We start from the raw sequence: 139595 nt of genomic DNA on the forward strand, positions 1-139595 counted from the left end.
TTCGTTAGCAGTGCTCTACCTCTTCCTCGGTAGGTTGTTGATGGGGTGGCTTCTTGAAAATTTAGGTAATTTTTTATGTAAATATTTCCTAGGAGAGATGTGTTTGCAGGAAAAGGGAGGATTCAAAGTCTCTGTTAGTGCCCTTGGTTGGAAATTTGAATCCCAAAAAAGATTAGAAATACTTTTCCTAGTTACAAATTTCCCTGAATTCCATTTTTATTTAATTGTTTTATCCATGTTTCCATACACAATTCTTTCTAATCCATTAGTTTCTTTTCCATTTTCTTCATTTGATTCCTTTTTAGTCTCTCTCCTTCCTTCTTTATCACTTTCAATTTCAACCACTTCGTCAAGTACCCCATCTTTCTCACTCCCTTTTTCTTCTTCCTCTTGTTCAATTTCTCCCATCACTTTTGATTTCTTTTTCATTGTCTCTACCTTCTAAGTTCTTTCTAGGCATTATATCCCTGTCTACTACTTGAGGACTACTCACAAGAGGCTTGAATATGAAGTCATCCTCTTCATCTCCCTCATCTTCCTTCTCTCCTCCTTGTGTTCCCTCTTGTTTTTTTTCCTTCTTCTTCTTCTTCAATTTCCTCGTGTGTAAGTTTTTACAGGATTGGATCAATGTGTCCAATTTAGTTTGACTAAAAGAGACTTCTTCAAAATCTCTTTTAATAAAATCTCTCTTTTTATGGAGAGTTAGATTTGGCTATGGCCTCATACTCCAGAAGACTAATGCATCCTTCATGCAATTTTATAACTCAACACCTTTAAACCGAGTACATTTCATTCACTTTGACTAGAATCTCTTGCTTGATTGTGCACCTCATTGTAGATGGCATTTAGTTTGTTATTTTCACTCTTTTCTTGATTGAGAAACTTATTCAACTTCTTATCTTTTATAAGAAGATACTCAAAATTTTCAACCAACTTTTCAACATAAAATTCATAATTTTCAAGTTCAGAAAAATAATGCATTTTCAAGAGTCATAAGTTTCTACCCTTAAAGCCTTCTTTGTTGGCTTCTTTGTTCTCTCTTCTTTCTTGAGAGGTTAACCGACAATGAAATGGTCTTCGTTGCCACATCTGTAGCACTCGTCCCTCTTCTTTTATACTATTTGGCTAATTTGTTTATCCTTGGGGTTGACACTTCCCTCTCTAAACTTGACAAACTTTTTAAATTTTCTTACAAACATAGCAATGCGACTATCATCTAAAATCAAAGTCACTAGTAGAACATTCATCTTCATCACAAACTAAAACATTTATTTTTAGGCATATATTATTCTTTCTCATATTCTTCGAGACTCATTGTTAGTGTCAATGCCCACCTCTCACTTCATCACAAACTAAAATATTTTTTTGTAGGCATATATTATTCTTTCTCATATTCTTTGAGACTCATTGTTAGTCTGTCAATGCCCACCTCACAAGTTACAATTAATGTAATATATTCTCTGACTCCCAATTATGAGGAGCACCAATATCGAAAGTGAGTAAATTAGTTAGCGGTTTCGGCTTAGACGTTGATGAGGTCAAATTGTGACCACAATGGTTATTTGTGAAGAAACTATAAAATGAATAAGGAAGACGGGGGTTCGGGGCGTCAGCCCCGACAGGGGTCCAAGGGGGCTGGCCCCAACGGTATGCCCTTGTCACGATTGCATCACCCAAGTTAGAACTGGGGAGGCTTCATGAAGGTCAACTGGATTGCGTGAAGCAGCCATAGCATGCAGCAGCCATGGAGTGCTGCAATGCTTATAAATAAAGGAGTTCTTCAGCAGCATGAGTCATCCAGAATCAGACCTCTTCCTTGTTACTTTGTTTGTTTTTAGTTTCTTCTCTTGTATTTTTGTTCAGTCCAGAAGCCATTGAAGTTCTTCTAAGTGCGTGTGGTGGGACGAAACCTTCTTGTATTTGTAATAGATAAGTGTTGGCTTTCTTCTTGATTGTTGTTTAGACGTTCCTAGGTTGAGCTTACTCTGTTTTACACTCATCTCATGGATATATTATAAAACTTTGATGGTTATATTATATTCTGATTACAACAAATGCAATAAACCACAAATACACAAGCATTTTTATAGTGGTTCACAACCCTATTTTGGATTGCGACATGCACTTTTTGGGGGGGGGGGGGGGGGGTTAGTGCCCCAAATGGATTCTTGAAGAACAAGTTCATGTCCAACATGAAGATCATCTTCGCATTTAGTGTTAGTGTGACGCCTTCATGTACAGGAAAACAGTTTCCAGTGAATAGTGCCCACTCATTAGAAAAACATAAAAAATAAGAGAATCCCTAAACTTGTACAGTACACTTATAATTACAACATAATCCTCGAAACCCAAATTAGGTAAAACAATCATTATTACTACACGAATAACTTATTTAATGTATAATTAAAATATATTAATATATTTATTAATTGAATTAGATATGTTATTGTGCATTAATATGGTAATTACGTGAGCCAACGAAATATGCACATGATTAATTACAAGTAATATGTTTAGCTATTAATTTATTAATAACATATGATATACTATAGCCTAAAAATGAATGATTTAAGAGGAAAAATTGATCTAATCATAACTTTAATACACTATATATTTGTACGTAATATTACCACTATTAAATCACTAATATAATACAATAAATAAAAAATAAATATAATGAGTAAATAAAGAATTATTAAAAACGTAATATGCGTAGTATTAATTAATAATATATTTCAAAAAAATTAAAATTAATCAATTGATCAAATGCATATTGTAACTATATTTTTATTTATAAGACTTAAATATCTAGTTTAATATAGTAATAAAATTTAATAAATATAATATATAAATAAATATACAACTTTATTACTAATGTAATAGAGTTTTATTGTAATAACCAGTTCGTGATTAGTCTCATCAAATTACAAGTTTAGTACATAAGAACAACACATGTTCAAATACAATAAAAGATACAATCATTAGTTATCATTCCACATGCAAGTCGCTATGTCATCTCGAAATTGTGCGGCTCATTCATCCCATAAGAACGTGGTACACCTCTATTGCCATGGCATAGATAGTATCTTACTATGACGGCAATAATACATGCCAATCCAACCATAATTACATCCATATCTTCTTCTGTCATAATATCCATGAGAATCTGCAAATTTAAACTTCTAAATAGTCATAAATAAAAATAATGGCTAATCTTCAATCATAACCTATTCATCCAAACTCAACAATCATATTCATATCCATACTCATCCACCATATTATCCACATAATATATTAAGACAACAAACATATAAAATAGAAACCTTAACCATACTGATAAGTCTAGCAACGTTATAATTCAAACATCGTCTTTAATACATAACAATCTTCTCAAAAAAGATATTATACTTAAAACGCATTACAATTAGTTGTTTGCACAATAATTAAGCCACTCGACCCGCTCTGCCACTGTCATTTTTACAAACAAGGTCTTCATACTTGGCGTATCTAACCATCTAGGAGCGCCATACTTCAGTGCTTTTGACAGGTCGGAATTTCCATGAGGACATTGAGCCAAGGTTCTTCGACATCGCGTTCCTTATACTTCATAACACATTTCATAGCTTCAACAATTTGGCCAACTGCATCAATTAATTTTCTATTGTCTTCAGTGGGCAATTTGCTTCTCTTTCTACGATGACGTGAAGATGACCCTTTACTTCCACGAGATTGATCCGTTGTCGAATCATTTCCGCTAATGAATTGCGGTGGAGTTCCCATAAGCACGTCAACATTGTCGAGCTCATCCATCGGGATAGGAGCCGACTCAGCATGGATAATTTCATCACCCAAATCTATAGGAGTTGTACTACCATTCCCTACGGCTATTGTGTTTCTGACTACCATAGCCAATTTGTCGTAAAGGGGGCAACCTTGTTGTTTATACTTCTCAGCCTCTTTAAGCTCCTACAAGAATAAAACATCATTTATAATGGAATAGAGTTCTTAGTAATGCGAAACAATACAAACTGTTTTACAATATATCATGATTTACTGACCTTAATGTAGTCTTGCTATACAGAATGACATGCAGTAACACGTTGTGTGGTTGCATCCCAACCGAACCCACTAGTGTTGAGATAGCTCGTTACCGTTTGGTATGTTTTCTTCCATGATCATGTTCGATTCTTAAGCTACTCAACAGTATTTTTATTGATTGCGTCTTCATTGAACTTATTGACACATTCCGTATATACCTCGTGCTTCCAAACCCCATTGGGCAACTTGTTCCCCATATATACCTGTTCGACTAAAAGATCGAGCATTTTGTTGTCTTCTTCAAAGCTCCAAAAGTCATATGGCCGACCACTTGGTTGTTTTCTTGCAGCCATTTTCAATCTAAATCCGAGATTGACCTCATGGAAAAAACTTTATCAGACAACCATTACCCGTCACGAAACAAAAACCACAAATAAGAAAATACCATGTGGTGGATATTTATAACACCCGAATCTCTTCACCACATGGCAAAAAGCATTCCATAGCACTTCAAAAATTTTAAACAACATTCTAAAACATTCCAAAATTAATCAACTATTTCCATTAGAGATGCTCTAAACAATGCAAACACACACACACACATCAAGTCCAAATTCACCGAACACCCCTGGTATCGCCCCATATGACTTCACAGTCACTACGAACTGTACCTCGTCAGTGATGGGGGTCAGGTTTCGTTGGCTAATGGAAGCCCGTGTAGGCAATTCAACCTTGTTTGAATTGGCCTAAACACCGTAAATCGTAATTGAGAACCTTAAAAACCCTAAACCCTAACCCTAGACCCCATACCTCTAAAACCTCCTAAACCCTATACCTAAACCCTAATCCCAGAAGTTAAACAAAAAACCCTAGATCTTAAAAACCCTAAAAGCCCCAAACCCTAAACCCTATCACCCAATAAACCTTAACTGAAAAAAATTAAAAAAAAAACCTAAACCCTAATTCCAGAACCTAAACCCTAACAATACCATAAATCCTTAACCCCAAAAACTTAACCCCTAAATACAGAGCGCCAAACCCTAAAAACACTAAACCCTAACCCTAATAAAAAATTTAGACCCTAATCCGTAACACTAAATCCCACAATTATGCACAAATAACCCCAAATTAGGCACTAAAACTAAAATTAAATCAAATACAACACTCATTTAATCAGAAAAAAATTAGGGTTTAGTCATACCTTCTGAAATTTGGGGAAAACTGAAGCCAACGGCTGAAATCAAAGCCGAATGGGGAAATCGATGCTGAATCGAAGTAGAAATTAAGAAATTGAAGCCCAAATGTCAAAATCGAAGAAAACCAAAACTGAAATAGGGGAAATCGCAGGAAATCAGAGGAAATTTTGGGGGAAAAGATAAGAACGAGAGGGAGAAGGGAGTGAGATGCCGCAAGGGAGAAAAGAGGGAGAAGAGACAGAGAGAAGAGAGGGAAGCCGAGAGGGATAAGAGAGAGGGAGAAGCGAGCGGGAGGTCCAGAGGCAGAGCGAGTCCGAGATGGAGAAGGTCGCCGAAAGGACGTTCGCAGCGAGAGATGGAGGCAGTAGAGAGGGAGACGAGAGAGGGACGGTGGAGACGAGAGAGGGTGCAGAGAGCTCGGGGTTCAGGGAGACGACAAAGGGGCTGCGGGAACGAGAGAGAGGTGCGGGAACGAAATGAGGAGAAATGAGCGAGACAGTGTGAGCCAAAGAGAGCCCCGCGCGTGAGTCATGTAGATGATTCTCAAAATCGGCCGGAAAACACTTTCTCCCGTTTACTCTTGGGACATGAACTCTTGAGTCATGGATGTTCATGTACATAACATGAATTTTGGCACTCCCTAACGACCTCAGGACATGAACTGTGTAATGCGCATGAAGATCATGTCCTGAGTCATGTGCACTAACCCCCCCTTTAAGGTGTTTTCACCTTGAAGATCAATTCACTACACCAAAAGCCAAATAACATCTAAAACAATAGATCTCAAGGGTCTAATTATAGCATCTACCCATCAATGAGTAAAGAGAGATTGCAAGTGGAAAGGCCCCTATTGAGAGCATAATATAAGAGACTCTACAAGAAATAGGATTTTGTAAACAAATATTTCTACCAGTGAATTTAAATTCGCCAACGAAAATACATTTCCCAATAAATTTCAGAATTCACAAAAAAATCAAACATTTCCTAGTGAATTATAAATTCATTGCCATTGATGAATTTCTACCAGCAAAGTTAAAAAATCACTAGGAAAAGCTATTACAAGGAAAGTTTTTCGCTCACTAGAAAATACACTTTTCTGAGTGAATTTTAAAACTCTCTAGCAAAAGTTTAAAGCTAAAACTTTTTCCGCAAACCCTAAACTCTAAAAATTCATTGGGAGAAAATGCACTTTTACCAAAAACATTTCAAATTAGATAGGAAAAGAGTGAACCTAAAATTATTTTCCCTAGAGAATTTAATTTCACTAAGAAAATTGGAGTTTTCTTATCAAATGTGTTTTCCTCATCAATTTTATATAATTTTCAATATTTTTTTATGTAATTATTTTCCCCTTTTTTATTTATTTCTTCTATCTTATGTTTTCTTATAATTTTTCTATTTAATCAATTTTATCTTTTACTCTCTTTTATGATTTAATCTTTTTCCTATTTTTACTATTTGTGAAGATGTAATTTTTATTATATGATTTCTTCCATTTTCAGTTTTATTACGTTTTATTTTTAATTTTTAGTTTTTAATTTTTAATTTTTAATTTTCTATTTGTTGTATTTCCCATTTTCTATTTTTATCCATACCTTCTTTTTCATGTTTATTTTAAAATTTCTGTTTATCCAAAATTCTTAATCTATTTTTAATATTTGACTTTTAATTTTTATCGATAAATTATTTTAATTTTTTAATTTATATGCTTTTTTATATTTTATTTTTTTGTTTAATCTGAGTTCATTAACAGGTTCATAAGGGATATTCAATAGTCTAAATTATCTTTTACCAGCTTCAAATGTGTCAAAAGCCAAACTCTCTCTCTCTCTCTCTCTAATGGAATTCGGAAGCTTCCTGTTAAAGGTATCAAGAAAAAAGAAAAGAATGTCCACCGAAGAGCTCTCTGCCACACAGAATGACAGAACTTAGGAAGCAGACGACTGCTTATGATCTGGGAAGATGCTTTCAAGTAGATAAAAACACTTCTCTCCCGCTAATATTCAACAGGAAGCTTACTCTCAGCAAGAAAACACAATTTTCCCTGCTTCAACGATTCCTTTGCCAAGGGAGTAGTTGAATTCAGATGATGGCGACCACCAGCCACCTCGCTCTCTCTCTATTTTCTTTTTCTCGCCGTAACTTATTTCTGGTTGTGTTTTCAAGGGTTTTTTTGCTTTGACTAACTTGGTTTTCGTAGTTTTTTTTGTAGTGCAGACTGTCCATGACTATCTCCTCAGCCTTTTTAGCAGCTTTGGATTCCAGATAATTGAGATTTGTCTGTGCTCCATGGAAGTTTCTTTGAGGTGAAGAAAAGGTTACACCAGTCGAAGAATTCGGCAAACGAGTCGGTATCTGAAACATAAATTTAAGCTTAGGTTAAGTGTTTGGAGAGAAGCAAGTAGTAACTGGTTTTTAGTGAACTGATTATGAAAAAGAACTTGTCGTTTCCCATAGAAAGGAGAGTCTATCATGGCCGTCACAACTCCTGTTCGGCGCTCAATCAGCGTTAGCAATCGGCTACAGTTTTCGTCCTCACCTCTGCTGTAGAAACAACTTCCTGTCATTTCATGTTACTGATCTTATCTTCGAAGTTTTAGCTGTCAGCAAAGAAGAAGACTTTGTTCTCGAGAGAAATTTAGGAGGCCCAAAGATGGAAATGGGTAGGGGAGGTTTTCTTCTATCTCCAACTCCTCTTCCTCGTCTCCGTTTCTAGGAACAGAAATATGGAGGGAAAGCTTCTCTGGTCTTTCCAGCTACGTCGCAGGTGTCCATGGCAGCAACCTGCTCTTTTAGTTTGTATACCCTGATTAATTTTCCTTATCAAAGCTCTCGGTGCAGACGGAAATGAGAGGGATTAACCTGCTTCACATGGATTTAGGATTCAGAATATCCTACATTACTATTTGAAAATAACCTTCAAAATTAACCTGCTTCACCTTTACTTTTTCATTCTGCATTATAGTTTTCTTAACAAGAACATCACCATTCTTTTCCTAGAAGAAGAAAGACAACAATGATAAGTAGCAGAAAATAGACCTAAAAGACAAGTCTTCATTTCCACAATCAATCCCATCAAGCTGTCAACTCGCCCTGCTGGATGCCCACCAGGAACAAATAAAACAAAGGAACAGCTACCATGAAATGCATAATCACAAGTTTTGTTTTCCCTTCCACGTTCCATCTGATCAATTTTTCATCTTGTCTTTTATCCATTCAGATAAAGCCATGAAGATTAAGCAAGTACAGAAGCATCAAACAAACCAGACAATAGAATCCAACATTATTGACAAAAGATGATCACATGTTCTCTTGGACATTTTTTTTTTTTTTTTCATCTTTACTTCACACTGCTCTGTGTTTTCTTTCTTCTTCTGCTGTACCTTCCGTTTTCAATTCATTTTTACCATTTCAATCCTCTACCATCAGATAAATTTCACCTTACAGTTTCAAAGTGCAGAAACTATTTTCATATTTTATTTCCTATTTCCATTAATTTCATCTGAATGAAAGAGAAGTTGATGTTTAAAATAGAGTTAATAATATGAAGAAAAAAACCAGGCAGTGAAGCTCTCAAGCATTAATCCTCTTTTTTTTTTTTAATGAAAATGGTGAAAATCTAAAATATTATACGCAGAGATTGATCGATGAAGTCTGAGCAGAATAAAACGGATCCATCCAAGATTACTCTCTCTCTCTCTCTCCCTCTCTCTCCACTGCTTACATTGGTATCCGATACTGTGTCCGAGCAAAAAAAGTCCAACAGAGGTAAAACAGCTGGCTCCCTGTCTCTCTCTCCACCATCTCGAAGGTCACCCCTACCCTTCATGATCATGATTCATGGGTTGAAACTTGACAGTTGAAAAGTGGAAACTCAGATTCAGATATCTCCCCTTTCCATTAATGAACACAAGTCTACTTCAACCTTTACAACTTTTCTCACTATTTTTACTGAGACAATTCAAAAAGCTTTCGGGGGCTAATTATTCTACCATCGTCAGAAGAATCGCAAGTGCCCAATTGAAAGAAATCTCAGAGACTATTTTACTCAGAAACTATTTTACCATCCTTCCTTATGTCACCATTATCGTTTTAACGGCCGCAGAGGCCCCAAGTCCCTCCTTCCTCTGTCTCCAGACTGAGTTTTTCACCAGCCTCCTGTCATTGGATCCTCGCAAGGCTGTGAAAATGGCTGAGAACGGCTGGTGGCGTTTGTCACCATCGCAGCATCCTCACAGCCTAGAGACAGACACGCTTTACAGTGGAGAAGCCGAGTAAAATATGGGGCTTTCTGGGGAGGGAAGACCGAAGAAGGAAAACAAAAGGGAAGATGGGCACGTAGAAGAAGCTGCATAGAAGCTGGCCAAGGAAGTTGTCGATCAGGGATTGTGACTGCACTTTGTTCTGTGCAAATTTACAACTATTTTATGGGACCCAATGAAGACGACATTCTTTTAGTTTTAGTCCAATTTTGTGGTTTATCAGCCCAACCAAACGGCAGGATGTGACTAAGGTGGTGGAGGCATTTGAGTCTTTGTAATTGATCTCTAAACTATTTTCTGCATGAAATGATTGTAATGGAGAGGGTGTTCAAAGCTTGTTTGGGTGAAAAATGGAATGGAATCCTGGTGAGAGACCCTTATTGGCACCAGTTATTTTTATTAATTGATTGAGGGGTATTTTATACTTTTATGTACTCATGTAATCTAAACTTATGAAAGAGTGTTAGGCAGTTTTTGGCCCTAATAGAGAATGATACTATGCCTTGTCTTTCTTACTAATTTCTAGTCTTCTCTCTTCTTCTAATTATTAAACTCTTCATGGTATCAAAGGGTGACTAATCTTGAGAAGGTGTTTCTTCATATTTGTTTTGCAACCCTAGTAGAGAGATATGTACACAACTCGAGGTTTACTTAGAAGAACGATTTTAATTGACCTCTACCAAGGTTATCTTTAGCCAATTCTATTTCCAAATATGACTGACATTTTTTTTATTGAGGCATTCATCCAAAAAGAAGATTCCTATGATTTGTCATCCATGTTTGTTATATCGTAGTTTTGAGTGTGTGTTTTCTGTTGCAGAAATACCATCGTTCTTCGTATTCTGGTAGAGTTGATAAATGGGGTTATTTTCTTTTTTCTTAGTCCATGCGGATGTATAGTGTCTATTTAAGATCCCTAGTGTTTCTAGTTGTCATTATTTTGTGATGTTTGTTGATGATTTTAGTAGAGTCATATGGGTGTAATTGTTAGAAGATATATCTAAAGTATTTGATGTGATTTTTTCATTTTCATAGAGAAATAAAAACTCAGTTTGGTATCCTCATTCAAATTTTGTACATAGATAATTGTTTGGATTATATGACTTCTCATTTTACCCATTATTGTTTATTGTATGAAATTATTCATCAAATTGTGTGTCTTAAATAAAATGGGTTAGCCAAGAGGAAGAATATTTGTTATAATTCTAATTCATAGAAATATTTGTTATAATTCTAATTCATAGAAATAATTCTAATTCTCATACACAAAAATGATATCATGTTATAATTCTAATTCATAGAAATATTTGTTTTAGTTAATATTTATTAGTTTTTGCATTTGTTGGAGGTTACTTGATAACATTGAAGAGTAAGAAGCAAACGGTAAGAGCTCGATCCAGTGTCAAGGCAGATATAAGGTCATGGCTAACATAACATGTGAGCCTATGAAGGTGAAGTCGTTAACGGAGGACTTTAGCCTTCTTATTACAATTCCGACACAGATGGGTTGTAACAATCAAGTGGCTATTTTTATTGCAGGTAACCTAGTGTTTTATGAGATAACGAAACATATAAAAAAATTGTCATTTTATTAGAAATATTGTATTGAGGGTTGATGTGAAATCTTTTTTAAAATAGATTGGTTGAGATGAAGTATTTTTTAATATGGATTGAGGAGTATTTATGTAATCTTGTATTAATGCCTTCGTTTCCCAAAGTCATAATACAATACAAAAAAGGGAAATAAAGAAATGAGGTAAAAGGAGGGAGCGAGCATCAATTTCCAGTTCGTTTGGACAGGCCTGTTTGGCCTCTTTCATGCTCTCCTTCGATGCCTGTTCTCCATTCCCAGCAAGTCAAATCCCCTCTCTTTTTCCTTCATCACCGTTACGAGGCACAAATACAAGTAACCTTTCTTCCTTCTGTTGTTTTCTCTGAGAATGCAGCAGTTGCAGCACTTTCAGTGACAGAACCCCTGCCGGAGAAGAAGGAAGACGCGGAGTATGACGGAAGACGAGAGCAGAAACAAGGCGAACAAGAAGAAGTACAAGAAGAAAGAGAAGGACAGAGACAAGGAGATGAGGAAGGAGAAAGGAAGCTCGACCGCGTTTCACATAAACGACCACCGAGACGTGCTGGTTGAGGTGCTGACCCGTCTGGACGCGCGCTCCCTCGCACTTGCCGCCTGCGTCTGCCGTCTCTGGAGCGGCATCTGCCGCCACGACACCTTATGGGAGAACCTCTGCAACCGTCACGTCTCCTCTCCATCAACGCCGTACCACGTCCGGCCGGTCGTCGTGGCGTTGGGGGGATACCGGAGGCTGTACACGGCGTGCGTGGGGCCGGCGCTGGAGCGGCTGCGGGACCGGGATGAGGCACGAAGGCTGTCCCTATCGCTCTCGCTCTCGCTCTCTCTCTTCTCCATAGACTGCTACGAGAGGCAAGGAGGGCGCCGCCGTGGCGAAGCCTCCTCCCTCATGTTCCTCTGCCCGCCGCTCAATGTTTCCTGAGAATCGCCGTGAGAGCATGCCACAGCTGAATCCAGCAATGGACGGTGTTTCTTTTCTACTGATTCAAATGTTTGGGTCTTCGGGAATCCGATGAACTCCATGCATTCTTTTTTGTTTTCTCTATAAAAGAAAAAATTTACTCAATCATAAATACCTATTTTGTTCATCTTTCGAATTAATTAAATCTAGAGCCTTCAGAAACCTTAGCACCCAAGCGTTTTTTCTGGGTTTAAAAGGTGTTTCGAATTAGATGTCTTAATTTTAAAATAACATAAATAATAATAATAATCGCAGAAAAAAAAGAAAAAAAATACCAAAAAATAATTAATACTCCCTCAAATATAAAAAAAAATTTAGGATAACCGGATTACAAATGTAAAAACAAAAAGGATTTCATGCCCCCTGTCCGTTCTAAGTCGACCCGTGTACCGAATCAACATAGGGCGTTAATTAAAACAGAAAACAAACCAAAAGGCCAAGTGAAGCTGCACGAATATCACCCATGCTTGTTACAAATAAAAGCAACACTGGGAAGCCAGAAACAGAACCTGGTAGAGATATTTAGTACCATCAATGGTTGTTAAGAGTCTTTTACCACTGTTTGGTTGATCAACAGAGTGCTTGGTCTGAAGATATCTGAAGATACCTCATTGCCACAGATTCCATTCCAGATATGCTACCATTAGACATTCACAAAAAGGAAAAAAATGTTATTGATTTGGTTAAACAGAAGGTAAAAAAATTTCCATTCGGTGAGGAACCTCCACTTAATTGGTTTTAAGAGCAACACTCAAACTAGAAATTGTACACCATACACAAACTTTCAGTCACTTCCTGCATATCATGCTAATAAAGGAACTGGTTAGACACTACTACGCATTAAATACAATCACGATCACAATCCTGACGGATTCTTAAGTGCCTTGGGGTTCTCTCAAGCCATCCCTCCACTTGTGGCTGTCCTAATTATCTGAAACAATGCTGCAAAAAAAAAAAAAAAACTTAAGTAACTTTTGGAAGCATGACAATTTCAAAGTTCTTGTTGCAATAACAGGCTATAAGCTTCCACATAAACAATAAATACAGCAGCAAAACAGCATAACCGTAAATTAAAGGAGAATTGAATTGTCACAAATAACAATTCTGATCACATTAAGATCAAAACCGTGATAGCCCATTGGCTTTTGCTGGTAAGCTACAACTTGAGTCTGCAAGCCCAAAGGCTAGAACAGGGCTCATTACCCTCAATGTGCAGGCCCAAAGACTGGACAGTGCTCATTATCATCAATATACAGTCCCAAGTGCCCGTAGGTGTAGATAGGAAGGGCTTGAAGGAACATATGCAGCATTAACTAGAACGCCTGAACAATTATTTGCCAAGGGCAACATTTGCTTATCACAATTATAATCAGCTACACAAACAGAGGATTTTATTTGATATCGCATTAACTAGGTCTAGAAAGACAATGATCATAATGGAGGTTTAGTTTTTTCTTCCCATATAATCTAAAAGTGATAAAAAGATGTACGCAAATAGCTTTTCAAAAAGGCAAAGATCTAGCAAATATTACCAATAACACTATACTCATAGCAGTATCAGACCACAATGACAGCTAGCATAATAAGTACTTTTTCAAACCTCACAAAATAGACAACTAACTAACAGCGGATAACCAAGGACATATCAAAAACAACCATGCAGCAAAAATGGTACTTTTCTCCCATTCATAATGCTAGCTGGAATAATCACATGGGTTAGCATTAGGAAGAGCCATGAAATTATTAGTTAAAAATATACTTCAGCTAGTCATTTTGTAATAGACCTGGACCCAACTTTAATATTGTATCAATATAGGAAACTGCCTTATTGGTCCAGTCGGTGAGCCGCTTAATTTGTAGCCCATTTTCTTCAAGTCTCAAAACAGTTATTCATTTGAGTAGGATTAGAAATTAGGGAGAGTATTAGCGGGAATAATCATCTCACATGGGTTAATATAAAAAAAAAACAAAACATATGGTTATTAGGTGGGAAAATTACCTCCTAACTTTGGAGAGTCATTTTAGGATGAACCTAGGCCCAACTTTAATACTCATAACCAAATTTCAATCTATTCCACTTTAAAAAAAGTGAGCAATGAAATAAAATTTGACATGCATTAGTATGAAAATAATCACATTCAACTAAACCAAGTAGTTCACCTCATAAAATAAAAAAACCGGCAACATACTTCAGAGGTCATGGCTACAATTCTTCTGAAAAAAGTAACTATACAAACTGATAGGAAGTTCTTCTTCCTAAAACAGGAAGGTTAACATCAAATTAAATTTCTCACTAGAAACTGCTACACAGTTATTTGAGTGAATGTTAGGACAGACTCACCTAGGAGCTCTATACAACAAACACTTCTCGTTGAAGAAAACACAAGTTTGAATTTTTACCTAACACTCCAAAAATAAGACAGGGACCTCTGGTTACACTTTTGAGTTTATAATAATCCCATTACTCAGTTCGTGACAAATAATTTTGTATAACTGATTGGAAAAATCTCTTTTTTTTCCTTTTTTGGCTAGTGTACACACACATACGCCCCCCTTATCCCCTAGTGTGACTTGAACCCAAGACCTTGCACTAGATACCCTCACATGTGACAGTTGAGCCAAAACCCAAAGTGACTTGGAAATAAGCCCATCCAACAAGATGATCAACATCACAGACCTTGCTGATTAGCCTTTGGTTCAATGGCCACATGGAAAGTTTCTTAATGTGAGGTATTGGGTTCCAAGTCTCATGGCTGGCAAAGGTATTTAGCAGTGTTTGTGTCTCTAACCAACATTCAGTGAAGAAGAAAAAAGGAGGAGAAAACCCACCTGTTCAACAAGAACCAATAAAGGTGAAAATCCCTTTTGCAAATTAACAGATATAACTAGTTATTGAAAATAATATCCACCTCAAGTAATTACCTAAGGACTGACTGACAGTATCATATCAGCTATAGATAAAAACATCAAGCTTTTGAGTGCTAATTAAACCAGAAAAAAGAAAGAGTGTGCAAGTAGGTTTCTTTCTTATAGTTTACAACCTTAATACAGAAAAACATATGTTAACTGAGTGCTTTTAAAAAATAAAATAGAAGTACCCAAAAAACTATAGTTAAGGAAGGAAAGGAAAGAGAAGAACCATGAAGACATGGACTACCACTCCAAAGTAATAATGGAAACAGGGCCAAGCCATTTGACCTAACAAACAATAAACTCGAAATTGACAATGCATAAAACTCAATACAAAAATGACAGACCAACAGAAAGCATGTGAAGATATAATAAAGTGTGAGTGGGCATACATGATCCAATGACAACAAAAACGAAGAAACCAAGCAAGATTGGTCCAACAGGATAGTCATTTCCCTTCTTCACTGTTGTCTCAGGAACAGATCCCCTCTTGGTAATATTTTTCTGAAACTTGGCAACTTTCCTGTCTGCAAGGCGCCTTGAAGTTGTCTGACAACAATAAAGCCAACCATCATAAACATATGCAGAGGTTACAAAACAGACATGAAGCTGCATAGTTTGGCAAATGAACTACTTCCACTGTTACAATAAACTCCATTTATTGTTTTAGATGAGAAAACACAGGAACAAACCACAGCAGCCAAAGTAACCAAAATATGAAGTATACACTTCTTCAGGATTGAAAATATAGAGAAGGGATTATATCCAGAGAAAATAAGTACAGACAATTGGCCAAAATAAGTATAGACAATTGGATTGATCAAATGAACGACCCAAAAGAAAGAAATTCATGTTATAAACAACTCAGCATAAGTGCAAATATATAATTTTCCAGACCAATCTATTGAGGCAAAAGAGTTTTTTTTTTTTTGTTTTTTTTCTTGTTAAAGAAAAGGCATAAGAATGTTGCGGACCACCATAACCGCACAAAAAGGAAACAAAATGAAGAAGATAAGAGAAAAATACTGAAATGAAAAAGAAAATAATTTTAAAACAAGAAATGCACCAGCACATAGAAATAAAAACTTCAAGAGTACCACCATCCAGTCAAAGACTATGTTAGGGAAACCATATCCAACGACTACAAAAAGATTCATTTCTCGAACTAACAACAGAGAGCAATTCACCAGATAATGACAATTCAATCTGTCTGGCCACAAAAAGCATGGGGATTTTCAAGAGAAAAAAGAGTAACCAATGGCTAAGCTGGTGGCCCATGAATTCTAGGGCAAGGGAGGTAACCACGAAGGAAGCAGGGCAAAAAACGTACATAATTGGAACAAAATACAGATGAGAGTCTTGATCAAATATCACAAATCACGATCATCACAACAACGGAAGGACATAAAGTAATAAGTCTCGACAACGTATAATCGAATCCATAGTCAGAACAAGATCAGAGAAACGACATCCACCAAAGCAGCTTTCCAAAAAGAATAGTAATGCTAAGGTTTACGGAGAAGTTTCTCGTGTAGAGCAGGAAACAATTCTCACAAGCAAACTCGGATCAACCAACAACAAAATGCAGCAGCAGTTAATTACAAATTCGAGTCGAAACAACAAGATTACCACACAAATCGAACACGCAAACTCATCCCATACAAAAAACGCACAAAGATAGCAACCAAACGCCCCCCAGCACTGATTTCTTCAGCTACTATACATCCGAATGAAAAATAAGGATACGGGCATCCAAATGTGAAAACCATCAATCGACGGGACGAAATTAGGGAGTCATAGGACAAGAGTCTAACCATATTCGCACTCGGAAGGGAACACAGACAAGGTACGGTCGATACGGATTGAGGAGAACTGAATTGATTTTATTTTTTTTTTGTTCGGGGAAATCCGGTCTCCCTACGCCTGAGCCTTCTGTTTTATATCGAATCTGTTTCTATTCTATTCTCAAGGACTTCTATTAGGTATCTCGAAGCGTCCGCATGTGAAATTGAACGAAAGGGAGAGAGAAGCGGCGAATGGCACGTGACCTAGGTGTTGCTCACGCGTGTAACAATGCCAGGAAGTAGGGGTGGCATTGAGCCGAACATGAACCTACCTATGTATGCTTGGGTGTAGGCCAATAAACACTCCCATGGATCTGAATGTGACAATGCCGAGCCGAGCCAAGCCTGAACCTGCCTATGTATGTTTGGGTGTAGGCCAATGAACACTCCCATGGATTTGAATGTGAAAATGCCAACAAATAAGGTGGCATCGAGCTAAGCTAAACCCGAATCTACCTATGTATGCTTGGGTGTAGGCCAATAAACACTCCCATGGATCTGAATGTGACAATGCCAACAAGTAAGGTGGCATCAAGCTGAGCCGAGCCTGAACCTGCCTATGTATGTTTGGGTGTTGGTCAATAAACACTCTCATGGATCTGAATGTGAAACTATGTGCCGAATCTGAGTGATGATGTGGAAGAAAGGTGTCAAAGACTAGTAGATTTGTTGATGCTACTAGACCAAATATATCTTTGTTCTTAGTGTGATGAATCAAAATATACATAACCCAAAAACTTCGCATTAGCAAGCCTTGGAAACTTCTTTATAAATGTCATAGATTTGCGATTAATTGTGACTTCGGTGGAGAAAAATTACAAGCAAAAATCATAAACATGGAGCGTGTCTTTTCAAGGAGTTAAATTGGTGATTATAACTCTACAATTTGAGTATGTCTCTAATTCAATCACTTAAATTTTGAGTCTGGCAACTCCTAGGGGTGGGTTTCTTATTTTTTTGAGACGTCTTATGTCTCAGGTATATTACTTTATACAATGGTAAGACACCCACCCCTAAACCCTTGTTCATGGGGTAAGACGTCTGCTAGGGTCCCAGTCTCCGTCTCATCCATAATCCCTTCTTCGGTAACGGTGGTTGGCTGGTTGCATTGCATCTCGCATGTGACTCCATTAAAGGGGCGAGGTACTGGGGCCCTCGGGCCCTCGAGATCTGTACTGTCGATTGACCGAAAACCCCTCATCAAGGACGTCATTAAATCCACAAATAACACGGATCTTAAGGGTCAATTAGTCATTCCACACTCCAAGCAGTCGAGCGCTCCGCTCTGTAATAAAAATCCATCTTCTGTCACCAGTTAGAAGCCGGGCCCACACGCTTTCCCTTATAAAAATGCTGCACGCTTTCCAAGACCACCATTTGCCGATTACCAATGAGCTCGGCCAATCATGGCCCTTGATACTCCGGGGTCCCATCATGTCTAAAGTGGGCCCACGGTAGCAACGAAAAGCTTTTCAATAGAAGCTTTCAAAGCTGATACACCATGACTTTTGACGTATACGCCCTATTTGACTTTTTAACCTGGTCCCACTTCGATGCCGGAATATGTGGTGGGGCCCAACAGCTTCAACCTGATCGAAACATCTGTGTTCGTCCTGGGCGAGATAACGATTGGACGTTGGAGATGGTGCATACAGCGAAGCAATCTGGGGTGTTCATCGTGATGCCGGTCCCGACGCCGGCGATGGGATATGACGCACTTGCAGCAGTGACTGTGAGACTGTCTGCAAGTATTTTTTTTTTTTTTCCTCTTGTCGTATTTGTGACGATGATATAAAAAGCTTACGTAGGTATTTTTCGACAGTTGGAGTAAATCATCTGCTAATCTGCGAAGTTCTGAAACGAAATGGGGGATTTTCAGATCTTTCTGCGATGTGGGTTGTCTTCCTTTCGGCCTCGATCTGTAGTGCTCTTGATCGTAAGTGTGATCAGATAGGTTAATCGTATTTCCTTTTTCTTTGGGCTTTCTGTGTTTTCCATTGTAGTTCACTCTTATCTGAGTCAAATAACGAATGTTGGGGATTTGTTAGAATGATCTGATTGAGTACGATTTCGGTCTCCTGTCTCGGTTTCTGGATCTTGGGTTTTTATGGTTACTGTTTTTTTGTGGAATTAGGGTGTGTTAAGCTTTATTCTAGCTAAATTGAAGGATTTTTGGAATTTTTCTCGGCTTTGATGTTTTGGATAGGAAACCCCACGAAGCATGTCTGTTCCTCAGAGGCTGTTTTGTTTTGAGGTTACTGGTGACCGGGTTTAATCTTATTAACGTAGAACTCCCTTTTTCTCTCGTAGTCTATTTAATCGGAGTGAAAGACGCAGGTTGTCGGGTTATCTACTGAGATTCATGCCGAACAGGAGTCCTGCAAGTGCCTGCGTGTTAAATTGATTCAGAAGTTTGGTTTTTGGCTGTAACATCTGTTTTTTTGACAATTGACATTTAGTTTCAGTTTTTGAGAATTGTCAGTCGGTGATCGTGCTTTCAGAAGGAAGCCCTTTGTGTTTGTATTTTAATCTTGCTGTACATCTTTGGAGAATTTGGTTTTTTTGTCTTAGGTTGCTGAGAATGGAATTTGTTCTTCTTTGGCAACCCACTTGTAGTTGGAACCCTGGAAATTCCTGTTTCCTAGAGTTCTTCTTCTAGCAGAAATGGTAGGCCTTATACTTTGGTCTTGAGGATTTCAGAGCTGGGGACTGTTCAAAACTTCCTCTTTTTGAACTGGGTTGATCGTCCATATGGACTGCAATAAAGATGAAGCTTGTAGAGCAAAGGAGATGGCTGAGAAACGTTTTTCTGAAAAGGATTTTGCAGGTGCAAAAAAGTATGCCATAAAGGCCCATAATTTGTATCCTAGTTTGGACGGTATTTCTCAGATGCTGGCCACCTTTGATATCTACATGGCTTCACAGGTTAAGATCAATGGTGAAACTGATTTTTACTCAATTCTTGGACTGAATCCCCTGGCTGATGATGATACAGTTAAGAAACAGTACAGGAAAATGGCTTTAATTCTTCATCCGGACAAGAACAAAACTGTGGGTGCAGAAGGCGCTTTCAAGTATGTTTCAGAAGCCTGGAGCATTTTATCTGATACCAGTAAAAGAAGCTCTTATGATCAAAGGAGAAACATTTCTTCAGTGAAGACTCCTCGGCAGAAACCTGCTAAGCGGACTGCAAATGTTAATGGGTCCCACAAACCCTCAAAGTCTTCAAATTCTAATAGTGCTTCAAAGCGCTATACGTTTTGGACCACTTGCAGCTCATGTAAGGTGCAATTCGAGTATCTTAGGATCTATCTAAATAACAGACTGACATGCCAAAACTGTCGGACAACCTTCATTGCTGTAGAAACAGGGAGAGTGCCGGCTAACTGTGCAAACCCATTCGTGCCTACATCAGTCCCACGCAAAAATGGGCATGTTCAGCATGAAGTCAATTATGGAACATACTATTTGGCCAACAATGTACATTTTGTTGGAGGTGGGGTATCAAGTTTTCCTTACGGATTTGTGTCAGATTTTCCTAGTGTAACAGTTCAATGGGTTCCATTGGCAGCAAATGTTGCACAAGCTCATGTGTCTTCTGTTCCTGCTACTACTGCAACAGTTGTACCTCAGCCTTGTGATAAGATGAAAAGATCACGAGAGAGCTCAAAATCAGTGGGGAAAGATCACTATAAGAATGTCTCTACAAATGTGGCTTCTGAACAGATGGCGTCCATGACGGATCGGCCTGTTAAGAAAATGAAGTGTGAAGAAGTTACACCAAAAGCTACAAAGTCTGAATCAGCTGATGCAAAACTGGTACAGGGAAGCAGAAATGGAGTCATCAATGAACTAGAAAAGGGTATCCCAACAGAGAATAGCCACTTGAAATTCTCTACTGTAAATGGACAATCTTCAATTGCCCTAGCGTTTGATGCTCGAAAGCTGTTAATTGAGAAATCAAAAACTGAAATTCGCAAGAAGTTGGAAGAGGTAAGATTGAGGAAGAAATGGGAAGAGTTGGGATTAGAAACTGAACAAGTTTCGAGTGAAACTGACAAATCTTCAGGAGATAAAAATAATTCAGGTGGTAGTTGCGGTGCCCCTGTGCCAGAAGAGTCATCTGCATCTGTCTCCATAAATGTCCCTGATCCTGATTTCCATGATTTTGATAACGATAGGTCCGAGACCTGCTTCAAGCCAAAACAGATTTGGTCTTTATATGATGATGACGATGGGATGCCTCGACTGTATGCTCTAATACGTAAAGTTGTTTCTATAAAACCCTTCAAGATTATTGTGAGTTACTTGAATGCAAAAAGCAATAGTGAGTTTGCTCCAGTAAATTGGGTTGCTTCAGGCTTCAACAAGACATGTGGGACTTTCAGGGTAGGGAGGTGTGAAATGATTGACACTGTTAATGTCTTTTCTCACGTCGTTGATGCAGAGAAAATTCGTAGGGGTTTTGTTCGGATTTTCCCAAAAAGGGGTGACATCTGGGCTGTATATAGGAATTGGTCCCCTGACTGGGATGACACAACACCAAATGAGGTGAGGCATCAGTATGAGATGGTGGAGGTTCTTGATGATTACACTGAAGAGCATGGATCTTGTGTATCTCCTCTTGTTAAATCTGCCGGTTTCAAGACAGTTTTTAAGAAGAAGAAGAAGGATCAAAATGCTGTTAGATGGATTCCCAAGAGTGAAATGTTTCGTTTTTCACACCAAGTGCCGTCATGGTCTCTTGAAGGGAACGAAATAAATAGCATGCTTAATGGGTGCTGGGATCTGGACCCTGCAGCAACTCCGCCGGACTTACTGAATCTAATAACACCACCAGGAGAGAATGAGGCAAGTGTAGGACGGGCAGGGGAGAGAGAAAGCTAAGCAGGATTTTGAACTTTTGTAGCATTGGTTGATCCTATTGGAAAATTAAATGTACAAATGTACAATACATGTCTGAGGAGCTGTTTTTGTTTCTTGTTGTCTGAAAATTGGATGATTGATGAATGATGCTATGGCGATTTACTGACTGGTCTGGCAGATATGAGCTTCTTGAGTTGGTGTGGCTCCTTGTGGATTCCAGTTGATTATGCAATTTGGAATGTGTATTTATAACTCCTAAAGCTGGAGAACTAGTCTCCCCCAAATATCGTTCCTTTAGATGAGGTGAAGAAGTGTAGAAACTTGTATTCAAACGGAAAGAAGTGAGGAAACTTCAATCAGGTCTGATTAAGTTCTTGTATAAGCGTAGCAGAATGAAGTTCGAGCCGTACCCTTCACCTCCCCAAGAGAATTTTAACTTACCCAGAATTTTCTTTGCTTTTCATCTTCTCTAATTTTTCAGGAGTCAAACTTGAATATCAACTGTGCAATTTCACCTCTCAATGGAATTTTAACTGTTTGGATATTCATTTCACTAAACATAATCTATATATTTCCTGAATATGTTCTTTCTTTTTTTACTTTTCTGTTGTGATTACATAGTAATTGATTAATTATTACATTAAATAGGTCAATTAGCCGGTTAATTAGCACAAATCATCGTGTATTTATTTATGTTTTTACTTAATCAGTAATTATTTAATTAGTAAATGCATTAATTTATTTATTTAACAATCATAAAAAGTAGTTCCGTTTGAACTCTCCAATGACAAAATATCCAGGTAAGCCTAGAATTGGCTACTGACCACATTTCCAGTGGTATCTATCAGTAGTTTGATAAACAAGGATAGTCGATCATGGATCTTTGACCGATAATCTAGTTTTTCGAGAAGATTATCGGGTAGATGCTCCCTCAAAAGAAACATAGCTGGGAAGACTCTCATGCCAATACCAGCTTCTTCTTTCCCATTGCCAAGATGTTCATGCAATACTGTTAGCACTTGTTTTCTGTCATCTTCTTCTCTGTGATTCATATAAGCTTCAACCTGCCTCACCCTCTGTCCATTGCAAAAAAAAAAAAATCAAAGGAAGTGGGTAAACCAATACCTTCAAGTGAATTGCTTGTATGTGTATCTATCATCTGCTTGGATGCATCATCTCATAAGAAAGGGGTGACTGGGTGAACATTGAAGGAGAATGAAAATAAGGCAAGATGATTTAATCATGGTTTAGGTGAAATATTTTAATCAAGACATAAGGAGGATTTTTTCTTTTGCTGTCCGTGAGAGTTAGAAAGTCTACTTACAAGGTCAAGCAAGTAAGGAAACATATCCGTTGCTTGGGCCTTGGTAGCTGAAGTTGCCACTTCATTGAATGTGCTGTACATTAACCAAAATGCTGATTTTAGTCGTTCAGGAAGGTGGTTTACAGAAATTGGATCCCATCTGCACCAGGTAATTACTGTTAGAACAGTTACATTTCCTAAGATAGGAAATCTATTTTCAGAAGTTAAAATGAGACCAGCTCAATAGAAAATTACAATGAAGTTTCTAATTGAAAACTTGATTAAAATTTCATGATAGTCCAGTGCTCAATTTGCTAATAATAAATCAAGAAGAACAAGAAAAAAAAAACTTACCCTGCCACTGCTTGAAACAATGCCCTCAAGTCCTCAACTGATTCATGGATCTTTGATGATGTTCTCAACATAATTGCATTTGGTCTAAGCCATTCGACATGCAGCAAATTCTGTTTCATGCATGGTTGCAGCAATGGAGGAATAACCTGTAATTTATTACTAGTTAGATTACTTGGAGATCCACAAATCATTTTCTTCATAGTTGTGTATGTATTCCCTCACTTCTAGTCTTTGAAGATTCGTTCTCCATGGGAATTTCAGAGAGTGTTCTACCTAAATGATTGAGACAAGTTAGATATATACAGAAGGGCAACGTCAGTTAATTTTTCTTGAAATGGTGAGTGTTCTAACCTTATGAAAGGCCTTCTTCAATGACCACTTGTCATGTAAGTGTTTCTGTTTCAAGCATGATTTAAGATACCCTTCTGCAAAAGCCTGAGCTTCCTTCATTATAGTCTCCCCGGGGAAGCGCACTTGAGAGAATCTATACATGTTGAACATGTCACTTAGCCCTGGATGTGTCTGCCCTACAAAACAAAAGACTTTCCCATCTTTTTCTCCGAAGTTATTCAACACATCTGCAAAAAATATGAGCAACACAGGATAAGCAATTCCTCTTCTGCGTAGCTCTTCTTGAAGCAGAGTTAATGAGAACAAATCCACCCAGAAGCACCAAACCTGGAGAAATTGGGTAACCATGCAATCTTAGTAGTCTCAGAGCCATGCTAGAATCGTCAACATCAGGAACTGGATTGTCTCTTCCCCATGAGAAACCTTCTTCTTTCAGATGACTGTAAAAGAACTATGAGCAATTGCGATAACTTCAATATGTGGAGAGTTAAAGTCTGCAATGGATGCACCACCTTTTCCCTTTCCTTTTACTTGTAAGACTTCACCAATATGCAGAGGAATGGAAGTACTCACCTATATAAGTAATCTAGTGTTAGGGAATCCCCAAGTTAAAAGTCATGGGACATATATGGAATTTTTTGTTTTCTTTATGAGGTTGGTGTGTGGAACACTCAACCTCATTAAAACCTTACCCTTAGTTTTTATATCTTCTCCTTCCCGATGATTTTGAATCGTGTGTGATTTTTCGACAGCGTGAGAGAAAAAGGGAAAACCAGAGAAACAGAAACGTTTGGATTTTTTCCCGGTGAAGCTCCTTGAAGGATTGTTTTTCAGAGAGAGAGAGAAAGCTTTGTGCTTCAAGTTTGTATGACCGATACAGTGAGAAATCACTTCCTTTCCCGTCGAGACGTTGCTGCAAAAACAAAGCTCTCTGCTTGTCATCGTTGTGCTGCTCCAACGTTGCGTGATTCCTCTTGTTAGGCGTCTCTATCCTCAGTGTAGAGTGAGAGAGACCAGAGAAAGAAGAAGGGCGTTGTATCCTCAGTGTAGAGGGAGAGAGCGAAGGAGAGGAAGAAAGAACGCCTTCGCAGAGACGTTGACTGGTTTGTTTTATAATTGACCGTGTGTTGTTTCTGACTGGTGCTATTTGGGCGTCGACGAGTCTCAGGTCTTCATACAGGTTACATTGTTCCTTCTTTTACAGATTTGTATTTATTTATCTGCAGTGGTAGATTAATGTATGGATTGTATAGATAGGAGATTGTAAACATTGAACGATATTCCCTATAAAGAATTATCATCAGTAGTTGTGGACGTAGCCCGATTTGGGTGAACCACGTTAAATCTGTGTATTTAATTTTGCTCCCTAGATATAATTTGATTTGTATAATCCTATCAAATTGGTATCAGAGCTAGGTTATACAGAAAGTCAAATTTGAGTGGGAGCAATGGCTACAGATGAAGGGAAGTTAAAAATTGAAAAGTTCAATGGGGCGGATTTTAGTTTCTGGAAAATGTAGATAGAGGATTATCTGTATCAGAAAAATTTATACCTACCGCTTGATGGAGTCAAGTCAGACAGTATGAAGGATAAAGAGTAGAACCTCCTTGATAGGAAAGCCCTTGGATTCATCCGACTGTCATTATCCCGCAATGTTGCGTTTAACATAGCAAAAGAGAAGACCACAGCGGGTCTCATGAAGGCTCTCGCAAATATGTACGAGAAGCCGTCAGCTTCAAATAAGGTGCATCTGATGAGGTGACTATTCAATTTGTGGATGATAGAAGGAGCATCAGTAGCTCAACATATAAACGAACTCAATATCATTACAACCCAATTGAGTTCAGTTGAAATTGAATTCAACGATGAAGTATAAGCATTGATACTTTTGTCTTCCCTGCCAGAGAGCTGGAATGCCACTGTTACAGCAGTGAGCAGCTCGTCAGGAAGTAACAAGTTAAAATTCAATGATGTACGTGATCTAGTTCTCAGTGAAGAGATCAGAAGAAAATCGTCGGGTGAAGGGACGAATTCTTCAGCATTGTCTACAGAGGCAAGAGGAAGAACTAGAGAAAATAGACCAGGAAGGTCAACTCATCGAGGCACTTCTCAGAATAAAAGGTCTCAATCAAGAAACCCAAACAGACCTCAAAATAGAAGGTCTCAATCCAGAAACCCAAACAGATCTCAGAACTCAAATGTCCAGTGCTAGAACTGCGGGAAAAACGGGCACTACAAAAGTCAATGTAATAGTGCATTGAAGGATCAGGAGGTGAAAGTAGAAGCAAATGTTGTTTCCTCCTCAGGGAATGATGCTACATTGATATGCTCTCTGGAGAGCAAGGAGGATTCTTGGGTATTAGACTCTGGAGCATCGTTCCATGCTACCTCGCAAAAAGAGCTCTTTGAGAAATATGTGTCCAAGAACCTTGGTAAGGTATATCTCAGTGATGATCAATCATGCGATATAGTAGGCAAATGTGTAGTGAAGATGTAGTTGAATGGGTCTGTATGGGAGTTGAAAAATGTCAGGCACATTCCTGACCTGAGAAAGAACTTAATCTCAGTAGGGCAGCTAGCCAGTGAAGGCTACACCATGACCTTCCATGGTGATGATTGGTAAGGTATATCTCGGTGATGATCAATCATGCGATATAGTAGGCAAAGGTGTAGTGAAGATCCAGTTGAATGGGTCTGTATGGGAGTTGAAAAATGTCAGGCACATTCCTGACCTGAGAAAGAACTTAATCTCAGTAGGGCAACTAGCCAGTGAAGGCTACACCACGACCTTCCATGGTGATGATTGGAAGATTGCGAAGGGTGCATTGGTGGTTGCATGAGGAAAGAAGAGTAGTACTCTCTACATGACAGCACAAACATATTGTACCATTGCTGCTACAATAAGCAACTAAGGTTCCAACTTGTGGCACCAGAGACTGGGCCACATGAGTGAGAAAGGAATGAAGATTATGCACTCCATGGAGAAACTATAAGAGCTACAGTCAATAGAAATTGATATGTGCGAGGATTGCATATTTGGAAAGCAGAAGAGAGTTAGCTTTCAGACACATGGCAGAGCTCCGAAGAAGGAAAGGTTAGAGCTCATCCATTCTGATGTTTGGGGGCCAACAATTGTTTCATTTATTGGTGAAAAACACTACTTCGTGACATTCATCGATGATCATTCACGGAAGGTATGGGTTTACTTCCTAAGTCATAAGTCTGAAGTGTTTGATACCTTCAGAAGATGGAAAACCATGGTTGAAAATGAAACAGGACTTAAGATAAAAAAATTGAGAACTGATAATGGTGGTGAATATGAAGACACCAGATTCAAGAAGTTCAGTTATGATAAGGGGATCCGCATGGAGAGAACCGTGCAAGGTACGCCTCAGCACAATGGTGTAGTTGAGCGTATGAACAAAACTTTGACTGAGAGATCCAGAAGTATGCGTATGCAGTCAGGCCTACAAAAGCACTTCTGGGTAGAAGTAGTCAACACAACAGCTTATTTGATCAACCGAGGTCCATCGGTTCCACTGGCATACAGAATACCAGAAGAGGTATGGAGCGGAAAAGAAGTAAGACTCTCACACCTTAAAGTTTTCTGTTGTATGGCGTATGTGCATATCAGTGATCAAGGCAGGAATAATCTTGATCCCAAATCCAAGAAATATACCTTCCTCGGTTATGGTGAGGATGAATTTGGATATCGCATATGGGATGATGAAAACAAAAAGTTGATCCGCAGTAGGGATGTGATTTTCAGTGAAAGGGTGATGTACAAGGACAGACACTGCAGATGACAGTAACTCACTAGAGAGAGCCAGTATATGTAGATGTGGATGATGTCCCAGATGACTCTGTAGCAAGCCCTCAGACAGAGGAATCTGTTGAACAGAGTAGTGCACACCAGTCTGACATATCACAGTCCTCTGTTCCAGTTCCGATATTGAGAAGATTTTCTCGACCTCATGTGCTTAACAGGAGATACATCAATTATCTATTGTTGACTGATGGAGGAGAACCTGAATGCTATGAAGAGGCATGTCAGACTGAAGATGCTAGCAAGTGGGAGCTTGCTATGAAAGATGAGATGAATTCTCTAATCTGAAACCAGACATGGGAACTAGTTGAGTTACCCATAGAGAAGAAGGCACTCCATAACAAATGGGTGTATTGAGTGAAAGAGGAGCATGATGGCTATAAGAGATACAAAGCCCGATTGGTTGTCAAAGGATTCCAACAGAAGGAAGGAATCGATTACACTGACATCTTTTCTCCCGTTGTGAAGCTCACCACTATTAGAACAGTGTTGAGCATTGTTGCCATTAAAGATCTCTATCTAGAGCAGTTAGATGTGAAAATTGCATTTCTTCACGGAGACTTGGGTGAAGAGTTATATATGCATCAACCAGAAGGTTTCTCAGAAAAGAAGAAAGAGAATATGGTGTGCAAACTCCAAAAGAGCCTGTATGGTTTGAAACAGGCTCCAAGACAGTGGTACAGGAAGTTTGACAATTTCATGCATAAGGAAGGTTTCTAGAAGTGCAATGTCGATCACTGTTGCTATTTCAAAAGTTACACATCCAATTATATCATTTTGCTACTTTATGTCGATGATATGTTAGTAGTTGGGTCAGATATGGATGAGATCAGAAACTTGAAGCGGTAATTGTCAAAAGAATTTGACATGAAGGATTTGGGTCCAGCTAAGAAGATTCTCGGAATGTAAATCACAAGAGATAAACAAAGTGGAGTATTGCAGTTATCTCAAGCAGAGTACATTACTCGTGTTCTGCAGAGATTCAACATGAGCAATGCCAAGCCAGTTGGCACACCATTGGACAAACACTTATGTCTATCCAAAGATCAGTCTCCTCACACGGAAGCAGAGAGAGAGCTCATGGATAAGGTTCCATATGCCTCAGCCATTGGTAGTTTGATGTATGCAATGGTCTGTACGAGACCAAATATTGGTCATGCAGTGGAAGTCGTTAGCAAATTTATGTCAAACCCAGGTGAGACCCACTGGAAGGCAGTAAAGTGGATCTTGAGATATCTACGTGGCACCACAGATAAGTGTTTGCACTTTGGCAAAGGTGAATTGCAAGTGCAAGGGTACACAGATGCAGATTTTGCAAGAGAAGTTAATCACCAGAGAAGCACCACTGGTTATGTCTTTACCATGGGCACAACAGCTATCAGTTGGATGTCGCAGATACAGAAGATTGTTGCATTATCCACCACTGAAGCTGAATATATAGTTATAACAAAAGCTAGTAAAGAGATGATATGGCTTCAAGGATTGTTAACCGAACTTGGTTTCGAGCAAAGGATGAATGCCTTGCACAGTGACAGTTAGAGTGCGATACATCTGGCAAAGAATTTTGCATTTCATTCTAGAACTAAGCACATTGGTCTTTGTTATCATTTCATCAGATCTTTGTTAGAGGATGAGGTGCTAACGCTGAAGAAGATCCAAGGTAATAGGAATCCTGCGGACATGCTAACAAAGCTGGTGACTATTGATAAACTGAAGCTATGTTCAGCTTCAGTTGGTCTGCAACAATGAAGAGACCTAGATAAAGCTGCTGCATTGATATGTGTGAAGACATTGATATCAGTCTTCAAGTGGGAGATTGTTAGGGAATCCCTAAGTTTCAAAAGTTAAGGGACATATAGGGAATTTTTTGTTTTCTTTATGAGGTTGGTGTGTGGAACACTCAACCTCATTAAAACCTTACCCTTAGTTTTTATATCTTCTCCCTCCCAATGATTTTGAATCGTGTGTGATTTTTCGACAGCGTGAGAGAAAAACGGAAAACCAGAGAAACAGAAATGTTCGGATTTTTTCCGGTGAAGCTCCTTGAAGGATTGTTTTTCAGAAAGAGTGAGAAAACTTTGTGCTTCAAGTTTGTATGACCGATACAGTGAGAAATCACTTCCTTTCCCGTCGAGACGTTGCTGCAAAAACAAAGCTCTCTGCTTGTCGTCGTTGTGCTGCTCCGACGTTGTGTGATTCCTCTCGTTAGGCGTCTCTATCCTTAGTGTAGAGTGAGAGAGACCAGAGAAGGAAGAAGGGCGTTGTATCCTCAGTGTAGAGGGAAAGAGCGAAGGAGAGGAAGAAAGAAAGCCTCCGCAGAGGCGTTGACTGGTTTGTTTTATTACTGATCGTGTGCTGTTTGTTTCGTGTTGTTTCTGACCGGTGCTATTTGGGCGTCGACGAGTCTCAGGTCTTCGTACAGGTTACATTGTTCCTTCTTTTACAAATCTGTATTTATTTATCTGCAGTGGTAGATTAATGTATGGATTGTAAAATAGGAAATTGTAAACATTGAGCGATATTCCCTATAAAGAATTATCATCAGCAGTTGTGGACGTAGCCCGATTTGGGTGAACCACGTTAAATCTGTGTATTTAATTTTTCTCCCTAGATATAATTTGATTTGTATAATCCTATCATCTAGAACATTTGAAATTTCGTGTTGAAAATGATGAGCAATCCCCAATCTCTGAATAGTATCCACTAACCAAGCTCGCTCAAGTATATCATTTGGATATTGCGGAGGTGCTGATACAAATCAATGGTCTTTAAAAGCTCAGGATCTTCATTAGTAATCGTGATAAAAAGAGGATGTAACAAGACATACCGTGATCACAATAAAAGTCAAGTAATGGAGTCATTTCTTGTCTCCAGTTTTCATGTACGCAAATGCAGTGGAAGATGGCGAACTCAGGAATCTTCCATCTCTGGACTGCAACTCAAAAATTTTCTCCCAGGTCACTACATCTACCCATAAATGCTTTTTTAGCCTTTCTTAGAAAGGGCACTAACAGGACTAAAGTGACAACATCCATTAAATCACTATACTAACTTATATATAAAAATAAAAATGTTTCTTAGATATATACTTTTTACACTTTCTACTCCTTAGAGAGGGGTTTCCCTCGAGGACCGGCAATGGCTATGCATGAACTCGTTTGATGGAGAGAGGTTCAAGGTAATATAAATTTGCATGAATTTTGTCTAATTTTCATTTACAAAGACATTCCCGAATAAATGTCGAAAAAGTTAGAAAACAAAATGTTCAATAATGATCAAAGTCTTTTATGTGTGTAAGAGAGGTGGTATTCTCTCAGAACCCATCTCTCTCCTCACTCCTCACAAAACTTTATCTTTCATTTATTGCGACAAAAACCCAAAACCCAAAACCCACCTCTCTCTTCACATCGGACCTCAACAAACATCTGGGTAAAACCCAATTTTCCCTACCATCTCCCACAGTTTTTACTCTTGTTGCCTCCATACAAGCGGAAGAGATTGAATGCAGACATGCCGGAGAGAGTCACCATGCTGAGGCTCACCACTTGTGCGCTCACTATACCTTCTCCTATTTGATTGCAGAACTTCCCATACAGATTGCAGATCTCCATCCACTGGAGCTCCGTCTGGCCCTTCTCCGCCAGGACGGCCGATTGGGCTGCAGCGGCCACCGCGGACAATGTCAAGTAGGCCATCATCTGTCATTCAGAGGAGGAAGGAGTGAGCAACTGGACACAAACTCATCTACACCAACTTGGGGGTCAAGCCCTGGGACTAAACTTTTACTGGATTTAGAGAAAGTTAAGTGAATGCCTGGCCATGGTGGGAGCCTTACAACAAACAGTTTCAGGGTTCCGGAGCCAAAGAGTGACTTCATGCTAAAAGAGGAGTTAACAGCTTAATCCTGTGAAGCTACTGAATCCAGTCCATATTGACACTATACAGATCGGAATGCCTAAACCTTGGTTGTCCTTAATCGGTGATATTAATGGCAAACAGTTCAGGTGCAAACTGATTCCATCACCATTCATGGCACCTTATATCCAGCTTATGTATTCAGGTAATATACCTCTAAGTTACAGAGTATTTATGCAGTTTATATGTATGAATTCATGCCTGCAGGGAGAGATAGGAAAGAAGGATTTGGACCTGATCACAAGAGAAGATTACCCATGCCAAGGCCTTGTTGAACAACACACTACCTCTTAGAATGCTCACAACACAGCACAGGCCTTGGATGAAAGAGTAGGTAGCAATTATCCCATTTGCTATCACCAAATACCTGTCCAAGAAAATGCAGAAACAATGTAAAAAAGTTTATAAACACAAATGGATTGGACTGGAAATTCTGCTGATTGATTATAATCGTCAATGATCAGTTCTCACTGAGAATCGGCTTCTATTTGGGTTACTGAGACGGTTCCAACCCTCCCATCTCTGGGAATTAGGATAGGCCACTGAATTTTCAGACTAGCAAGTGCAGACAATCTAAGAGCCAATCTGAGGAATTGGCTTTTGAATAAAGAACAGGTCAGTCACAACAGACCAAAAGAGAAGGCCGCAAATTTTGTGGACTCCTACAGGATTCCAACCACCAAAGAGAGAGAGAGAGAGAGAGAGACTTACACAAGAGCTTTCATGTCTGTGAATTTGGCTTTCTTCTGAATTGAGAAGATTGTCTTGACTTGTGTATCGGTCCCAACCAGAACAGCAGCAAGCACTCCCAACCCACAAATGACACACCTCAGAACTATCTCCGCAACCTTCAACCTCCTATCAACCACCTTCAAATTGCTCCCATGGTAAACAGGAACATTACCAGGGCTCCCATCACCAGAGTTCATCTTTCCAGGCCAAACCCTTAACCAAGACCAACCTGAAAACCAGAGAAAAGAACCCAAGACCCACTGTACCAGAAAATGGGGAGCACCCACTATTTATAGACGGAAACCAACAAAAATCATGTTTTCGCATTTTTTTTCTTTTCTAATATAAGTTCGTGCCAGAGAAAACTGCAACTTCTGCCAAGTGGAAAGACCAATCGACGCAGGCTGTACGGATGGAGTGACTGCGGAGCGGTGGTGTTGGGATGAGGGAAGAGTAGAAGGGCGCCGTAGCCTACTGCTGTGGACATTTAAGACAACCAAGCCAACTTCTGGATGACATTAAAGAACCGGAAATTCACTAACTTTTGCTCCTCTCCTGGGGAAATGTTGTACCCAAGAGAAGTTTGAATTGACATCGAAGGAAAAGGAGATCAAGAATGGAGATAAAGAAGGGGGCAAATTTAATGTGTTTCATTTAATTTTCGAAAAGGAATGTAAAATAACAGACTAAATATTATGCGAATTCTGGGAAGAATGATCCCAGAGTGGCCAAAGCCCAAATGGGATAAAAAGTTGCTTCGATTCTTAAAAGTGCATGATGAGTTTGGTCATAGTGGTGTTTGGTGTTCTGTTGGTGTCTTCTGGTGCTTGATGGGTTATCCACTTTTATTATCAAGAAATGCGAATAAACAAATAGCTGCATAATCATACCTTTGGATGAAGAAGCTGGTGAGTTCTTCAGGTTCGGACTTAAAACAGGCTGACATCATGCCTTTGTTTTAGCTGGCGCAATTCATCATAAATGTAACAGGCTAATTTCTCAGTTGTCTTTGGCTCTTCTTCCCTGGCAAAGTAAATCTAACTTTTCGTTTGGCAAACTTATCTCGCCATTTGTGAACGGATCGACGGCTTTGGGCTGAGGAAGGGGAAAAGAGTGAAAAGCCTCAGATATCGGCACCGCGTAGTCTTCAGCTGTACTCATCTTGATACACTGTTGGCGAGTGCTTATTTGCATCAATCAAATTTCTGGGTGCGTAGGAATATGACAGAAGAATCGGTGTATATCAACTGGAACAGTTTCTATCTGGGAGAATAGAAGTATTACTCAGAACGGAATTTTTCTACGTATAACGATCCTATAAAAGGAAAATGGAGTAACTTTGGATTCTGAAGCTCTTTGATAGAGGGATAGGTTGCCATAGGAGTTCGAAAAATCTGACCCACTTACTACCATGGGAAGGAGAAGCGGGAGAACACCAGCCTTCTCTCCTCCTTACTCAAGCAAGAAGAAGATTACCTTGATTAATTTAAATTTAAAATAATTACATTTTTTAAATTATAAAAAATTTAATATTATATTTTAATTAGAAAACTATATATCATATATTTAAAAATTAATTTATCTTATACAAATATTTATTATGTTCTAATTCTATATACATTATGTATATATTAAAAATTTTATATTATAATTTAAGTTGAGTCTTATGATTCATAGGATATATTTTATTATTATTTCCTTGAAAAATACTAATAATTATTTTAAAATATTATTAAAATTTTGGTAAATTTATGGTAGGATATTAATAATATTTAGGAGAAGAAAATCATTCATGAATTATTCTAAATTGAGTATACTAGGTATCTATTTATACTAGATAGAATACATAGAATTTTAGTTAAATTTAATTATCCATATCACAATTAAACAAATTTAACAAAGTTGAAGTCTAATAATACTAAAATTCCTTCTTGATTGAATCTTCTTCCCATGAGACTCGTTTCAATGAGAGTCATGTAAGACTCTTCTATATTTGTTCTTTAATAGTCCCCCCTCAATCTGGAGTTTATAACTTCAGTTTGCAATGAAAAAATTCTTGATTTTCAATCTTCTTTGGCTGAAAATTTTCTTCATAGAGGACATTGGCGATGTGCACCCAGTTTTGAAATATAAATATATAAATAAATTAATATAAATTATTTAAAAAATTACTATAAAATTTAAATTATTTTATTATATTTTTGAAGAAGTCGTATCAATGAGTCTAAAATGTGTTTCATACAAAGCATATCTCACATGCTTCATGGAGTCTAAAGTGAATCTTATGCAAGATAAGTCTCACAAGAGGAGTAAGCTCAACGGAAAAAGTTGGACTAAAAGAGGAAGATTTCCTCTCATTCCCTTAGTTTTAGTTTCCTTATTATTATTTATTGTGATTAAATTTAGTGAGATATTATTGGTAGTAATTGAAGACTTTGGAAAAGTTTATTTTTAGTAGAATTGAAGTTGTATTCCAGTATAAAAGGACATGACGTAAGAGAGTTAGACATCTGTCTCATTCTTCTCTTAATCAATACCAAAGAGCCACTCCTTGTCATCTCTATTTTTCTCAAGTTTCTTCTCCGTCTTCTCTTATTTCTTCCATGCTTCCATCTGAAAACTAACAAATATAAACAAAAACTCTTACCTTCTTTTTACTAAAAATATTATATTTAACATATATGGTAACAAAATATTTTATATAATTTAAATAATAAAAGGCATTAAATAACATGATAAAAATATTTTAAATTATAATATTACTATGTTGTGTATGAGATAAATATATAATATACATTGATTAATACATTCAATTATATACATGTTTTAACATCTTGAGTATTGTATCAGGTTCCTCAAATTGAATATGTATAATAATTCATATTTTAATATTATATTATAACATATATATTTCTATTTTTATTTATATTTTAAAAATTAAACAGGGAATGTATTGGTAGGACAAAGTTGGATTTTTCAAAACCCAACCCCAATCTAACATAACTATCGTGTAACAACTGATCATCGAGAAGACATGTGAATCAATCGTGTCAACAAGAGTTGGAATTAGGCAAGTTAGATAAGAGTATTCACACCCCCCCCCCCCCCCCCCCTCTTCCCACTTGCACCCCCTCAGGTATATATATATATATATACACGGCTGATCCAATACGAAAAGTTATTTAGTGTGAAACATGTGGAATGACTATCTTAACCGTCTGATCATGATCGAACAACTGAGATAGTCGTTGATCGAACAGATGCGATAACCGTTGATCGGACAGTTGAGATAGTTGTTGATCATGATCGGATGGCTGAGATAGCGTTTTGCATGTTTCACACCAAATGACTTTTCGTATTGGATCAGCCCTCTCTCTCTCTATCTATCTATCTATCTATCTATCTATCTATCTATCTATATATATATATATAATACAAAGTATAATCAAGTTTATCACTAATTAATGCTACCCAAGCTTAAATCCAAGTAGATTTGATAATATATAAAACATGATTATTCTATCATTTTCTTAGAAATCATACTAACAACTATTAAGGATTTTTATAAAATTTCTTGGTAAGTTCCTAATAATGCACTAACAAGATTTCGAAATATAGATTTCTAGAAAACTTATAATCTGGAACAATATTTTTAGCTTTTCGTGGAATATATATTTCCAACCAAGGGTACTAACAAGTCCTTAGGGTCATATTTGAATACTATATTCTTTAAAAGAAATGAGAGGAATACTTGTTGTCTCTCTCATCATTAGAAGAAGAAAAACTCTGGGTCGATCAAAATTGAGAAGTCTCCCCCCTCCACTCCTTGAAAGGAAAGTAGGGATGATGGTGATAATAATAATAATAATAATAATAAATATAAAAGTATTAATTTGATTAAAATGGTCCATTATCATAAGAAATTCTCTTTTCTTCTTTAATTCCTCTTTTGTAGGAATAGACTACATATTGGGTTACATCATCCTCCTCATTTTAATCATCCTCAATTTTCCTCCGAATCAATAGTTGCTCCAAAAAACCTATTGAACTAACATATATTTTTAATATACTTTCACAAAACATGTTGTGTTAGGACACATTTCTAACTATACATTTTATTTTCATATTGATTAAACCCCCTCTTAAGCCACTTAAACTTATTTGACTAGGATTGCCCACTTCTTTAATTCGAGGGACCGATCTTGTTAGGATAACATTGACAACTTCCACTCATGTTTAATTGACCATTTGTGTAGAACAATCACATACTTAATGGAGTGGCAAGTATGAATTCATGCTAAAATGCCAAACTGGAAAGGGTAATCACACCCAATATTATTAGACCCAACTTAGTAACTAGTTCCTTGTCAACTTGTTTGAACCATGTGTGAAATGGTGCTAATGACATAAAAATCATTAATAAAAAAATTTAAATTTTAATAAAAATAAATATTTGAAAAATGAAAGAGGGAACAAAATCCAACTTCTCCCCTTTCATCTACTAAGGGGTTGTTTCTGAACAATAAATAAGAAGGGAGAGGGAAGGAAGATTATGTTACGCTTATCAATCTCTTTGTAATAGACAAGGGATTTCCTAAATACTCTAACCCGAAAAAGGGGAAGGAAAAGGGCTCCATCCTCTTTTTTTTTTCTTTTTTTTTTTTCTATGTTATCATAGAAGGGGTTCTATGGGTGCCTAAAGAGAGGGGAAGGGTGACCACTCCTTTCACAATTTGTCAGGTAATTAAGGGGACCTCCCCTATGAGACTATTTTTGAATGACATAGTCTTGAAGCCAACAAATCATCAAATGAAATGTTAAAAATACCTAGTCAAACAAATTTTGACTTATTTAGTTTATGTTTCAACCTCATGAGATACAACAAAATTCCAATTTTCAAGTCAATACCATGGTGTTCAACCTTAAAGATTCCAAAGTAAGGGTGACATAGAGCTGAGCCAAACCCGAACTTACATATGTTCAAGTTTTGTTTGATCTAAATACTTTGTGCTTGAACGAGCTCAACTTCGAACTTAAAATCGGAACCGAGTTCGAGCTAGGTTCGAGTTCTAACCTACGTTTAAAACTAAAAAATAAATAAATAAATAAAGAGAATATTATGATGAACTTAGTACCATTGAATTGAAAGTTATCACAGAGGAGTCCAAAACTCTCCAATGAACCATACTAATGTATAATAACTAGTTTAATAAACCTAAAAAAAAGAGCAAATAGCTCCATCAATAGTGTGTATTTTATTAGCAAACAACAACATAAGATGTCGAGGAATTCAAAATGGCTGAATGATCAATTGTCTTTGGGGTTTGAGGTAAATAATAACAACTATCAACCAACTAATGAAGGAATTGACCAAAACAATTAGAGTAAAAAGTATTTTCATAAAAAAAAATTATGCTAACGATTCGAAAAACAAAAAGGGGGCAAATCTGACCCAAACCCACTATCCCCTGCCAAATTCGGTTCTAGTGTGCACTTGTCTGGTAAGAGATCGGCCTCGTCTCCTTAAAACTTTTAAATTTGTCCATTTTAGTCAACGTCAATCAAGAGTTGAATGAGATCGCTCCAGTCCAGGCTTTCAGCCATCCTTGCTACTCTGCCCTGCTCCAGCATCCGAAACAGCGATGGATCCACGTATGTGGCACAAGGTCGCTGCTGTGTCTGGTACTTTCGCCCTTTCCATCTCTGCTATCTAGTTTCGCTATTCCATGTTGAATTCTCTCCAAAAAAAGTGGTTTAATTAAGCTTCTCTCTGATTCAGTCGCATATATTTACAGGAATGACCGCACTTGCTCTCGGAACCTATGGCGCACATATCTTCAAGCCCAAGAATCCAGCTTACAAGGATGTATAGATTTCTTCTGCTGCAGAAGTTGTTCTAAATTTCTTAACTCGCGTGAATGATCTCTTTTCTGATTCCTTTTTTTTTTTTTTTTTTTTTTTGTAAATATAAGGTTTGGCAGACGGCGTCTCTGTACCATTTAGTTCATTCGGCAGCTTTGCTTGCAGCGCCGAGTGTCAAGCATCCCAACATTGTAAATACCCTTTTTAGAGCTTGTTTTGGTTAATTTGTTACAGAGTATTCATTTGCGTTCTTAGTAGGTCCTTATGACTAATCATGATGAGGGTAGAATGGTTTTTTGTCTGATCTTTTTCTTTCTATTTGCAGTTCGGAGGTTTCCTGACAGCTGGAATTCTGGCCTTCTCGGGAACGTAAGTTTGTATTCCACTTCTCAGTTAAGCAGTAGAATGCGTTTTATGTAAATTTGGACAATGCTTGATTAGATAATTATTCTGTAGAAGAAGTGGATTTGACATTCTTCAGCAGTCTTTCTTCAGTACTACCGTTGTGTTATTGCCTTTCTTACTCTCTTACTCTGTCTGATTTTCTGGATGTGGAGATTGCACACAGTCACTAAGGATTTGCCTGTAAATCTCAAATTAAGAATCATCTCCTCTTCCCACCACACTCTCACAAACGTATTGGTTAGGGCTCGATCCACTACATATTCCAACAATCAATGCTGCTTACCGAATTTGGAGCAGTGTAGAGACCTTTGACTTGAACCCTTCATTCATCATTGGGTAGCCATGTCAGTATAATACTGACGAATATAAAGCTCTTCACTTGTTCATATGCCACCATGATTTTGTAAATTTAGCTGTGCAGGGAATTCCTTTTTTCAAATTTGATCAATTCCTGTGAAGGGTGTTATATGAGTTAATTGAGCTGTGTTTCTGTCAAGCATCTAATGTGACTGATGGACATGGAAATGACCAAAAGTGATATTGCTTATTGTTGGACTGTAACATTTTTCTTTCTTTTTTCATGCTTTGTACTCCCTCCAGCGCTGCTACTGTCATATATACAAATGTAGACTTAAGGCATAAGACAGAATATGTTATACTAGATTCTAACTATGGTCGTTTGGTGGCTGCAGTCCTACCTGAATCTGTTAATGATCTGTCAGTGGCAGCGCAAGAAGCACAAAAGTTACATGTGCTTGAGGTTGCATTATAGACACTGCTTCTTTGGCTAATTAGGGAAGTAAATTACTATGAATCATATGTGATCTGGATCATTTTTCTTAGCCTTGGAGACAACATGCTTCATCACCATTGTTAACTTCAACAATCAACATTATCATCATTATTCAAATCCTTAAATCATACCTCAGGAGGCTGTAGGAATGGTCTTATTTGCTGTTGATAGCCTTAACCCAACTATGCTATGGCTAGCTACATGAACCCTCCTCCTTTCTGCTCCATTGTCCGGCAATTGATAGGTTGGCGTTTTGTAAGTCTTTTCATCAGACCATTCCATCCATATTGGTTTTTTATCCTCCTCTCTTTCTTGTTGGCTCCTTAAACTTGCTCTGAAAACCCCCACCTGGATCTCTGTCAAGCTTGCCCAAACCATTGCAACTTCTCTGTCTCATCTTGTTAGGGCGGTGCCAACACTAATCCATCATTTGAGGGCTACATTTGATACACTCGACATTGAGGAATTCAATAACTCTGCTGATTTCATGATGTTTAACCTTCAGGTTTTGTCCTGTCCTTCTTTGCTCAAGATTGTACTCTTCTCCAATTAAATCCTGACGGTTTCAGAATAATTACCAAATATATTGTGGTTGATCTGATCTGGGTTACTTGTGTTTATTAGCACAAGAAGTTTCCATCCTTCAATGTTACTAAATCAGAAAGACTGCTACCTCAAAAGAATACTTGCTTCAAGGCTGCATTACGTTTGATAAGGTCTTTGGAGGATGAGCATTGGCTACTAATGTTCTGTTGCTCACACAGGGATCCTGTGGCATTTTTGGACATCTTTGCTGTTTGACACAATAATGTTCCAGGATAGGAGGCCTTCTCTTGACTGAGAAAAATATTGATATTTTGTCTGAACTTTGATTTTCTCCTCGTGAGATTTTATCAAAACAAATATAGCGTTGCTACAGATGTGATCATGATGAATGGAAAAACTGAAGACTAAGAAGCCCCTGAGATTTCTCCAGATTTACCCTATGATGATTTTTTGTTCAACACCAGTTCTTGCTGTTCTTCTGCTAGTTTAACTAAATGTTAAGACTGCATAATACTTTATGATTGTTTTCCATGGTTATTTACCATATATATATGGTTTCTATTTAATTTCAGAAAAAAGATATTTCTGGTTGATTTTGCAGGTGCTACACAGTTGCATTAATTGAGGACAAGCAATATGCTACTCTTGCACCTTTTGGTGGGTTTGCTTTTATTGCTGGTTGGGCAAGTCTCCTTTTCTAGTCTGATTATTCCCCAGATAGACTCAAAAACCTCCACAGATGCACTTGTGCATCAAAGATGATGTATGCTGTAACCAAGCTTTCAGAAATTTATTTGTCTATCATGCAAGTGAAGACTTTCATGTTACCATTTTATTTGTGGTTTAATATTTCTATGCCATGCATCTGAGAAATTTAGAGCCTATGTTTGCTCTTCCATGCATTGGGAAGACAGGGTGGAAAGACATCCATTTTGGCCATGAGTTTAAAGAGAAAATAACATAACAGAATGCTTATGCCTAACTCCTACAGTACAAGAATGGCAAGGATGTCAATCTTTCTGCCAAATACTAGTCGAGTTCTTGCTCAGACCTTGCACAGATGATTTCTTTAACAACATCTTTACTAACAAACTACATTCACAAAGTCTTTCTGTTTCCTTTTAACCATTGCTCAAGCTGATTTCTTACAGTTGAATCACCGGATTTGGTGCAAATCCTTTGAAATAGGAGAAACAAAACACAAAAAAAGAAAAATTGAATGGAGAATAAGGATTCCCCAGGAGATCTCAGTTGTAATCCAAACTAATGCTTACCCTTGGATCAGGGAAGATAATCGAAACGACAGCCATTATGACCTGAAAGCAAATAAGCCAGAGTTTAGAATTCATGAACTCCATTGACTACAACTCTCTGGAAAGATGTGTGATTACTGCAATGTAAGATTGATTCATATTCTCTGCTTTAAATGTAGAACCTTAGTTCTTTAAAAACTGAGCCTCAAATGAGAATTTACAACCTCACTGGTTTATCTTTAGAACATAAGCAAATATTAGTTTATTTGCAGTCAACTCTAAATTTTGTTACTGTTTGCATGTCAATATTTAATGACACTGTAGCAGCAAAGGTCATTAAATTATTGTTCTTTGGGAGGCACACCATGGTTAAAGAGGATTCAAGAGCCTAATTTCACACTTAAAGCTCTACTTTTGCACATGGGCTTCACTGGAATCGTGACGACTATGAGAGCATGTGAGATTAACTTAAAAAATAAAGAAAACCTATGGAAACAACGCCAGATTTCCTACCAAAAAAAAAAAAAAACAAAATCTGATACCGAGGATTACTAGCTCGATTTTCTTACTTGGGTCCAGGTCTGTGACCATGGCTGCACCATTGAAATAGCAAGAGCCACCCTTGTTCTTGAACTTCTGCCAGTAGCTGTTGAAAGCATAGGAGGCGTGGTCTTTGATGGTGTTAGGGAAATAGCAGGTCTGCTTCTCTTGAATCTTCTTGCAGTCTGCTCCTCCTTTCCCACAAGCCCAATCAAGCGCTTGTTGCAGTTCAGCTTCAGGTGTTTGTTCATCTGCTATGCACCATTGCGGAGGAAGTTGTGCTTCTATAATAAACGGCAAATGAAAAAAAAATGTGAAAATGTTTTCTTCTTCACCATTACAGAGATTTACGTTGTTGAAAATAGAAAACAGAGCATCAGCTGATTTGAAGAGACCAGACATTACAGGAAAGACACAAGTCTCGAAATTCACAGATGGGTTGATCTTGGTAAGTAACATTTGTTGCTCTTTAATAGTATCTAGGGATACGATTTGTAGTCTCTAAACTTAACAATGAAAAAACCAGCAGCAGAACTGGAGTGGAAGTTTTAGCTCTGGATTAATGGAGTAGATGTTTTAACTCTTCTAACTCAGTTACAAGAACGATTCTGAGCAGATTTTTTGCTTCTCTGTTAGTTCCAGAGCTTAAGAGAATTGATCAAATGCATTCAAAATGAAACACAGAGGAAGAAACAACTAGAACACTGTTTTCATTCCTGTTTCTTCATCATCCGGGACTCTTCTGCTAGTGAATCCAATGCCTCTATGAAAACCAGCAGAAAAAAATCAAAAGGGTAGTCGTTAATTTACCAGACTTTTGTAGAATCATCACGAGAAGAACTGCAGCAGCTAGGATTCTCAGCAATGGAGACGGCATTTTCTTTCACTGAATCGTCGCAGCTGCCAGTCTCATCTGCTAGGGATATCTTTTATAAACCAAGTCAGGAAACTGCCAAGATTCTTAAAAACTTAAAAGAATGCATATATTATTCCTTGGATCTTACAATTATGAATGGAAGACGTTGGATTTTTTCTTTGAACCCCCAAGCTGCCTCTTTATTTCATTTTTTTCCTGAAGACAGTTACAGAGATTTCCTTACAAAGGCTAGGGGAACTCGGGAACTCGGCTTAGGTGACTCAGAGTCAACTCTGAGTTAGAATCTTACCATCCAAGTTTAACTTGATTCTGAACAATTTCAGGTGAGTAACACTGATTCAGACTCTATGTTTGTTTTGAGTTAAACTCTGGAGTGGGTTTGCCTTTCTCGAATCAAACCGACTCTTAAAAACCGAATTGTCTTACCTGATTCGTGAGTCAATTCAGTGAGTCATAAAATCATGCAAAATAGTTTGCTGGGTTCATGTATACTGTATTCTCTTATAATTTATGAACAAGGTATGAATGGATTAAGGCCATTTTGGTCCAATTTCCATCATTAGAGAACCCATCTGCCTTCAATGTCAAGAAAACCATGAAAAGCAATTATTCCTTGTCTATTTGCAGAACTGTTAACCATCTGCTGCCATGTCTTTTGATCTTTTGGCAGTGGAGATCTACTTGCTTTTTGTTTCATTTCTTCCACAAAGAGATTCAGCCATGTGCCGGCCACAGTTTTTTGTTGGCAACTGACCTTCATTTCAAATGCCCTGCTGTTTGATAAGATCTTGGACCTTGTGGAAGCTCCTCTAATGGTGCAGACTCAGCTGAATAATAGTAGATTCAACCTTTTTTTTTCTCAAAATGGGTAAAATCAACATTTCATGCTTGAGAATCTTTTATGAAAGTTTTGATATGCCAATAAATACTCAATTACTCTCCAAGGAGTTTAGGAGCCTATTTCTAAGATTTATAGCCAAAATAACTATTTTTAATTGTTTTCAAAAGGCTGCAAAATGTGTTGATCAATCAACAAAAATGTATGATTGTTCAATTATGTATAATGACTATATTTTTTGAGTTCTCTAAGTTCTATGATTGATCAAGACATCAATAAACATTTTCAAAATTCTTTACAAAACACGTTGATCGATCATGCCTCATCGATTGATTACTCATGCTTTATAAAACTAGTTTGGTAGTGTTATGCATGATCAATCATACAAATTAGAATGATTGATCATGCTTTATAATTCCTTTCTAGAAACATTTTATATGATCAATCATGCCAACACAGGAGGATTGATCATGCTTTGTGTTCAGAATGATCGATTGTACCTATTGTTAGTGTGCAAAAAAGATTTCTAAGTATGACTTAGGTCATTTCAAAAGTAATTAAAAATCTTAGAATATTTGTACTCGATAAAACACGATTTTACTAAAAGTTACATGTCCTAAAACTCCAATGCATGCATATATACCTTAGGATTGGAATATGACTGAGGGTATCTTACAAAGCTATAGTTCTTGAGATTTTTTTTATTTTTCTCGGCTCTTGTTCTTCAAATCTCCAAGCTTCTTTGTAGGTATTTTTTTAAGATTGCTTGACATTTCATTTTGGTATGAGTTCTTTGAAATGATTGTTTATTCTTTTTCATAGACTTTGATTTGGTATCACTCGAAGGAAATGCATATGAAATATTTAAATTACATCAACTCAATTAGGTTATGTTTTATTATCATTAAAATATGGGATATGAGTCAAACCTAAGTCCACGTTCCGAATTACTAAGCAAAAGCCATGGGTTCAAGTTTTATTTTCAAATTTACAGATTGTTTTTGCTAGCAAAAGCCATGGGTTGAGTCAATCTTTCAATTCTATTCCTCGCTTTCATTCCCAAATCGGTTAAAAGAATTGGTAATTCATATATCAAAATGATCCGCTGTTGGCTCATCAAGCGTTGCAGAGTCGCTCAGTAGTCAATCACCAAAAGCTCGCCTTCTTGTACCATTCTCAGCCACAGGAAATCCTTCTTTCTTAATAATTTCTCCCTCCCCGGTTTTTATCTCTCTCTCTCTCTCTCTCTCTCTTTCTCTCTATCCATCCCCTCTGAATGCTTGCGTCAGAACCCATTGCCAAATGTTATCCATCTTCTCAGGCTTACCGCTTTTGGCAGTTTATTCGAACAGAAACTTCTCGGCATTTCTTTCTTCGAATAGAAAGAAGACCCCAATTTTGCGGACGAGCCTTTCATCATCTGATGATGACTCCAATAGCACACAGCAGAACCAGGCAAGGGATTGAGAACCTCTGGAACTGAATGATGTCAATGATTATGATTCCTAGAAAGAGACTAATGTGTAATTGTTACCATAATTTTCTTTTATTCCAGCTAGATTTCTACCAGTCCGACGATTTGTTTGGACTTGGAGCGGAGTTGCAGATAAGGTTAAGACTTCAGTCTGACTGACTCCGATTACTGATCTTGTTATTTGAGCTTGACCAGGAATTTTCTCTGAGGCCATCATGATTCAGACTTCGCTAATATTCGATGTTTGGAAATGGAAGTAAACATATAGCAGTCAGCATGTATAAAACACTAGTTCGATGTTAATGGTTTTTCCTTAAGTTTAATTCAACAATGTGTATAAATTTTACTATTTCAGGGACGTTGGTTCTCATGCATCCAATCCCAGGTCTTGGTTTGGACCGAATGGCCAGTATATCAGGGAGCTACCTTGCCCAAGTTGTAGGGGCAGGGGATATACTTCTTGTACAGAATGTGGGATTGAACGATCGAGGTCTGATTGTTCAGTATGTAATGGAAAGGTAAACGTGACCCACCAACTTTTTTTGTTTTCTTACCTTTTTTTTTTTTTTTTTTTTTTTTTTGTTGTTGTTGAGAAAGCTTACATTGTTAATGTTGATCATCACAGTATAATGTCTAATGTTGAACACCTCTGTGTGAAATGAAACAAAAATTGCTTGCCTGATATTTCATATGAACACCAATTGTATTAAGAGCATTTTCTCAAGGTGTTCAAGGTGATTGCTCATGTCAAAAACACCAGTTAACAAGGAACAAATAAGAAAGAAAGCATCTGAGTGATGGCATCCCTGGTTTATTAACTAATTGACTAAATCTCTATTAATCCATTTTCTTGAACAATTAGATACGGTGTTAGCATACTTCTGAAAGGAAATACCAACTTGAGTTGTGTGATGCAACAATCCTCTTGTTGTATTGAGCTTTTGAGTCCAGCACCGATCTTCATTTGAATTTGGAATATTATTGTGATTGTTAGTTTGTGATTCACTTCACTAGGCATCTTGAGACTTGACTTTCTAAGGCATATTTGGCTATGTTGATGCACATCAGACACTGTAAATTAAGAATTCTGGTGAGACTTGCAATAGTCAGACTCATCAATAAGGGCTTAGGACTAAAGCTTTTCCATTAGGTATCATCACAGTGATTAAAATGGCTTTAGCTAATATTGTCTATATAATATATGACAATCAAAATGTAGAATTTGTAGCATGTGAAGTTTTCCAAAAGTCATCTCAGATCTTCAGATTTGTCTAAGAGGAACTTATAATACTAGTTTATGCTTGTCTTTAATTTTGTATAGTTTCATTTTTTAACTATAACTACTTCACCCCAGCCCTTGCTTTTTTTTCTCATAATTACTTATTATACGAGTTTTCTCCAACAATCAACATGCCAGTCGCTTCCATAAGGTTTCTTTTTTCCCAACTGAGCCTGAAGTCCAAGTTGAATCTAGTTCATTCTGAGAGGCTAAATTCAGCATGTGGGTTCTTCTGAAGGTTCTCTATATTTCAAAATAAACCATTTTCTTATGTACTGGTCCAATACTTGAAATATGCATATGGGAAGTTCATGAAGTTTACTCATGCATTACTTAGGTAGCTTGTGTGGTTGATGAGAGATGTAGATTATTTTTCCTACTTGGTATGTACTGTGCCTGTCATAAGGTTTGAGTTTAGAGGTTAATGTCCACCAAATATGCATGTCCATTTTGAGCACATTAGAAGATTTTCATCATTTCACTGACAAAGTTGTTGTGAACTTACAATGAAACTGACCACAGGGGCTAATGACCTGTGGACAATGCTTAGGGGAATGTGTAATATGGGAGGAGTCATGGGATGAAAGACCTTGGGAGAAAGTGCGTTCTAGGTATATTTGATCTTTTCTTGTTCTTCAATACTCGTCTGTTACTTATTGTGAACAACTTCCCAAAGATGGATGGCTTTATTCTTGCAAACTTTAATAATGGACTATTTGCATCTTTCAGTGCAAAAGAGTCTCCAATTGGATATTTTTTTAACTCCTTTTATTATCAGTCTATTAAAACCCTGATGTGCCAACATTTTGTGTCTTCTATCGTGATTGTCCAAAATTATTTTGTAAAAAGGAAGGAAGAAAGAAAGAATAAAGAGAAGACAAGGTAAGGAGATGAGGCGAGAGAGAAAAGACACACTAGTTGGAGGGTGAGAGAGTCGACCTCCCTCTTTTATTATCTCAATTAAGTGATTACAAGAGTAAGTTTACAAAAATGCTCTTCATAGCTCTCACTCATATAACTTCATGTACACATGTCAGAATTCAACCAAATTTGAACCATAGGTTCCTTATAAGGCATATACTCTACTGTCAACATCAGAAATATATGTTGGTTACTGGAAATAACCAAAATACCCCTATGTATCTTTTAACACTCTCCTCAAGCTAGAGCATATACATCAAGAAGCCCCGGCTTGTTACATAAAATGCCACTCTTTCTTGCCCAAAGCTTTAGTGAAAATGTCACCAATCTTATCAGATGACCTAACATATAGTGTGACCACTGCTCTACTCATAATCGCATCACAGATGAAGTAGCAATCAACTTCGGCACTTGAGCAATTTACTACATTTTGTTTCTTACTTTTCCAGGTAACCAAATTTCCACTAATAAGGCCACATAGCCAGTTTTGACCTTGCATAATTTGCATATGAGTATGCCTCACCATGGGGTGCATTAAAAAAATTGAAAAAATTAAGGGGAGAGAGAGTTGAAGAGAGAGAATGAGAGGGAGAGAAGGTGAAGAAGAGAAAAGATCAAGAGAGAGCTATGTTGGGGGACGCTCTATTTATAATGCTGGATAATGCAATTTACCATTATGCCCTTACTTTAATTGAAACCCAAATCTCCTTATATTTCCCATTATACATGTTCTCTTTACATGAAAATTGGACCATAGATATAATTGGACATACAGAACAAGATTACATCAAGACATATAAATAAAGATAAATTGAAAAGACTATAATACCCCTGATACTTGTTTTTCAACAAAAAAAACTTTTTTTGGTGCTCCCTTTAAGTATCTTGAAATCCTTTGAGGTGCCTCCAAATGAATTTACAAGGAAATTCCATGAATTGGCCAACCATACTAACCGCAAATGATATATCTGGGTGAGTAACGGTAGCATAAATGAGCTTACCTACAAGTCACCTATACACAATCTCGTCCCTGAACTCCAGACTATCAACGTCATGTAGGTTATGACCAACTTTCTTAGGATTTTTTGTAGGTTTCATCCCTTGTAACCCATATTCATGGAGCATATCTGTTGCATATTTTATTTTAGTTAACACAATTCTAGCTTTACTCATAACCTCAACACACAAAAAGTATTTTAGAGACTCTTAAATCCTTGGATTGCAAATGTTTTGAAAAATGTATCTTCACCTCCTCAATTCCCTTATCACTTCCACACAGTATTATACCATCCACATAAACAAGTATTACCATAATGCCAGTAGATATTCGCATAACTAACAAGGAATGATTACAATGACTTCTGGAAAAATCCAATGCTATAACCACCTTGTTGAACTTGTTAAACCACACCCTGAGACTCTTTTTAAGACCATAAATCACCTTATTCAACTTACATTCCTTGCCACCCTTGAGTAACATACCCAAGAGATTGCTCCACATATACTTCCTCATCCAGGTCACCATATAAAAAAAAAATTTAATGTCTAGCTAGAGTAAAGGCTAACCTCATGTCACTGCCACTGAAATGAGATTCCGAACAAAAGATAGTCACCTAATAAGAGAAAACGTTTTAAAGACATCAACACCATTAGTCTTAAGTATATCCTTTGGCCACAAGATGTGCCTTCTACTATTCAATGGATCCATCTGCATTATATTTGACGGTTTAGACCCAACAACATCCCGCAACATATGCACCAGGAGTCAACTCACGTAGAGTTCAAGTGTCATGGTTAGTAGAGCCTCCATTTCGACATCTATAGCCTGTTTCTACGTAGGAGATGACAAAGCTTCCTACACCGAAGAAGGGATAGCACAAGAAGACAGTGATAGGGCAAAAGATTTAAAAGGCCCTAACAATGAATGAAAAAAAACAAATTGTGAAATAGGACACCGTGTACAAATGCGGACGCCTTTGCGAAAAGCAATGGGAAGATAGAGATCACTTACCTCAGGTGAAGAAGGTATTGATTTAGGTTGTGAAAAGAGAGTCTTTTGTGGTGTGGTCCTATGCTTTCTACATTGATACACCTGTAATGGTTTAGATTCTAGAACCAGTGGCAGAGGACTAGGCACATCTTCTATAGGACTAGGAGCAACAAGAGCAAGATGCATATCACCACGCAGTGAAGAACTAGACAAATTGAAATAAGGTGTGTCTTCAAAAAATGTAACATCCAAGAGCACAAAGGTTTTTCTAGTAGTTGGACAAAAAAATTTATAACCCTTCTGTGTTCAAGAGTATCAGAAGACACATTTGACAGCTTTTGGTGAAGTTTATCCCTCGTGGGGCCAAGTACATGGAGAAAACAAACACAACCAAAGATGTGAGCACCCAAAGGAAATAGCTCAGCATGAGGCTTGAGAATATGAAATGGAATTTTACCACCAAGTAAAAAAGAAGGCATTGTGTTAAGAAGGAAGCATGCAATGAGGACCGCATCTCCCCAAAATGATTTGGGGAGGTGCATATGAAATAACAATGCGCATGCAACTTCAATCAAATGGCGAATGTTCCTCTCGACTACACCATTTTGTTGTGGAGTATACACACATGAAGAATGGTGAATAATGCCTGTAGATTGACAAAAAGAATTAAATTTATGGTTCAGAAAGTCAAACCCATTATATGTATGTAAAACACGGATTGAAGCACCACTAAGTCTTTATTTCGTTATAAAAATTTTGGAGTACATCAAAAACTTCGGATTTCTCCCATAGGAGATACACCCAGGTAGATCTACTAAAATCAAATATAAATGACAAAAAATACTATGATCAAATATACTATCCATCAGAATAGACAAACTTAAAAATACTACAACTAGAAGACTGACTAGAAGGAAATGATGCTTGATGGTTCTTTCCAAGTTGGCAAGACTCACACTAGAACTGAAATGAAGAAGACAGTACAAGGAATAATTGTGATAATATTTCTAGAGACGGATAACGAAGACTAAGATGCCACTGGAAGGGTATACAATGAACATGGAGCGTAGAGGATGCATATGATGATGATCCCTTCAAGTGATACAATCCATCTCTCTCACGTCCTAAACCAATCATCTCCCTCATCTTGAGGTCCTGAAATACATAATAAGAAGGCTAGAAAGTTACATAACAATTCAAATACTTGGTAATTAACTGAGAGAAGATTCACATGAACTTTAGGAACTAATAAAATGAAATCAAGACACAACAAAGAAGTAGCTCTAATAGATCTTACTCTACTAACCTGAGAAGACGAGACATCTGCAAGTGTAAGTTGTTTACATGCCAAATATTTACTGAGATTAAAAAAGAAGGAAGACATACTTGACATATGAGATGAGGCACCAGAGTCAATAACCTAAGAAGACACTGGATGCACATGCAAAGCGGACTCATCTGACTTGGCTAGAGTCGTGGTAGCAATAGGAGTGGATTGAGGCACAGGCGTAGAAGCAAAAGTCTACTGGGCCATCTTCTGAATTAATTTTTATATCTCATCTTCAGCCCCAGGAATAATATCACTCCTTAGGACTTGTAAAAAGTCTCATTACTCCCAAACACACTATTATTCGCCCATGCTGGTTTACCAACTTCTCCCAGCATCTATTAGAAACATGGTTGGTACTCCTACAATGGTCACACCTACGATCACTTCTGTCTCTGCCACAACTTGAGTCATCTCAGCCTTGACCTCTGTTACTACTACCACGACTACAAGTAACTGCTGAACGAGTAGACCCATGATGAATCCTAAGGGTAGCAGCTTCAACAGTGGATACGTCCTTACTACCAGATGATGCCACAACTGTCTTTGCATGGAGCACCCCATTGAATACATTAGGAAGTGAAAGAACATCATCTAACGCAAGCAGTTGGGCTTTTACTGTGTCATACTCTGGGCCAAGACCCCCCAAAAACTTTGCAAAAAATATTTGTCCCTGCAGCTTCCTCAACTCTTTTTCATCAGTAGTAAATGGATGATAAATGCAGATTCCTTACGTCAAGAACCTTCCTCTCTCCCCTTTTTAAGCCAAACAACCGAGAATATAACTCATGATCCTTGACAAATTGCTCTCTTGTGCATACATGGACTCTAGAGACACCTAGATCTTTTTAGTTGTCTCACAGTTTATGACTTGATGTTATAGATTAGCATCCATGCTATCAATAACCAAGTCATGACTTAGCTATCTTCAGCTTTCCAATCATCATTAAATGGTAATGGAGGATCGTCTCACAGGTACTTGGTTTTTCTCTTAGCCTTTAAATAGATCCCAACTGATTTAGACCAACTCAGATAGTTTTGGCTATTCAATCTTTCAGTAGTAATCATAATGGTGTCTTTTCCGTTTGAACAACATGTCTTCTTGAAAGGTGTAACAACCACACCATTATCAGACATCTTGAACAACCCAAAATTATAGTAACAGGTATATGCGCAGGTTATGTGGGTCCAATTAGGGCAATAACAATATCAAGAACAGGTGTAATAGATCAATTCCACCATCAATAACCCTAAAACCAATAAGCGACCCTTCAATTAGGGCAAATTCTGGATGATGTCACCTTCCTGAGGGATGATGCAGACAATACAAGGTCAATGGATACTAGGGTTGGAATCTTTCCAACAGTATAACCCTTTAAGGGCACAAATCTTGCATAGAACTGACTTAATCAGTAGTATGAACCATTAACCCTTGGGTTATGGAAGAAAGAAACAAGAAAAAATCTGACCTTTAGCTTCAATCAAATGAAAATCTGGAAATCCCCTTTTTTCTGGAATATATAAACTTCAAGAAGATGGAGGAACTCTTATGGATGCCTGAAATACGATCGTACTACTCTAATACCATGTAAAAAGAATAAATTGAGAAAAAAGAACGAAGAGAAGCGAAGATAAGTAGATGAGGGGAGAGAGTGCAAAAGAGGCACTCGTTGAGGCTGAGAAAGTCGACCTCTTTTATTATTTCACTTAAGTGATTACAACAGTAAGTTTTACAAAAATTCCCTTCATAGCTCTCAATCATATGACGTCATGTACACATATCAGAATTCGACCAAATTTGAACCATAGGTTCCTAATAAGGCATATACTCTTTTTTTTTTTTTTTTTGAGACTACGGCTAACATCAGAAATATATACTAGTTACTGGAAATGATCAAAATGCCCCTGTATATCTATTAACATATTTCAACTTCTCTCACTAAAGATATGGGAATGGAAAATTCTCATAGTTAAATGCTCATATAGTCTTCTTTATTTTCTTTATTGAGAAATGAAGTCAGTTGAAGGTAGTGACCTTGCTTCTAAAATCATATAATTCCATGGGGAAGAGCATTAGATTGTTTTGTTGGCTTGTATGTTTTCTTAGTAAAGTTGCTCTTCTTGCAGCTCTCCGCTTAAAGTCAAAGAAGATGATGAAGTCGACAATTTAGACATAAAGCTAGATCCAAGCAGAAAGACAAAGCGTGTTTATCAATCACCATCACCTGAAGTTGGACAGAAAATTAGTCGTTCATTGAAGGTGAGTTCTCTTCTTAAGGCCTTATTACCTTTTTTTCATGTGACCAGATTAATATGATGGATATACAACCTTTCTTTATACATTAAATTTTTCAGGTTTTGTGCCTATCTCTCTCTCTCTCTCTGGTCTTAACATGTCTGGATAAAGTATTCTTTTGCATCATTTTTGCAGTGTGACATTTGCATCATCTTTCCACAGCACTTTTCCTGCAAGAAATTTTTGTTTGCATTATTTCATATGATGAGAACACTTCCAATTTGTTGGGCAATCATCTTTAGAAATGGACTGTAAAGGTAACTGTTTCTGTCTAGCTGGACACTTGCAGAGCCTCAATGCCAAAACAGGACTATTTAGTAAACGAATGAAGATTATCCATCGGGATCCAAAACTTCATGCTCAAAGAGTTGCCGCAATTAAGGTATGTGCTTGATCAAGTCGGTAGCTGAGCTACAATTGAGTTCAACTTTTTGTTTTATCTACTAAACATCTATGGATGGTCAATGCAGAAAGCTAAAGGGACTCCTGTTGCCAGGAAGCAGGCATCTGACACCCTGAAAGCCTTTTTCAGTGATCCTGAGAATCGTCGCAAGAGAAGCATTGCCATGAAAGGTGCGAAAACAGAATAGGAGCAAGAGATTTTAAACATACCAGTTGCTCTTCAAATAAGAGTCATCGATACAACGGCAAAGTAAAAGAAAAGCACATAAAAATCGTGTTATTTCATTTACTGAAATCTATATCATACAGAAATCTGTCATTTGTAAAAAAAGCCGGTCTGTTGTATTTTCGTGAGTCAAAGTTCCTGAAAAGGTGACATTCTAGAAGTAAATCTTAGTTTAAGTAGGCTGACATGCAATCTCAGAATGTGGGCAGTGAGCGTCAGTATAGTGGATTTGACTAGCTAATTGATACCACAATAACTTGATGTCATTTCATTGGCATTTTTCTTTTTTTTCATTCAAACGTTGTGTTTTGATAAATACCATGTTAAATAACATGAAACAGTATGAGAAGTATAATTACATGAGCCAAATTAGGCGTGAAATGCCAGATTATAGAGCAAACAAAATAAACAAAGGTGGCTGTGATGTTCACATGTCAGAAAACATTTATCAGGAATATAAAGCCATGTTGCTTGTGTCTGTAGACATTGGTGCGTAGGACACCAGACAAAAGTTTCAGCTGAAAACAATGACATGATAGGTATTGATTTATACTATGAGAAGTCAGGAAAGAAAACTTGCTTTTAGAGGGAGTCCGCACTGTGGTGTCTATTTTTCTGTATTTTTGTTTATACTTTTAACTTAGGTAGCATGAGAAACATCAGGGGGGGGGGGGGGGGGGGGGGGGGGAGTGAAGAAAACACTTCCATACAAGATTTCTGTCCAACAGTTTGGTCCTATACAAAAGAATAATTTGATATCTGCTGCCAATCTGCAGGGGTGAAGTTTTACTGCAGCAACTGTGGAGAGGAAGGGCATCGAAGACACTACTGCCCAGCATTGAAGGATAAATCAGGTGGGAGTTACAAATTCAAATGTCGAGTATGCAGGGAGAGAGGGCATAACCGGCGAACTTGCCCTAAGCTAAGGTCAACAGACAAGAAAAGCATCAAGAAGTTCAAGATCCATCAATGTAGCGTATGTGGCCAAAGTGGTCATAACAGTAGGACATGTTCTAAAAGGAATGTGGCAAAAGAAGGCAGTCGTTTAAATCCTTCCCCAACTACTCTTATTTCTAAAAGTAGAACTTACACATGCAGTTTATGCTTGGGAATAGGTCATAACAGGAGGACATGCCATCTAATGAAAAACCTATGATTGAGTGTCTTCAACTCCTTGAAATTGAAATCATTTACCCTGTTTTGATAACAGGAGGACATTCCATCTAATAAAAACCTATGATTGAGTGTCCTCAACTCCTTGAAATTGAAATCATTTATCACCCTTGAAGTTAGTGGTGGGCATTGGGTCTGGTTTCACAGGAAACCCAACCTGATCCGAACTAATGCAAAAAACCTAGGTTCTGGTTTCAGGTTTTGGGGACAGGGTGGGAAAAGAAAAACCTTTGGTTTCGGGTTGGAAATGGGTTTTCCTAAACTCGACCTGTAGGGATAGGGAGGAGATGTGAAAATGGAGTAGGGATGAAGAGTTGGTACGGGAATGGGTGAAGATGGGATTGGGTCGAAGTTGGGGTTTGGATTTTGGGTTTTTGTCAGGGACAAATTCAGGTTCTAATCTTTTGAAGTGAATGATATGCAGTATCTAATCTTTTGAACTCAGGTTGAGGTTCAATACAGATATCCCTACAAATTTAATTTTCACATCTTGAGAAGGTCTATTTTTCCTCACCGAGCAGGGACAGATTGTGAAGATATTATTTAGTACAAAGATTTTCTTCTGTGAATGCTTGGTTACGGTTGGCATTTTGTGCTCTTAAAACCATGGAGCAAATTGAAGCAGATATGAGCCCCTACCAGGATGTAGTCACTTCTGCTTCCACCATTTCAACTTTTAAATGGGGTGTGAATGCCAATGTGTGCACAAGCGTAAAATAGAAATCAAGGGATCTGTTCTATTCTAAATTTGAAGAAAGGGTGTAGATGATTAGACAAAGGGTTCATGTAGTATCAGTTTGTATTTTCTGTGAATGTTACAATTTGTCTTTTCTCTCAACTTTTAGCAGTGTTTTTAGTTTATGGTGGAACTCAGTTAATCACCTTGTAACTCAGCAGAGTCAACTCGGATGGGGAAATAAAAGAACTGATTTGTTTGTTTTAATGATTCAGATATACATAAAGTTAGACTGTTAAGAAGTGACCCAGAACCCTTGAAACTCCAATCCAGTTCAGTTCACCCAAAATGAATAAGCAAACCGAACTCAAAATGAGTAAGAAAGAACGAGTCAAGATCAAATTCTACCTGTACCTCTTTGGCGTCAGAGCCATGTCAAATGACTCTTTTGCCAATTGAAATCTATATAAGCTGAGTTTGGGACAAATACGAAAACAACTGAATCACCCATTTAAAAAACCATGTTGACTCACCCATTTGTAAGTGGAGTTAGCTCACCCTTTAACTCAGGGAAATCTAATTGACTCGGGCAGCCCAACCCAGATTTCACAGATGCTGATTCAGGGCCCGGGTCACAACACCATGTACATGTGTTTTAACAATATTCAAGGTATGTAAAGCAAAAATAAGCACGAAATGTAGAACAGAGATTATCATTCTCACAAAAAATTCGAACATATATTACAACAGAAAAATTGATCTAGAAGCAACTGGGAAGGCAACGAACCAAATGATTATTTACATGGTACAAAGCAATGGATTTGAAGCCTAGAATGAACAAAAACCCCACTGGTGTTACTGCCGACATAAACACCACACCCCATTTAACCTACAACTTCCAGAATGACAGGCTTTGGCAAAAGAATGATTCTGGCAATTGATTTATATATGATTTTTTTTTAATCTCTTTTTGTAATTACAACACTACTATACAATGTTTAGTAATCTCGAACCGGGCATTACCAGTAAGAACCTTCAAAGAAGCTCGTGAACCGAAGAAGCAAGACTACAACTGTGCATCCCTGGATAGAGCAGTAACAACAATATTATTTGAATATAAATTACAGGAATACAGGAATTTAAAGTTACATTAAAGTTGTCTAATCCATGATGTAGAGCTTCCACCCATGAGAAGCTTTCAATTATTGTTGACCCACATGGTGAGCTCAAAATGTTGTATGTGCATGTATAGTTTGATTAACAGAAAGATACCAAGTAATTACCATGTCTGGGGCAAAAGAAGTTGGTGAAAACCAAGCGGGCTATTGATCTGCAGAGGTTGGCAGCTCACTTTGTACTCAGGCCAGCTCTAGAGTTTCACCACCAGCTTCATTTGGTACTAGGCTGAAAGTAATGAACAGCTTACTATAATGATCTATCTGCTACATCAGACTTGAAAAAACTTGCAACAGCATTGTACAGATGCTCATCTTCAAAAGGTTTTGAAACATAACCATCCATTCCACATCTCACACACGCTTCATGGGTTGCTTGTGTCACATCAGCCGTCATAGCCAGTATGGGAACATGCCAATGGATCTGACTAGCATAATGTTCTTCTGAAACCTGCACTGATTTTTTTTCCTCGTTTAATTCCCTCTCTTCAAGTCTGATTCTCCTTGTAGCCTCAAACCTGCATAAATTTGAAAATTGGGATGACTGAAAATTTAGATATAATAAATAATTAGGTAAAAAAGGAGTGACGTGATATATCTTAATTTGAAAGGTAATCAGACACCGGAATGGAAGTTCAAGAATTACCCATCCATTTCTGGCATCTGAATATCCATAAAGCAGGCATGAAATTTGTGAGGCGGCTTTAGCATTTCCACAGCAACCTTGCCACTTGCTGCACATGTCACTTCAGCCCCATATTTCTTGAGGGCTCCAGCAGCAACCCTTCGATTAACAATGTTATCATCCACAACCAATATGTGCTTCCCACTCAATAGTTTGTGTAGTGTCAAAGGCTGTTCACTAGTTTGGTTCTTCTTCTTTACAATACCAAGGCATTTGTGAAGGCAAGCTGCCATCATACTCAACCTCAAGGGTTTTTTTATTACATTATCAACACATAAACCCAACTTGAATTCTTCACTTTCTGAGGGATGAATTGATGTTGCGAGCAGGAACATTTTTGGAGAATTTTCGAACAGATTTGCTCTTCCATTATGCTGCAGATCTTTGAAGAAACGAGGAAAAAGAAGTCCTGTCCCCTTCCCCCAAGCATCCTTGTCTATTAGGACCATATCTAAACGATTTAATGCACTGAACTACCAAAAATAGCAGAAGTTAGCTAAAGCATGCATGAAAAGTCCACCTCTTATTCTATTGAGCTTGATAATTTCAATGCTCAGTATTGTAGTTATCCTGGCATTGATAACCAGTTCAACTTCTGCTTTTGTAATCATAGCAGAATCCCAAGAGGACCACACTTCTTCAAGGCAATTTTAAAAAGAAAAGAAAATGAACACAAAAGTGACTTGCATTTCTTTTTTTTTTTAATTTGGGTGGTGGTGGTAGTGGTGGTAGTGTGTGTGTGGGGTGGGGGGGGGGGGGTTGGGGAGCTTGAAGTGGAGTAGGGAGTACTCTTGAGTGGATAGTGTACCTTCAGCAAAATCTCGCCTTCCCCATGGACCATGAGGTTTAGGTGCTAAATTGACTTACGGTATTAAAAACTACAGCACTTGCCAAAATACAGTATTAGAAGAAAAACAGAAAATTTCTTACCTTGAGCTGCAACAATTGGAAATATAAGTATATGCAGATATCTGAGTGATGGCAATATCTACATGTATGCCCAGTCTCTCGAGATGGTATTTTGTGACTTGGGCTCGAGCAGGTCTCCCATCAACTACCAAAGCTCTCATTCCTTTAAACTCCAAGTCAACTGAATCAATTTGGCTTCTTTTCACATCTGTGGAGCTTATTTGGCCTTTATTAAATGCTGCAGTAAAGGCAAATGTACTACCAACTCCGGGCTCGCTTACAAAACCAATCTCTCCCCCCATCAGATCTACCAAACACTTACTAATGCTCAAACCAATGCCAGTTCCACCATAGTTTCGTGATGTTGAACTATCTGCTTGCATGAAAGGCATGAAGATTCGGCCTTGTGCCTCTCTAGGTATACCCACTCCTGAGTCCTCAACAGTAACCAGCAAGGTGAACCTACCAGTTTCTTCAGACAAATTTACAATCTCGGATAATCTAAAATTTTTCCAGCTTCTCCATCTGTCAGCCACAGGATAACCACTTAATGTGTCATAGGATGTACAAGAAATTCCATTTTTAACAAACTCTGGATGTTGTTGCAGTACTGAATTGGTGAATTCTGAAAATCCTTTCACTTCATCCACCATGTGTACAGAGACCAGTATGTGCCCTTTTTCTGTGAACTGCAAATTTATTGTTATACATTTAAAACACAAAATCAGAAATAGGAAAAGGGGGGAAAAAGCCATGGTGTGTTGAAAAAGGAGCCCTCTCTCTCACAGACAGTTACATACTCATGCAGATGTAAAGTACAAAGGCTGACCTTGATTGAATTCCCAACAAGGTTTGTAATAATTTGTCGGAATCTTCCAGGATCTCCAATAACAATTTCAGGCACCCGATCAGATACATACACAGCCAACTTCAACAAAAGTAATAGTAAACAAAAAATAAGTTTAAAGTTGATAAAGTATTGAGTGGGAAAAGTCCCACGTTGAAAAATGAGAAAAAAAAGTTAATGGGTTAAAAGGTTCAGCAATAGGCCTCCTAAGTGGCTAATCATTTTATGATGAAACCGAGTTCAACCGAAAGCCCCACATAAAAGATATAACTGGCAGAAAAGTTATGATAAGTTTTACCTCAATGCCCTTCTCTTGTGATTTGTCTGAGAATAGAGATAGGACATTATCCAGAATGGTACAGAGATCAAAGGGGACTGCTTCAAGCTCAAGCCTCCCAGACTCTATCTTAGCCTGATCAAGAACCTCATTTATTAGAGCGATTAGAGCCTTTCCACTAGCTTGAGCGGTGTTTGCATAATCTTGTTGGGTTGCATCAAGTTCTGTGTCCATCAGCATTTGCAACATTCCTGAGACAGACGATATTGTTGAACCCAATTGTATGATTTCACCATGGAAAAAGAAATTTTCACAATCATTTCTTCAAATAGAAGCATTTAAATATGTTATCTCTTAAAATTCCTACCTAGAACACCAACCATTGGAGTCCTGATTTCGTGGGAAACAGTGGCCAGAAACTACAAAAGACAAATAGTAGCTCAGTACAAAGAAAAGCAAACTGATAAAAATAATGGAAGAAATAGAAAAAAGGTAAAATATTCAGATTACTCACTAGAAGTAATTCTAAGAATTTCTACGATTAAAAGGAAAACTGTGAGCCATCCAAGAACAAAACACAAAAAAGAGAGATCTCTAAGTGGTGGTAGTAGGTCCCAGCACAGCAAGCGAAAAAAACCCACAACAAACATTAATGAATATACAGAAAAATGAATGTCAAACCCAGGTGGATAAACAAACTGATCTGAAACATAAACTAAGAAAGTGTTGGAAATACATGCTATAAAGCATCATAGAGACTTCATTGTATCAGCAATGGTCACTGCACACAACAACATCAAGATCAGACAGACTGATGATGCTCTCCATAATCCAAAATGACTACAGAGATTTTTTTCAATGTTTATGCAATAAGTTAGAATTGGATTGAACTACGACGGAGAGCAGAAACCCAAGTAATAAACTGTTAGAACTATGAAATTTCCTTAAGAATGAACATGCAATGTTATTCTGCTGCTAAATCCATTTCTCATCAATAGATCTATTACAGCACTGCTATGATATCTTGCCCTTAAGTCTACATGCTCAATTACATAAAAGTCCTCAACCTGTCACCTACACAGTCTGTAACACAGATATATTTCGATATTACATTATCTGTAACAATTTAAGATGTTTTCTATCTAAGATCCAAAAAATCTAAAATGTTGAACTAGCCAATTTTTCATGAACAGTTCATAATCATTACCTAAGTCAGAAGTCTGAAAAGTTTGGATGGAGAGGATTGTTTTTGCAGCTAACCTACAAGCATTTTCGTATTTAGTGGAAATAGGCTCCTAAAAAAAGCCAATCAGGAGTTTTTGACACCAATATACCTCCAAACAAGTTTTACATTTGATTATGTTGCTTCAAAGTTGAAATTCAAATCAAAATTATTTTTATTTCTTGTTTGTATTTAAGAATATAAACAACCTGGGACTTTGCCACATCTGCGGCTTCTGCCTGGACTTTCAACTCCATCATTTCGCGATAGTCATCCTCTACTTTAGCAATTCTATTTAAAGCTGCATGAAATATATGCCCAATCAGTAAGGCAATGACCAGAACCCCGAGTGAAGTAGTGATAGCTGACCAAGGTAAGGGAGGCTTCTGCTTAAACCTGCAAGTATGTAAGCAAAAGAGCAAAAAAGCTTAACCTATTTTCCCACATCTGCATCAATGCAATGTTTGCACAACGAAGTTGTTTACCTGCAATGCATCTCATGCTTCCTAGATGGGTCACCAAAATCCAAATTGCTAAGATGCCATAGACCTGTATCAGATGGACTAGGACCATACATTTTAATGGGTGCAGATGCATTAGTTGTATCGTACACATTAACAACAATAGTTTGTTTGCTTGCAAGTTGGTGTAGAAGCTTCTCCACCAATGATATAAAATCAAAAGAAGCACCCAAGTACCTGAGAAAGAAAATTGGAGGCAATTTTTACATTAAAGTTTTACAACAAACAAACCAAGATTAAGAAAAATAAAGCAACTGATTGTACCCTTGAGTTGCTTTGATGCGCTCCTCCGGTGTGGCATCAGATGGAAGGTTAGCATTGTAAACAGCAAAAGTCAACACTACACCAAGGTGATTGGATTTCAATAGCTTGAAGGGAGAAGTTAGGACGCCCTTCCCAGATGCCCTTGCTCGTAAGATGTTGTCGTGGTCCTCCTATAACAGTTGCAGTCAGTGTAAGAGGCCAAAAACAATGCATCAAGTGGAAAATAAATAGAATGAAAAGAAAGACACAAGTATGCACATAATTGAAATATATGACATTTTTTTTAAGAATGATGAGAATTCCATAAAGAGCAAAGAAAGGGATACCTAAAATGTGAGAAAAGAGTGATCATGCAATTGCCTAAACCCCAAACAGATGCCTAGGCACTATGAAAGATCGTTTCGAGACAGACACTACCATCATTTAGTTATGTCAGGAATTAATTTCCTAAAATTACCAGACATGCCAATGTCCTGTTCACTTGCGTATGTATCCCTAATAAATTTAGAAAGTAGAAAAAATTAAAAGATTGAAAAAAAAAGTCATCACTGAGAAGTTCATTCATATATATCAATTTCAGAAAGATAGTGACACGATGTATAAACCCATGGAGATCCATGAACAGCCATGAGGTTGTCCTTCAACAGATTATGTAACTCCTCTTCAAAGAATTGAATTTTATTTTTTGAAAAGCTCAAAGACATTTATATCTTTGATGAAATTAAAAAAAGAAACACCACTTACCTTTCCAGACATCATATCAATAGACACAATATGGGACACCGTCTCTTGGGAAAGTATAACTGGTGCATATTCATTTTGAACAGGAGCTGGGTCAAGATTCTCAGGAATGTATTCATCCTGAACAGGAGATTGGTTTGCCTCCATCTTCTTTATTGTAAACCCATGCTCCTTCTCAAACTGCTCCCTCTCTGAATGTAGCACCTTCAAAGCATACGCAACCCCACTGGTCAATGGCCTCTCAAATGCTGTCCTTGCTGTATATTCTGCAAATGTTTTCTGTGGGAAACATGGCTTGGATGAGCATCATAGTATATGGTTTGCAGCATGTGTCTTAAGCACCACTTAGTTAATTTTCTTTAATGAGCATGTCATTAATTGTTAACACTTCCTGATTTGATTGTCATAGTATCAGAAACAAGTATTGGTTTAAGTACTAATGAAAAATTCCCCATTTACAGACACAAATGATATACCTACAGACAACATATATTATATAGCGTGATAGCCCCAAAAGAGTGGTAGACTGCATGACACAGAAAAATTTTATTCTCCAATAACTCATTAGTTCTTATGACATTTGAACGCAAATCTCTTGTTTCCAATAATAGTTGTAAGCAAAAAGGCCTGTTCATTGTTAGATGCATAGATTAAATAAAAAAAAAACTACTTTGTGATTTACATTAGTGAACCATATGTGAAGTTTTCGGTTTGTAAAACTTTCTTTTTTGCAGTAAGGATGTCCTACCTCAACTGAAAAGGAGAGAGGGGGAGAGATTTTACTTGATCAATGGCGGAAGGGTGCTTCCCATGGTAAAAAGTCGAGATTAGAATGGCCAGAGCATGTACATGGTTCATGCTCACATTGAACTGGTCCTGCAACATGCGGGCCCTCTCATCACACATATTTTCAAGCATCTCCCTCCTCCTCAAAATAATATTTTCATTCATGCTCCAAAATATCCACATAGACCCAATCACACCAGACAGAACCCACATGATTAGAAGCTTCCTCCTCCATTTGCCAGTCCCACAACCTTTTGAGCTGAGCAATTGTTGTTGTTGTTGTTGTTGTCGTTGCTGCGGCTGTAGTTGTTGTTGTTGTTGTTGTTGTTGTTGTTGTTGTTGTTGAACATTCTGATGTTTTTTACAGCCATGGCAACATGAAACTTGGCAATGAACAGCCATTCCAACTAGGACCCACCCACAAATTTTGAACAATAGCATTGGACTCCTCTCCTGATATTCTTTTTTGCATTTTACATGTGTTCCTGTTCTCAAGTTCTTCTGATCCACCTGCAATGAATGATCTTGATTAGTTCAAAGTTCAGAGATCAAGGCCACTTAAGAGCAATGAAGCACAATTGCCTCTTGATTGATTGATTAACATCAGTGTCCGTCATTCAAATAATAATGATAATAATGATAACAATAATAATGATAACAATAATAATAATAACAATAATAATAATAATAATAATAATAATAATAATAATCAACTAAGATTGGTATTTGAATTGTGCCTTTTGATAGATTGATTAAGAATGGTATCTGGAAATGCTGCCTGGTTGAGTTGTTAAGATCTCTTCTAGTGGAAACTACAAGACATGAGGGCTAGCAGGGCTAATGACAAGTCCATGCAAAATATGCAGAGGAAAAAGAGAGAGATTCTAAGGCTTTCAGTGAACATTTAGCTTTCTCCCTTTATTCTTCAAGCAATTTAATCCACACATTATTTTATTTTGTCCTATAAAGGTTCTCAAGGGCTTCATAACAGCAAGAGTTAGTGATTGTCCATCTGATTGCAAAACTCCCAGTAGCGAACAATGTGGAACTGCTTAAGATCATAAACATTTTGCTACCATAAACTTGGCACTAGAAAAGCATTAAAAAGTTAAAAATACCAGTTGTGTGCACTATACGAAGAGTTAAGTATATTCCAGTGGGCTTCAAAGTTGTCTAATTCTAAACTTCAAGTGAATATGTCGGTAAATAGACACGCACCTTATCAGACACAACATAACCAGTTATGGCACAAGACATGAAATGTGAGGAGTGTAACAATGGATCCTCAGCATACAATTGGTCAAGCTTCTCATAGATGTACTTATGCTGCATTAAACATGTTTCCGAATGCACCACAGATCTCATCAACTCCGCACATTGCTCTTTGAGTTTCTTGTTTAGCTGCATCCTCGTTGCAGCCTTCTCAAGACACTCCGAGAATGCCTTCAATAAAACAAAATACAAGTGTTAACATCAATATGAATATTGTAGTAGAAAATCTGAAGTTTGTCTGGAAAGGAAAATTTTGAATCTAGAAACATGGAAACATATCTACTATCTCTGATGAAGTTAAGCTGCTCAAAAGAACTGAATATCTGATCAACTAATTTAAGTTTTATGTTTTCAGCAAATCAATGTAATTTATTCTACACTTGATATCAATCACAAACAATCCCCTAAGCCACCATCTCAGCAACAAAACAACCGTAGAGTCCAACAAAAGCAATTTGAAGGGGAGGAAATGTTTCCATTTGAAAGCTTATATGGGCACATTAAATTTTAAAATAAAAACAGGAGAAGTTTAATAAGTCATCTGAGAACTTGTGCTGAAAAAAAATTATAAATATTGTACTAGAACTTTTTTAATAAGTTGACCTGTATCTGGAAACGCTTTGGAAATCTTAAGGGAAAGATGAGAAGCTTAAATTTCGAAAGGCATGCAACTTGGGTAGGAAGAACAAGGCAGCAGATTGTAACAGACACCAGTTCCTATGAGGGCCCTCACTAAAACAAAAGCATCATAATGAGTCGCCTTTTCTCACACGACAGAAGCTATGTCACCTAAATTGAGAGCTTCCAATATTTCCATATAAAATAACATCTTAAACAAGAAATAACTAGCGCATTCTCATCTTAGGCAGTAGGTCCTTCTAGCCCAACATCAGAAAACCAAGAAATAAAAGAATGAAAGAATCAAAGCAATAAATGAAATACATTAGTGACAGCACATTACCAAATCGGATGTTAAGATCAGAGAAGCCAAGGTATGAGCTTGATCAATGCTGATATTGAAATGCTCTCGCAGAATCAAAGCTTTCCGTTGAAACATGGCTTCAGTTCCCTCCTCCCTCGGTGAAATTTTAGGATTGACCGTGTTGCATGAAAGCCAGACAAAAACAACAATACAAACTAAAATCCACAGCACTTGACTTTTTCTTCTCCATTTCCGTCCATTAATGAATCCCAACCGCTCTTTAATGTTGGAATTCATAGAATGGCAATTGCTAGAACAGGAGGTCTTGCAATTCAAGGCCATTTTGACAAGAACCCATCTACATATCTTTAAGAACAGTCTAAGGAGCTTATGGAAAACTCCAGCAACCGCAGAAAAACTCATAAAAACGAGACCTTTCAAAGTCTCTACTTGAGAAATCCAGCTATGACAGAAAGTAATCGGGACCCAGTAGGTTTTTCTGCAAGTTGAGCTGGGATCATCCACCATAGGTACGGCAGAAAGAATTTTAGCCTCCCTTTCTCTCTTCTGCTTTATCTTCCTGAGTTCTGCTTAACTCCGAAACAGCTGAAAACCACACCAAATTGTGATCCCTCCATGGGACAGTCAAGAAACTCGACCAGAAGAGAATCTATGAGAGTACCAATGGCGTCGAACCGACTCGCCGACCTTCCCAACTGTAAAGTTGTTTTTCCTAGAAAAAACCTGAACAACAAATTTAACAAGAGCGACTCAGGAAAATGCTGGTGCACCCTCGACTTGAAGTTATCTTCCAGTCTAAATCAATGTTCAAGGGAAAAAAGACATAAAAACGTCAACGATCCGCTCCATTTTTAAAGACATAAAAAGAGCCAAAGTCTCGACTTCTTCAGAACAGCAAAATCGCGAAAACGAGTCAGTTGCTATGTGAAAAGACCACCCTTTCAGCTCCTGAGCTCATAAGGTATCCTCAAACGCTTGCCCACCTTTTAACACACTAGCTCGAGAAACCCAATCGTTACAGACTCACAAGATCCAGAGGATTCTCGGCAATTTCACAGAAGCATTCGAAAATAAATAGTCCTGTACGCTACTTGTCTTCCTCCTACCTCTCAACCTATTTCCTCGACCCAACTGACATCAACAAATCTTCACCCAAAAAACCCACTCACAAATCAAAAAGCCACATGGAAATCAAGCAACAGAGCCAATTATACGAATCCCAGTTCGCCTCTATGCGATACGAGCAGGTATCATCTGTCCACACAAGTGAAAACGACGTCTTCCTTCCTCCCATCTCTTTCCTTGTTTACCCTGTTTCCTCAGTTCTGTTCGCTCGTTTGTTCTTTTCTCCCCCTATCTTTCACAATCTCATTTATTTTTTCTTGTTTTTGAAGCTGGCTACATCGTTATCTCATCATCTGGTGGTGGGGAAGATTAAGGATGAAAAAAAATACCACGACAGTGGGAAACCAGCTTAAAAGAGAACCCAAGAAGTTTCGTGTTCCCTCACTTTTTCTTTTTTCTATAATTTTTTCATCTTCTCCTTCGCTCCCCACTGCCGCTTTAAGAAGGCTATTTCTTTTGTTTCTGTTTCTCTTTTGCCGCTTTAAGAAGGCTATTTCTTTTGTTTTTGTGTTCAAAGACTGCGCGGGCGCGAGAGAGAGAGAGATAGAGACAAGAGACGCAGCAGATTTTTCAGTTAAATGGTGAGAGCACAGAAGGGAGAGAGGAATTGCTTGTCCACGACTTACAAAAAAAACAACGGCAATTAATCGGGAGTGCTGTTTGCTAAAACGCGCCCATGAGAATGAGCACTTAACAAAGACTATCTCTTGTCATTTTTCAAAGTTGTCTTCATTAATCAAAGATGTTCAATGAAATAGTCACCAAAGACTTCTCTATTATTATGTCCCAACATCAATCAATGAATCATTTCAATTTACAAACCCCACATTTGGTGCCCCATCTACTCCTACCCTACCCTTGAAAGTGTATCTCACTTTAAATACCTTAATATTTTTATACGTACATAATTTCACGTAACATAATGCGACATCTTTATGCCATACCCACATAAAAATGTCACTTTTTTTCAAGGTTTCTCAAACATATAGGGATAGGACATCATGTAACAATTGATACTTCTTATATCATGTTTCGGTTTATCTTAATACCAGGCATAAAAATGATATGCCCACCCTGGTCGCCTTGTCCCTAACAAAATCGTTAGGTAAAAAAGTCTCTAGCCTCAACTCTGAGGTGGTCCATAGTTCCATAAAGAGAAAATTGAGGTGGTTATAGCCCTAAGTGATGACAACATGAACAACAATATTATATGATCTTGCATGTTCCATTTTTTTTATAGTAATATTACAACTTATTTCTTGACTTATTTTGTGCCCTTGAAAGTCCAAAGAAAGTGATGGGTAGCTCGTTGGTTATACCAAACAACCACTCTGATATATATATAAAACCAAATATATAATATGACATAACATATATAATATATTTTTTTAGTTTTATATATGAAATGTTCTTTTGAATTTGAAAATTAAAGAATCTTCTAGTTGTAACGAATGAGTAAGATAGGACCCACATTTGTGTCGATTTTTATTTGTTTGGCCTTTTTCATAATTACAGTTTCGTGAGATACTTAAATATTTTTTTCTTTTCTTTTCCTCTCTCAATTGGGAGATCGAACTCAATTTTGTGGTATTTGAAAGACGGCTTTTGCTTATTTATAAATATAAATTAAATTTTGATTAATTAATTAATTAATTAATATAATTATTTACAAAATGGGTAAATTTATAAATTTAATTAATATAATTTGTAAAAAAATGCATATTTTATTAGCTTATAAAAAAAACTTTCTTCTTTATTTTACACAAATTCATTTGAAATAAAATTATAATTTTTTGTTAATCCAAACCCTAAAATGGGGGCAATATTTTTATTATGATCTCCTTCAAGTCCTCTTCATATATCCTCTAATGTGAACTTGGACCTATTAAGTAAGAAATTCAAAACCCTATTGGAAGATGCCTTCATAAAAGTCATTCTCATGTGAATCGACTCTTCTTATGTAATATTTTGACTATATCTCACTGTTTCTATATAAAAACCTGTGCCAGATGAGAAACGGGAGAATATTTCTTATTTTAAAATTTTAAAAAATATTTATAGTTTAAACTGACAAATATGTCATCTAAAATCCTTCTAGAATGGACGACTTTATGGGCAGAGTCAAAATAAAAATAAATATTGAACTTTTAAAAAATTTAATATAATTATTAAATTAAGTAAGTCATATTTTTTTTTTTTGTACCTCCGCGTATGGTGATATCACACATAACAATATTTCTACATGAGCAAAACCCTTATTGTCTAAAACATGACACTATGTTGAATTTAGTAATCAAATGCCACTAAATGTTGATAATTGAGTATGGTTTTTGGTTTAGTAATATCTAGTGATTTTCTCTTATCATGGTGTTTTTTTTACTTTATGTGGGTTATAATTTAATTTTTAAAAACTTTGAAATCGAATGTAGCTATTTAGTTAACATCTCAAATCTACCCGATTCATTCGAATACTTAAAAATTCATATTTGTTATCAAATTATATTCGATTTAAGATCTATTAGGGTTTAAAGTCATTTTATTTTTAATAAAATAATTTTATTTAATTTAAAAAAAAATTATGGGTTCACATTTATTTTATATAATTAAAATATTTTAAAGGTGGGCAATTAATTTTATTTTTTTTGATAAAAAATATGAACAGAAAGTAAAGGTGGTTCGCAACGTCATCTCTGAATCCATGATCCACCATTTATTTTTTTAGAGGAATTATCAGAAAAAAAAATAAAAATAGAGAGAGACGTTGACGGTTGAGGAGGCCATGCAGCTGTCACCTGCGTCATTTCAGTTCATTAAAAAGGAAAAACTTGATAAGGCGCTAACATATGCACGGAGGGCAGCCGCCTTTAACCTACGCACCGAATCCCTCCCAAAAACTCGGCGAGTCATTCTTTTCAACTTTACCCGAGTTTTATTATACTTTGTTTATTAATTTTTTTCTGTTTTCGATAAAAACAATTTAAATTTTAAAAAAACTGGGCGACTCTGAAGTAAGTCGAGCCCTTTTAACCCTCCGCGCCAAAACCTCGCCGAGTTTTTGCAACCTTTTTTAAAAAAAAAAAACTTTAAAAAATCGCAGCTTTTTCTTTTTTCGTAATAAAAAACTAAAATTAAAAAACAACTGGAAGTCTGCGGCTGCGCCCGCTTTTTGACCCGGCCAAATCGAGCTCCTCGGCCGTCGTGCCGAGCAGTCAGAAGCATGTGGGTCCCATTTGCCAGCTAGTCCCCGACAACTAACGTTTTATCTTTTTGCGCGAGCGCAGGCTCAAAAGCGCCGCGGACGATGCTCCACTTGACACGTGGAGGTGAAGAGGGACCCGGACCTCTCAGTTCGGTTTCGCCGCTTACGGCGCCGCAGAGGATAACGACAAACCCGTCCACGTCGCCTCGCCGAGAATGAGGAAATGACGATGATGCCACTGCGTCGTCTCGATAGTATGTGGTTCTTGACCGTTTAACCGAATATGTCGAGCGAGTGTCGGTTTGGGTGAGACGCAACAAAGAACTGATGGGATCGTGGATAACTGTGGAGTCTAATTTGAACGGTGATCAAGACCTCCACGTTGCCCTGACCAAACACGACCCCCGCGTTTTCCAATTCGCCGCGCTGTTCATCGTCCCCGAAGTCCGATCTCGAAAAGAAAAATAAAATCCTGTTCTATTATCAATATTTAGATCAAGGGTTCATCTTTATAGACATTCTCTGTGGGGAATATCATGTCGCCATAGATTTGTTTCATTTTTATAATCTTCAATTCATGCAACCACAGGATCACTTTTTTACGATACTGATATAATACGAGAGATCTGATTCTTAAAGATCTCAAGTGCTCGAAACCAAATCTCAGGCTCCTCGCCGGAGGCAGCTCTCTGGTGCGGTTTGTACAGAATTGCCTTGAAAGGGCTGTAATGGGATTGGTACTTTATGGGATCGGAATATATTTCTCTTATTTCAGTCTCTCTTCCTTCTTCTTTTTAGTTCTTTTGATTAAATAGTAGTGAACCCATCAGATTCTGTATAAAAGCAGATAGTTCTTTTGAATTTGTTTATTATCCTTGGTGGTGATGATTTACTTTCCATGGTTTTGGCGCTCCGTTGGATCTTCAGTGTCTGCAATAACAGATCTCAGAGAGAGTTGTTTATGGATTCCAACACAATCACCAGTAACCCTAACCATGGTTTTCTGGTTTCCAGGTTACAATTCTAGTGCAGATTTAAAGCTGGTGCATGTTAGCATCAAGGGCAAATCCACCACCAGTTCATGAGCCACCTACCCATTCAACAGACCTTCAGAATAATGTTGCTTGTAAAAGAAATGTATTTTCTTGAGTCCATGCCAAAGATGGAAGTGAACTAACTGCAATGAAGAAGCCTTCAAAATAAAGCCCCCAAGTCATCTGGGCTTTTTCAACACAACTCTTGACCAGACGATTTCTTAAACTCTTTCTGAGATGGGACTCTGTGTTCTTCTTCTCCTAGCACTCTTCCAACTTTCCTATTCACAATCCATCACTTCTCCTGCAGATATGGGTGACATGGCATCGGCCATGAATAACCTGAGATCAAGATCTTATGAAGGATTTGTCATCCTTCTGAAGATGATAAACTACACCGATAACTCATCGACTGAAGCTGGAGCAACATTCCTGGTTCCTATTGACAAGGTGCTTTCGGAGTACACTTTGTCTCCTCTCAACATACAGCAATTTGTGCTTCGTCACCGCATCGAAAAGCCACTACCATTCAAGAACCTGATGAGCTTCCCTACTGGAACACAGATACCTTCTGGACTCCCAAACCAGACGTTCACAATCACCAATGGAGGGTGGAGGAACTTCAATGTCAACAATGCAAAAATTATTGCACCAAATATCTGCAAAAGCTCTTTAATCAAATGCCATGGTATTGATGCAGTAATCAGTTTACATCAACAAACTATCCCACCTCCTCCACCAGCTTTGATGCCTCCACCAGCAAACATACCACATCCGGATTTGGGAAAGAACATACCAAGCACAATCCACCGACAAAAGCCTCAAATATCTTTAACTGAAGCAACGCCAGGCACCCTTGAGGATCAAAATAGCTCAAGTGGTGGAGTTCGTCCGTTGCTGTGGGAAGTTTTGGTCATTTGGTTATTCTCTTATCTGGTCTCTCTTCTGCTGTTCACATTGAACATCTGAAAGTGACTGCAAATTTTGGGTACTGAAACTACCTTTGTTGCCTGGAAGATGGAATGTCTTCTGCCAAATTTAGGAAACTTTTTCCATAGAATTTTTCCCCTTCATCGTCAAAAGATATAGATGATATCCACAGTCGTTTCTAATAAAAAACATACTTTCTGCTGCTAATTTGAAACTATTTATATTGGTATCATATGTCAGGTTTACTGGACACCAATATCATCCATGGAATTTGATATGTAGTTTCACTTCAGCACATGTATCACAACTTTGAAGAAATAACAAATTACCAATAAAACTTGGTAACCGATTAAAAGAGCAATTGTCACAAATCTATTAGTCTACGTGATCTTCATATTCAAACAACAAGGAAACTATTCATTTTCCTTAGACTCTACAGACTACAGTAATATAACCCAATCAGTTTGAACAACTGATTGCATCTACCTTGAGGCTAACGAGGAAGTCCTAAACCCCCAAGGCAGTCTCACTGTTATCAGTGTTCAGTACAAAAATGAACATAACATTTTGAGGCCCACCAGAAGCATGGGTGCTTGTAAATTTTACATACAAGACAGCAACAGATTAGCAATAGAGATGCAACAAAATAATGGTCATATCATACAGTACAAGTACAAGAACATACCTCACTCTCTTCATGGCACAGAATTGATGGGATGATGGTCGCCAGACTGCCCTTCTGACTTTGCTGGCACATTATACACATTCTTGAGTAAGTCCTGGATCTTGCATAGCATAAGCATCTGGGAAGGGTCTGCTCCACTGCTGCACTGAGAAGCTCGTGAGCTCTCCTGGAGCTTAATCTTCTCAAATAGATACTGTTTCTCAGCCTCAGCCTCATTCAGCCGAAGCTTCAAATACCTACTAGCATATTCTTCCTCTGCCTTTTCAGATTTGGCAAGTGCAATTCTCTGAAGCCTCTCAGCTTCTCGCCTGGCCTCACTAGCCTTGAGCTGGAACATGTCAGCTTCAGCTTGCTTGAGCCTAATAATGCTTTCCAGTTCTTCAATCTGCTGTTTTTTCCTCTGTCTCTCCATCTGCAGCTCAGCTACCTCACGCGCTTTGTCCTCAAGCTCCCGATCACATGCATCAAGGGCATGGCGTGCTTTCTTGAACATCCGCATCTTCTCCTCTGCCACCATCTCCATCTTTCTAACAGCTTCTTGAACCACCTCAGCAATTCGACTGCAAGCCTCCTGCGGTGCTATTAGTCTTCCACTTTCTTCAGTATCAGGGTTCTTTGTAGGGTCCATCTCAAGTTCTGTTGAAAAATCCACACAAAAAATCAGTAATTACAAAAGAAAAAAAAGCTGCCCTTGGGATTTCAACATGAAATAAACATTGAGAACAAGTGTTATTACTATCCAAAAGGTATATCCATCTATAATAATAAAAATAAAAGAGAACAATACAGCGCTAATGCCCAACCAGTTGAAAGCTCCCTCTTCAGACATGGAATCATTATCCAAACATTTTGTAAATGTCACAAACCAAGCCCTCTAACATGTTATGGCCTAGGCGCTGCTAATGAAATGTAAACCTTAAAACATATGGCAAACAATTAAGGTCTCATCATTGAATATATACATACATATAAATATATATACATACAAATAAATATATATATATATATATATATATATATATATATGAATTGAAATGTAAGCATTAAATAATTAACACCAAATGATATGAATCAAGGCACAAACGGGTAACTCTAACCTGATTTGTCAGCCCAATTATTAGTTTAGAAAAAAACAACGGTTCCAATTAATGACATGGCTACTGAATCACAGTGAGGATCCAAATCCCAGCGCCTGAATATTAGATGATATGCAGTACGGTCATACACAAATATAATGCTTCTTGCAGATGACCTTAAAACAATTCTGTCATCAGCTGTATGTATAATTTTATTTCCTCTGGTAATTTCTCCATTTTGGTTTCCTTGTTACAACTTATCATGTCAGGCATTTTGTCTGAATAGCACGAAAATGAAATCTCAGAGGAGAAGAAACTAAACTTCATAGGAAAGAAACTGAGAGAAAGGAAAAATGTACAGCAATATAAAAGGAAAAGGAAAATAAACAAAGACAACTTAGTAAGGGAAAGGATTTCCTAACAACAAGATGGTGCAAGAGAATCCCCTCCCCAGCAACAGTGCCAGACATGTGGATGGTGCACCTCAATGTTTGCAGGGGTAGTTTCCTATTGTTGGAAAAAGAAGCTACTAGAAGCCACAAAGGGGGGTCAACCACCACATCTCCATCCAACTAGGAAATAATAGAATGAACTGAGCTCTCAAGTCAGTCTTTTTGAAGAATTAACCCCAAAGGGGAAGACCACACAAGGATTGTCCTGTTGCATACCCCCAATTTGAACAGCACCAGAACTGCTCTCATGATACCCTCAAAATTAAAACTTATGTCTACCAGCAGAGGGCGCTCCAATTCAAATATAAAGGGTATGTCTGTTGTCCTACAGAACTCTTAGAATTAATTTTACTTAGATGCTTTCGTTTTTACAAGGATTATACTTATCTATCCTTTTTTACTAAAAAAAAACAGCGAGAATTTTATTGAGAGAGGAAGGAAAAACAACAAGGACCCCCCATAATTACATCTTTACTTGAAAGAAGGAAAGACAACCAAATTACATACAACAATAATGAAACAAGAAAATAAAGAAGATACAAGTCCTTCTGCCTACAAACGGAGATGAAGGGGAGCAAGGTTATGTTATACTAATAAATAGAGAGGAGATTGAGCTTCAGGATCTCAACAACCTCGCAGCCTCAATCTTCACTCTTTCACTGTCAATCTCCTTATTCTTTGCTTCCCCATCATATTTTCTGAGCCTCTACTGTCTGCAACAGTCCTTGCACATAGGTTACCTTCTTGGTTATCTCTTACACCATTTCATTAAGCCCCCCCCAAATCCATCACTGATTTCATCGCACTCAATCATGACAGTCAGATGAAGATTAGCAATGGCAAAATAGTCTGATACCATTTTACCTGGGTGCACGCCATACATTGTTTTGATGGCAATGGCTCCTCAGGGCTATTGCAAACCCAAAAGAGGGTATGGCAGCGAAAGATACCTATCAGCCTTGCTGGACATCCTTACCTAAGGGATGCCGACACCCATGGACGGAGAGTCTTGCTTCGCCATCACATCACAAGCGAGAGTTCCCTTGGATTGGGCCTAAGGCGTTATATGGACTATGTGCCATCTTCAATGTGAAGTGGAACATAGGCATTGGGTTGCCTATTCCTTCGAAACGAGAAGTGGTTGAGAGATACCTATCAGCCTTGCCGGACATCCTTACCTAAGGGATGCCGACACCCATGGGCGGAGAGTCCTGCTTCGCCATCACATCACAAGCGAGAGTTCCCTTGGACTGGGCCTAAGGCGTTATATGGACTATGTGCCATCTTCGATGTGAAGTGGAACATAGGCCATGTTAACTCTCTGGGTAGTCACACCTTTGGCACCCAGACACCTTCCCCTCTCCCGAAAAAACATTAAGGAGATAGAAGGAAAACTAGTGATCACCAACGCTAGAACCATCTTTTCCCTCGAACCGGATAGGCCTTCTACCTCTTCCAGTAGAGCCTCAACCAGTTCCCGTTTCGAAGGAATAGGCAACCCAAGACCCAATGCCTATGTTCGACTTCACATCGAAGATGGCACATAGTCCATATAACGCCTTAAGCCCAGTCCAAGGGAACAGTTACTTACAAAGAATAGTCACTTATTCCGACCAAGCCTTAGAGTTTTACGGTAAGACCCTTAACAGGCTAGAGACTGTTGTTGAAGATTTACAGCATAAAGTAAACTTTCTCTATGATGAACATAGACACAAAGAAATTATAAAATGTCAAACTATCCTAGAAAACATTCTAGAGAAAATTGACCACGGAAACAATCTTGTTTTCTTTAAAGAATTAACAGAACTAAAACAAAGTTTAGAAAATCTAAACAAAGATAAAATGCAAGACATTCTAAAAGAAATCTTAGCATTAAAAGAACATGTAGGTTGTTCATCTTCTCCTTCAAGGTATAAAAATCCTTTTACACCTTGGATGCCAGAATGATCTATAGAAAAAATCTAATGGATCATTTAAAAGTGTTAAGAGCAGAAATGTTAAAACAAACACTATACGCCAATTTGGACTAAACTACACGCCCTAGTCTTAAATATCATATATAAAAAAAAGTGCTAGGTTAGGCATTCAGAGGACCTATAGTTGACAATACTATTTCAACTGTCAGCTCTTATATTCACAAACCTCCAGAACTGGAGACAGCTACATTCCATAAGAATATAACCTAACATAAAATTATAGAAAGAGTAAATACAAAGACTATACTTTCAATTTCAATGAGCTACTCCAAGTAAGAAGCACCCATGTGGAATAAAAGCATTGTTACCTTGGAAGAAGTGCAGCATCACTTTCCAAGCCATTAAATCAGCAACTCCATTCTTCAACTTTTCCATGAGATCTTCACACTTCCAAAGCAGTTTTCTGCCCCTTGGATCTTCACTGCCACGGAAAATTCTACTAACAAAATCTAGTTCTCTCATCAAAGATTCCTGGTTCCAACTAGGTGCACAGTGGTGAAAGACATCTTTAACCCATCCCAACAACTCTGACGTTTTATTGCATGCCTGACACCGGAAAAGCATTTCAGCAGGACCCATACCACTCTTGACACATGGACCCATTCCAATTTGTCCAACACGGATAGCACAATCTGTGTGTGTCCAATGAGAACATAAATCACATCCTATCCACCGGCAAGTGTTGACCTCAAAATCAAACTTGTTGCAGATCACACACATACAAAGATTGCAGAAACCATTTCTCTTGCTGCATATTTCACAGCGACAATCGTCAGCAGGCAGAGGGTTTTGACATGCAATATTTCGACACCTCTTGTAAGCAAAAATTTCAATAAGACAAGCATGGGAGAGGCTGATGTTTGGATGAAGAAAAGCTTGGATTCCTGTATTAATTGCAACAAGAATCTCCAACTGAACTCGATGAGCTCGCTGTAGACTTTTATCTGTCAGGTCAGTTCGTCCCTGGACAAGCTTTTGTAGAAGCAAAAATTCTTCTCTATCCTGAGATCCACCTGTTCCTTCAAGGATGACTCGTAGCTCATTTTTTAGCTCTTCCAGAAGCTCTTCTGAAAAAGCATGCATTCTTTCAGAAATTACATCAACTCTGTCCCTAGCAACATTCTGGAGGGAGAGCTTATCTGCAGTAGGAACTCTGCGGACAACTGACTGCTCAGGGCACTCACTTTCTGCTTCCTCTTTGTCCTTCTCTTGTTTCTTTCCCATGAGAGACTCAGAAGGGTTATTCTCAGTAGGCCAAGTTTCCCGTGAACTAGCACTCTCTGAGGGAGACTCACGAGCTGGGTCCGAATTTGAACCAGGTTCTTGAATATCAGGGGACCCGCAAGCATCAGAGGAACGTAGGGATAAGGATGTCTGCAGTCCCCCAGATCTTGGCTGCTGGCGAGGAGGAAGCATCTGAGGGGGTGGTTGCTGATTGAAGTTGGTGCCAGAGGAGGTTCCCATTAGAGGAGGTCTGCTAATTAGACATCAAAGTTTGTCATCAAAAGGACATTTTTAATAAATAAAAAAATGACAGAAGTGAGATAAATAATAGTAATAATTATTGAGAAACACATGAGAAGACCACATTATAGGCCATATAGTTAATGTATACATCTCTACATAAAGTTATCAAGCCTGTAACATGTCTTATTTCTTTTTCTTTAGAGAACAAGAAACACCATATCTCAACATTCAGATGGAACCAAACAACAGCATGGAGGTCAAGAGATCTTCATAAAACAGGAAAAGGATGATTCTAGAACAAATTTTATTATCAAGCAGATGGAACCGTGTATTCTTATTTTCCTTTAGATACCAACATACATTCAATAGCATGGAGGCCAAGAAATCTTGACCAACACAAGAAGAGGAGTTAAACTTTATAAAAAAAAAAAAAAAAAAACTTTATCAAAAAACAAGAAGAGGAGTTAATTCCAAAACAACTTTTGAACATAAACAAGCAAGAACCATGTCTTTTGTCTTTCCTTTTGGCAACAACATACACCAAACTCCAATATTCAGATGGAACCAAACATCAGCATGGAGGTGGAGAAACCATGATAAACACAAGAAGAGGAAGAGTTAATTCTAAAACCATTTTTTACACGTTAAAGAGCACATAGTTGACAACAAAAATCTAACCAAAAAATAAATTAAAAGATTTTCACAATAACACGTACCAAGATAATTCACTGAGTAGACAAATAAAAAATTTGTCCCACCCCACAACTTAAGAAAAAACAATCTCAGAAAGCTTATAATAAGTTCAATATAAACTCCCATAAATTAACCTCCCTACGTGCTTTAATGATAAAATTCTGTAGACCGAGTCAGCAGAGCCAAAAGATACTAGCTGATAGAATCTAAAAGAAGAAAACTTGCAAAACAAACCCTATGCACTTGACGGGGTAGTGTAATACACATTCTCGCATTTATAAGATTTAGACCTCTCGATATATAATGATTAAATGAATTTAAATGGAAAAATCTCAAGCTTGTCAAGCAATTGAAACAGAGGAAGCTCAGTGGAAAATCCACAGAAAGCCACAATTACAACAAAAAATTGCAAAAATAACAAAAATCAAACCCGCGAAACAATTCTTGACTGAAAGTTGTGTCAACTAATCACTGGAAGTATTTTCCGCATAAGTACTAAACCTAGTTAACACAATCCACAACACACAAAAACATACAAATCATAAGCATCCGCAAAAATTAACAGCAGGCTGTTCAGCTCCTAACTGTAGCATAGTGACAACCAGAGGATAGTAATAAAACAAGGACATAACTCCTACTAATTTTTTGTATATCTAATTAAAAATTCCATTAAAGCCAGTCAACCGCCATTCACAAACCCTTAGTTTCCTTAAAATATACCCATTTGAATAAAAGGCGATAACCCAAAAAGTTCATCTTAAAAAAAAGTTAAGATAGATTAGCCGTGCTCGCTTGTCTTAGCTCCCAGAAGCAAATTTCAAAAAATGAAAACAAAGGAAAATCCCAACTATGAAAATTTCAAATTTCCAGACCTGAAAGGAAAAGTAAAAGAAAAGTCAGAATCACTTACAAGTGCTCTCCCAACAGTACTGTCTGCTGCAAAAATTAGTAGATCGGGAAAAACAGAAGCTCAAACCCCGATCCAATTCCCTCTCTAGTAATGGGTAGCAGAAATCACCTCACTCAGACGGTGACATGACTGAGGAGAGAAACTACAAAAGAGGAAGAAACGTCTGACCGCCCTCCTTCATAATCGAAGATGGAGGCGGAGCATCGACCAGTTCGGCCAGTAAGTCATGGGGTTGACTAGTAGGTATCTCTGCCCCACGTCAAATTTTGCGGGGTGACAACCGATGACGTGTAGGTTCGTCGTGGTATCCGGTTTGACTTCCTACCCGGATGGCTCGTGTGGTTTTTTTCACTAATATTCACCTTTTTATTTATTGGAATTTCATATTTACTCTTATTAAAACCTAATCTGGTTTAAATTGGACCCGAGTCTGGGTTGGGAACATTTTATACCAATCTCGAGTCGGCTCGGCTCGGAGCTGGTTTAACTATAAAGAAAGGTTGTTCAACCCAAATGTCACTACATTTATATCCATATTTATCTCTAATATATCTAATCTATTTGTAAACAAAACAAAACCCCTAATCTTCCCTAGGCCTTATGAAGAGTCTAATATGCTTCTCATAAAAACTTAAATAAATGAGAACAAAGAATTACAAATTCGATTTTAATTTGAAAGCTGATACTATAAATGAAATTATACAAATTAAAATTTTAATAATTTGAAGATGGAAAAGGGAGATTTACCGACTCCCTCCTTTGTCTTTTTTGCCAATATATTAGATCTTTTTTTTTACCATGTTCCATGAATTATACAAAATTAAAATTTAATATTTATTATTTTTATATGGAAATTTTCATAAAAAAACCTTCTTATCCTTAAGTTATTGGATTCATATCTGACTTTCATAATGGATGAACGATTTAAGTTCTAATGGATGTTTTTTTTTCGTGTTTGTTCAATAATATAGTCTATTCATGCGCTTAATTACATGTTTTTCGTATTACTTAAGATTTGTTTCTAAACTAAGTTTCCCGCTTATATGACTAAAACAACCTAAGCTTCAAGTTAAGAATTCATATATGTCTATACAATAGAAGTTGAATTGTCGGACAGAGAAAAAAGTAATTATCAAAGAGTTGTTGGTTTGCTTATGAAAAAATGTTGGCACTTTATCACAAAAGCTAGACACTTAAACCTATCTCAGACTAGATTGACCTAACCTTAATCCATACCCAATGTTGAGCCCCAAAGGATATATCATAACAAGCAACTAAGTTTTTAAACTTTGTAGACAATGTTTTATCTCCTTTTTTATTAAGCTAATATATGTTTATACATGACGATTAATGTGCAAAATTGATTTTACAACCAAAGCTCAGACACTAGTAATAACTTAAACAACAAACACAAAAGAAACAAGTAGCAATTTATAATAGTTCACAATCATCTTAGGGAATTGCTAATCCACTCCTAAGGTGTTTTGCACCTTGGAGTTTATGTAGAATATTAGGGTTGTTAAATGACACTTAGATCAAATTACCTCCAAGGGACTTAGACCACTTAGTTTACTACACAACTAATTTATGATACACATCCTCACATAGGGATATGTAACACTGCCTGCCTACACAAGGTCTTATGGTTCAAACAATAGCAAACATGACTTCTCAACTATACCGGCTTTTCTCAATTAAATTAAGATGAGGATAGTCTTGCCTACACAAGACTTTGACCAATGTTTGTAAGGGTTGATTACTTAAATGTACCACAATAATACTTCTTAATTACAAATATACAAATCAAGATCGTAAAAATACATCAAATCCTACAGTGAATCTACCAAAACGTTCAATAGTTTAGTAATTCAACAATTTAAACTAAAAGTGCTAAAATAAAGGCTAAAAAAATTGGCTTTGAATGGAAGTCAATCAAATAAAGGTTTGGGGTGCAAAAGTTGAGCCAAAAGTGATGTTTAAAATCACTTGACAATTAGAGATCTATGTATTCAATCAAGATTTTAAAAGACAAACACCAAAATACATAGTTCAATAGAAAACTATCAAATTCGATTTCCTCTTGAGCTTAGAAGGTGACACAATTTCTCAAAATCATGTGTGAGAGCTTAGAAGGCTTGGAAAATGCAGTCATTGAAGATTAATTAATGTTTGTGTTAAACACCTAGCCAATACTACCCAAAATACCGGCCTATTAGGAGCGGAAGACATAGGTACTTAACCCAGGACCATAACATCACACCCATCGTCGCGAGGCCGACGGCCTACATTGGAGACGGCCCACTTCTGACGACGGCCCATTCTAGCGACGGCCCTAAGGTGCGGGAACACACTCTGGTCGCCCCTTCCGCTAGGTCGCCCCCTCCGCCCAGGGCTACACACCTCCACACGCCATTTGCAGCACACGGGAATCGAACCCACGACGTAGCGCTAACTCTGATACCAAATGTTAAATACCTAGTCAATACTACCTAAAAGACCGACCTGTTAGGAGCGGAAGACATATGTACTTAACCTAGGACCATAACAGTTTGAGGCACGTTGGGTTAAACAAAAAACTCCTCCAATATTGAAAAAAAACTAATTTTTATAACTAAAAAATGATGTTTTAATATTTTACAAAGTTAAGACAAAATAGGTCCATTTTATTGGAATAATATGCATCAAAACCTATTTTTTTATTGAAAATAATGGTAAGTGACTTACAATGTTTTTAGATCTATAACTCTCAAATTAAGGCTTAGAAGACTTGTAAATTTGAATTTTTCTAACAAGTCATTAACCACATAGACTCTTTTTCATTAATCTGCTAGCTTCTGCAATGAATATGTGGTCAACTCCTTCAAAATGGTCTACTTCTTTTCATTTTCTCAAAAATTTGTATATGTATGTGGTCAACTATAGCTCATGTAGTCAACTCCTTTTTTATTTTTATGATTTTTTTTTCTCATTGCATGTAGTTTACTATTGACTCCTTTGCAAGTAGTCAACTCCTTTCATGAAATTCAATTTTTTTTTCTCGTAGTTGATTAATTTGCCCTTTTCTCTTTTTGCTTGTTCTCTATTGGCCATTTTGACGCCTAGGCGCACTATCTTCAACAGAGTGTGTTCTCTCTCTTGTTCACTCTAATAGTGCCACTCGGGCTGTTTAGATGTAATGGGTTATTTATTTCCCTTTTTGTATGGGATATTTAGGTAGTCCTTAGCCGATTGAACAGATAGACTGCTAGAAATTTTCTTTGGGGGTTTTTTGAGGTGCAAAAAATATTTAATAAATATCATTAGTAACTTAAGTGTTTGTTATTATCAAAATGATCTCAACGGGGATCTTGAGACCAATAACTCCTCCCCCTTCTCTAGACATACACATATAGAGGGGGCTGCCACCCCTCCTTTTCTTCGATAGAGGAGAAGGATCTTTCGATTTAAATTTTTATTTTTAATAAATAATGGTATTTATACTATGTTAAGTGATTGTCAAATCCAATTAGAGAAGATTCTTTAAATTATAAATTTTTTAATTTTTTTTATAAATATTAATATTAATATTAATATGATGTTAAGTGAATGTTAAATCCAATTGACTCAGGTTTAACTAGACTAAGTTAATTTTTGCCCTAAATTGAGTAGAGGCCTTGCCATGCATGTGCTTAGGTCAGTACTAGCAGTAATCGGAACGTGGAACGGTATTCGATTATCCGTTTTACAGTTTCCTAGTTGAATACCACTTCATCTGGTTCCCGACTTCCTGTTCCTCTTACAAGTTGGGGGGGCTGGCCTCTCTGTAGGGTAGTGGAACGACCATGGCTGCGGACGATCAAGGGGAGTTCTACCTTCGTTACTACGTCGGCCATAAGGGCAAGTTCGGCCACGAGTTTCTAGAGTTCGAGTTTCGGCCTGATGGCAAGCTCCGTTATGCCAACAATTCGAATTACAAGAACGATACTATGATTCGGAAAGAAGTATTTTTAACGCCTGCCGTTCTGAAAGAATGCCGAAGAATCATAGCTGAGAGCGAGGTTGTAGTTCACTTTGTTTCGGTTTTTTCTTCTATGTGTGTATTTGTGTGTGTTTTTTTTCTCTCTCTCCCCTTCTAGAATAACCTATCGTTCCATGATATTCATATTTGGCTTTGGTATTTTGGTTATGAATTTGAAGATAATGAAGGAGGACGATAATAACTGGCCGGAGCCGGACCGTGTCGGGCGGCAAGAGCTGGAGATTGTGATGGGGAACGAGCATATCTCTTTTACTACTTCAAAAATAGGGTCTCTTGTTGATGTTCAGAGTAGCAAAGATCCTGAAGGGCTTCGTATTTTCTATTACCTTGTTCAGGTTGGTAGTAACGCATAAACTTTTTCTTTCTTTCTTTTTTCCCTCTTTTATGTTCAAGCTTTATCTGTTCTTCCATAAAAAAGAAAAAAAAAAAAAAAAAAGCTTTATCTGTTTTCTTTAGACGATTGTCCTTGGTTGTCTTTTCATTTAAAATTTTGGATTTCATAGGGATGGCATTTGGTTTTGTGAGGAATAATTTCCTCAGAGCTGTAGTAAGTTTCTGCGCTGGTTATTCCTCAGTTTCTCTTTGCCGACGGGGTCGTTGGCCAGTTCCTAACAATTTTGTCGGCTGGTTGTTAAAACCTAATATTTCTTAATGATTGGATGGTTCAGGCATATAAATTGTACTGCTAATTTTGCACTTAAGAACGATTAAGACAAATTGCTAATATATTTGGACAAGGTTTGCCACTTGAGCTTGGTGAGGATTTGAAAAATCTCACAAGAGAACTTCTGGTGAGAATAGTCCCACATGAATTTATGGTGTCTGTCAACCTAAATAAGAACTTGGGTTGGACATCTCTTCTCTAAGTTTATACTGTTGAGTTGGATGCATTTTTGCATGGTATAGGAGCCTGGTACAATGTGCCTCCATCCAATGTGATCCTTGAGTTTTGGGCTATGAAGAATGCTTGCATTCAGAGGAGAATCAGGCATATGTGGAGCTCAGATAATCTCTCCTTGAGTACAGTCTGATAGATTTACTGCAGTAATTCAACCATGTGATTTTATTTAATGTGCTGCCAATCTATGTTCATACAAAAGAGTCACTCATATTATAATTCTGATACCGAAAAGTCTTTGTAACTTCAATCTGGAAATAGAGATCAATCAAGATTAACCGACATGGACTGTACTACATGAATACAACTAAATATTTTTTTTTTAAGAATCTCTCTCATATTTCTGTTTATACACTTTGGTAACAAGATGTATCTTGAATTCAAGTTGTTAGGATGCCAGGTAAATGATGAAGACTCAACAGCAACCAATAATACATTTACCATTTGGCAGGAGTGTCAGGTCCACCATTTTTTTTTTTTTTAAAGGAGTGTGCAGTCTAACATTTTTCTCTTGTACGAGGCTGCCATTTCCTCTTCTATAGTTGCATTCCAACCAGAATGAGAAAAGGCCTTTACAGGATTTCTTGAATAGAAGTAGAATCTAAAGAATAACCAAAAAAATGGAAAGCAGGAGAGAATAATTAGTCAACACATTTTCTGCACTAGGATACTCTCAGTTGACTATTGTTCCTCATGAAGAGCAATAGGGCAATCATGCAAAGCTGGTCCAAACAGACTTGTGGGGCATCATATGGAAGAGATGGTGATGATGACAGAGATCAAGATTCACCTACCTAGCAGATGATGGCAAAGTAGGAGGACTAAAAGAACCCTTATCTTCTAGAATCACACTATCTGGTTGTTACTTCTTTGTCCTCAGGTAGATTTGGAGTTGCTTTGGAGGGTCTGCATAAGAAGGAATCATGCAAAATGAAACTACTAGATGAGGTTGCTCCTTTGGCCTCTTGCAATTTGCTTCTAGTACGACCTTGGCTTATTTCAACATTAATTCTCTTCATAAAAAAATTGGATTAAGAAACCGTTTTTGTGTTGAAAACTAAACCCACCTATCTTTCTTTGGAGATATAGTTTTCTATATGAAGTCGTGTTATTGATGACACAAATAATCAGAAGATTGAAGCTTTTTTGTTGTCGCTAGTAACTTTCCTTTGTCTGGCTTTCACTACTTCCAATTAAATTAAAAGTTTTATGGCATTGGAAAGTGGATTTATAAAGTTTTTGTTGAGAGGGAAAATGTCTCACACTAAAAAATGAAAAGAAAAATTAATGGGTTGTAAGGTTGGGCAATAAGCCTCCTAAGTGGCTAGCCTTTTTGGGATGGAACCCAACTCAACCCAAAAACTCAACATGGTATCAGAACAGGTTCTGTGTTTGGGCCAAGCTCCAATTTTTGCTCCTTAGGTTACATGTGCTTGTGGGTTTCATAGAGGAGTCTGTATGCTCCATTAAGAGAGTTTGTGCCCCATTAGAAGGTTTGTGCCCACGTCTCGGGCCCGTTATGTGTAAACCTGGACGTGAAGGGGATTGTTGAGTGGGAAAAAGTTTCATACTGAAAAATGAGAAGAAAATTTAATGGGTTATACGGTTGAATAATAGACCTCCCAAGTGACTAGTCATTTTGGAATAGAACTGGGCTCAACCTCAAAACGCAACAATTTTCCAACAAGGTATTAATTTGTATACAAAATTAGAGGGAAATTTAAAAATGAGACAACAAGTTGGCTTGGCTTCCATTATGAAGTAGGAAGTCTCTCACATGGAGCAAACTAGGTTAGGAGTAGAAGTTACTTAGAGGTAGGAAATTACTTAGAAGTAGAAAGTTGTTTAATTTTGTTTTCTGGTTTTCTATAGGGATTGTAATTAATTCTTATTTAAGGAGAAGATCCAAAACAACTTGTCTACTCATCAATAGCAGTTCCATCTGTTCAAGAATTTTATTGGCAACACACTGCAGGAGAAATGTTTTGATGTATAAAATTTCAGAGATGGATTGAAATAGATTAAATTCAGGTTGGACATCCCTTGACACTATGAAATGTGGCTAGGAATCACATAAAGATGAGAATGTACTAAACCCCTTTGTTTCCAGCTTAATTTGTTCCAATTGGGGTGGCTTCCCCTGTTATTCTATCGAAATACTTGAAGACTTTTGAGCTCCATTTTGTTAAGGCCCTCCAGGTACCCTCTATTACAGGTCACTAACCCATGATACCTTTTCTCTTCTTATAAAAGAGGATCTTATGTAGGATGGCAGTTGTTGATGGCCTTCTCTGGAGCTTTATGAAACTCTCACCAAATAAATGATGGAATTCTTCAATTGCAAGAAACAAATTTGTGAACAAAAGACAACTGAAAAATGTCCCTTTGGCTGATGTGATTCATCTAAGGCAGAGTTCTGTGTGTTCTTTTGTTTTCGTGTTTTCTAGGAGGATTATTCTTGTCCATTAGTGGTTAGGGGGGGACTCTTCAGTGTAATTGTTTCTTGATTTATTACTAGTAATAAACCCCCGGGAGGTTTTCTTCACATTATGAGATTGAGGAGATTTGTTTCGTTGGGTTCATGCAATTCATTGAGCTAATTTAATGGCAACTTCCCTTGCGTGTCAATTGTCAAAGAGTTACTTTGATAGTTTACGGGGAACTAATGTTCGTTTTTTGCTAGTTTTCTTCTCTATTTTTTTATGCTTTGGTTAATCTTTAGCCCCATTCTTTGTATTCTTTATTTTTTTCTATGAAATTCTCATTATTCTCATAAATTAAAACCTGAAAATTGTAATTCCTTTATCTGAATATACTTTCATCGACTCTTATGCCTTCTACTGAATTTTCTCTTTTTCCAGTAGTCCAAACTCATTCGGACAGCTTGCAGCATGACACTTGGAAAATTTCTTTTCTCAATATGGCTGTATATACTATTCCTTGATTGACTGATAATTTTATGGGGTTAATTCTGATAATGTTATCTGTCTGCTGGTGGCATGTGGTTGCAGGACTTGAAGTGCTTCGTGTTCTCTCTTATTGGCCTCCATTTTAAGATCAAGCCCATCTAGATCTCAGCCAAAATTGTTCTCTTTAACATTGCACATTATTAAGTTGAAGGTTGTGAATGTATCAGTTAGATTTACTGGGACTAGGACTAGCTTTTACTGATTGTGAGGTTTCATTTGCTGTTGAACTTTTTTGCACAGTTAAAAGAGGATGCTCCTCCATTAGCTCTGGATGAAGTATGAACCCTACCTTAATTGTAATTTTTAGCAGCTGTTTAATTGTTTTTGAATCAGTAACCTCTTCCTTTTCAAGTTTAAATAAGGTAAACAAATTGAAGTTGATTGTGGTTATTTTCTGAAATAATGATGTTATAATTGATTAAAACAAACTAGTAAAGTTTTGCTTCAGGAATAGAGGCTTCTGTTGCTAAAGTGATTCACAATAGGCCATAAAACGCTCTCTGAGAGCCTTCAAACTTGCCTAAGACAAGATGATTTTCGTTTTCAGTTTCTTCTCAAAAGCTTTCTCAGCTCAGAGCCAACACCCTGCATAGAACCACATCATGTTACCTAAAAGATGGAAACTGAGATAAACCACATTTAACCCATTGATGATTGAGAGTTCTAACTTTAAATAATAATTTAGTTAAAACTGATTATTAAAAAGTAAAGGAGGATAATGATTGCTTGAAGTATCATCAACTACGCTTTGGTCTTCCATTATTCCATTAGTAGAATAGACAGTTTAAATTGAGAGAGATTATTCAAATATTCAAGCAAGCAGGCGTTAAATTGCAACACAATCAGATAAGATCTGGTATCAGAGTAATTCAAGAATAATGACTTAAATGAGGAAATCATAGACAGGTAGCTCCAACATAAATAAAACCTACCACAAGAGAGTTTCTAACGCAGCTCAACACCAAGACTCCTACAATAGCACTCAAATCATGGAGATAGTGATAGCGTATGAATCTTAATTGTTGAAATACATGTAAGGGTAGTTTTGTTATTTTACAGAGAATTTTACCACCATTGCTGGTCACTGGGGTCATCATTCATTGCCTTGGTTCCCAAGAAAACCAGCACTGAGCACCCATGCAACTTCAGACCTATTAGCATCACCACAAGCACCTACAAAATTATTGCACGGCTGCTGGCTAATCGACTAAGGAAGGTCCTACCGCAGATTATTCACCTTGTTAGAGTGCCTTCATCCAAGGTCGAATCATCCTCAACTCAGCAATGGCTGTGCATGAGCTCCTTGACTCTTTCAAGCACTCAAAACTTCCAAGATTTGCTCTCTAACTGGATTTTGAGAAAGTTTTTGACTGCGGCAACTGGAAGCTCTTGGATCATTTGTTCGGGCAAATGGGCTTTGGTATTTGCTGGTGTTTTTGGATGCGTAGCTGTGTCTCCTTGGCCTCCTCCATCCTGGTTAATGGCAACTCTTGCGGTCACTTTCATGACACCCGAGGGATCAGGCAAGGTGACCCCTTATCACCCTTCCTATTCACCATTGTCGCGGAAATCGGCTATGAAAGATATGAAGCCCTTGCATAAGAGCGAAAAATTCAGCTATTGTTGAATTCGAAACACCAAGACCTGCATAGGAGGATTTGATGCTAAGCTAAGACCAGGGCTTACTAATATTAAATAAATTCCGAGGCAAGAATCTGATCCAATGAATCTCTAAACACTCCTCCAATACCCAAAGGACAAGAATTTCTAGTGAAGAACCCGCTAAACTCAGAAGTCTTTCTCTCCTTTCTTTCTTGCATCCTTCTTCCCTATTTCATCTCTCTTATTTTTATACGGTATCAGAGCATAATATCCACTAGAGTAAAGTTCTAAGCAATCTCTCGTCTCCTTCTCAATCTACACCATCTCCACAAAGGGTATTCTCCAATTCTCTGCTGATTGGAGTTAAAGGTTAGCCTTTTTTTTACCTATTTTGTGCCATAATCCTAGGGTTGATAACTAGCGCTGCCTATTTAGCAATTATTTTTGGTTTATGTGTCCCTAGAGAGTTGCTAAAGGCTACCTTTCTGTTATTGTACTTGTGCACAAACTCCCAGATCCGTACCTGGGGTCTGTGTTATCCTCTGATTTGGGTGGATTTGTGTGATCTGAGGTGATTTCCTACTATTACAATCTATATCGTACTTGTTGTGGTTGTTAACTAGTTCATGCCCTAAATTTCTCCATCCTATGTAGGCCTTCATTATTTGCTCAGGCTACATGGTGTATCTGTGTGGTTCTTTGTTAAATTTTTTTGTTGTTGGACTGTAGTTTCTTGAGATTATTTGAAGACCCTTAAGAAATAGTCATCTCTGATTTGGGAAAAGTCACTTCGGTGAAAGAAGGTGTTCATTCAGAATGGGAAATACAATTGTTATTACTAAGGTGAAGTTGAGTGGCTCAAATTACTTGACTTGGGCCAGGTTTTGAAGGCCAAAAGGAAAGCAATATATTGTGAGGGATGATCCTTCACAGCCACTAACGGATAATTGGGAGGGTGAGCACCATTAGGTTATGACCTCGATGCTCAATAGAATGGGTATAAAGTTCAAAAGACAGGGCATGAATTGTGAGACTCCCAAGCAAATTTGGGTTGTTCTTGAGTCACTATGTGCTCAAGAGAGTAACTTATCAAGAGTATATCAGCTATACACTGAGCTATTTGTCTTCATGAGGGGGGATCAATCTGTGGTAGATTATTTCGATGGGCTACAGGGGCTTTTAGAGAAGATTGAAATTTGTCACCCATTTACTATAAATGAAACAGTTCTTCGAAAGCGGCATGGTGAGTTGTTTGTGGCTGAGTTCCTATGGTGTGAGCTCGGAGTATGATGCCTTTCGGGCCTGGATTCTTACAACTGATCTGCCATCTCTCATTAAGGTGTTTAATCGGGTTAATTAGGCTGATGTAGCTGTAGTAGTAAGGAGAATAAAGAAAGAGAAGAAGTTGCTCTTATTATTCGCTAAACACAACAATGTTCAAAGAGTACCTATAGGCATGGCCAAAGTGGATGTGGTCAACATAGAGATGCCTCTGGTCATTGAGAAGGCAATTGTGAGAGGCAGTGTGCCAATTGTAGTGTACCAATCACTACTCAGACAAGTGCTGGGATAAGTATAGTAAGCTTGCATGTGCACACTCAAATGTGACGGAAAGTGGACAATCTTTGACTACTAGTATAGTTGACATTCTCCCTTGTAGTGCTTCATAACATTCTTTCTTAATCATTGCGTGTTTCAGGACCTTCAAACAAGGAGGGCGATTGGTTCTAGGAGTGAGAATAGAAGCCTCTACTACTTGGAAGGTTCCATCCATCAGTCACCCTCAACACTAGACAACAAAATCTTCTTTCCAATAACACTTGAGGCTAGGACATCCATCCACAGAGAAGCTCGAACAGTTGTTTCCAGAGTTACTCTCCACATTGTCTTTTTGGTGTGATTTGTGTTAGCTTGGAAAGCGCCATATAACATTTTTTCCTTTTTGTCCAGACGGTAGCCATAGTTTATTTGAAAATTTTCATTCAAATGTATGGGGTCCATATCAAGTTCCCAGTCTTTTCGATTATTAGTATTTTGTTTCCTTTATTGATGATTACAATAAGGTCACTTGGGTATCTCCTTTAGGAGCAATTTGATTTTTCTTTTATGTATTTCTTAAGTTTTATAATGAAATAAAAAATCAGCTTGGTGCTCACTTCGTGTCCTGTGCACTGATAACGGACTTGAGTTCTTGAACAATAAGTTTGTTTCCTTTTTTACTATCCATGATATTCTTCACCAGTCATCATGTGTGTATACGCCTGAACAAAATGGTGTAACCGACAGGAAGAATCACCACTTACTTGAAGTTGCATGCACAATGATGATCCAAATGAGAGCTCCTAAACATTATTAAAATGATGTTGTTTTGACAGTTTTTTTCTTGATTAATAGGATGTGGACAAATACCATTACAAGTTCTCAAGCCTGATAGTGATTTGTTTCCTCTCTGTCTGTGTGAATAGGGTATAAGTGCTAATGTCCATCTACTAGGAAAACTTGTGTCTCAACAATTGTTACCTTTTTTGAAAATGCTCCATTCTTTTCCCAGTCAATTAACCTGATGTTCTTACTATGGGTGTTGATGTTGTTGCTTTGCTTCTTATAAAGATGCTCATAGTATTGTACCAATTCTTGTGGTTATTTTGAAGTCACCAAAGTCATTGCAGGTATACAAACGACAAACACCTTCCAAGGCTACAACTTTAGGCCCCCTCTTCTACCCATGCCAGTGTCTTCCTCATCCACTGCTCCTAAGGTAAGTGATCTACATCTCCAGGTTTCTCTTCACAAGGCTATTCGTGCTTGTACCCAAAAAGGTACCAAACACCCTATTTCCAAATTTGTTGTTGACAACTTGTATGCTCACAGTAAAACTGTTTCATTATCTTTGTCCTACTACTCTATCCCTTCTTTTGTGCAAGAAGCATCGTCATACGTCTTTGGAAATAGGCCATGGATGTTGAGATGGAAACCTTGACTATTAGAGGAGCATGAACTTTGTTTGAGCCATCACTAGGTGAAACCAAAGTAGGATGTCCATGGGTGTAAGTGGTGAAATATAAGGTTGACGATTCCATTGAGAAGTATAAGGCCGGACTTGTGGCCAAAGGATACATAGGCTTACTGGGTAAGATGTGTTCAAGACTCTCTTCTATTGCCATTGTCCTATGTTCAAATTTTGATATCTATTCTGTTAACCAGGCTGGCCGTTATACCAACTAAATTGAAGCAAGAGAAGGAAAAGAACTATCCAGATAACATTTCAGTATTCCAGAATCAAACTAGAAAAAAGAAAAAAGAAACAGCAGGTATTATTTTTTTCAAATGGCATTCCACAAAATGGCTGGCAATCAATCAATCTCCGGTGATCAACTCAAGGAGAGTTAATGGCAATAGCAGTGACCGGGACTTTCAATTTAGAAGAGGACTAAATGATGAAGAGGCTGCTGACAACAGTAATCTTATTCCTGCTCTCCAGGGAATGAGAATTCGTGTTCATGTTGAAAAAAAAATCTTTTGGACTTTGGATGGACATGGGAAGTTCACTGCCTATGCAGCATATGTTAAACTTAAAGGATGGCCATCATGCGGAATCTATAGGGGCACCCCAAAGCTCTATTTTCTCTTTGAGTGTGATGCTGGGCAAAATTCTCACAGTTGATAACCTTAGAGGAGAGAACAGTGTTTCAAAATGCCAATTGCACTTTCTAGGGATGTGGAAGAGAGTGTGAGTCACATCCATATTCATTGCCCCTATGCTTGGAAGATATAGACTCATATCTTCAACAAAATTGGGCTGAACATGTGTATTCCAGGCTGTGTTAACCTTAACCTACTTTGTCATCTTGGTAAAGGCACGGGATTTCCAGAGCTGGGCAAGATCCTCCTCTCTGCATGCATTACTCGTATTTCATGGGGGATTTGTCTTGAAAACAACCATTTCAATAACAATAGCTCCTCAATGGATGAGGTAATTTGCCAGATTTCTGGTTCTATTGCTGCCTGGATAAGCACATGAAGTGAGTTTGAAAGCTTATTTCAAAGTTCTCTTTGGGACAACGGGCGTCTCATTTCCCAAATGTTTTTAACCAGGACGGAGGCTATGGCTGAAAGGACCCCTCCCCCCTCTGGAACTATAAAGTTGAACTTTTGATGGATATGCCCTGGGGAGTCCTGGTTCGGCTGGGTTTGTTAGAGTTTTTAGAAATCGTGAAGGTAACTTTAGCCTCTTATTCGAGTCCTCTCTGACATGGGCTTATCATCTTCAAAGATTTTATGAGTGGCATCTTTGGATTGAAAGAGATTTGGAAGTGGTGACTGCTTGTATGTTTTATGGCTTCTAACCCCCCTTGGAGACACTGGCAGACCTTCCATGAGATTCTTGACTCGCCTGCCTTGTTTGATTGTTCTTGGCATCATGTTCTAAGATCAGCCAATTATTTGGCTAAATCTTACACTAAGCAGGGAGTGTCGCTACAATCCCTTGTTGTAATAGGACCTCCCATGCCTAGCTCCTTGTAATTGCTCTCTACCTTTCTGACTTTAATAACATTCACCTTTCACAAAAAAAAAACAAAAAAATAATAATAATAATAATAATAATAATGAATTGTAAACTGCATGATGAAATATACTTGGTTTGGCTTATCAGTTAACCTTACGCATAAAATCTAAGATTGTCATTTATATGAAATCACAATAATTCACCCTAACATAATTAGGAAAAAGTGAAATAGCATCCTCTTATATGGTAATTCATTTTCTCTTATTTTAGACTTGAACTGGATGAGGTATAACTCTATAGTCTATTCCCACTTCTCATTGAGACAAGAAGCCTATAACCAATTCACTAGTTATCAACTCTTTAGTACCCTTTCCTAGCACACTTACAGGACCAATAATAACCATGACTTGTTTGAAGAACGATTACTCCAGTAAACAAAGTTGCTCCATTTCACTTAAAACGTTCCAAAATAGAATTATTCTGCTTATGAATGGATTTCACTTGGTCTTCGATAAAGTATAAAGGGTTAAGCTCACAAAGAAAATAGCTTCATGGAAAGAAAGCTAATTCCATCAACACTTACCTAAAGCATTAAGGAGGCTAAAATGTCCCCAAAACATCATTTGATGAAGATCCAACATAACCTAGAGGAATGGAACTCAGAACCAGCGGTGGTGGAGTCACAATGAATTCACAACTGCTAGTACATCAAAAGTGACAAAATGATAATTTATTCAAAGACCGCCTCGAAAAATAAAAATAAGCCTAGTGGCAAAAACCATACCTTCCACGGCCCAAGTTTGTTAATGGAAGTCTCTGCGACAGAAGAAAAGGGAAGAAACTAAACGTTGGCAATTAAAAGCAGACCCTGGTTCCTCATCGCCCACGATTTCTGGAAAATCCTCAGCATTTCCACTTTAAGAAACATGATACTCCGCCTAAAAACTATATATCCCGCATCAGGAAAAGAGGTGCTGGTAGCCTGGTACGAGCCAATATCACACAAGCAGAAGAAAATATCACCATAAATATCACCAAACCGGTTCCGTAATTCCGGCAAAAGTCGATTTCCGATTTCAATAAGAACTTTAAGTGAGTGGCCCATCTAACTCTTTCCGGCGAACGGAAAACGACCGTCGTGACTGGAGAAAATTCTTGAGGTGGATCTCATACATGAAGTTCGAATTCCACCATTTTGAGAGAATGGAGATCCGACGAAGATCCCCAATCGGCTGAGATTAGCAGCTTCGAAGGGCAACGCCATCCCAGAGGCGGGAGACTGTTGACCGGCATCGCTCTTTTCTATCGACGAGGAGTTGTTGGGCGTGTACCTCGTAAGAGTCCATACTTCATGCTTTCACAGTTTCACCAGATACGGCATCGTAATGAAACCGTGGTCCGGTCTGATCCGGTCCGGTCTCAACTGATCTCATTGAAATTCGTTGCACTAAATTGGTAATATATGCATGCAAACCCGGTTCGGCCGGAACGAACCCGAACTCCCGGTCAAATTGCTTTATCTTATTACCGCGTCACGTCACTGTATTTAACGAATGTCTTCATGAAAATACCAATTCAGGAGAAGACTACCTCTCTTCCCCTATAAATAAATTCCTCTGCAGTTTTTGCCACCCGCCACAACGACTCGAGAGCTGCAGAGCTATTAGTGTTTTTTCTTTCCGTCTTCGAGTCTTCTTCTCTTTGCTTCTTCCTTGCTTCCCTTCTTCTCATCTCCAACGAGTAAGATGAAGGAGCCTGTGAGTCGTATAATCTTGGATTTGAGGGACATGATGAAATGTCCTGGTTTCCGCTTTCGTCCTACAGACGAGGAGTTAATCGGGTTCCATTTGAAGAAGAAGGTCAGCGGCAGTCCTCCCTTGCGTGAAGTGATAGCTGAAATCGATCTTTACAGATTTGAACCGTGGGGGCTTCCAAGTGGGTACTTAATTCTTGCTTTTTTGTCTTTTTTTCTTTCTGTCTTTGGGTGGGTAGCGGGTGGGGAGAGAGATGCGGGGCGGGTTGTTTCTTTTTTCTCTCTTGCTAAGCTAATCCAATCTGTTCTGTGGTCAGGTCTCTCGATTCTGCAGGGTGGGGATAAGGAATATTATTTCTTCACGGCGCTGGATAAGAAGTACGGGCATGGTTCGAGGACTAATCGAGCCACGCCGGAAGGTTATTGGAAGACCACGGGAAAAGATAATCAAATATATATTGGTACCCGACTTGCCGGAGCCAGGAAGACCCTTGTCTACCACTTTGGAAGGGCTCCGCATGGCAAGCGCACCAACTGGGTCATGCACGAGTTTCGGCTTGAAGGGGAGGAGGTAGCTAGAGCTGCTGCGTCTGAGGTAATAACTTTAGTTCCGAAGCCCTAGGTGAGCAGATGCAAAATTCAATTTTCCTGTCCAATCTCTCTCATAGAGTGTGAATTTGGTTGTCGAGTTCTTTGATTTCTCTTCTGTGGTTTGTTTACGCCCTTATTATATTTTTTTTCTCACTCTCTTTTTTTTTTCTGCTTGGGAAGGGGGTTTTTGTGCTGTGCAGAATTTATGAGAAGAGTGGCGTGGGGCCTAAGAATGGAGAGCAGTATGGGGCCCCATTTATTGAGGAGGAGTGGGAGGACGATCGTTTTCTGTTACCGTCTCCTATGATAGAAAACAATAATGGTGCGAGTGGAAGTGGCGCCCATGACAATTCTAAATTACAGTCCGATGACGATCGTTATCTGTTACCGGCTCCGATGGTAGAAAACAAAAATGATGCCAGTGGAAGTAGCGACCCTGATAACTCGAATGTTCAGCCTGATGATCATATGCAGGTACTTGTTTTCTGGAAACTGCCGTTTTTTTTGCAATTGATGGTTCCATGTGTCAGCCGGCATACTTTCTGAAATGAGTTGGTTGAGTTCTAGTGTCGATGATCTGGCATGTCTCCAGGAAGGGTTGCATTGTCTACGATGTCATCCCTCTAGTTTACTTCTTTGTTTTGGAGGTTGCATTTTATTGTTCAAATTACTTGCGTTAATCATGTAGACTTATCTTTAGCCGAGTTACAATAGTTTTCATGATTAAAATTGGGTCAAAATGATTTACTACCGGAAGTATTAATAAATCTTACTCTCTACTCTTTTAATGAAAGTAACTTATTCTGGATATCTCAAACGAAAAGCAAACTACTGAAAAAACTCTTAACACAGTATCTGAAAACCTTTTACTTGCATAATATGTCAAACTTTGATTGGGTACTTTATTCTTCTCTGTTTTTTTAATATTCTATATTTTTTCTCTGCTATCACTCCTCTGAAGAGATCCAGCCAATGGTCCACGTGAAAGCGAAATACTTTATTTGCAGGTACTAGTGTAGCAGGGTTTCTCTATGTCCAATTGACAATCCCATGCTCCTTGCTTATGGTTGTCTTTGGATTTGGGCTTTACTATTTTCTTGGCCTCCTTACATGAGTAGTCTGGGAAGTTCATTTAAGTGGTTCAAGTGTTAAACAAGACTTCAACAAGTCCTTTAATATGACATAACTAGGTTGAGCTCCTCCTTCCAAATCTGTTTAATGAGAAGGTTGAAGCTGAGTCCAGCTGGACTGACTAGATTAGACAAAACTACCCTGCAACTCAAGTAGATTTTTAATGTTAGTTATCTACTTACAACTATGGTAGTCACTTCTCAGGCAACCCATGTATTGAGTTGACACTTTTTACCTAGGAAAACATTTAATCACTGTCCACCTAGAGTATGGTTTATTGTCTAATCAAAATGGAATTGTTTCAGACCAGAACTGTTAAGTTCTTCTAATTTTCAGCTATTATGACAACAAAGACACCATGGAACTTTTCTTGTAAGGTATGCTGCCCCCTGCTACACTGCATCCACCACCCTTTGGGTTTTTCTTTTTTCTTAAAAACTTGCATTCTACACATCTTAGTTATGTAAATAAATTATCAAGTAATGAACTTGAATGGTTGATTGGAATGTGTTGATTAAAGCTTCCTTATTAATTTCATGACTATTATGTTGGTCTGAATACTAATCAGCCAATAAAGTCAAATGTCAATGTGAATCAAGATTCAAGATGCTACTGAGTAAAAGTTATCCATAAATTGGTGTAGAAGGTGAGAAAACCAGTGAAGAACAATCTATGGAGTAAAGCTTCTTATATATAACTTGTGCTTCAAATCCTGCATTATGTTATAAATGAAATATTTCTGTCAAGATATCTTCCGAAGATTATTTGATTTCCCGATTATTTTCGTATAGAGAAAGATAGAACTTTGGGAACATATAGTCCCGTAAGTGATAACTCTCACAAAATTACAATAATGCCCCTATTTCTATTTTACATATATATATATATTAACATCCCCCCTCAAATAGATTTTGATAAGTCAACCAACAATAATTTACCAACCAAAAATTGATACCGCTATCGAGTCATTGCTTTGGTGAAGACATCAGCCACTTGGAGATCCGAAAAAATGTAAGGAAGAGATATCACCCGACTCTCCAAGGTATCTCGGATGGAATGACAATCAACCTCAATGTGCTTGGTGCGTTCATGGAAAACGGGATTGGTGGCAATCTGAGTAGCACTAGTGTTATCAGCAGCATGAAGAGGGGTAGAAGTAGTCTGAGGAAAGTCAAGCACCGAAAGAAGACCACGCAGCCATACAATCTCAGAACAAGCAGTAAAGGCACGATACTCGGCCTTAGGAGAGGATTTTGAAACACGATCCTGTTTCTTACATCTCCAAGAAATTAAAGCATCACCTAAAAACATACACCAACCCGTAGTAGATCGACGTGTATCTAGACACCCTGCCCAATCAACATCACTATAAGCAATAAGTTGAAGAGATGAGCCGGTAGGAAAGAATAACCTACGAGCAGGAGAACCTCGAAGATAGCGGATGATGCGTCGAACTGTAGCAATATGGAGATGCCGAGGAGTGGACATAAACTGACTGACCTGATGAACTGCATATGAGATATTGGGGCGGGTAGTGGTCAAGTAGGTGAGACTCCCAACCAGGCGCCAATAGAGAGTAGGGTCATCTAGAAGATCCCCTTCATCTTTCCTGTATTTGACATTGACCTCCATAGGAGTGTCAATCGAAGAAGTGTCCTCTAAACCAGCCAAGGTAATAATATCTTGAATATACTTTACCATTGGCTCGATGATGTACTTCCAGTCCTAAAAAGTAGGTGAGTTGGCCAAGATCTTTCATATGAAATGTGGCATGCAACAGTTGCTGAACCTTAGTAATCAAACCATAGTTAGTGCCAGTAATTATAATATCATCCACATAAACCAAGAGAAGGACTATACCCGATGCAGATTTGTGGAAGAAGAGAGAATAATCATACTGAATTTGTGTAAAAGTGAAGGTAAGAAGTGTATTGCGAAACTTCTCAAACCAAGTCCGGAGAGCTTGCTTGAGTCCATATAGAGAACGCCTTAGCTTACAGACATCATGAGGAGAAGTTGTCATACCACGGGGAAGCTTCATGTAGATCTCTTCTTGAAGGTCACCTTGAAGCAAGACGTTTTTTACATCCATCTGATGCAGTTGCCACAACTGGGAAGCAACAATAGATAAGATAGTTTGAACCATGGTCATTTTGGCAACAAGAGCAAATGTATCTTCATAATTTATCCCATATTCCTGTTTGTTGCCCAGAGCTACTAGGCGAGCTTTGTACCGATCCAAAGAGCCATCAGAGTGAAGTTTTACAGAGAAAACCCATTTACTCCCAAGTGGCTTAATTGTAGGGGGGCAATGAACAATATCCCAAGTGTGATTCTCCTCAAAAGCTTGAAGTTCTGTTTGCATTGCATGCTGCCAACACTTTCCATGGCTTGTTTGTAACAAGTGGGAATGGAAATAGAGAACAAGGTAGCCATAGGAGAGACAGTGGAGGAGAAACCATACCAATGAAGAGGACGAGAAAGGCGAGTAGACCGGCGAAGAGTGGTGGAAGCTAGAGCAGGAGTAGGAGCAGGCGTCAGGACAAGATCCTGAAGGGGCACAGAGGAAGTGGAACCAGACTCATGTCTACTACGTCTTCCATACACAAAACCAGGTTTGAACCTTTCCACAATTGTCGGAGAATCATCAAAGCTAGGCAGAAGAGATAAAGATGCAGATGGCAATTCAACATGAGATGGAAAGAAATATTGATTTTCTAAGAAAACCACATTCTGAGAAACACGTATACGACGAGCATATGGAACGTAACAAACATAACCCTTTTGAGGTATATCATAACTAAGAAAAGCACACTTAACTGATTGGGTTGTAAGTTTATGTCGTTCGTGAGCAGGGAGATGCACAAAACAAACACAACCAAATGTCCAAAGATCAAAATATGAAGGATAATGGCCAAACAACTTAAAGAAGGGAGATTCATGATGTAATGTAGGAGAAGGTAAGCGATTGATCAAATGAACCGAAGTAGAAAGCGCTTCACACAAAAAATGAGAAGGAACAGATGATTCAAGTAAAAGGGTTCTGACTACATCAAGAAGGTGACAATTTTTTTGCTCAGCAACACCATTTTGTTGCGGTGTCGAAGGACAAGAGCACTGAGAGACGATCCCTTTGCTTTGAAAAAAGTCCTGAAACTCATTAGACACGTATTTGCTGCCAGAATCAGAGCGCAAGACCTTGATGCCGACAAAAAATTGAGTCTCTAGAAGCACAAGAAAACGCATTAATACTAAAAAAACTTCGGCCTTAGCCCATAGAAAGTAAACGCAAGTAAACCGACTATAATCATCAATAAAGGTAACAAAGTACTTGTAATGCGCATGAGAAACAACAGGTGTAATCCCCCAAACATCAGTATGTATAATATTGAAACATTGCTAAGGCATGAGATGCATGATGAGGAAAATGTAGAGCTTTACTTTTGCCAAGTTTGCATGATAGACATTCAAAAGAAAGATCACGAGAAGAACGTGTTTTATATCCCAATACACCACAATTAAATAATTTTTGAAGTACATCAGAGTTGGGGTGGCCTAGACGTTTATGCCACATCTTAGGTCTAGAACCAACAACATTACATGCAAAGGAAGGGAAAGGAAAACTAGGACTAATAGTGGAAGGAAAAACATAAAAAGAAAAGAGTCGTTCCACTTTAGGCCCCTTCCCGATCATTGTCCCTGACACTTGATCCTGCACAGCACAACTAGATCAAGAGAAATGGACATTACAATTATTATCGACCAATTGACCAACAAAAATAAGATTTGTGGAGAGGTCAGGAGACACAAAAGCATCAGCATCAGTTAAGCAAGAGGAAAGATCACCAACAACATTGATAGGCAGAGAATTGCCATCAAGGGTGTTAATTTTATGATTTCCATCATAATTTTTTACATTGGAAAGAGAAACAACAATATTGGTCATATGGTTAGAAGCTTCAGAGTCAAAATACCATGGCTTAGATGAAACTTTATGATTACCTGAGAGCCCAAAAGTAGAGAAAACAGAAATGATCATCTATTGTACCATCTTAGGAGTGAGTATGTTCGGATTTGCCGAGGTTGTAGGGGCAGAAGGAATAGGAACAACCGACGAGCAGCAGGCAATGCAGTAGAACTAGAGGCACTAGCGGAGGCATGATAAGCAGTATCCTGCTTCCTTTCAGGTCGAATGGGGCAAGCAGAGATGATATGGCCCTGTTTCTTGCAGTAGTTACAGAACTTCCTAGGGCAATACCGAGCTATATGACCAAAAGCTTTACAACTAAAGCACTGAACAACACGCATGTCTCTTCCCTTTTTCCTCCCCTATGCTGCATAGGCCATGGTAACAAGGGCACTAACATTAGCCCGATGTTCCATGCCAGCCTGAGTTACTATACGCTGCTCCTCACGAAGAAGTTCACTGAAACAAGCATCTAGAGATAGTATAGGATGACGATTCATCAGATTAGACCATGCAATTTCAAAATTGGAACGGAGCTTCATCAAGAATTGATCTCTCTTGCTGGTTTCATGCACTGCTTAAATAGCAGAGAGAACTGCAACGGGTACATTAGAATAAACAATGTTTGCATAGTCAGCCCAAAGGTTTTGAAAACCAGAAAAATATTCCTCAATGGAGAGACTTCCTTGTGTGAAATTAGCCATCTCATACTCCAATTGAAAACGCCGAGCCGTGTTGTCTTGATAGTAAACCTTGGCGAGGTAACTTCACATGTCAACCGCATTTCTATAAGGCCTCAGATTGAGAACAAAGTGAGGCTCAATGGAGCCAAGGATCTAGGTCATGACCCTAGCATCCTTGATTGTCCACTTGGACAAAGCCTCGGCCTCTTGAGGTGCGGGTTCACTCCTATCTATATGACCCCATAACTCTCTTCCCATAACGAATAAACGGAATTGAAATTTCCAGGCAGTGTAATTTTTACCAGTGAAACGAATAGGGAACGAGTCTAACCTATCAGATGACATGATAAAATTTAGATGACACCTCTCTGGACAGAAACCCTCAAATTTCAGAACAGAAAACTCGAGTCTTCAAAGAGAAGAAAAATAAACAAGCCAGGCACCGTAATCGTCAATTCGAACGGGCACGAATCGGAACCCAAGGAAAATGAAGAACTCCAATCTGCAACCTATAACAGGAAACACTTCTGTAATGAACTCCCTATCCTATTCTCCAATCTGAAAATTATTGAATGACGAAGCCTTCCTTCAATCCAGGGACCAGAACAGGTCCAAGAAGCTATTCAAAGCCAGAGCTTTGTCGTCGTTGTACCGCCACAGTGATGAAAGTAAAATCGTCGATCATCACGATTCAAAGCACTCTTGCTCCTCCCCTGTCAGGTTTCTACGAGATAGGAACAACCAAAAATCATGCGTAACAGTAAAACGAACAACCAAAAAAAATATCCGAGATAGGAACCTCCAAAATCCGAGATAAAACCCAGATGGCGCCACAAGACCCTCTGAAATCCACTGCAACGCGAGAACCGAGAACCTAGATCCGAGATACGACGAACTGAGAAAGAGGGAAATATATCTCACCCGAAGGAGTACTCGCCGATGATCTCCAACACCGAACCAAGACCGCCGAAGGCGCCGAACAACCTCTGAAAAAGATTCTGGGCATGGAACGAAGCTCTGATACCATTTCAAGATATCTTCCGAAGATTATTTGATTTCCCGATTATTTTTCGTACAGAGAAAGAGAGAACTTAGGGAACATATAGTCCCGTAAGTGATAACTCTCACAAAATTACAATAATGCCCCTATTCCTATTTTACATATATATATGTTAACAATTTCGTCTTTTTTTCCTGCTTCTATAATCAATTTTTTTTTCTTTCAGTAAAAAAAAGAAATTATTGCATTTTTATTTAATATTTTTCTTTTTATATGATATTTTCACTAGTCTTAAGATCGTCATTTATCTTAGTGATGTTCTTGTTTCTAATTGCATGTTTTAAAGTAAGTTTTTTATTAAATGTTCTTTTGAATCCTGTAAGATTTAGGTGCAGACCTGAGTCAATTGCATTATTTCTTTCCACACTTCAGGACATAACTTAGATGCATCCCACATTCCATGTATTCATTTGCGTCCATAATCTTTTTGTTGTGGTGCCTTTTTAGTTTGTTCTCTCCATGCAAGTTGTGTATTTCATAGCATTTTTAGAGAATGTATTGTCGTAAAAGACTATACTTTGATAGCTCATTTAAAGCCACATCCTTGTTCATGTGTCCTGAGGCAAAATCTTAAAGATAGCTTACATATTAACACTTTATGTATTTAGTAATAGCTTTGAATAAAGTACGATTATAATGCAATGTTTGAAGGCTATTTATTTAGACAGAAATTACAAGAATGTTGAATGTGTATCCAGGTCTCTTGTAATGTTATACGAGTTAAAAGTTAGAAGTCTAGTCATTTGGTGGTTTAGCTGCAAGATGAATAACAGCCAGACTTTAGATATTTTCCTTAATTTGTGTTACTCTTCATCCTGTTCTCTATTTTCTTGGTTTTCTTTTTTATTTTTGTTCTTCAGTTTTGGAAATTACGAAGACTGCAAAGGTAACTCATCTGGATGGTTTTGTCAGTGAACTCCCTGCCAGTGTGGTTACTTTTGGTAACATTGAAAATATTATTCATTTTTTTTAGGTGAAAAATGCACTTATTCATTTTCCGCATCTGTTACTTTTCATCATGCTTTTGATGGGTCTATTGCCCACAGTTTCATTGTGCAGCCCTATATCAGGGTATGCTGCACTGTATCATGCTTTCCATCATTTCTCTTTTTAAATATGTGTTTCTTCATTAACACTTGTCATGGAGAAGTTTCCGCTGCTTGTGTTTGTTTTAAAGTCTTAAGATGTTATTGTTTTGAAGTTTTGGCTGAAAAAGGTTGATATTTTAAAGCGGATGGCTAAGATTCGGGCTGGAGATACTTGTTCTCATCTCAATTATTAATAAAAAAAAAAATTATTGATTTTCAACAAATGAATTTCAGTATCCTCGCGGAAGAATATTACATAAAACTTACATCGAATCTTTCAGAATGTTACTATTTTGTCCATTCTTTAAAAAAAAAAAAGAATGTTACCAATCTTATGTGACATTCACCTCTTATAGTTGCACTATTGCTGTCATGCTATTTTATTTCAATTTTAAGATTTGCATTTTATCTTCAGATTATATTCTCAGTATTGCTTTAATACTTGACATACTGTGCAGATTCCTGCCTCTCTGCGTGTGGCACAAATGGACCAACCTGATACTGGCAACTCTTCAGATTTGGGCCATGTAGAATTGCCTGAAACCTTTGAGGAGCAACAGAACGTGGCTCATGAGCCACAGCCTTGCTTTGATGGGTCACATTTACCTGATGGGAAAAATATTTTGGAAGATATAAATGGAACTGCCAAGAACATTGCTTGTCAGATAGCCCTGTTAGATGGAAATTTTGTGGAAATGGATGATATTGATGCTATTGCAAAACAATGTAGTTTTGATTACACGGAGGATGCTGATCCAATACCCTATGATGTTACTTCTAGTTATGATGATTTTCTTAAGGGTTATCCAGACTTCGTCGAACTGAACGACGTGATTGATAACCCCATCAAGGCCAACTCCCCAGGGTTGCATTTGGTTGATGAGCACTGTGACAATAACTTGGAGCAATGCTTGGCCTCCTTGGATTCTGTTTTCTCTTCAAGTTTGAGACAAGAACCTGATGTAGTGGATCCTTCTATTCAGACTCCAGAGGTAACACACCTGTACATCATTTGGGAGATTTTTTTTTTTTGTTGGTTTACCGTTTATGTCATATTTCCTTGTGCATCTTTCCTGCAGGCTCCAAAAGAAAGTGTCATTGAGGGTGCATCTTCCTCAAAGAGAAAGGCTACTTCATTCAATGATGCTACTGAAGACAGGCTTGCAGGTCATTGTAGAGTTTCTTTTATCTGTTCTCTCTCTTCTTCTGGAAGCTCCACTATTGCTAATACTTTACCTGCATTCATGGAGCAATTTAGAGGCATTTGACTGTTGCAACTATCTTAGCTGTCCAATATTTTATATGATAACTTCAATTTTTAGAGGCATAATGCCTATTAGTTTGCAGCATGTAAGTGTGTTTAGTATGTTTAAAGAATGGAGCTTCAACCTTTATGCCAAATTAATGTTATTTCTCTTTTGGTTGGACAATCAATATTTCCTTGTCTGATGTAGCAGTTTCTCAGTGGTGCAACTGTGGTTGGTAGGTCAGCCCCATAAAAATTTACGGCATTGATCCAATGCAAAGCATGTTTGTTGCACTGACATGCCAAATTTGATGTCATCTCCATGTTTCACATGTCCTGTTCGACCAGGTGTTTGTATTGGAATCTATCAATGCTCACTTTTGTAGTATGGTAACTTTTCACACACAAACAAAGAACCCTTTTTATGCTGGCAACTATTAAAGAAGAAAGGATCCATTTGTAGTTTTCTGAAGATGCGTGGATATTCTTCACATAAGAGTTAGTTCATTTTCACTTGTATATGGCAAAAGAGGTTGTGTAGAGAAAATCTGTTTTCACTCTGAATTTGTTTAATTGGTATATGTAGAGGTAGGAAGTAATGAATGATTTTGGTTCAATTGTCAAATAAGTCCAGAATCAGGACCAGGCTATGGGCTTATCATGGATAAGAGGCCTAGACTACTGGGCACATTTGCACCTGACAGTATTCTTTCTACCCCGAAGTCTACATGATGTTGACTGTGTATATTTTTCTTGTGCAGATTTGGGAGACAACGATGACATTGATGGAAGTTGGGGCAAGTCCTTTGCAAAACGTCTTCATGGCATGTTGGACTCTGTACCCTCATCTCCTGCATTTGCCGCTGAAGATCCTTTTGAAGGGAATGTCAAATTTGTTGGACAGAGCTCTCGGACCCCCTTGTCTGGTTCTGTCCATGTTGAAGCCGGAATGTTCTATGTGAGTGGTTTCACTGTTGCTTCTGCCGGCCCAAAGCTGTGGCCCTTGCAGAAGGCTGATGGATATTTGCTTAGCTATTCTAGTGAGCATCTGATCAGCAATCCAATGAGTATGACAGAGAAGGCAAGGTTGGGAATGTTGCTAAGTGGGTTCTTTCTTTGCTTCCTGTGGGTCTTGCTCCTTGCAGTCAGCTGCAAGGTTGGATTGTTTGTTTGTGCAAGGTGACAGATAGATACACCGTTTTAGTGCAGCAGGCATTTATGGCAGATTGGTTAGAAGGAAGGGGAAGGGGTCCCTGGAAGTCTATTGGGATCTTAACATACCATTACAGCAGCAGTTAAATATTTTTATTGTACTCACCTAATTATTGATTTCACTTCTTATGTAAACTTAGTTAATGGTGTGATGTGGGATCTGTTGGAAACAAAACGTCGTGTTGTTTGGCTCTGCTTGTGATACTCTGGTTGCAGACTTGCAGTTTGATTTCCTTCTTTAGTAATGGAAAATATGATGAATAATATTTCTAATTATCAACTACCTTAGCCCTTGTATTGCATCTACCATGATTCAGAAGCTGAGGAGGTTTGGTTTTCACGAGGGAACTGTTCATGGAGTGTTACTGGCAGTGTCAGGACAGAAAAAACCATGAAAATGGGTTGCATGATCTGGAAGAAGCAAAGGAAACTACTGATGAAGGGTGCAGGTCTCTTGCATTGATGGAACTGGAGGGGTTGGAGTCAGCAGCTGATGCTGTTTCTGGACTGGTTGAGATGTGTTGCAGTCTCTGATCGATGAAAATGAGTATAGTAGTGTTGCTGTCCCTGCTTCTGAACTTTTTTTGGCCATTTTACATTTGGGCAAGAAAATCTCCCCTTTTTGTTTTTGAGTTTATTTTTAAAATAAAGGAACTTTTCTAAATCAAAATCTCCAAGAAGTGTATATCCATTTGTGATCTAATTTCTTCTATTTTACATTTTCAGTGATTTTAAATTTCGAAGAAAAAGCTCCATTTGTTATTTAATGTCTTTTAAATAATAGGGAATTTTTTATAAATGAAATTAAAATCGCCGAGATATGTTCACATTAAAATCCCTGTGATTTTAGACTTTTCTCGACGAAATTAAAATCATCACCAAGAAATGTATAGATTTCTTTGCTGAAAAAAAGTGATAATTTTTTTCTCGATGAAATTTGAATTTAATTCGCCAATAAAAGTATAGTTTTCTCAATAAAATTAAGTTCTTTGAAATTTCACCGGTAGAAGTCAAATTTCTTGTAGTGAAATAGAAAGACTGATTTGGAAAAAAAATTACTCTCTTCTGTTGGAAATTTTTTTGAGCTTAGATTTCTAACCTTTGAACCACACATTTAATTCAATCCTTAGCTATCAAGGTTTTCACAAGAAAATCATCAATACCCTCAACTCTGAAACATTTATTATGACTTCCCATTGCAGCTTAATCCACTCCCTGCTGCATTCTCTACGGAGATGGAAACTGGTACAGTGGGGGAGCAGAAAGCAGGGGGAACTCCTCTTAAAAGCTTCCAATGGCATTGGCTGCTTTACACGGTGGAAAGAGAAGTGCTGACCTTAAAATAGAATAGGGTACAATCAGATCAGGCTGGAAACACTTCAATGCTCTTCCCTTTTCTTAAAGTAACAATTTAAATGTAATAATTAATCGTCAGCTTCAAATATAATACAGCGAGTCAGCAAGGGAGCTTCATAATCACAGAGCTTCCAGCACCTCCAAGCATCGCCTTGCTCTCTGGTTCCAGGTACTACTGCCTCTCTCTTCTGTTTATTCTGCATTTGCGGTGACTTTTTTGGGTATCTGAGTTTTCCTTTCCTCAGGTTTCTGATTCTTTTCTCATTTATTTATTTCGTTTTCTTCTTCTCTTCTTTCGTTTTGGGTCAGTGGTTAGGTGAAATAGCCCTGAATCCACCTTTCCGCTTCTGGGTTCCTTCTCTAAATCCATTAAAGACGCGGTTCCCATTGCGATTGTCTCTTTGCTTGGAATAAAACCCAGAAGATGACAGCGTTCGCGGATTTCTCCCACTCCCATACTGACAATCTTTTGGTGTGAAATTTGATGCGCGGATCAGGATGGCATCTGTTAATGAGAATGCGCCGAGCTGGGCCGACCAGTGGGGAGCGGGCGGAACAGCCACTGAGGATACCCAAACAAAGACAGCTGAGAAAGACGGCAACAAGAAGAAGACGGATGTGAAAGCAGTAGCTTCAGCTGGCCTGAGCAAGGCCAAGGCAGCCGCGGCGGTAGGGGCACAGAAAGTTAAGACTGGTACAACTCTCGGCATGAAATGGGTCAAATCTCAGTACCAGAAACGAAGTTCCAAATGAACGCCATCCATGCATGTTTCTTTCTTTCTTCCTTGTATCGAGAGATTTGCTACGATCTAAGCTCCAAATGAGCCTATTCTGCTTCCCCTTTTAATGTTACTAAACGATTCCTGCTTAATTTTACTGTTTGAGAGCTTTTTCATGTATGCAAACCCTTCAAAATCCGTTCTCAGTGGCCTAATATAACCTCTTGTTGTGGTCGATTTACCTTGGAAAACATCACAAAAATGAAAGAGATATGCCTTAGCAATTCGTTTAAATCCTGCTCAGTCTGGTGACAACCACTACTGCGATGGGAAATTCTGAGAACTTCTCATGTCAATGCTCCAATGAAAATGGTTAAAATGGATACAACCAAACGAAGCAGTTTCCACAGGCTTTCACTCTATTTGATGAGAAATTTGAAAAAGCTTGGTAAGCTTGATTTAAAGTAACATTCAACGATGCTAAGCTCAATTCAGATTGAAGTGACCTGGGTATGTGATAGAAAACATTCTAAACAGAAACCAGAGCAAAGGATATACACGTTTGCTAGTCTTATGTATAGAGTGGAACCAACTCGAACAACGGCTACCATCTTAAAAGATTAGCCCAAAAGTGTTCTCTCCACTGTAAGACATGTAAAGAAATCCATCTTCATCCTTGTTTTCGTCGTAGATTGCAGACATCATGGCAGCTGCAAAATCAAATTTACTGAGTCATGGTTTCTGTGTCTTCTTTATATCATAAAGAATGATACATAATGGATAATCCCCTCACCAGTAGGTGGCAATACATTCTTGACGAAGATAAAAATGGCCTTCTCTGCACTCAATTTAATCCTCTTCCTTACCACATAAACAAACTGCCCTACAGTCAAATCTGCAGGAACAAGGTATCTGCATTTGTAGCAGAGCAACAACAGTAAGATGCAGTTGAGTTAAATGAATCCGCCTCTGATCTGGTCGATCGCTAGCTAACTCGTCACACTTACACCCAACCTGTAGTTGACACTTCCATTCATATGCACTGTTCTTATGATTTTGTGCAATATATATTTGATGATTTCATGTAATATATATTTTTAACTATGGCTTTGCAAGTTTGGCGAAGAACTACTTCAGCAGTCTAATTTCCGCTACCTGGAAAATGTGTTCTAGACAATAATTTGTGTTCAAAGAAAAATGATACACAAATGGAGCATAAGAGGCAAACAGATTGCTCAATTGTACAATATGTAAAGGAATATAATTTTTGTACTTTTTATTGTTATTATTTTTGAATGTTAATTACACAGGCACACTATCTTTTATTCCTGGTAAGACTTGAATTCAAGAACTCACTTGAATTGGGGTACTTGATTGGGTAAGAACATAGAAAGAGAACAAAAACATGTAAAAAAAAATGTAACTAAAAGGCTCCAACTCACTTCTTCTTGTCAATATCTGGTATGTCACTCTTTTCAGCCTTCTCCACAATGACCTATATTGCATGAATACTTGAATAAGAAATCAAATCACATGAGAATGAAATCCACCAAAGGTAGAAAACTCTATTAGTTCTTACTGGAATTCTATCAGGGTACTTCTCTCTAATACGAGATGCTTCTGCTTGCCTTCTCTCTGATTTCAAACACAATGAAGAAATATTACGAAAAGATCTTCAGAGAGCAAAATTAAAACACTTAAAATTATAGTAAACAGATAAGTCTCAACTTGCAAAAGACATTGTAAAATTACATCACTTGACATATTGATGAGAGATCAAAGGAATCTCTATGATAACTCTAACAGATGCTACTAGTCTGACATATTCCTTCAGAAAGTACCACCATATTAGCTATTAGTTAATAACATATCATGCCAACTTAATAAGACCATTGATAAGCATGTCTAGTTTGGATGGGTCACTATCTAACACAGATTCCCATTTTTCTATCAAATCTATTAACTTCAAAAGTATAAGCAAGGGTTAACCACAGAACAAAAGAAACAAAAGACCAAAATAATGACAAAATTAAATAGATAATGAGTTTTTAGATCCTTTGTGTTGGTCCCAGTCAGGACTAGACAAATCTTCCATTGCATGTAAGAGAGAACCCCTTTTCCTCTGAACTGAAGAGCAGGATCAATACTGTAGTAAAAACATGTAACATCTTTTCAGTATTGGAATACTGATTATTTCAGTTACTCTCTCCAATGATCCCAAACCCAGTTAGCAACCTCCTCAACTTTTGGGTCTCAAGAAAATGAATGAATAATCACACCAGGTTCTGATCCAGGTGCCCCAAGATTCAACCTGATCTGTAACATCGATCTGCTTACAAAATACTGATCAATAATATGGGTTTTCCAGCCAAACATGCACCTTCAATACCTTGTTACATGATTAATTTTGAAAGTTAAACAACCCTGACACCTAGTTTTAGGTGTTTACTATAGTAGTCATCAAGCCAAAAAACAAAATAAAACAACAAAAATGTAATTGAGACACCTCTTCATTTACTTTTAGTTTGATCCAGTAAAGAAGGTTATAAACTAATTAAAAAGCTCAAACATCTCTACTGATAAAGCTTTACACCTTATTGAAGACAAATTAAGGCAGAACCAACAGCTATTCAAGGTAGCTCCAGAATTATACTTACAATGGGCTTGTTGAGTAGCATGCCTATGCTAACTCCCCAAGAATGACTCCAAAATTGGTATATTATATTTTGCAGGTTCAACAAGCACTCATACATAGCAGAGTATATGAGTTACTATGAGCCATTATTATATGAAAATTCTTGTTAATTTTAGGGAGTTCTCAAACAGAATTTTCTTCACAATGATGTACTTTACTAAATAAGAAAAAGACAAGTAAGAAATCAATAACCCCAAAACACCTAGAACTAATACTTAGAAATGCCTAAAAGATCAAAAAGAAAAAGGGAAAAATCTAGCCATGAAATTTCAGTAATAAGAAAGGTGCAGGATACCCTGACATAAACCAGCTGAACAGATAGAAAGTGGGGAAAAAAATTCAAACTTTAACAGGGAAAGGAAATCGAATACAATTTGGTCCCAGAAACAAAATAGACTGGGTGGGCTATTCGATGAACATATAACTAGAACACATATTCCACTTGATCCAAAGGCAACATGCCAAATACAAATGGATTTAACAAAAAATCCCGCTGCAAGGAAAACTGCAGAGAAATAGAACATACCCAGAGGATGTTCCAACTTGAAGGAGCTTTTTGCCATGGCGAGACCCTTCCCTGCGATCTTAAAACATGAAAATAACATACCCAAGGCAGAATTAACGCAACGATACTAAAACTAAAGCAAAAATAGAAAGAAAAAGAAACCCAGAGAGAAGAAAAGAGAATTATTCGAGATTTGAGCGAGAATCTTAATCATACCAAGAAGAAAAGGAAGAAACGAAAGAGAAGATGCTGTCAAAATCAGCAGATAGGCGAAGACGGGAAGAACGGAGATGGCTTATAAAAGATGATTAGAGTTTTCCGAGGACGCACGAAAACGTGAACAAGCGAAACGAACCTTGCCCTTTCTCTGGAAATCAAGGAAAGTTGGTTTGCCCATTCGAGAAGGAAAAGAAAACTATTTAATCAGTTCGGGATTTTTTATTCTGGTTTTCGAAGGAACAAGACAACTTCACATGTACGGAACTGAATCTTCACATGTACTTAACCAAATGACCTACAACAAGTTTTTTGTAACTAATCTCATATATTTCGGTTTCCAGGACTAAGAAAATCTCAAAGATAACACTATAAAAATGAAGTTTAAACAGAATTTAATCTGGCGGTGCATGTTAATCGGAAGCTTGAAATTCTCTAGCCATATTTCTTTTCTTTCCAAATGTAAAAAAATATTATCCAACAGAGTGGGAACTGATTATCCAGGTTTCTTCTCATTTGGGTGTTTTCCAAATTTCAGATGGCTGGATAACTGTAAATAAATTGGGCATATATACGGTATTGTATGTACAGCACTAATCCTGTATCATGTTATCAAACGAGATTGAACCAGTTAATTGAATTGGGTTCAACTACAGGTAATTTCCACACGATCCCTGATTCTTCAATAGACCAGATCAACAGCAAGAGAGTAGTAGACAGGGATGTAGAGTCCCCTCCCTCCCCCCTTCTATTTCCTGACAAAAAATATAAAGAGGTGAGGTCTGGCTATGGCCCTTCCTACAACTCAGAGAGAAAATGGAAGAGGGTACTTCCCTCGTCCTGTTTCTTTGGCAGGGGTGATGCCCCCAGCTATCCCTTGTTGTGCTTGCAGGAGGGACCTGCTGCTTCCTCTTTGTGGAAAAGGGGAAGGCTAGTGCTCTTCCTCCCTTCCCCTCCAACCCCCATTTTTAAAAAAAAAATTCAGTGCCTTAAAGGATAACATGGGCCAACCAGCCAATCACCTTTCAAGTCGGTGGCCTGGTCGAATCTGGAATTGCCAATTTCGTAAGCCAGTCACTAATAACTGATCTTTCTCAACCTTCTCTGTCTCGAATCCCTAAAACCATTCAAATCGTTTGAACGTTTGAATGAGGTTCCACTGTGCCAACATCCCCTGCTCCTCACCATTAATGCAAATTAAATTCATAGATTCGATGCTCTCTGGCCCTGGACCTATTTGCATCACCCTTCAATGAATATGCTAACTTCTTTCTTTGTTGTTTTGTATGAGGTCGTTGGGAAATTTAATGCTCACCTCTCCTTCCTCTTCCATTACATACCTCGTCCGTCCCCTGCTCTCTCTCGCCATTCCAGAAACGAGACCCAGAACGACATTTTCCATTTCCTTCTTCTCCCCCTTTTGTCTTCCTCTTCCCGGTTTTCCTAAAGAGAAGGTATCTTTCTGAAACTAGTCGATATCTCTTTCAAGTTCTGCAGAGTTTATTAAACTTTCTGGGCGATCTGCTCTGGTTTCTGATGAGGCATTTTTGAACGGGATATTGGCACGGTTCAATCAGAATGGGGTGCTCAGACTTGATGGGCTCTTCTACTCGGATTGAGCCGTGCCAATATCACGTTCCAGCAGCATTTGCTGACTGATTCTCCGGTGCCATTTTTTTTTAAAATTTAATATCTTCAATAGGTAACTGAAGGGAATCTTCAGATATGTAACTAACTGTGTTGCCATGAAAAGCTTGGTACTTACACATGTATCCTGCGAAGCATTCATATTTTTCATTGCAGACAAATCCATTTCAGAAGATTTGGGGCGTGAAATTTTCAGCCGTTTTATTTCTAGTTTCAGTTCTAGCATCCGAGCAGAAAAGTTTTTTGATATTCTCAAACTAACTCTTGAGTCTCACCGAGTAGTTGAAGTACATGCTTTCTCAAACTTCGAAACTTTTATAGCAACTCTGATTCAAGAGCAATGTTTGGCGGAAGTGAAGATGGACGAGGTTATGTTACTTTTGGAGACAACAGTAAACGTACTAACAAAAGAATTGAAAAAATAGGTACCTCCATATTTTTCATATCTGATGTTTTATTATGTAGAAAGGTTGATGAAAGTTGTCTATGGAGGAGCTAAACATTTTTAGTATTGTTTTAAAGGCATGGCTGGGTTTTCCTGTTGTTGCTTGCCTTGAATATTTCCAACCATTGGTTCCAAATGCACAGTCGCCCCACCGTGCCGCTCCTTGGGAGAAAGAAGTTGATGGGTACCGCCAAGTGCAGCGTCAAAGATGCCTTAAAGGCGAGCTGGTGCATTGTACTCTTCCATTGAATGGGGTTTCCAGCATGGCTGACGGAACCTTGAAGGTGAAGCTGTGTCGGGAAAATTCCGGTGACCAGAGCACAAGGAGACAGAAGCATTACCGCGGAGATTCTTCTCCTTCCAGTGTTTTTCGTCCTTTCATTACTTTGTTCTGGACAAGATGATCAATTTGTACACAATGGCAATTAGTTCGACGTGAATTAAATCTTTCTTTCTTTCATTACTTTGTTCGTAACAGAGGGTTTGTGTTTGCTACCCATCTGCATGCGATTTCGTTCAAAGAGATCGAATGTTTCAGAATCGGTTTTTCTTATTCTAGAGATGACCAGAGCTTCTTGTTTTTGCCTGCACTAAGAACACGAAATCAACCCAGAAGCGAAAAACAGTAATCCAATTTACAGAACTGGAGGTCACTTTTTTTTAACTTTTTAGCTTTTGATTACGAATCAAACTCATAATTTCAGCATTTCCATTTGACACAGCGACGAGAAGCATCAACATATGTGTGCCGAAGATGCCACACCAGAAAATTATTAATCCATCCGCCTTTGCCTTCTTACTTTCAGTTTCTTCTTCTCCAAATCTTTCACTCTTCCATTAACATGTCATTTGCTGGTCTTTAAGCTGCTACAACATCCACTTCCGTGGAAGGAACAGATCGAAGAATCTCTGAAAGCTCAGAAGATTTTGAACATGGCTCAAAAGTGCAACGAAAGAACTCCATTAAAAAGCAACCACTCTTTTAGAGCTTACTCTTCACGATTCTTGCGAAGATCAGGAAACACTGATTTTGTGGATTCGGCAAACCATGTTTGATCGTCTATCCTCCTCAATTTGCAACACAATTCATCAAACTACGTATATCTCATTCCTGAGTAAAATATGGTTTTAGTAATAAAAATGAGCAGAAATTTGAAGTGGCAATGCTGCAGAAATGAAATTCATTCCATGAAGACATTTTTCAGTATAATTATTTTTTAAAGAGTTTATCAGATTGAACAAAGTCTGGTATTGTAATTCAATGTAATGAATTACTTCAAACCAATTTAAAAACTCTTATTTTTTTATTGAATATTAGTTGCCTTAGCCAAAACTCGAAGCTTAAAAGTAAACCAGTGGCTCATTTTTACAAGGTTGAAGTAGTAATTTCAGGCAGCATGGAGCTCTTTTGATTTTTCTATTGAACTACCAAATGGGCATCCCCTTTCCTCTCTCAGGAATCGCTTCATCGGCAAAAATGGGGAGAGAGATGAGAGAGCTGGTTCCAGAGGGAGTGGGTAATTTTATCCTGCAGAGCTTCCATGAAGTGAAGCAGATGGCCGAGAAGCAGACCGGGTCAGAAGACGGCGCCGGGAACTTCATCGTGGAAAAATGGCAGCAATTCCACATCCTTCCTCCCGGAGCCAGATCCGTCACTGGCTTGTGGTGGGCTTCATGTTCCTCTTCGCCGCGATGACTCTCTTAATCACCGTGCCTATTCTCGTCTACATTCTTAAATGTTTCTGCGTTTTTTTTATTAATCTCATCATGGGAGTGTTAGCGGTGATCTTCGCCTCTCTTGCCTGTATCTGCTCTTGTTTCGTGGGTGTGATAACGGGGTCGATTTCGACCGTAGTGAAAGGCTTCGTCGTTTGCTTGAGGAGATGCTACCCTTGCTTCTTTTCATCCGGAGCGAAGATGATGAGAGCTCCCAGCAGGCCTGGCGTTTGGATTCCCAGACCTTCATTCGAGAGCAATCCGGCTGAATACTTCGTACTGATGATCTCTGTATTCTCAACTGTGAACTCGATATAGTAGTTGATGTAAAAAACTAAAGATCCTGAGACCCTTTTTATCAGATTCTCTATCAGTCCAGTGTGATCTTTGTAACTGAGAATCAGACTATCAAGAAGGAAGGATCCTATAATTTCAAACTGTTAAAGAGCGTTTTGTTTGCAGAAGAACTACCATTCTTGGCTTTTCTTCTTCAAGGGGAAGGAAATGTTGAATGGGTATTTTTTTTTCAGAATAATTTAAACTGTAATCAGTTGAGAAAAACTAAATGAATTTCAGGTACCGTAAATTACTCAAGTCAATGTGGAGTTGGAAAGATCAGGCTGATAGTGGAAACATCAATTATGTCATGTGATGAGGTAGAAACTCTTAACCTCTCCTAAAGTCAAGACTTCTGTTAAATCGGAGGTCATATCCGAAAATGACTAGTCGAAACCTCTTTTACCGACTAATAAATTTAAGATATTTTATCTCATTAATCTATATAGGACTATTCCTTAATAACTCCCTGGACTTTTTTACAATTGGATTTTTTTACAAAAAACAATGGCAAGAGGTGAGAATTTTACAACTTAGTAATTTTTGAGTTGAGTCGAGTTAGGTCAAGGCGAGTTGAGTCGAGTCAAGTCACATTGTGTAGAGTTGAGTTGAGTCAAGTTTGTAGAAACGAGTTGAGTTGAGTCATGCCATGTCAATCGACTCTTTTGAGTTGAGTTGTGTTGTGTTGAGTCATTCTAGAGGGAGGAACTCAGTGTTGAGTACTTGTTGAGAGAAAGACAATATGAGTGTATTAATGTTTACTAGTTGAAATGTTTAACCCTTTGTGGTTGCTTTATTATTACTTTAATACCCATTTCGAAGATGAAGTTCGTACAGATGAATAAAATGAAGATGCAAATGAAGTTCACCCCCCCCCCCCCCCCCAAATCTAAGTGGTCAATTTTTACAAGGTTACATGTGTAATTTCGGACAACATGGGTCTCTTTTGATTTTTCTATTGAACTACCAAATGAGCATCCGCTTTAAAAATCCCCCGGATCTCCCCCTTTCCTCTCTCAAGAATCGCTTCATCGGCAAAAATGGGGAGAGAGATGAGAGAACTGGTTTCAGAGGGAGTGGGTAATTTTATCCTGCATAGCTTCCATGAAGTGAAGCAGATGGCCGAGAAGCAGACCGGGTCAGAAGACGGCGCCGGGAACTTCATCGTGGAGAAATGTCACCAATTCTTCATCCTGCTGCAGAACGCTGCGATGTTTCTGGCGGAAAAGCTGGAGCACATCCTTCCTCCCGGAGCCAGATCCGAGACTCTCCATCACTGGCTTGTGGTTGGCTTCCTGGTCCTCTTCGCCGCGGTGATTCTCTTAATCACCGTGCCTATTCTCGTCTGCCTTCTTAGATGTTTATTCGTTTGTTTGATTAATCTCATCATGGGAGTGTTAGCGGTGATCTTCACCGGTCTTGCCTGGATCTACTCTTGTTTCGTGCGTGTGATAACAGGGTTGTTTCATGGCTTCGTCGTTTTGTTGAAGAGATGCTTCCCTTGCTTCTTTTCATCCGCTGTGAGGATGATGAGAGCTCCCGGCAGGCCTGGCGTCTGGATTCCCAGATCTTCTTTCGAGAGCAATCCGGCTGGATATTTCAGGGTGCTGCACGCTGAGGTTTGATTGAAGGGATTTGGGGATCTCCATCTCCAAGTGGATAGTATCGTACTTATGATCTCTGTATTGTCAATTGTGAACTCTATATAGTAGTTTAATGTAAAAAACTAAAGATCCTGAGACCCTATTTATCAGATTCTCAATCAGCCCAGTGTGATCTTTGTAACTGAGAATCAGATTATCAAGAAGGAAGGATCCTATAATTTCAATCTGTTAAGAGTGTTTTGTTTGCATAAGAACTACCATTATTTGCTTTTCTTCTTCAAAGTAGAGTCGAGTCAATTGTGAACTCGATATAGTAGTTGAGAGTCGAGTCGAGTCAAGTCATGCTGAGTCGAGTGGAGTCAAGTCGTGTTGACTCTTTTTTGAGTTTGCAAGCCCGACTTGGGTGTTAATCTAGAGAGAGGAACTCGGTGAGAGTACTTGTTGAGAGAAGACAGTATGAGTCTATTAATGTTCACTAGTTGAAATGTTTAACCCTTTGTCGTTGTTTCATTATTACTCAACGTTGTGGAAACATCTCCTTTAAGAAGTTATGGTTGTCATAAGAGAAGTATACTAAAAAGGCACTTGAGAAATTCAATAACTACACCTCTAACTAGCCATTCAAAGTTCAATAGTTTGTGTCTAGATGAAGAGAAGAGAGAAATGGACAATTTATTTTATGTATCAGCTATAGAGAGTTTAATGTATGTTATAGTATATACTTGACTTGGCATAACACATTGAACAGGTGTAGTAAGCAGATACTTGTTAAGTTGTGGAGTCTAATTAATACCTTACGCAAAGTCGACATGTGGATCGACGAGTTTTCTTTTTATATTTGGGGGCGCACTTGCTATTAGGGTTATCATCGAGAAGGATCATCAGTTGTAGCCGAGAGAGGTTAGGAAAAAACATTTTAGTGTGTGTGATTTCCTTCGTAAATCACTTCATCATCATAGTGAAATATTGCAGTGGCGGAAGATAGGATGTAGTGTCACCTTGAAGCGAATTTGTATAAATCTTGTGTTTTTTGTGTTTGTTTTATCTTCTTCTGCTATTATTATCGTTCTCGTAAGTATTGAAGTATGACGTCAAATTCATAACAATACCTTGCAAATTTAGGTATGCAAATCCCTATAAGCGAGTCGAGCCAAGTAAAGCCCCTTAAAGCGAGTTGAGTCAAGTCGAGTCCATAGAAATGAGTCAAACTTGAGTCCCTAGAAGCCAGTAAGTTGAATTGAATCTTTTGGCTTTTAGAAGCCCGACTTGGGTGTTAATCCAATCAAGTTCACTAGCTTAAATGTTTAATCCTTTGTCTTCCCTTCATTATTATTCAACATTGTGGAAACATCTCCTTTAAAGTAACATAAAATACTTTTATTTTAAGTTTTGAGAAGGACATAAAGGAATATGAATTGAGCAAAAAATAAGTCAAAGAAAACATTGTGAAGACTGAGACTTCTCTTACAGAAGACGACTCATTAATTAAGTTAGCAAGTAGCATGTATTGAATTTAAAAAAAAATCCTTTGATTGTTGTTTTTCAATTTTTACCTTCTCGAGTTGAAGACAGTCAAGGTGTCATCAGAAGAGGTGGCTAATTGAAAACCAACCCTTTGACGTAGTTCGATCTAAGACACAAACTGCACTATCGCCTAATAATTGCTAGAATAAATAAATATGATTTCAAAGTGATTGTGCAAGTTTCGAGTAAAGATTATAGTAAGCAAATAAAGATTTCAAAGTAATAGCTCAAAAATACTTAGCTCTTTGGAATATGACTTCTCAAATCTTCAAAATTGAACTCCAAAATCAATATCAAAGTGTAGGGATTTTTGGGAGTGGTCTTGGAAGCCGTATGAATTGAGAGCTGTGTTGTTTAGGGCGAAATTAACTAAAATCAATTGTACTTAGCATTTCAAAGTTGAACCATTGAGCTTGGTGTGAGATACTTTGCCCTTTTCCAAATAAACAATTACGAGAAAATACTTAAATGTTTCTCTCTTGAGTTGTTAATTACATTAATTACATAGGTAACTCACTTTATAAATTTTGAAGACCTAGCTTCACCAAATTGAATCTTTGAATCTCCTTTTGCAACTCTTATATGCCACATCTTTTGAAAGTATGTGGACCATTTAAACGACCTTCTATTATCGATCGATCCCCCTTCTTCAGTCATTCAACCTTTTTGAATTGGCTGATCAAATGCTCGGTCGAATAGATCTTCATTGTGGTTTTTTTCTCTCCTTGTTGTTTGAACAAATTCTTTTTGGTTGAACAATCTTCTTATCAATGTTTTGTTTTTTTCCTTTTAATTCCTCTTCTAGCCTCCTATGGGTTAGTTGTTCGAATGTTTGGGTGTAGGGATTCTAACCAAGTACTTCCTCTCTCCTCATTGTTCGAACAATTCGCTTCATACCGTTCAAATGGATGATCTTTGTATTGCTTATTGTGTTGAGTCTTTCTAAGTACTATTATAACGCTAGTTAAGACAAAATCTTCCCTACAGTTTTATTTCTCTTGTTATGTTGAACAAATACTACTAGGCTATTCAGTCATTCAATTTTTTGGCTCAAGATGCTTGTATCCTTTTTCCACAGACCATTCAAATATTTTTTGGCCGGTCAAATAGTTGACTCTCAAAACAAGATTTGAAGCTTCTTGAGTTCTCTGAATTTACTTAATGCGTATTATTAGTTGATTAAATATTTGTTATCATTAAAATTAAATAAAAAATCTTAAAAGCCATAGAATTAACTTAAGCCTAGTGGTCCATTAGAACAATTGATGAGTTTCTTTCACCAATTTTTTTCGTGCTAACCGTTCTCTAGGTATTATTTGTAGAATGATTTGTGTGCTTAGCTTAAACAACTTCTTTAGTTCATGTGCCCATAATCAACTTCTTCATTTTCACCTCAAAATGACTAGTTTGATTTAGTAAGTATTTTCTCAACTGATAAACACAAGATATTCTTCGATTATTCTAATAATAAGAAAGGTATCTTGCTTTCTTAACAACAAAGTATTGTTCAAGGATATATGAAAGTTCAACAAGAATTCCCAATTCATTTCAAAATATTTTTCTTTTTAATTTGATGGCTTCTTCATTTTTAGTTTGTGTCCAAATTGGAGAGAATAGAGAAATGGAGAAAATTTCTAATGTATCAGCAATTGAAAGTTTAATGTATGCTATAGTATATACAAAACCCAACATAGCTCATTGAACAGGTGTGGTAAGTAGATACCTTACAAATTTGGGTAAGCAAATCCCTAGAATCGAGTCGAGCCGACTCAAGTCCCTAAAAGCGAGCCAAGTCGAGTCCTTAGAAACGAGTCCTAGGTCGAGTCCCTGTAAGCCACAAATCGAATCTTTTGGCTTTAGAAGCCCAACTCGGTGTTAATCTAGACAGAAAAACTTGGTGTGAGTACTTTAGAGGATAGACTTTTTTATGAGTCTATTAAAAGAAAAAGTGGTTTATCCTTTGTCTTTGCTTCATTATTATTCAACGTTGTGGCAACATCTCTTTTAAAGTAACATAAACCACTTTTCTTTTAAGTCTTGAGAAGGACATAAAAGGAATCTGACCAAAAGCAAACCAAAGAAAACGTTGTGAAGACTAAGACTTAGAGTTTCTCCTAAAGAGGATGACTCTTTGATTAAGTTTGCTAGTAACATGTATTGAAGAATAAAAAAGAATAAATATTGTTGAAAATAGATTAAAATGAAATTAAATAATTTATAATCACTAAATACATATAAAATACATAAAAATTGTACAACTTATTAAAATATAAAAAATATATAAAAAGATAAAGTTATATATAGAATATAAAAATATACAACTATATAAAAAGAGAAGTTCACCTCACTAGATCACGGGGGAGGACGCAATGAATGCCTCTCTCACTTTGTTCGCAACTTTAGAAAGAACTGGCACATCTCATCGAACTTAAACTATAGAGTTTGATGTTGATCTTGTAGCTACTGTATCGCATCCTGAGTCTACCACAACTCATCCTCCAGCTATGATATACGAATAGAAGACGCTCGAGTTGTCCTCAAAAGAGGTGGTTGACCAAAACCCAACCCCCTTGATGTAGTCCGATCTATGACACAAATAAAAAAGGACCCTAGTTTAGATAGAACATATAAGTACATGGATGTTTTAATTTCAACCTTAAATTTTGAATTCTAGGCGAACCCCACTTCAAATTCCATCGCTAGAATAAATAATATGATTTCAAAGCAATAGTACAAGGATTCAAGTAAAAATTATATTAAACAAATAAAGATTTCAAAGTAAAAGCTTATTAGAAGATGGCTTCTTAAATCTTCAAATTCGAACTCCAAAATCAATTTCAAAGTGTAGGGATTTTTGGGAGTGGTTGTGGAAGCCTTAGGAATCGAGAGTTGTGTTGTTTGAGGCAAAATTAACTTAAATAAATTGTTCTCCGACTTTACTTAATACAAATATTAGTTTATTAAATATTTATTATCATTAAAATCAACTTAACAAAATCTTAAAACCCATAGAAAACTTCTTCATTATCACCTCAAAATGACTAGTTATTAGATTTAATAAATATTTTCTCGACCGATAAACACAAGATCTTTTCCATCCAAAATTTATATAAAATTATTCTAATAATAAAAAAGGTATTGTTCAAGGAAATATGAACGTTCAACAAGAATTCCCAATTCATCTCAAAGAATTTTTCTTTTTAGTTTGATGGCTCCTTTCCAAAAGAGAGAGATTCCCCCTAAGCTTTTTTATGTTGGTCGTCCCTTCACTACTAAGAAATTATTCCCACTAATTTTCTGTCCATATGGACAATGTGCCGAAGAGGACAAACCAGAATCCTTCGTTCCTGCCATTGGCATCACTGCAAGCGGGCCCTAATTGCTCACGTTTCTGAATGTTGTAGAAGTATGCCGCGAAAAGAAAGCCTTCGTCGCGAAGGAAATTCCAGTGTCGCCGTACTGCTCTACAGGGACGAGAGCAGGTGAGAAGTCTCGTTCACCCTGCTTTACGTGTCCACCACGCCACGCTTTCTGCTTTATTAATAGAGATAATCTGCAGCTTCACTCGCTCACTCACTAAGTCACCGACGACAGCTACGCGCAGTTGCAGAGAGGGAGAATCTGCTGTTAAGTGAAGATGGTTTACCGCGAGATGACCGATGGGGACAAAAAGGAGCAGCTCCCGAACGCGAGTTGGATTTCTATGGCGCCCGAGAAGGCCGACAGTCCAACGCCATCTCCAGTTGAGGAGGGGGAGAGCCGGATGAAGAAGATTTTGCGGACGGCCGGGAAAGTGGGGTTCGTCGCGGTGGCCGGCGTTGGCCTTGTAGCTTTGGGCGCGTTGCTGATAATGGGAGCTTCTGCATCTCCGGATTTTGAACCGCCGGAAGATGGTGGGAAGAAGGATGAGGAGAAAATGATGAAGAGACCTGGCGAAGTAGGTTATATACCTAGAAGGGATTTCGTAGAAAACCCTCGTGATTATTTCCGTGACCATCGCGAGAGGATGAAAGTCGCCCGTTCTAGTCGTTGAACACTCACTCCTGCCCAAGCCGAGCTAATAAGTACGTGAACGCCACCGTATCAGAACCTGCAGATTAGGCTTCCATTACCGAAACCGTATCAGTCGCCAGGAATAGAAATTTTCCGTATATATAAATATATGATGTAATGTTGGTATCTATGGTGAATAAAGCTATGGTATTTGGCTTACACTTCACACTTGCATGTTGCAGATGTTTTGGGATGGCCCAACCTATGTTATAGAATGAGGGATCTCTAGAAGGTTTTACACATACACCAAGTTGGGTCCGGTATATATATTTGGGTATACACCTTAGTATTATATATAAGAGTCTAGAAAGGTCTATAGTTAGATGATAGTAGAATAGTCTAGAATGATCCAAACCATTGGATCAATGATAAATGTATACAATTTAGAATATTCATTACTCCCCCTCAAAATTATAAATAGGGGAGAGCCTCTCATTTGTACACAACTCATTGGAGTGCAATACAATCTCTCTTGACCAAGTCCCTTGAGTCCTCTAAGTTCTCTCATTACTTTCATCGGGCGAGTGAGTGTAACCCTTACAAGTAAGAGTGAGAGTTAGGCTGACTCGTGTATTTGCAAAAGGAGTTTGCACACAAGTGCCGCAAAAGTTAAGCAAAGGAGTTGCGACCCCGTGACACTTTTTTGTAAATCCCGCATCTCCTTTTCTGAGGTCATATATTGAAATTGATTTTGATTCATCAAAGGTATTGATTTTGATTTAGATTTAGATTAGATCTATTCACCCATAGTCAAGGTATCCTCTATTGTAAAAGGTAAGGAAGACATGGTTTGCAAGGGTTCATGCATCATTTATAATTAGTCATGAGTTTACTAGAACCATTGCAGATTATTATGTTTATTTCAAGAAGAATTCACCATCGTTCTCATTGTTGGTCGAAGATACTAACTTGATTGACAAGTTATAGAATGGGTTACACTTTGGATATGAAAGATGTACAAGGTGAATAAGAAGCACAAGTGAATAAGAAGTCAAGGTTTATGAAGAATGCAAAACTAATAACTACTCTTCCATGTAGCCATTTCAAGTTGAACAATAGTTTGTGTCGAGATGAAGAGAAGAGAGAACCAGAGAAAATTTTTAATGTATCAACAATAGGGAGTTTAATGTATGCTATAGTATGTACAATACCTAGCATAACACATTGAACAGGTGTAGTAAGTAGATACCTTACAAATTTAGGTAAGTATTTATATGCGAGTCGAGTCGCTTCTAGTGAGTCGAGCCGAGTCTTAGGGTTTCTCTTAAAGAGGATGACTCATTAATTAAGTTTGCAAGTAACATGTATTGAAGAATAACATATTAGATCGAAGCATGTTTAGTTTTTCCTTGAATAATTATATATATATATATATATATATATATATATATATATATATATATATATATATCTTTATCTTGATAATTTACGACTTTATACTTTATACTTTATACTCTTGTTTTTGTAAGCAAACAAAGTGGTAGGAATATTATTTGACATTTAAACAATTTTTTTCATTTGGATTTTTTATTAAAAATTTCCTTTGATTGTTTTTTTTTTTCTATTTTTACCTTCTCGATATTTTTTCCCAGTCACTTATTCTTCGCTATTCTCCGCTTGGACTAATAGAACTCAATTTTTTTATCAACATTTTGTAAGATAAGAAAATAGAGTAAAAAAATTCCACAATCTAAGACCAATGCACACACTAGAAAATTGTGGTTTATCCTCACTTTTTATTATTTTTACTTTTTTTTTGATAATTTACATTTTTTCACCATTATTTTCAATTATTTGTTGTAACATTTTATTAAGTACCTAGCCAATACTATCCAAAAGACCGATCCGTTAGGTAGCGAAAAACCAAGAACTTAACCCAGGACCACAACATTACTCCCACCGTTACGAGCCGACGTCCACAACGGCCCACTCTAGCGACACCAGCCCACTTTGTCACTTTAACCGTGTAAGTCTTCTAGGTCGCCCCCTCTAGGATTCAAACTCGCAACGCGGTGCCCACTCTGATACCAAATGTTAAGTACTTAGCCAATATTACCCAAAAAATTGATCTGTTAGGTAACAGAAAGCCAAACACTTAATCCAAGACCTCAACACATTATCCTTTGATTGCTCTTTTGTCCAAAACTTTCCAAATGAGAAGACTTTAGGTATAACTACTAAACTAACTTTCTATATAATCATATCACTCTACTTGAAAATTTTCTTTGTTTGAATGTTTTAATTCCACTATGAAGAGAACGACAAAATTTTCCAGTATCAGATGGACACCCCATACTAAAATTTGTACTATGGAATGTTAAAACATATAAAAAATCTTCTACCAGAGAATCTTAAAATTTAATAAGTAGAAAATATTTTTAAATATTTTTATTTTATATTTATAAAATAAAAAATAAGTATTATTAAAAATAGATTAAAATAAAATTAAATACTTTATAATAACTAAATAAATATAAAAAATATAAAATTTTACCACATATAAAAATACAAAAATATAAAAATATAGAATATACATATAATATAAAAAATATACACCTATATAAAATGAGATGTCCATCTCTCTACATCAAGGGGGAGTTTCATGTTGATCTCGTAGATATTGCATCGCATTCTTAGTCTAGTGCAATTCATCCTCAAGCTATGATATACGAATAGAAGACACTCGAAGTGTCCTTCAAAGAGGTGGCTGATCAAAAGCCAACCCCTTGATGTAGTCAGATCTATGAAACAAACTACACTATCTCCCTCAAATAATTGTTTGAATTATGTAATAATTTTAAAAATGAAGGATCCTAGTTCAAATAGAACATATAAGTACATGGATGTTTTAATATCAACCTTAACATTTTAATACTACGCAAACCTCACTTCAAATTCCCTCGCAAGAATAAATAAATATGATTTCAAAGTGATTGTGTAAGGATTTGAGTAAAGATTATATTAAGCTAATATAGATTTCAAAGTAATAGCTCAAAAATATTTAGCTCTTTAGAGGATGACTTCTCAAATCTTCAAATTTGAACTCCAAAATCAATTTCAAAGTGTATGGATTTTTGGGAGTGGTCGTGGAAGCCTTAGGAATTGAGAGTTGTGTTGTTTGGGGCAAAATTAACTTAAATCAATTGTTCTCAACGTTTCAAAGTTGAACCATTGAGCTACATAAGAGATACTTTGACCTTTTTGCAACTAAAAAATTGCTAGAAAATACTTAAATGTTTCTTTCATGAATTTTTAATTACATAGATAGTTCACTTATAGATTTTAAAGACCTAGCTTCGCCAAATTGAATATTTGAATCTCCTTTTGCAACTCTTATAGGCCACATCTTTTAAACGTATGTGGACCATTCAAACGACCTCCTATTATCAATTGTTCCCCCTTCTTCATTGTGGTTGTTTTCTCTCCTTGTGGTTTGAACATATCCTTGTTGATCGAACAATCTTCTTATCAATGTCTTATTTTTTCCCTTTTAATTTCTCTTCCAACCTCTTATGGGTTAGTCGTTTGAATGTATGGGCGAAGGGATTCTAACCAAGTACTTTCTCTCTCCTCATTGTTAGTTTGATACCGTTCAAATGGGTGACCTCTATATTGTTTATTGTGTTGAGTCTTTTTAAGTACTGTTATAACGTTAGTTAAGACAAAATCTTCCCTAGAGTTTTATTTCTCATGTTTGGTTGAACAAATGCTACAAGCCTATTGAAACATTGAGTTTTTTGGCTCAAGTTGCTTCTATCCTTTTTCCATAACAATTGACTCTCAAAACATGATTTGAAGCTTCTTGAGTTCTCGAGTTTACTTAATGTATATTATTAGTTGATTAAATATTTCTTATCATTAAAATTAACTTAACAAAATCTTAAAACTCATAGAATTAACTTAAGCCTAGTGGTCCATTAGAACAATTGATGAATTTTTTTCAACATTTTTTTTTGTGCTAACCATTTTCTGGGTATTATTTGTAGAATGATTCATGTGCTTAGACAACTTCTTTAGTTCATGTGTCCATGCACAACAATTTCATCCAAAATTTATACAAATTTATTCTAATAATAAGAAATGTAACTTGCTTTCTCAGCTGGAAAATATTGTTCAAGGATATATGAAAGTTCAACAAGAATTCCCAATTCATTTCAAAGTATTTTTCTTTTAAGTTTGATGGCTCCTTTCCAAAAGAGAGTGAGAGAGAGATTCCCCCTATGTTGTTTTTATAGTGGTTGTCCATTCAGTACTAAGAAAATATTTCCCCTAAACTTATTTTATTAGAATTAAATCCCCTCTAATTTCCTGTCGATATGGACATTCTACTTCAAGTATGACCTCCTACCATTGAACACTGAAGACGACAAACCAAAATCCTTTGTTCCTGCCATTGGTAGCACTGCAAGGATGTTACAGTGGACTTCTTTCTCTGTTTTTACAGTTACAGACGATCTCACGACAATAGTTGACACTTTTCTGTGATTCCCCACATATCCTTTTCCTCGGGTCATATATCGAAATCGATTTTGCTTCATCCGTAAAATAAAGATCTTCTCGTTTGTTCACAAACCCAGAAAATAAATGAAAACCGGGAGCAGTCAAATTTTGGGAGCCATTAGAAATTTAGGGGTGATAAATCGATCTATGAGGGTGTGGATAATTAGGAAGTCTCTTACTTGCATTTAAGAGTATTTGGTTGTAGAACATTAATAAATTTACCAAGGAACATAGAAGCAAATGAGATATTTCAAAGCACTTCATTGTATATTTCTAAGTTATGGGGGCATAGGTTCTAGGATTCAAATACCAAAGAATTGCACAAAAGTCAAGATGTAATCTTTTAGAGAAATAAATTGCACAAAAAGGGTGAGAGATCTCAAAAAAGGGTGTTTAGATTGAAGAATGAGGATGGTAAGAACAAGATGAGTTACAAAACACTACTTGTTGTAAAAGGTTTTGAGTAGAGTGTTTGGATTGAAGAATGAGGATGGTAAGAACAAGAAGAGTTACAAAACACTATTTGTTGTAAAAGGTTTCGAGTAGAGAAAGGTATTGATTTTGATGAGATCTATTCACTCATAGTAAAGATATCCTCTATTGAAAAAGGTAAGGAAAACATGGTTTGCAAGTTGAAAAAGAGATTATATGGGTTCATGCAAGAGATAATGGTTTAAGAAGTTTGATTCATTTATAATTAGTCATGAATTTACAAAACCATTGAAAACTATTATGTTTATTTCAAAAAGTATTCATCATCTTCTTTTATTATTCTCCTATTATAAGTTGATGACATGCTCATTGTTGGTTAAGATACTAACTTGATTGACAAGTTATAGAATGGGTTAGACTTTTGATATGAAAGATTTTGGGGCTACCGAAAAATAAACGTGACAAGGTGAAAAAGAAGTTATGGTTGTCACAAGAGAAGTATACTAAAAAATTACTTGAGAAATTCAATATGCAGAATGCAAAAGTTATAGCTACACCTCTAGCTAGCCATTTCAAGTTGAACAATAGTTTGTGTTTGGATGATGAGAAGAAAAAATTGGAGAATTTTTTTGGTGTTTCAACAATAAGGAGTTTAATGTATATCATAGTATATACACGACTTGACATAGCATATTGAACAAGACCTTGCAAATTTAGGTAAGCAAATCCCTAAAAGTGAGTTGAGCCAAGTCAAGTCCCTAGAAGCGAGTCAAGTCTTTAGAAATGAGTCAAAGTCGAGTCTCTAGAAGCCAATTAAGTTGAAACGAATCTTTTGGCTTTAGAAGGCCGACTCGAGTGTTAACCTAGACAGAGAAACTTGGTGTGAGTACTTATAAAAGATAGAGTTTTTTTATGATTCTATTAAAGTTCACTAGTTTAAATGTTTAATCGTTTGTCTTTGCTTTATTATTATTCAACGTTGTGGAAACATCTCTTTTAAAGTAACTTTTATTTTAAGTCTTGAGATTTATGTAACTTTTTGTATGATCATATCACTCTACTTGAATTTTTTTTTTGTTTGAATGTTATAATTCCTACGATGAGAGAATGAAAAAATTTTCTAGTATCAGATGGACACCCCATACTAAAATTTGTACTATGGAATGTTAAAACATATAAAAAATCTTTTACCAGAGAATTTTAAAATTTCACAAGTAGAGCCTATTTTTAAATATTTTTATTTTATATTTATAAAATAAAGAATAAATATTGTTAAAATAGAGTAAATTGAAAGTAAATAATTTATAATCACTAAATACATATAAAATATATAAAAATATAAAAACATATACATAATATAAAAATATACAACTATATAAAATGAGAAGTCCATCTCACTACACAAATGGGAAGGACGCAACGAATGTGCCTCTGACTTTGTTTGCAACTTTAGAAAGAAATGGTGCATCTCATCAAACTTAAACTATAGTTTCATGTCGATCTTGTAGATACTGCATCGCATCGTGAGTCTAACGCAAATCATTCTCAAGCAATTATATACGAATAGAAGACGTTCGAGGTGTCCTCGGAAGAGATGGCTAATCAAAACCCAACTCCTTGATGTAGCCTGATCTATGACACAAACTGCACTATCGCCCACATATAATTGTTGGACTATGTAATAATTTTAAAAAGAAAGATCCTAGTTCAGATAGAACATATAAGTACATTGGTGTTTTAATATCAACCTTAAATTTTTAATATTACGCAAACCTTACTTCAAATTCCCTTGCTACAATAAATAAATATGATTTCAAAGTAATAGCTCAAAAATGCTTAGCTCTTTGGAAAATGGCTTCTCAAATCTTGAAATTTAAACAACAAAATCAATTTCAAAGTATAGGGATTTTTGGAAGTGGTGGTAGAAGCCTAAAGAATAGAGAATTGTGTTATTTGAGGTGAAATTAACTTAAATCAATTGTTCTCAACATTTCAAAGTTGAACTTGGTAAGAGATAATTTGCCCTTTTACAACTAAAAAAATGTAAGAAAATACTTAAATGTTTCTTTCATGTGTTTTTAATTACATAGATAACTCACTTATCGATTTTGAAGATCTACCTTCGCCAAATTAAATCTTTCAACCTCCTTTTGCAATTCTTTCTATTATCAATTGTTCCCCTTCTTCAATCATTCAACCTTTTTGAATTGGTCGGTCGAATAGGTCTTTATTGTAAGTGTTTTCTCGAGTAATAAACACAAGATCTTCTTCATCCAAAATTTATATAAGATTATTGTAATAATAAGAAAGATATCTTGCTTTCTTAACAACAAAATATTGTTCAACAAGAATTTCCAATTCATTTCAAAATATTTTTCGTTTTAGTTTGAAGACTCCTTTCCAAAAGAGAGAGATTGCCCCTAAGCTTTTTGATAGTGGGCGTCCATTCAGTGTTAAGAAATTATTCCCACTAAACTTATTTTATTAGAATTAAACCCCCTCTAATTTTCTGACGAAATGGACAATCTACTTCTAATATTACTTCTAATATGACCTGTTTTTCCCCTTCCTCCCTACCACTGAACAGTGAAGCCGACAAACCAGAATCCTTCGTTCCTGCCATTGGGAGCATTGCAAGCGGGGCCCTAATTGCTCAAGTTTCCAAATATCGTAGGAGCGGCCGCGAAAGGAAAGCCTTCGTCACGAAGGAAATTCGAGTGCCGCCGTACTGCTCTACAGGGACGAGAGCAGGTGAGAAGTCTCTTTCACCCTGCTTTACGTGTCCACCACGCCTTCTGCTTTATTAATAGAGATAATCTGCAGCTTCACTCACTCACTAGTCACCAACGAGACGACAACTACGCGCAGTTGCTGAGAGGGAGAATCTGCTAAGATGGTTTACCGCGACGATTCCAAAAGTCAGTTCGGGATGACCGACGGGGACAAAAGGTTGCAGCTCCCGAACGTCACTTGGATTTCTCTGGCGCCCGAGAAGGCCGACACTCCAACGCCATCCCCAGTTGAGGAGGGGGAGAGCCGGATGAAGAAGATTTTGCGGACGGCCGGGAAAGTTGCGTTCGTAGCTGTGGCCGGCGTTGGACTTGTAGCTTTGGGCGCGTTGCTGATAATGGGAGCTTCTGCATCTCCGGATTTTGAACCGCCGGAAGATGGTGGGAAGAAAGATGAGGAGAAAATGATGAAGAGACCTCACGAAGTAGGTTATATGCCCAGACGTGAATTCGAAGCTGACCCTCGTGGTCATTTCCGTGACCTTCGCGAGAGGATGAAACTCGCCCGTTCTTTGGGTTGAACACTCTGTGTAACTCCTGTCATCCTTTTGTGTGTTTTCTTAATTAAGTTGCTTACTATGCAACAGAGATCGTTTACACCTGTCTGTGAATCCCACGTCTCTTTTTCCTCAGGTCATATAACCAAATCGATTCTGCTTCATCTGTAAAATTAAGACGGTCTCGTCCGTTCACAAACCCAGATAATAAATAAAAATCAGGAGCAATCAAATTCTGGAAGCCATTACAAGGAACGGCTTTTAAACCAACAAAATAAGAGTTTGGTAAAAGAAATAATCAGCTGAGCATATAATGAAGATTATAATACAAGTAATATATCTTTACAATTAAATCTCTAGATAGGCACAGCTTGAGCACATTTCCACCAGGGAAGAAGTAAAATAAGGAAAAGAGAAACAGAAACACTCTAGTGGTACAAAGACTGAAACTCACCTGCTTGACAGAACTGTCTGATAGTTGATAAATGGTAGCTGAAGGCTCAAACAGCCAAGCATGATGCAAATTTTCGAGCCTATCCACAATTCTCCATGAATTTTAAATATGGAAAGGAATTAGGTAAGCAGAGATTCTTCCTGTTAAAGATAAGCACTATAGCAATTATTTTTCCATCTATCAACTTTCACAGTCAAATGAAATCTCATAGAAAAGAGAATTACCAGAATAAAAATGTTTCATGCTGTTGACTGCTTTTATCCAGACATACTTGTTCCTACTGCTTTGCACAAATGTTCTTATTGTCATGAACTTGAGAATCAATAATTGGACCCAACAACAGACTCCCAATTTCCATATATTCTCAAAAAAAATATCTATCACAGTAAAACCAGCCAAGTCGCTTGTTAACTATTTATCTACTATCCCAAGATTAGGTAAAGGGGGATTTTGTTGAATAAGTGGCTGGATGCCAGTATAAACCTTCCTCACATGCCATACCGTAATCTGTCTATTCTTATGTAGAGCAAATGGAGGAAAAGATTTGTTTTATAATGTAAAATTTGTATTAAGTATAATCGGTACAGGGTTATATGATGTCCATGTACCCAGCCACATTATGCTGTCAGCCATCCCTAACACCTTTTCTGCGATGACTTAACTTATTGCAATCACGTAACCCATCCATCAAGAGATTATAGGTTGCAATATCAGGAAGGAACCCTCCATCCAACATCTCTTCAACAATTGACTCCCCCTCTTTCTTCATCCTTTCTCTCATAAATCCATGGACCAATATCTGATACGTCATGGCTTCTGGATCTAAACCTTTCTTGGAAGCCAACAACCTCAGTTGATTTGCATCTCTTGTCCTTCCCACATCACACATAGCTCCAAGAAGACAAGTAAAAGTCACGTAATCAGGCAGAATAGCTTCTTTCAGCATCCTCCGTGTCAATAGAACTCCATTGTCTATCTTCCCCATATTCCTCAAATTTTCTATGACAGTTGTACAAGCAACAACACCCGGGTTATGCCCTTTCTCCCATTGTTTATCCAAAACCTCCAATGCCTTCTCCACCTTCCCATCACTACAGAGTGCATCAACAAGACTAAAACAATCAAAGCCACTCGGAACAGCTTCTTTCTTTAGTAAATCAATGAACAGTTCATATGCTTCAACAACCTTACCTTCTCTACACAACCCATCAAGTAATATTTCACAAGTAGAAATAGAAAAACTGCATCCCAAATCAAGCATTTCATATGCAATCCCAATCCCATCTTTGAACTTCCTTTCTCTAAAAAACCCACCAATTAAAGTATTAAATGTAACAACATTTGGATCACAGCCTTCAGTTCTCCGCATCTCTTTAAAAACATCCATTGCCAAGTTCAACATTGAATTCCGACAGTAACTACTAATCAAGATATTGAAAGTGCATACATCTGCTTTAATTTTATCTTTCCTCATATTATCATACATTTCAATGGCACTTTTGTGTTTCTGATGTCGAACAAAACCATTGATCAGTATATTGTAAATAGTTACCTTGGGTTTTCCATCAATGGATTTCTGCATTTTATAAAATGCACTCAATGCTTCATCCAACTTACCAACCAGACAGTAACACTCAATTGCATATTGGAAGATTGTTTCTAAATGAGGGCAACAGAAGATGCTATCATCTGAACATGGACATGGATTTGAAACAATGACATCAAGAATAGGACCAAGATCATTAAATCGATGGGTGACTGCAAGCGTTCGCACCATCCATTCATAGGTGGAATGGTCATGCCGGAATGAGTCAACAGTTTGAGCCCATTGGAAAATTTGGAGGTCAAATTGTGTGAATCTTGGATGATGATGGAGCTTGTTTTTAAGAAAATGGAGAAGTTGTTTAGGGGTAAAAGAGAGATTCAGATGGACTGAGAGAAATTGAGTGAGAAGATTTTGAGGAGTGGAGCAGAGAGAGACAGTAGGGAGAGGAACCAGGGGCTTTTCAGAAGATTGAATTAAACAGGGTTTAGCATTTTCAGTGCCAGGGACCCTTGGATGGGTTAGACTGGAATGTGTGTGAGGCTTTTTGGGAAAGGAAAGGAATTTGGAGAGTTTTTTCATTATCCAAAGCAGATAAAAGCAAGTAACAGCTCATGGTTTAACTCAACACAGGAGGTTCAACTCACTCCACGATACTGTAGTACACCATTTCTATTCTGCAACGTCAGTTCATTCTTCCAGGCTCTTCAAAAGCAGAACTTTTCAGCATTTAATCTCTCAACTTCCTACCTGCACAATACCATTGTACCACATTTCTAAGCTGCAATGTGATGACATGATCCAATCTCTTCCAAAGCATAACTTTTCAGCATGTATGTTCTCTCAACCAAAGAATCTAAAATATACAAAAACTGACAATGCAACACAAGAAAACAGAGCTGGCTAGATAAGAACTTTATCATATCGTATTCAAATAATTAACTGATAGTAAACTATTGAGAAAATGGGCTTGATCCTAACAGCTAGGCCTGACCACACATGTTCATTTCTAAACAGAGTAGGGCTGGAGTTGAACAAATAACATGCTGAATTATGAGAGTTGGGCCTAGTCAAACACTCATATTATATAAAAGAAAATCACAATTAATACTCATGTAGCACACAACTTAAGAGATGCTGCAGGAAGGTAAACCAGAAAACATAAACACAATACAAAGGGCATGGAATTAGTCAAAATGGAAAGAGTTTCATGAAGTAACACACAATGATAATTTTCAAAGAAAATAAGACATTGTGTTCTAGCTTAAATCAGAAACAAATAGTGTTGGAAGCCTAAATTTCCAGGGTAATCAACGTTAATCTCAACTAGTTCTATGTAGTTCGCATAACTAGCTCTTTTTCTGTTCTATAACTGGCTCTGTTCCTGTTCTTTTTGTTTTTTCTCCCTTCCCGGATGCCTGGTCTCCTAGAAGTAAAGTAATTTCCATTATCTCCAGCAAATTAAATCAAGCGAAGAATAACAATCAGAAGTACAGAATATAAAGAACATTCTGCTGTTATAGATTGAGATAGTACAATTAGATGACATACAGACAAAGCAACCACGGTTGTGCTGTGTCAGATGGAGAGTGCATTGTGAATATGCAGACAAAACAGCTAAATCGGCAACATGGAAAAGAAAACCTATTCGAAGAAATATACATGGTTTATGTAGTTTCTGCTTTAGTAATAACTTGATATTACAAATAAAGTGTCACAGGACGAATAGGAGCACATGGATCCTTTCTCTTATCTTCTCTTTCACTTTCAGTTTCCCATCTTACTCCGATTTCCATCGTCACATTGTATCAGAGCAGAGGTTTCGAGATGGAGAGAGAAAAGAAGAAAGAGAAGAAGAAGAGGAAGAAAAAGAAGGAAAAGAAGAAGGAGTTAACCTCTTTTTTGCATAAAGCCATGCTGTTGCTCTGTCCAGGTCTAAGTCTGGCATCTTCCTCCTTTAACTTCTACTTTCATCTCTTCCTCTGTTTTTGTTCTCGAAAAATTGGATCTTTCCCCCCCCCCCCCTGGTTTTTCCGTAAAATCCAAAGCTCCCTGCCTCGGCTTTCTCCTAATTCCCAGTGCGCAGCGTCATCTTCTTCATGGAGGGCTTTCAATCTCTCTCTTTCCCTAAATGCTCACTCTCTGTTGTTCCAGTCATCGCTTCGAAATCCTCTTTTCTCTTCATTTCTGGCTTTTTAGAGGTCCGCGGACTCCTGAAAAAGTTCACGTATATTTTTCTAAGAAATTGATTTGAGGGAAAGAATTTTCCATTCTCTCAAGAAATTGATTTCCAATTCTGCTTTCAGAGATCTTTTTCCCAATAAGCATTTTCCAAAATCCAATTTTACAGAAAACTCCTTCTGTTTCAGAAAATCTATGGAAATACTCCGTAAATTCCTGAAAAGAGAGTAAAATTCTAGAAAACTCTAAAATCTTGAGAATACTATAAAATCCAAGAGAAATACCAAAGAAAGTTCAAATTTTCAGAGAATACTATAAAATCCAAGAGAAATACCAAAGAAAGTTCAAATTTTCAGAAAATTTCCCAAAAATCTAAAAAAAAAAACCCAAAATATTTAGAAAATTCCAAGAAAAATATCAAAGTTTGATTTAAATATTTTAAACTCGAGTTCGAGCCTAAAATTGTTATCGAACTTGAGCTTCAACATTCATTTAAACTTTTCAAAAATATAGAGTTCGAGCTCCAACATACATTTAAAATTTTTCAAAAAATATATGTCAAATAAATTTTACATAAAATTGGGCATACATTTTACATAAAATTAGGCATGACCTCTACTTAAAATTGGGCATAAGGGTGGCATCAAATCCAGTTGAGTCCAAACCTTCTTATGTTCGAGTTAAGCTTGATTTAAATATTTCGAACTCGAGCTCGAGCCGACCCTAACCTCAAACCTAAAATTGTAATCGAGCCTGAGCCTAATAATTTTAACCGAGTTCGAGTTCGAGCTTAACCTACATTTAATACTCTAGATCAAATGTATGTTAAATAAATTATATATAAAATTATGCATACATTTAAAAAAAAAATGATAGGGAGGTTTAGGATTGAATCTTGATAATGAATTAGAACGCACCAATATTAATCTTTTTTACCCCAAATATTGTTTAGTTTATTTTATAATTTTTGAATCTCCCCATAAATTTACTATGACCTCCTTAGTGCCACTGGTTGAAAATTTATATTCTAGGAATGACTAAAAATGTTTTCCAATGTTACATATTTCCAAAAAGTCCTTTAAATAAAATCCTATTACTATTAGTGACTTACTAGAAAATTACAAAAAATATTTTAAAATTTTTTTAGGAAAGTTAAATGGATCTCTTATTGCCTCTTCTAGGAAAACAAATAAAAATTAATAATCAATATATCATATTACTATACTTATTGATAAATTTTTAATCAAATAAAATATCAAACACAAAATTGCTATGAAAATTGCGTCATGCTAAAAGTATTGCAATATCAACTATCAAATACATATTCAAAAAATTTCTATAGGGTTTTCTAACCCATATTGGCAAGAAAATCTTACTTAGAAAATTATATGATTTTTTTAATAAGAATTTTCAATTAGAAAATGATTCCAAAAAACATGATGCAGTAATAATCCCTAAAAACGTATTTCTACTAAAAACATATTTTCAATATTTTTTGAAAAAAACACTAATAGTCCTTAGAAATGTATTTCTATTAAAATATCTTTTCAATTTCTTCAAGAGCCACGAGGAAGGGACAGCCGGAGTTTAAGAAAGAGTTTTTTTTTTTTTCACTTTCTTATGATCTCGCACGTGCGAAATCGTCTTTGAATAGGAGGGGGGTGGGTGGGGAAGGAGTCTAGCGGTTTGAAGCCACCCCTAATCGTTCCTATATGACCCGACCTATGATACTGAGAATCGGGAGTCCTATTTTTCTATCGCTTTGTTTGAGTTGAAACATGTTTAACTTATGCATGACTCAAACATACCACGTTCGATTGAATAATTTATCGTAAATTGATATATATATATATATCTATATAATTAGACTTTAATATAAAAATATTTAATCAATTTAATAAAATTATTTATTTAAACAAATGATAGACTCCAAAAGTTGTAATGAGCCATGAATAAGTGTGGCCTTCCTATGGGACATTAAGAAGAATTACTCTGGCTTGGACCATCTAAATATTTTTATAATATAATAATAATAATCATAATATCTTATTTATAATAATAATAATAATAATAATAATAAGAATTATGTATATGGTGATATGCACACTCAAGATTCGAGGTACCGATAATTTATAATAATTTTTAATAAGAGAAAATTAATGGTGGGCCCACAGGAGGGTTCATTCCAAAAAGTTAACCAATGAAACAGTCGAATTCTATCAAAGATTGACCCGAGATCTTGAAAGGGGGTGGGCCCACTTCGTTGAGAGCATCGGTGTTGCTATTGGATTCTCAGTTCTCTCTTTGTCTCGTACTCCTTCATTGCCTTTCACAAGCAAACTCGAGATTCAACGAAAGCAACCCAGAACTCCACCAGTTTTCTCTCTCTCAGTTTTTGAGTGTGGAAATTAATTGCAAGAGGAGTGCTTTGCTGACTGAGTCACAGCTGATAGTCAGATTCCTCAATTAATAAACCCCGCCTCCTTCTCCAGTTTTAGAAAATACAGAGATATTTTCTCTGGAATTCGCATCTTCCCACCAAATCTTTGCTTTCTTTCCAAAATATATCCGTCCTTGCTTGTTAGATTGGTTGCTTGTTAGATTGGTTGTGGGAGTGTCCCACTTGGGCATGCTTTTATTCTTCAGCTTCATGTGAAAAAAACGGCTTGTACGAGGCCCTGTTGCAGCTAGTCCTCTTGTGAAGAAAAGCCGGGTTTTAAGCATTTTCTTCCTTGTGTCAGGTATGGGTTTATTTGGGTTTTTTATTTGATGGTGAATTAAAGAGGATCGTGGAGAGCGATGCGGCGGCGAGCGGCGGAATTCCGACGCCCGGCCCGGCGGAGAATTTCGAATTGGATCGTGGCTCTTCTGGGATTGTTTCTTATCGTGGGTTTCGGTCTGTTTGTTCTTCATCATCAGCACCAAGAGGCATTTGAACAGCTAATCCAGGTATGAACAGGATCATGTCGGTGGATCCGTCTCTACTTGGACTCGCACTTGTTACTGCCTTTTCTCTATTGGCCAAAGCTGTCTTCACCCGTGCTATGACCGCTGAACTACGTGTTTAACTGATTTTATTTTTTGTTGATGTGCCCGATGGGATATTTTTCTTGAACCGTGATAAAAACAGAGAGAACATTATCTTCGGCCATTTGTTGCTCATAGTTACTGGATTCTGTTTTTTACAATTGGAAATGCATGCCTTGATGTGTTTTAAATTTTAACGATAGCTTCAGTGATGATACTTGAAATTTGTTGGATCCGTTATCTCAATGCTTGCTTTGTGCTAAAACTTTTCCAAATCGAGCAGCGACTAATTTTAAGTTTGGGTTACTATAATTCACTCGGAAAATGATTGATGAATCCTATTTGGAGGATTTAGTTAGATGAGTTTGATATAATCTGGCGTTATTTACTGATTTTTTATTGTTTATAAGCTCCAACGTCCTTGGAGGCATGTTGCAATCTCTAATCTTTTAAAAAAAAATAAGATAAGATAAATTTTCCTTTGGTGGATTATTATCTGGAAATTCTGCTGATTAGAGACAAAGGTAAAGATAAAAGAAAATGGAAAAATTTGTAAAAATAGATATTGGTTTAATCTGGATATTTTATTTCAATGAATTAAGTCTCCAGGCTCCAGAAATTGATAGAAAATGATATCAGAATTTGGTGACAGAGGAGCTCTATGCAGGAAATGAAAAGAGAAGTATCTTACACAACATTACTCACCAAATAACATGGTGATGGATATTTGGCTTCATTCACCTGTTGCAGTGTAGAGAACTACCTAGACCTCTACCTCATTACCGCTGTTTCCTTTGCCATCAGTGTGTAGATGTTTGAGTTAAAGCCTGATTTTATGCATTCCTTTAGATCCGTGTTCTATTTCAACATCCACTTGATCTGTCGTGGGTTGCTTTATCCAACTAGATACACTCTTCACATGAATGGGGCCGGACAGAAGCCTTTTTAGATTAAGAGGTTTATGCATCAATTCACCCAGTCTAAGCCTCTTCATTATTTTTTATATCTTTTGACAGATTAGGTCTCCTTCATCTTTGTTATATGAATTTTAAGTTACAGTGAATTTTTTCTGCAGTAGAACAGATTGAGAAGGTCCTTTGTGTTCACATATCACTTTTTATTGCTCTAAACATCTGGCACTTCTTTGGAGCCACTTGTTTTAGGTTATAATCTGTTATAGCTTATGTATCTGATCTGCTGTCATTTTTTAGGCCAACAATTTAACATAGTTGAGGTTAGACTGTGATGCGTATGTAGGTTTACTTGGAAGGAGCTGGAACTACCAGACTCATTTGTCTGTGGCTGACTTATTCTCTCATTCTGCATATCATTACTGGCCAAGTTTGTTATGGAGATGGGTCTTAATATATATATATATTTTGAAATAGTGGGTCTTAATATTTATTGTTAAATATAGATGAGAGTTGTCATTCAAAAAAAAAAAAAAAAAAAGATGGAGGAAATTCTGGGGGATATTTCAATTGTAGTGTTATTTGTGGACCTTTAATTCAGAGAGAACTTGCTGTGAACTTTAAGGTGAGATGTTATTTAATGTTTATGCACAGGCTGCAAACGTTATATTTTAGGTGAACAGCACAGAAGTAGGATGTGGTTGTGTGGGATGTGAGCAACCTGAATTTCTATCGATAATGGTACATTTATTATCACTTTCCCTTGCCTGAGAATTCTCTTTAGGATGAGGTTGAAACTGGTCATGTCAAGCATTATCAGCTTATCCTGGACATAGGTGCCTGCTGTTGTAGTGTATTACTATTCACATCTGTTGCCTATACAAAATCCTATGACCGTGGGTTAAATTGGTCTAGATTGATAACTTAAAACTTCTCCCAAACTTTAAATAATTGAACATCAGAGTTTTTCCAGGAAACATTTAACTTCTACTTTGAAAGTCATCTAACTTGCAAATTCTAGTAGCTGCATATAGTAATATTGGGTAGATTGCAACATCTGATATGTAAAATTTCTCTTGTTTTTGTTTATCGAGTATTATTATGTCTTCTTAAGTCATGTAAGAAGTGTGGTTTTTCTTTAATGAAAAGAATAAGTTGCCAAAAAAATAAATTTGTCATGCGTTAAGTGGTTTGGCTTATTTGTGTGCTTTCTCTCATTTCCTTGTATACATGTTAATGAATCACATGAAGCCTTTTCCCTCAGTGTGTCGTCTTGATGTCACATGAAAAACACAGCATAGCATACAGACTTCAAGTGGCTAGATGAGTCAAGTCACTGATTATCATCCTTGCCATCAGCATATCACTAGAGCCTTATATATCTGATCCATCATATACTTGTTCCATAAGAGATGTTAAAATACCAGTCAGGGGTATTTTGGTCGTTTCACACATTACATTTTTCTCTTGTAGTATGTCTATTAGATAGACAATGCCTTATTTTAT

At 37.4% G+C, this 139595-nt stretch overlaps 16 protein-coding genes and 2 long non-coding RNA genes across 24 annotated transcripts in view; 9 read left to right on the forward strand and 9 right to left on the reverse strand.

Annotated features, from left to right (window-relative positions):
• Positions 1-11499: 11499 nt before the first annotated feature.
• LOC137966354 (F-box protein SNE-like) lies at positions 11500-12006 on the forward strand. Its single transcript, XM_068812941.1, has one exon. The coding sequence runs from the start codon at positions 11500-11502 to the stop codon at positions 12004-12006; it is 507 nt and encodes a 168-aa protein (XP_068669042.1).
• A 689-nt stretch (positions 12007-12695) lies between these two features.
• On the reverse strand, positions 12696-16917 carry LOC137966410 (uncharacterized). The gene is made up of 3 exons (XM_068813005.1): positions 16770-16917; positions 15348-15504; positions 12696-12987 (listed from the first exon to the last, which is right to left on the reverse strand). The coding sequence occupies exons 1-3, from the start codon at positions 16770-16772 to the stop codon at positions 12941-12943; spliced, it is 207 nt and encodes a 68-aa protein (XP_068669106.1). The 5' UTR covers positions 16773-16917; the 3' UTR covers positions 12696-12940.
• Positions 16918-18352: 1435 nt separating this feature from the next.
• LOC137966407 (uncharacterized) lies at positions 18353-22235 on the forward strand. Of its 2 annotated transcripts, XM_068813003.1 has the most exons (3): positions 18353-18531; positions 18622-18735; positions 19110-22235. In XM_068813003.1, the coding sequence occupies exon 3, from the start codon at positions 19551-19553 to the stop codon at positions 21684-21686; it is 2136 nt and encodes a 711-aa protein (XP_068669104.1). In that variant the 5' UTR covers positions 18353-18531; positions 18622-18735; positions 19110-19550; the 3' UTR covers positions 21687-22235. The 2 variants fall into 2 exon arrangements, with proteins under 2 accessions (XP_068669104.1, XP_068669102.1); XM_068813001.1 differs by having other exon boundaries at positions 18353-18547; positions 18622-22235.
• A 236-nt stretch (positions 22236-22471) lies between these two features.
• On the reverse strand, positions 22472-24046 carry LOC137966356 (bifunctional abietadiene synthase, chloroplastic-like). The gene is made up of 5 exons (XM_068812944.1): positions 24001-24046; positions 23674-23900; positions 23323-23468; positions 22990-23128; positions 22472-22741 (listed from the first exon to the last, which is right to left on the reverse strand). Exons 1-5 carry the CDS (start codon positions 24044-24046, stop codon positions 22472-22474), a joined length of 828 nt encoding a protein of 275 aa, XP_068669045.1.
• Positions 24047-30734: 6688 nt separating this feature from the next.
• On the reverse strand, positions 30735-33391 carry LOC137966084 (CASP-like protein 2B1). The gene is made up of 3 exons (XM_068812561.1): positions 32127-33391; positions 31650-31782; positions 30735-31198 (listed from the first exon to the last, which is right to left on the reverse strand). The coding sequence occupies exons 1-3, from the start codon at positions 32342-32344 to the stop codon at positions 30947-30949; spliced, it is 603 nt and encodes a 200-aa protein (XP_068668662.1). The 5' UTR covers positions 32345-33391; the 3' UTR covers positions 30735-30946.
• Positions 33392-37629: 4238 nt separating this feature from the next.
• On the forward strand, positions 37630-40588 carry LOC137966034 (uncharacterized). 2 transcript variants are annotated; one of them, XM_068812479.1, is made up of 5 exons: positions 37630-37829; positions 37927-38013; positions 38120-38200; positions 38335-38378; positions 40355-40588. In XM_068812479.1, exons 2-5 carry the CDS (start codon positions 37945-37947, stop codon positions 40452-40454), a joined length of 294 nt encoding a protein of 97 aa, XP_068668580.1. In that variant the 5' UTR covers positions 37630-37829; positions 37927-37944; the 3' UTR covers positions 40455-40588. The 2 variants fall into 2 exon arrangements, with proteins under 2 accessions (XP_068668580.1, XP_068668579.1); XM_068812478.1 differs by having other exon boundaries at positions 37943-38013.
• Positions 40589-40850: 262 nt separating this feature from the next.
• LOC137966033 (glucan endo-1,3-beta-glucosidase 1-like) lies at positions 40851-42548 on the reverse strand. Its single transcript, XM_068812477.1, has 3 exons — positions 42357-42548; positions 41576-41830; positions 40851-41069 (listed from the first exon to the last, which is right to left on the reverse strand). Exons 1-3 carry the CDS (start codon positions 42421-42423, stop codon positions 41035-41037), a joined length of 357 nt encoding a protein of 118 aa, XP_068668578.1. The 5' UTR covers positions 42424-42548; the 3' UTR covers positions 40851-41034.
• A 1876-nt stretch (positions 42549-44424) lies between these two features.
• Positions 44425-55252, forward strand: LOC137966118 (uncharacterized). 2 transcript variants are annotated; one of them, XM_068812615.1, is made up of 8 exons: positions 44425-44716; positions 44817-44872; positions 45091-45253; positions 46537-46625; positions 52380-52512; positions 52838-52930; positions 53019-53121; positions 53953-55252. In XM_068812615.1, exons 1-8 carry the CDS (start codon positions 44564-44566, stop codon positions 54330-54332), a joined length of 1170 nt encoding a protein of 389 aa, XP_068668716.1. In that variant the 5' UTR covers positions 44425-44563; the 3' UTR covers positions 54333-55252. The 2 variants fall into 2 exon arrangements, with proteins under 2 accessions (XP_068668716.1, XP_068668717.1); XM_068812616.1 differs by lacking the exons at positions 44425-44716; positions 44817-44872 and adding an exon at positions 44880-45013.
• Positions 55253-55746: 494 nt separating this feature from the next.
• On the reverse strand, positions 55747-66282 carry LOC137965632 (histidine kinase 3-like). Of its 2 annotated transcripts, XM_068811908.1 has the most exons (14): positions 64686-66282; positions 63671-63895; positions 62450-62962; positions 61670-61945; positions 60926-61095; positions 60626-60838; positions 60350-60536; positions 59286-59337; positions 58940-59169; positions 58624-58722; positions 57816-58483; positions 56847-57353; positions 56309-56718; positions 55747-56107 (listed from the first exon to the last, which is right to left on the reverse strand). In XM_068811908.1, the coding sequence occupies exons 1-13, from the start codon at positions 65172-65174 to the stop codon at positions 56451-56453; spliced, it is 3897 nt and encodes a 1298-aa protein (XP_068668009.1). In that variant the 5' UTR covers positions 65175-66282; the 3' UTR covers positions 55747-56107; positions 56309-56450. The 2 variants fall into 2 exon arrangements, with proteins under 2 accessions (XP_068668009.1, XP_068668010.1); XM_068811909.1 differs by lacking the exons at positions 55747-56107; positions 56309-56718 and having other exon boundaries at positions 57280-57358.
• A 4055-nt stretch (positions 66283-70337) lies between these two features.
• LOC137966357 (FAS1 domain-containing protein SELMODRAFT_448915-like) lies at positions 70338-70994 on the forward strand. Its single transcript, XM_068812945.1, has one exon. It carries the CDS (start codon positions 70338-70340, stop codon positions 70992-70994), a length of 657 nt encoding a protein of 218 aa, XP_068669046.1.
• A 322-nt stretch (positions 70995-71316) lies between these two features.
• Positions 71317-78394, reverse strand: LOC137965777 (OBERON-like protein). 2 transcript variants are annotated; one of them, XM_068812119.1, is made up of 3 exons: positions 78215-78394; positions 75453-76618; positions 71317-72276 (listed from the first exon to the last, which is right to left on the reverse strand). In XM_068812119.1, the coding sequence occupies exons 2-3, from the start codon at positions 76606-76608 to the stop codon at positions 71651-71653; spliced, it is 1782 nt and encodes a 593-aa protein (XP_068668220.1). In that variant the 5' UTR covers positions 76609-76618; positions 78215-78394; the 3' UTR covers positions 71317-71650. The 2 variants fall into 2 exon arrangements, with proteins under 2 accessions (XP_068668220.1, XP_068668221.1); XM_068812120.1 differs by having other exon boundaries at positions 75453-76621.
• A 3553-nt stretch (positions 78395-81947) lies between these two features.
• Positions 81948-86422, forward strand: LOC137965972 (protein mago nashi homolog). The gene is made up of 3 exons (XM_068812393.1): positions 81948-82251; positions 82391-82567; positions 86142-86422. Exons 1-3 carry the CDS (start codon positions 82036-82038, stop codon positions 86199-86201), a joined length of 453 nt encoding a protein of 150 aa, XP_068668494.1. The 5' UTR covers positions 81948-82035; the 3' UTR covers positions 86202-86422.
• Positions 86423-86475: 53 nt separating this feature from the next.
• LOC137965973 (uncharacterized) lies at positions 86476-93462 on the reverse strand. The gene is made up of 3 exons (XR_011116169.1): positions 92993-93462; positions 92792-92905; positions 86476-86684 (listed from the first exon to the last, which is right to left on the reverse strand). It is a non-coding gene; the product is annotated as an uncharacterized lncRNA (long non-coding RNA).
• A 390-nt stretch (positions 93463-93852) lies between these two features.
• LOC137966058 (NAC domain-containing protein 78-like) lies at positions 93853-105141 on the forward strand. Its single transcript, XM_068812522.1, has 6 exons — positions 93853-94143; positions 94279-94556; positions 94733-95026; positions 102940-103473; positions 103561-103648; positions 104489-105141. The coding sequence occupies exons 1-6, from the start codon at positions 93954-93956 to the stop codon at positions 104908-104910; spliced, it is 1806 nt and encodes a 601-aa protein (XP_068668623.1). The 5' UTR covers positions 93853-93953; the 3' UTR covers positions 104911-105141.
• A 2174-nt stretch (positions 105142-107315) lies between these two features.
• Positions 107316-111371, reverse strand: LOC137965644 (autophagy-related protein 8C-like). 2 transcript variants are annotated; one of them, XM_068811924.1, is made up of 6 exons: positions 110570-111371; positions 110236-110293; positions 108594-108649; positions 108457-108509; positions 107808-107926; positions 107316-107724 (listed from the first exon to the last, which is right to left on the reverse strand). In XM_068811924.1, the coding sequence occupies exons 1-6, from the start codon at positions 110609-110611 to the stop codon at positions 107627-107629; spliced, it is 426 nt and encodes a 141-aa protein (XP_068668025.1). In that variant the 5' UTR covers positions 110612-111371; the 3' UTR covers positions 107316-107626. The 2 variants fall into 2 exon arrangements, with proteins under 2 accessions (XP_068668025.1, XP_068668026.1); XM_068811925.1 differs by having other exon boundaries at positions 110431-111370.
• Positions 111372-112002: 631 nt separating this feature from the next.
• On the forward strand, positions 112003-112982 carry LOC137966684 (uncharacterized). Its single transcript, XR_011116232.1, has 2 exons — positions 112003-112502; positions 112600-112982. It is a non-coding gene; the product is annotated as an uncharacterized lncRNA (long non-coding RNA).
• A 16068-nt stretch (positions 112983-129050) lies between these two features.
• On the reverse strand, positions 129051-134115 carry LOC137966080 (pentatricopeptide repeat-containing protein At2g36240-like). Its single transcript, XM_068812552.1, has 4 exons — positions 133866-134115; positions 130652-132720; positions 130428-130567; positions 129051-130138 (listed from the first exon to the last, which is right to left on the reverse strand). Exon 2 carries the CDS (start codon positions 132550-132552, stop codon positions 131053-131055), a length of 1500 nt encoding a protein of 499 aa, XP_068668653.1. The 5' UTR covers positions 132553-132720; positions 133866-134115; the 3' UTR covers positions 129051-130138; positions 130428-130567; positions 130652-131052.
• Positions 134116-136496: 2381 nt separating this feature from the next.
• The window catches only part of LOC137965738 (hexosyltransferase GAUT11-like), a 7198-nt gene continuing 4099 nt past the window's right edge, over positions 136497-139595 (forward strand). Inside the window, exon 1 of the mRNA XM_068812070.1 lies at positions 136497-137100. Within this exon, the coding sequence (XP_068668171.1) occupies positions 136951-137100 (150 nt within the window). The 5' untranslated portion in view covers positions 136497-136950. The remainder of the gene's footprint in view (positions 137101-139595) is intronic.

Source organism: Aristolochia californica, unplaced genomic scaffold (genome assembly GCF_029961685.1).
Source record: "Aristolochia californica isolate CCGP_79_NKW_82.1479 unplaced genomic scaffold, dmAriCali1.0.hap1 SCAF_5, whole genome shotgun sequence".
Taxonomy (NCBI): domain Eukaryota; kingdom Viridiplantae; phylum Streptophyta; class Magnoliopsida; order Piperales; family Aristolochiaceae; genus Aristolochia; species Aristolochia californica.

What these genes read in the sequence shown, in the direction of transcription:
- LOC137966410 (XM_068813005.1), bottom strand. An exon ending in TTTTGTTGTCATTGGATCAT is followed by an intron (nt 12,988 to 15,347) that starts GTATGCCCACTC and finishes TTTTTTTTGCAG; the next exon opens with CATTGTTTCAGATAATTAGG.
- LOC137965777 (XM_068812119.1), bottom strand. Translation starts at nt 76,608, where the DNA reads ATGGGAACCTCCTCTGGCACCAACTTCAATCAGCAACCACCCCCTCAG. An exon ending in GATGCTGCACTTCTTCCAAG is followed by an intron (nt 72,277 to 75,452) that starts GTAACAATGCTT and finishes ATTTTTCAACAG; the next exon opens with AACTTGAGATGGACCCTACA.
- LOC137966407 (XM_068813001.1), top strand. Translation starts at nt 19,551, where the DNA reads ATGGACTGCAATAAAGATGAAGCTTGTAGAGCAAAGGAGATGGCTGAG.
- LOC137966034 (XM_068812478.1), top strand. Translation starts at nt 37,790, where the DNA reads ATGGATCCACGTATGTGGCACAAGGTCGCTGCTGTGTCTG. An exon ending in GTGTCAAGCATCCCAACATT is followed by an intron (nt 38,201 to 38,334) that starts GTAAATACCCTT and finishes TTCTATTTGCAG; the next exon opens with TTCGGAGGTTTCCTGACAGC. An exon ending in ATTCTGGCCTTCTCGGGAAC is followed by an intron (nt 38,379 to 40,354) that starts GTAAGTTTGTAT and finishes TTGATTTTGCAG; the next exon opens with GTGCTACACAGTTGCATTAA.
- LOC137965644 (XM_068811924.1), bottom strand. Translation starts at nt 110,611, where the DNA reads ATGGGCAAACCAACTTTCCTTGATTTCCAGAGAAAGGGCAAG. An exon ending in CAAGTTGGAACATCCTCTGG is followed by an intron (nt 108,650 to 110,235) that starts GTATGTTCTATT and finishes GTTTGAAATCAG; the next exon opens with AGAGAAGGCAAGCAGAAGCA. An exon ending in GAATGTATTGCCACCTACTG is followed by an intron (nt 107,725 to 107,807) that starts GTGAGGGGATTA and finishes TTGATTTTGCAG; the next exon opens with CTGCCATGATGTCTGCAATC.
- LOC137966357 (XM_068812945.1), top strand. Translation starts at nt 70,338, where the DNA reads ATGGGTGACATGGCATCGGCCATGAATAACCTGAGATCAAGATCTTAT.
- LOC137966080 (XM_068812552.1), bottom strand. Translation starts at nt 132,552, where the DNA reads ATGAAAAAACTCTCCAAATTCCTTTCCTTTCCCAAAAAGCCTCACACA.
- LOC137966118 (XM_068812615.1), top strand. Translation starts at nt 44,564, where the DNA reads ATGTTATCCATCTTCTCAGGCTTACCGCTTTTGGCAGTTTATTCGAAC. An exon ending in AAAGAGTTGCCGCAATTAAG is followed by an intron (nt 52,931 to 53,018) that starts GTATGTGCTTGA and finishes TGGTCAATGCAG; the next exon opens with AAAGCTAAAGGGACTCCTGT. An exon ending in GAGAAGCATTGCCATGAAAG is followed by an intron (nt 53,122 to 53,952) that starts GTGCGAAAACAG and finishes GCCAATCTGCAG; the next exon opens with GGGTGAAGTTTTACTGCAGC.
- LOC137966084 (XM_068812561.1), bottom strand. Translation starts at nt 32,344, where the DNA reads ATGAACTCTGGTGATGGGAGCCCTGGTAATGTTCCTGTTTACCATGGG. An exon ending in ACAGACATGAAAGCTCTTGT is followed by an intron (nt 31,783 to 32,126) that starts GTAAGTCTCTCT and finishes TTTCTTGGACAG; the next exon opens with GTATTTGGTGATAGCAAATG. An exon ending in TAATCTTCTCTTGTGATCAG is followed by an intron (nt 31,199 to 31,649) that starts GTCCAAATCCTT and finishes TCTGAATGACAG; the next exon opens with ATGATGGCCTACTTGACATT.
- LOC137966033 (XM_068812477.1), bottom strand. Translation starts at nt 42,423, where the DNA reads ATGCCGTCTCCATTGCTGAGAATCCTAGCTGCTGCAGTTCTTCTCGTG. An exon ending in GATGATTCTACAAAAGTCTG is followed by an intron (nt 41,831 to 42,356) that starts GTAAATTAACGA and finishes CGTTTATTATAG; the next exon opens with AAGCACAACTTCCTCCGCAA. An exon ending in GGTCACAGACCTGGACCCAA is followed by an intron (nt 41,070 to 41,575) that starts GTAAGAAAATCG and finishes ATTTGCTTTCAG; the next exon opens with GTCATAATGGCTGTCGTTTC.
- LOC137966356 (XM_068812944.1), bottom strand. Translation starts at nt 24,046, where the DNA reads ATGGCTCTGAGACTACTAAGATTGCATGGTTACCCAATTTCTCCAG. An exon ending in TGAAGAAGGCCTTTCATAAG is followed by an intron (nt 23,469 to 23,673) that starts GTTAGAACACTC and finishes AATAAATTACAG; the next exon opens with GTTATTCCTCCATTGCTGCA. An exon ending in TTGTTTCAAGCAGTGGCAGG is followed by an intron (nt 23,129 to 23,322) that starts GTAAGTTTTTTT and finishes TACCTGGTGCAG; the next exon opens with ATGGGATCCAATTTCTGTAA.
- LOC137966354 (XM_068812941.1), top strand. Translation starts at nt 11,500, where the DNA reads ATGACGGAAGACGAGAGCAGAAACAAGGCGAACAAGAAGAAGTACAAG.
- LOC137965972 (XM_068812393.1), top strand. Translation starts at nt 82,036, where the DNA reads ATGGCTGCGGACGATCAAGGGGAGTTCTACCTTCGTTACTACGTCGGC. An exon ending in GAATCATAGCTGAGAGCGAG is followed by an intron (nt 82,252 to 82,390) that starts GTTGTAGTTCAC and finishes ATGAATTTGAAG; the next exon opens with ATAATGAAGGAGGACGATAA. An exon ending in TTTTCTATTACCTTGTTCAG is followed by an intron (nt 82,568 to 86,141) that starts GTTGGTAGTAAC and finishes ATGTGGTTGCAG; the next exon opens with GACTTGAAGTGCTTCGTGTT.
- LOC137965632 (XM_068811908.1), bottom strand. Translation starts at nt 65,174, where the DNA reads ATGGTGGATGATCCCAGCTCAACTTGCAGAAAAACCTACTGGGTCCCG. An exon ending in TCCAATTGTTGCAGCTCAAG is followed by an intron (nt 57,354 to 57,815) that starts GTAAGAAATTTT and finishes TTGGTAGTTCAG; the next exon opens with TGCATTAAATCGTTTAGATA. An exon ending in CAGATGCCAGAAATGGATGG is followed by an intron (nt 56,719 to 56,846) that starts GTAATTCTTGAA and finishes AAATTTATGCAG; the next exon opens with GTTTGAGGCTACAAGGAGAA.
- LOC137966058 (XM_068812522.1), top strand. Translation starts at nt 93,954, where the DNA reads ATGAAGGAGCCTGTGAGTCGTATAATCTTGGATTTGAGGGACATGATG. An exon ending in TGAACCGTGGGGGCTTCCAA is followed by an intron (nt 94,144 to 94,278) that starts GTGGGTACTTAA and finishes TTCTGTGGTCAG; the next exon opens with GTCTCTCGATTCTGCAGGGT. An exon ending in CTAGAGCTGCTGCGTCTGAG is followed by an intron (nt 94,557 to 94,732) that starts GTAATAACTTTA and finishes CTGCTTGGGAAG; the next exon opens with GGGGTTTTTGTGCTGTGCAG.